The sequence below is a fragment of the Coturnix japonica genome, chromosome 9 (assembly GCF_054131305.1).
Source record: "Coturnix japonica strain WE chromosome 9, WE-NBRP24, whole genome shotgun sequence".
In the NCBI taxonomy this organism is placed as follows: domain Eukaryota; kingdom Metazoa; phylum Chordata; class Aves; order Galliformes; family Phasianidae; genus Coturnix; species Coturnix japonica.
The window spans coordinates 19,405,493-19,527,545 of NC_140671.1; the positions used below are offsets into that span (position 1 = coordinate 19,405,493).

Consider the following 122,053-nt stretch of genomic DNA (forward strand, 5'->3'; position numbering starts at 1 on the left):
TTTAGAAACAACAAAGATTAGAAAACTCAATGCTTGGCTTAGAATCCTCAATGCTTAGAATCCTCAATGCTTAGCATCCTCAATGCTTAGCATCCTCAATGCTTAGAAACCTCAATGCTTAGCATCCTCAATGCTTAGAATCCTCAATGCTTAGAATCCTCAATGCTTAGAATCCTCAAAGCTTAGCATCCTCAATGCTTAGCATCCTCAATGCTTAGCATCCTCAATGCTTAGAATCCTCAATGCTTAGCTTAGAAACCTCAATGCTTAGAATCCTCAATGCTTAGCATCCTCAATGCTTAGAATCCTCAATGCCTAGCTTAGAATCCTCAATGCTTAGAATCCTCAATGCTTAGAATGCTCAATGCACAGAATCCTTAATGCTTAGAAACCTCAATACTTAGCATCCTCAGTGCTTAGCTTAGAATCCTCACAGCTTAGAAACCTGAATGCTTAGAATCCTCAATGCTTAGAATCCTCAATGCTAAGCTTAGAAACCTCAATGCTTAGCATCCTCAATGCTTAGAAACCTCAATGCTTAGCATCCTCAATGCTTAGAAACCTCAATGCTTAGAATCCTCAATGCTTAGAATCCTCAATGCTTAGAATCCTCAATGCCTAGCTTAGAATCCTCAATGCATAGAATCCTCAATGCTTAGAAAGCTCAATGCACAGAGTCCTTAATGCTTAGAAACCTCAATACTTAGCATCCTCAGTGCTTAGCTTAGAATCCTCACTGCTTAGAAACCTAAATGCTTAGAATCCTCAATGCTACGCTTAGAAACCTCAATGCTTAGCATCCTCAATGCTTAGCATCCTCAATCCTTAGCAACCTCAATGCATATCTTAGAATCCTAAAAGCTCAGGATCCTCAATGCTTAGAAACCTCAATGCACAGAGTCCATAATGCTTAGAAACCTCAATACTTAGAATCCTCAGTGCTTAGCATCCTCAACGCGTAGAATCCCCAATGCTTAGAAACCTCACTGCTTAGCATCCTCAATCCTTAGTATGCTCTATGCTTAGCTTAGAGTCCTCAATGCTTAGAATCCTCAATGCTTACAAACCTCAATGCTGAGAAATTTTATTGTTTGAAACCTCATTGCTTAGCATCCCAAATGCTTACAAACCTCAATGCATAGTGGCCTTAATGCTTAGAAAACTCAAAGATTATAAAACTCAATGCTTGGCTTAGAATCCTCAATGCTTAGAATCCTCAATGCTTAGAATCTTCAATGCTTAGCATCCTCCATGCATTGCTTAGAATCCTCAATAGTTATAATCCTCAATGCTTCGCATCCTCAATGCTTAGCTTAGAAACCTCAATGCTTAGAATCCTAAATGCTTAGCATCCTCAATGCTTTGTATCCTCATTGCTTAGCATCCTCATTGCTTAGCTTAGAATCCTCAAAGCTCAGAATCCTCACTGCTTAGGAACCTCAATGCTTAGCATCCTCCATGCATTGCTTAGAAACCTCAATGCGCAGAATCCTCATTGCTTAGAAATTTTACTGCTCTGAAACCTCAATGCTTAGCAACCCTAATGATTACAAACCTCAGTGCAAATAGGGCTTAATGTCTAGAAACAACAAAGATTAGAAAACTCAAAGCTTGGCTTAGAATCCTCAATGCTTAGCATCCTCAATGCGTAGAATCCTCAATGTTTAGAATCCTCAATGCCTAGCTTAGAATCCTCAATACTTAGAATCCTCAATGCTTAGCATCCTCATTACATAGCTTAGAATCCTCAATGCTTACAATCGTCAATGCTTAGCATCCTCAATGCTTAGAATCCTCCATGCTTAGCATTCTCAATGCATAGCATCCTCAATGCTTAGCATCCTCAATGATTAGCATCCTCAATGCTTACCATCCTCAATGCTTACCATCCTCAATGCTTACCATCCTCAATGCTTAGCATCCTCAATGCTTAGCATCCTCAATGCTTTGATTAGAAACCTCAATGCTAATAATCCTCAATGCTTAGAATCCTCAATGCCTAGCGTAGAATCCTCAATACTTAGAATCCTCAATGCTTAGCATCCTCAATGCTTAGCATCCTCAATGCTTAGAATCCTCCATGCATAGCTTAGAAACCTCAATGCTTAGAATCCTCAATGCTTAGAATCCTCAATGCTTAGAATCCTCAATGCCTAGATTAGAATCCTCAATGCTTAGAATCCTCAATGCTTAGAATCCTCAGTGCTTAGAATCCTCAATGCTTAGAATCCTCAATGCTTAGCATCCTCAATGCATAGCATCCTCAATGCATAGCATCTTCAATGCATAGCTTAGAAAACTCAATGCTTAGAATCCTCAATGCTTAACATCCTCAATGTTTAGAATCCTCAATGCATAGCTTAGAATCCTCAATGCTTAGAATCCTCAATGCTTAGCATCCTCAATCCTTATTATGCTCTTTGCTTAGCTTAGAATCCTCAATGCTTAGAATCCTCAGTGCTTACAAACCTCAATGCTGAGAAATTTTATTGTTTGAAACCTCATTGTTTAGCATCCCAAATGCTTACAAACCTCAATGCATAGAAGCCTTAATGCTTAGAAACCTCAAAGATTAGAAAACTCAATGCTTGGCTTAGAATCCTCAATGCTTAGAATCCTCAATGCTTAGAATCCTCCATGCATAGCTTAGAATCCTCAATGCTTAGAATCCTCAATGCTTAGCATCCTCCATGCATTGCTTAGAATCCTCAATAGTTAGAATCCTCAATGCTTCGCATCCTCAATGCTTAGTTTAGAAACCTCAATGCTTAGAATCCTCAATGCTTAGCATCCTCAATGCTTAGCATCCTCAATGCTTAGCATCCTCATTGCTTAGCATCCTCATTGCTTAGCTTAGAATCCTCAAAGCTCAGAATCCTCACTGCTTAGGAACCTCAAAGCTTAGCATCCTCCATGCATTGCTTAGAAACCTCAATGCGCAGAATCCTCATTGCTTAGAAATTTTATTGCTCTGAAAACTCAATGCTTAGCAACCCTAATGCTTACAAACCACATTGCATACAGGGCTTAATGTTTAGAAACAACAAAGATTAGAAAACTCAGTGCTTGGCTTAGAATCCTCAATGCTTAGCATCCTCAATGCTTAGCATCCTCAATGCTCAGAATCCTCAGTGCTTAGCATCCTCAAAGCGTAGAATCCTCAATGCTTAGAATCCTCAATGCCTAGATTAGAATCCTCAATGCTTAGATTCCTCAATGCTTAGAATCCTCAATGCTTAGCATCCCCAATGCTTAGAATCCTCAATGCTTAGAATCCTCAATGCTTAGCATCCTCAATGCTTAGAATCCTCAATGCTTAGAATCCTCAATGCTTAGAATCCTCAATGCTTAGCATCCTCAATGCTTAGCTTAGAAAACTCAATACTTAGAATCCTCAATGCTTAACAGCCTCAATGCTTAGCATCCTCAATGCATATCTTAGAAATCTCAAAGCTCAGGATCCTCAATGCTTAGAAACCTCAATGCACAGAGTCCTTAATGCTTAGAAACCTCAATACGTAGCATCCTCAGTGCTTAGCTTAGAATCCTCACTGCTTAGAAACCTCAATGCTTAGAATCCTCAGTGATTAGCATCCTCAACGCGTAGAATCCCCAATGCTTAGAAACCTCAATGCTTAGCATCCTCAATCCTTAGTATGCTCTATGCTTAGCTTAGAATCCTCAATGCTTAGAATCCTCAATGCTTACAAACCTCAATGCTGAGAAATTTTATTGTATGAAACCTCATTGCTTAGCATCCCAAATGCTTATAAACCTCAATGCATAGAGACCTTATTGCTTAGAAACCTCAAAGATTAGAAAACTCAACGCTTGGCTTAGAATCCTCAATGCTTAGAATCCTCAATGCTTAGAATCCTCCATGCATAGTTTAGAATCCTCAATGCTTAGAATCCTCAATGCTTAGCATCCTCCATGCATTGCTTAGAATCCTCACTAGTTAGAATCCTCAATGCTTCGCATCCTCAATGTTTAGCTTAGAAACCTCAATGCTTAGAATCCTCAATGCCTGGCATCCTCAATGCTTAGCATCCTCATTGCTTAGCATCCTCATTGCTTAGCTTAGAATCCTCAAAGCTCAGAATCCTCACTGCTTAGGAACCTCAATGCTTAGCATCCTCCATGCATTGCTTAGAAACCTCAATGCGCAGAATCCTCATTGCTTAGAAATTTTATTGCTCTGAAACCTCAATGCTTAGCAACCCTAATGCTTACAAACCTCATTGCACAGAGGCCTTAATGTTTAGAAACAACAAAGATTAGAAAACTCAATGCTTGGCTTAGAATCCTCAATGCTTAGAATCCTCAATGCTTAGAATCCTCAATGCTTAGCATCCTCAATGCTTAGAATCCTCAATGCTTAGCATCCCCAATGCTTAGCATCCTCAATGCTTAGCATCCTCAATGCTTAGAATCCTCAATGGTTAGCGTCCTCAGATCTTAGAATCCTCAATGCTTAGCATCCTCAATGCTTAGAATCCTCAATGCTTAGAATCCTCAATGCTTTGCTTAGAAACCTCAACGCTTAGAATCCTCAACGCTTAGAATCCTCAATGCTTAGAATCCTCCATGCATTGCTTAGAATCCTCAATAGTTAGAATCCTCAATGCTTCGCGTCCTCAATGCTTAGCTTAGAAACCTCAATACTTAGAATCCTCAATGCTTAGCATCCTCATTACATAGCTTAGAATCCTCAATTCATAGCATCCTCAATGCTTAGAATCCTCAATGCATAGAATACTCAATGCTTAGCATCCTCAATGCTTAGCATCCTCAATGCTTAGAAACCTCAATGCTTAGCATCCTCAATGCTTAGAAACCTCAATGCTTAGAATCCTCAATGCTTAGAATCCTCAATGCTTAGAATCCTCAATGCCTAGCTTAGAATCCTCAATGCATAGAATCCTCAATGCTTAGAAAGCTCAATGCACAGAGTCCTTAATGCTTAGAAACCTCAATACTTAGCATCCTCAGTGCTTAGCTTAGAATCCTCACTGCTTAGAAACCTAAATGCTTAGAATCCTCAATGCTACGCTTAGAAACCTCAATGCTTAGCATCCTCAATGCTTAGCATCCTCAATCCTTAGCAACCTCAATGCATATCCTAGAATCCTCAAAGCTCAGGATCCTCAATGCTTAGAAACCTCAATGCACAGAGTCCATAATGCTTAGAAACCTCAATACTTAGAATCCTCAGTGCTTAGCATCCTCAACGCGTAGAATCCCCAATGCTTAGAAACCTCAATGCTTAGCATCCTCAATCCTTAGTATGCTCTATCCTTAGCTTAGAATCCTCAATGCTTAGAATCCTCAATGCTTACAAACCTCGATGCTGAGAAATTTTATTGTTTGAAACCTCATTGCTTAGCATCCCAAATGCTTATAAACCTCAATGCATAGAGGCCTTAATGCTTAGAAACCTCAAAGATTAGAAAACTCAATGCTTGGCTTAGAATCCTCAATGCTTAGAATCCTCAATGCTTAGAATCCTCAATGCTTCGCATCCTCCATGCATTTCTTAGAATCCTCAATAGAATCCTCAATGCTTCGCAACCTCAATGATTAGCTTAGAAACCTCAATGCTTAGAATCCTCAATGCTTAGAATCCTAAATGCTTACCTTAGAAACCTCAATGCTTAGAATCCTCAATGCTTAGAATCCTCAATGCACAGAGTCCTTAATGCTTAGAAACCTCAATACTTAGCATCCTCAGTGCTTAGCTTAGAATCCTCACTGCTTAGAAACCTGAATGCTTACAATCCTCAATGCTTAGATTCCTCGATGCTTAGAATCCTCAATGCTTAGCATGCTCAATGCTTGGCATCCTCAATGCTTTGAACCCTGAATGTTTAGAAACCTCAATACTTAGAATCCTTAATGCTTAGAAACCTCAATACTTAGCATCCTCAGTGCTTAGCTTAGAATCCTCACTGCTTAGAAACCTCAATCTTAGAATCCTCAGTGCTTAGCATCCTCAACGCGTAGAATCCCCAATGCTTAGAAACATCAATGCTTAGCATCCTCAATCCTTAGTATGCTCTATCCTTAGCTTAGAATCCTCAATGCTTAGAATCCTCAATGCTTACAAACCTCAATGCTGAGAAATTTTATTGTTTGAAACCTCATTGCTTAGCATCCCAAATGCTTACAAACCTCAATGCATAGAGGCCTAAATGCTTAGAAACCTCAAAGATTAGAAAACTCATTGCTTGGCTTAAAATCCTCAATGCTTATAATCCTCAATGCTTAGAATCCTCAATGCTTAGCAATCTCCACGCATTGCTTAGAATCCTCAATAGTTAGAATCCTCAATGCTTCGCATCCTCAATGCTTAGCTTAGAAACCTCAATGCTTAGAATCCTCAATGCTTAGCATCCTCATTGCTTAGCATCCTCATTGCTTAGCGTAGAATCCTCAAAGCTCAGAATCCTCACTGCTTAGGAACCTCAATGCATAGCATCCTCCATGCATTGCTTAGAAACCTCAATGCGCAGAATCCTCATTGCTTAGAAATTTTATTGCTCGGAAACCTCAATGCTTAGCAACCCTAATGCTTACAAACCTCATTCCATAGAGGCCTTAATGTTTAGAAACAACAAAGATTAGAAAACTCAATGCTTGGCTTAGAATCCTCAATGCTTAGAATCCTCAATGCTTAGCATCCTCAATGCTTAGCATCCTCAATGCTTAGAATCCTCAATGCTTAGAATCCTCAATGCTTAGAATCCTCAATGCTTAGAATCCTCAAAGATTAGCATCCTCAATGCTTAGCATCCTCAATGCTTAGCATCCTCAATGCTTAGAATCCTCAATGCTTAGCTTAGAAACCTCAATGCTTAGAATCCTCAATGCTTAGAATCCTCAATACCTAGCTTAGAATCCTCAACGCTTAGAATCCTCAATGCTTAGAAACCTCAATGCACAGAGTCCTTAATGCTTAGAAACCTCAATACTTAGCATCCTCAGTGCTTAGCTTAGAATCCTCACTGCTTAGAAACCTGAATGCTTAGAATCCTCAATGCTTAGAATCCTCAATGCTTAGAATCCTCAATGCTTAGAATCCTCAATGCTTAGCATCCTCAATGCTTAGCTTAGAAAACTCAATACTTAGAATCCACAATGCTTATAAACCTCAATGCACAGAATCCTTAATGCTTAGAAACCTCAATACTTAGCATCCTAAGTGCTTAGCTTAGAATCCTCACTGCTTAGAAACCTGAATGCTTAGAATCCTCAATGCTTAGAATCCTCAATGCTTAGAATCCTCAATGCTTAGAATCCTCAATGCTTAGAATCCTCAGTGCTTAGAATCCTCAATGCTTAGAATCCTCAATGATTAGAATCCTCAATGCTTAGCTTAGAAAACTCAATGCTTAGAATCTTCAATGCTTAACATCCTCAATGTTTAGAATCCTCTATGCATAGATTAGAAGCCTCAATGCTTAGAATCCTCAATGCTTACAAACCTCAATGCTGAGAAATTTTATTGTTTGAAACCTCATTGCTTAGCATCCCAAATGCTTACAAACCTCAATGCATAGAGGCCTTAATGCTTAGAAACCTCAAAGATTAGAAAACTCAATGCTTGGCTTAGAATCCTCTATGCTTAGAGTCCTCAATGCTTAGAATCCTCAATGCTTAGAATCCTCAATGCTTAGCATCCTCAGTGCACAGAGTCCTTAATGCTTAGAAACCTCAATACTTAGCATCGTCAGTGCTTAGCTTAGAATCCTCACTGCTTAGAAACTTCAATGCTTAGAATCCTCACTGCTTAGAAACCTCAATGCTTATAATCCTCAGTGCTTAGCATCCTCAATGCGTAGAATCCCCAATGCTTAGAAACCTCAATGCTTAGCATCCTCAATCCTTACTATGCTCTATGCTTAGCTTAGAATCCTCAATGCTTAGAATCCTCAATGCTTAGCATCCTCAATGCTTTGTATCGCCATTACATAGCTTAGAATCCGCAATGCTTAGCATCCTCAATGCTTAGCATCCTCATTGCTTAGCTTCGAATCCTGAAAGCTCAGAATCCTCACTGCTTAGGAACCTCAATGCTTAGCATACTCCATGCATTGCTTAGAAACCTCAATGCGTAGAATCCTCATTGCTTAGAAATTTTATTGCTCTGAAACCTCAATGCTTAGCATCCCTAATGCTTACAAACCTCAGTGCATAGAGGCCTTAATGTTTAGAAACCTCAAAGTTAAGAAAACTCAATGCTTGGCTTAGAATCCTCAATGCTTAGAAACCTGAATGCTTAGAATCCTCAATGCTAAGCTTAGAAACCTCAATGCTTAGCATCCTCAATGCTTAGCATCCTCAATCCTTAGCATCCTCAATGCATACCTTAGAATCCTCAAAGCTCAGGATCCTCAATGCTTAGAAACCTCAATGCACAGAGTCCTTAATGCTTAGAAACCTCAATACTTAGCATCCTCAATGCTTAGCATCCTCATTGCTTAGCATCCTCATTGCTTAGCTTAGAATCCTCAAAGCTCAGAATCCTCACTGCTTAGGAACCTCAAAGCTTAGCATCCTCCATGCATTGCTTAGAAACCTCAATGCGCAGAATCCTCATTGCTTAGAAATTTTATTGCTCTGAAAACTCAATGCTTAGCAACCCTAATGCTTACAAACCACATTGCATAGAGGGCTTAATGTTTAGAAACAACAAAGATTAGAAAACTCAGTGCTTGGCTTAGAATCCTCAATGCTTAGCATCCTCAATGCTTAGCATCCTCAATGCTTAGCATCCTCAATGCTCAGAATCCTCAGTGCTTAGCATCCTCAAAGCGTAGAATCCTCAATGCTTAGAATCCTCAATGCCTAGATTAGAATCCTCAATGCTTAGATTCCTCAATGCTTAGAATCCTCAATGCTTAGCATCCCCAATGCTTAGAATCCTCAATGCTTAGAATCCTCAATGCTTAGCATCCTCAATGCTTAGAATCCTCAATGCTTAGAATCCTCAATGCTTAGAATCCTCAATGCTTAGCATCCTCAATGCTTAGCTTAGAAAACTCAATACTTAGAATCCTCAATGCTTAACAGCCTCAATGCTTAGCATCCTCAATGCATATCTTAGAAATCTCAAAGCTCAGGATCCTCAATGCTTAGAAACCTCAATGCACAGAGTCCTTAATGCTTAGAAACCTCAATACGTAGCATCCTCAGTGCTTAGCTTAGAATCCTCACTGCTTAGAAACCTCAATGCTTAGAATCCTCAGTGATTAGCATCCTCAACGCGTAGAATCCCCAATGCTTAGAAACCTCAATGCTTAGCATCCTCAATCCTTAGTATGCTCTATGCTTAGCTTAGAATCCTCAATGCTTAGAATCCTCAATGCTTACAAACCTCAATGCTGAGAAATTTTATTGTATGAAACCTCATTGCTTAGCATCCCAAATGCTTATAAACCTCAATGCATAGAGACCTTATTGCTTAGAAACCTCAAAGATTAGAAAACTCAACGCTTGGCTTAGAATCCTCAATGCTTAGAATCCTCAATGCTTAGAATCCTCCATGCATAGTTTAGAATCCTCAATGCTTAGAATCCTCAATGCTTAGCATCCTCCATGCATTGCTTAGAATCCTCACTAGTTAGAATCCTCAATGCTTCGCATCCTCAATGTTTAGCTTAGAAACCTCAATGCTTAGAATCCTCAATGCCTGGCATCCTCAATGCTTAGCATCCTCATTGCTTAGCATCCTCATTGCTTAGCTTAGAATCCTCAAAGCTCAGAATCCTCACTGCTTAGGAACCTCAATGCTTAGCATCCTCCATGCATTGCTTAGAAACCTCAATGCGCAGAATCCTCATTGCTTAGAAATTTTATTGCTCTGAAACCTCAATGCTTAGCAACCCTAATGCTTACAAACCTCATTGCACAGAGGCCTTAATGTTTAGAAACAACAAAGATTAGAAAACTCAATGCTTGGCTTAGAATCCTCAATGCTTAGAATCCTCAATGCTTAGAATCCTCAATGCTTAGCATCCTCAATGCTTAGAATCCTCAATGCTTAGCATCCCCAATGCTTAGCATCCTCAATGCTTAGCATCCTCAATGCTTAGAATCCTCAATGGTTAGCGTCCTCAGATCTTAGAATCCTCAATGCTTAGCATCCTCAATGCTTAGAATCCTCAATGCTTAGAATCCTCAATGCTTTGCTTAGAAACCTCAACGCTTAGAATCCTCAACGCTTAGAATCCTCAATGCTTAGAATCCTCCATGCATTGCTTAGAATCCTCAATAGTTAGAATCCTCAATGCTTCGCGTCCTCAATGCTTAGCTTAGAAACCTCAATACTTAGAATCCTCAATGCTTAGCATCCTCATTACATAGCTTAGAATCCTCAATTCGTAGCATCCTCAATGCTTAGAATCCTCAATGCTTAGAATCCTCAATGCTTAGCATCCTCAATGCTTAGCATCCTCAATGCTTAGCATCCTCAATGCCTAGAATCCTCAATGCTTAGAATCCTCAGTGCTTTGCATCCTCAATGCTTAGCATCCTCAATGCTTAGCATACTCAAGGCTTAGAAACCTCAATACTTTGCTTAGAAACCTCAATGCTTAGAATCCTCAATGCTTAGAATCCTCAATGCCTAGCTTAGAATCCTCAATGCTTAGAATCCTCAATGCTTAGAATCCTCAATGCTTAGAATCCTCAATGCCTAGATTAGAATCCTCAATGCTTAGAATTCTCAATGCTTAGAATCCTCAAAGCTTAGAATCCTCAATGCTTAGAATCCTCAATGCTTAGCATCCTCAATGCTTAGCTTAGAAAACTCAATGCTTAGAATACTCAATGCTTAACATCCTCAATGTTTAGAATCCTCAATGCATAGCTTAATATCCTCAATGCTTAGAATCCTCAATGCTTAGCATCCTCAATCCTTAGTATGCTCTATGCTTAGGTTAGAATCCTCAATGCTTAGAATCCTCAATGCTTACAAACCTCAATGCTGAGAAATTTTATTGTTTGAAACCTCATTGCTTAGCATCCCAAATGCTTACAAACCTCAATGCATAGAGGCCTTAATGCTTAGAAACCTCAAAGATTAAAAAACTCAATGCTTGGCTTAGAATCCTCTATGCTTAGAATCCTCAATTCTTAGAATCCTCAATCCTTAGGAACCTCAATGCACAGAGTCCTTAATGCTTAGAAACCTCAATACTTAGCATCCTCAATCCTTAGTATGCTCTATGCTTAGCTTAGAATCCTCAATGCTTACAAACCTCAATGCTGAGAAATTTTATTTTTTGAAACCTCATTGCTTAGCATCCCAAATGCTTACAAACCTCAATGCATAGAGGCCTTAATGCTTAGAAAACTCAAAGATTAGAAAACTCAATGCTTGGCTTAGAATCCTCAATGCATAGAACCCTCAATGCTTAGAATCCTCCATGCATTGCTTAGAATCCTCAATAGTTAGAATCCTCAATGCTTCGCATCCTCAATGCTTAGCTTAGAATCCTCAATGCTTAGAATCGTCAATGCTTAGCATCCTCAATGCTTAGCATCCTCATTGCTTAGCATCCTCATTGCTTAGCTTAGAATCCTCAAAGCTTAGAATCCTCACAGCATAGGAACCTCAATGCTTAGCTATCTCCATGCATTGATTAGAATCCTCAATGCGCAGATTCCTCATTGCTTAGAAATTTTATTGCTCTGAAACCGCAATGCTTAGCATCACTAATGCTTACAAACCTCAGTGCATAGAGGCCTTAATGTTTAGAAACCTCAAAGATAAGAAAACTCAATGCTTGGCTTAGAATCCTCAATGCTTAGAAACCTGAATGCTTAGAATCCTCAATGCTAAGCTTAGAAACCTCAATGCTTAGCATCCTCAAGGCTTAGCAACCTCAATCCTTAGCATCCTCAATGCATATCTTAGAATCCTCAAAGCTCAGGATCCTCAATGCTTAGAAACCTCAATGCACAGAGTCCTTAATGCTTAGAAACCTCAATACTTAGAATCCTCAGTGCTTAGCATCCTCAACGCGTAGAATGCCCAATTCTTAGAAACCTCAATGCTTAGCATCCTCAATCCTTAGTATGCTCTATGCTTAGCTTAGAATCCTCAATGCTTAGAATCCTCAATGCTGAGAAATTTTATTGTTTGAAACCTCATTGCTTAGCATCCCAAATTCTTACAAACTTCAATGCATAGAGGCCTTAATGCTTAGAAACCTCAAAGATTAGAAAACTCAATGCTTGGCTTAGAATCCTCAATGCTTAGAATCCTCAATGCTTAGAATCCTCCATGCATAGCTTAGAATCCTCAATGCTTAGAATCCTCAATGCTTAGCATCCTCCATGCATTGCTTAGAATCCTCAATAGTTATAATCCTCAATGCTTAGCATCCTCAATGCTTAGCTTCCTCAATGCTTAGCATCCTCAATGCTTTGCTTCGAAACCTCAATGCTTAGAATCCTCAATGCTTAGAATCCTCAATGCTTAGCATCCTCATTGCTTAGCATCCTCATTGCTTAGTATCCTCATTGCTTTGCTTAGAATCCTCAAAGCTCAGAATCCTCACTGCTTAGGAACCTCTATGCTTAGCATCCTCCATGCATTGCTTAGAAACCTCAATGCACAGAATCCTCATTGCTTAGAAATTTTATTGCTCTGAAACCTCAATGCTTAGCAACCCTAATGCTTACAAACCTCATTGCATAGAGACCTTAATGTTTAGAAACAACAAAGATTAGAAAACTCAATGCTTGGCTTAGAATCCTCAATGCTTAGAATCCTCAATGCTTAGCATCCTCAATGCTTAGCATCCTCAATGCTTAGAAACCTCAATGCTTAGCATCCTCAATGCTTAGAATCCTCAATGCTTAGAATCCTCAATGCTTAGAATCCTCAAAGCTTAGCATCCTCAATGCTTAGCATCCTCAATGCTTAGCATCCTCAATGCTTAGAATCCTCAATGCTTAGCTTAGAAACCTCAATGCTTAGAATCCTCAATGCTGAGAAATTTTATTGTTTGAAACCTCATTGCTTAGCATCCCAAATTCTTACAAACTTCAATGCATAGAGGCCTTAATGCTTAGAAACCTCAAAGATTAGAAAACTCAATGCTTGGCTTAGAATCCTCAATGCTTAGAATCCTCAATGCTTAGAATCCTCCATGCATAGCTTAGAATCCTCAATGCTTAGAATCCTCAATGCTTAGCATCCTCCATGCATTGCTTAGAATCCTCAATAGTTATAATCCTCAATGCTTAGCATCCTCAATGCTTAGCTTCCTCAATGCTTAGCATCCTCAATGCTTTGCTTCGAAACCTCAATGCTTAGAATCCTCAATGCTTAGAATCCTCAATGCTTAGCATCCTCATTGCTTAGCATCCTCATTGCTTAGTATCCTCATTGCTTTGCTTAGAATCCTCAAAGCTCAGAATCCTCACTGCTTAGGAACCTCTATGCTTAGCATCCTCCATGCATTGCTTAGAAACCTCAATGCACAGAATCCTCATTGCTTAGAAATTTTATTGCTCTGAAACCTCAATGCTTAGCAACCCTAATGCTTACAAACCTCATTGCATAGAGACCTTAATGTTTAGAAACAACAAAGATTAGAAAACTCAATGCTTGGCTTAGAATCCTCAATGCTTAGAATCCTCAATGCTTAGCATCCTCAATGCTTAGCATCCTCAATGCTTAGAAACCTCAATGCTTAGCATCCTCAATGCTTAGAATCCTCAATGCTTAGAATCCTCAATGCTTAGAATCCTCAAAGCTTAGCATCCTCAATGCTTAGCATCCTCAATGCTTAGCATCCTCAATGCTTAGAATCCTCAATGCTTAGCTTAGAAACCTCAATGCTTAGAATCCTCAATGCTTAGCATCCTCAATGCTTAGAATCCTCAATGCCTAGCTTAGAATCCTCAATGCTTAGAATCCTCAATGCTTAGAATGCTCAATGCACAGAATCCTTAATGCTTAGAAACCTCAATACTTAGCATCCTCAGTGCTTAGCTTAGAATCCTCACAGCTTAGAAACCTGAATGCTTAGAATCCTCAATGCTTAGAATCCTCAATGCTAAGCTTAGAAACCTCAATGCTTAGCATCCTCAATGCTTAGAAACCTCAATGCTTAGCATCCTCAATGCTTAGAAACCTCAATGCTTAGAATCCTCAATGCTTAGAATCCTCAATGCTTAGAATCCTCAATGCCTAGCTTAGAATCCTCAATGCATAGAATCCTCAATGCTTAGAAAGCTCAATGCACAGAGTCCTTAATGCTTAGAAACCTCAATACTTAGCATCCTCAGTGCTTAGCTTAGAATCCTCACTGCTTAGAAACCTAAATGCTTAGAATCCTCAATGCTACGCTTAGAAACCTCAATGCTTAGCATCCTCAATGCTTAGCATCCTCAATCCTTAGCAACCTCAATGCATATCTTAGAATCCTAAAAGCTCAGGATCCTCAATGCTTAGAAACCTCAATGCACAGAGTCCATAATGCTTAGAAACCTCAATACTTAGAATCCTCAGTGCTTAGCATCCTCAACGCGTAGAATCCCCAATGCTTAGAAACCTCACTGCTTAGCATCCTCAATCCTTAGTATGCTCTATGCTTAGCTTAGAGTCCTCAATGCTTAGAATCCTCAATGCTTACAAACCTCAATGCTGAGAAATTTTATTGTTTGAAACCTCATTGCTTAGCATCCCAAATGCTTACAAACCTCAATGCATAGTGGCCTTAATGCTTAGAAAACTCAAAGATTATAAAACTCAATGCTTGGCTTAGAATCCTCAATGCTTAGAATCCTCAATGCTTAGAATCTTCAATGCTTAGCATCCTCCATGCATTGCTTAGAATCCTCAATAGTTATAATCCTCAATGCTTCGCATCCTCAATGCTTAGCTTAGAAACCTCAATGCTTAGAATCCTAAATGCTTAGCATCCTCAATGCTTTGTATCCTCATTGCTTAGCATCCTCATTGCTTAGCTTAGAATCCTCAAAGCTCAGAATCCTCACTGCTTAGGAACCTCAATGCTTAGCATCCTCCATGCATTGCTTAGAAACCTCAATGCGCAGAATCCTCATTGCTTAGAAATTTTACTGCTCTGAAACCTCAATGCTTAGCAACCCTAATGATTACAAACCTCAGTGCAAATAGGGCTTAATGTCTAGAAACAACAAAGATTAGAAAACTCAAAGCTTGGCTTAGAATCCTCAATGCTTAGCATCCTCAATGCGTAGAATCCTCAATGTTTAGAATCCTCAATGCCTAGCTTAGAATCCTCAATACTTAGAATCCTCAATGCTTAGCATCCTCATTACATAGCTTAGAATCCTCAATGCTTACAATCGTCAATGCTTAGCATCCTCAATGCTTAGAATCCTCCATGCTTAGCATTCTCAATGCATAGCATCCTCAATGCTTAGCATCCTCAATGATTAGCATCCTCAATGCTTACCATCCTCAATGCTTACCATCCTCAATGCTTACCATCCTCAATGCTTAGCATCCTCAATGCTTAGCATCCTCAATGCTTTGATTAGAAACCTCAATGCTAATAATCCTCAATGCTTAGAATCCTCAATGCCTAGCGTAGAATCCTCAATACTTAGAATCCTCAATGCTTAGCATCCTCAATGCTTAGCATCCTCAATGCTTAGAATCCTCCATGCATAGCTTAGAAACCTCAATGCTTAGAATCCTCAATGCTTAGAATCCTCAATGCTTAGAATCCTCAATGCCTAGATTAGAATCCTCAATGCTTAGAATCCTCAATGCTTAGAATCCTCAGTGCTTAGAATCCTCAATGCTTAGAATCCTCAATGCTTAGCATCCTCAATGCATAGCATCCTCAATGCATAGCATCTTCAATGCATAGCTTAGAAAACTCAATGCTTAGAATCCTCAATGCTTAACATCCTCAATGTTTAGAATCCTCAATGCATAGCTTAGAATCCTCAATGCTTAGAATCCTCAATGCTTAGCATCCTCAATCCTTATTATGCTCTTTGCTTAGCTTAGAATCCTCAATGCTTAGAATCCTCAATGCTTACAAACCTCAATGCTGAGAAATTTTATTGTTTGAAACCTCATTGTTTAGCATCCCAAATGCTTACAAACCTCAATGCATAGAAGCCTTAATGCTTAGAAACCTCAAAGATTAGAAAACTCAATGCTTGGCTTAGAATCCTCAATGCTTAGAATCCTCAATGCTTAGAATCCTCCATGCATAGCTTAGAATCCTCAATGCTTAGAATCCTCAATGCTTAGCATCCTCCATGCATTGCTTAGAATCCTCAATAGTTAGAATCCTCAATGCTTCGCATCCTCAATGCTTAGTTTAGAAACCTCAATGCTTAGAATCCTCAATGCTTAGCATCCTCAATGCTTAGCATCCTCAATGCTTAGCATCCTCATTGCTTAGCATCCTCATTGCTTAGCTTAGAATCCTCAAAGCTCAGAATCCTCACTGCTTAGGAACCTCAAAGCTTAGCATCCTCCATGCATTGCTTAGAAACCTCAATGCGCAGAATCCTCATTGCTTAGAAATTTTATTGCTCTGAAAACTCAATGCTTAGCAACCCTAATGCTTACAAACCACATTGCATAGAGGGCTTAATGTTTAGAAACAACAAAGATTAGAAAACTCAGTGCTTGGCTTAGAATCCTCAATGCTTAGCATCCTCAATGCTTAGCATCCTCAATGCTTAGCATCCTCAATGCTCAGAATCCTCAGTGCTTAGCATCCTCAAAGCGTAGAATCCTCAATGCTTAGAATCCTCAATGCCTAGATTAGAATCCTCAATGCTTAGATTCCTCAATGCTTAGAATCCTCAATGCTTAGCATCCCCAATGCTTAGAATCCTCAATGCTTAGAATCCTCAATGCTTAGCATCCTCAATGCTTAGAATCCTCAATGCTTAGAATCCTCAATGCTTAGAATCCTCAATGCTTAGCATCCTCAATGCTTAGCTTAGAAAACTCAATACTTAGAATCCTCAATGCTTAACAGCCTCAATGCTTAGCATCCTCAATGCATATCTTAGAAATCTCAAAGCTCAGGATCCTCAATGCTTAGAAACCTCAATGCACAGAGTCCTTAATGCTTAGAAACCTCAATACGTAGCATCCTCAGTGCTTAGCTTAGAATCCTCACTGCTTAGAAACCTCAATGCTTAGAATCCTCAGTGATTAGCATCCTCAACGCGTAGAATCCCCAATGCTTAGAAACCTCAATGCTTAGCATCCTCAATCCTTAGTATGCTCTATGCTTAGCTTAGAATCCTCAATGCTTAGAATCCTCAATGCTTACAAACCTCAATGCTGAGAAATTTTATTGTATGAAACCTCATTGCTTAGCATCCCAAATGCTTATAAACCTCAATGCATAGAGACCTTATTGCTTAGAAACCTCAAAGATTAGAAAACTCAACGCTTGGCTTAGAATCCTCAATGCTTAGAATCCTCAATGCTTAGAATCCTCCATGCATAGTTTAGAATCCTCAATGCTTAGAATCCTCAATGCTTAGCATCCTCCATGCATTGCTTAGAATCCTCACTAGTTAGAATCCTCAATGCTTCGCATCCTCAATGTTTAGCTTAGAAACCTCAATGCTTAGAATCCTCAATGCCTGGCATCCTCAATGCTTAGCATCCTCATTGCTTAGCATCCTCATTGCTTAGCTTAGAATCCTCAAAGCTCAGAATCCTCACTGCTTAGGAACCTCAATGCTTAGCATCCTCCATGCATTGCTTAGAAACCTCAATGCGCAGAATCCTCATTGCTTAGAAATTTTATTGCTCTGAAACCTCAATGCTTAGCAACCCTAATGCTTACAAACCTCATTGCACAGAGGCCTTAATGTTTAGAAACAACAAAGATTAGAAAACTCAATGCTTGGCTTAGAATCCTCAATGCTTAGAATCCTCAATGCTTAGAATCCTCAATGCTTAGCATCCTCAATGCTTAGAATCCTCAATGCTTAGCATCCCCAATGCTTAGCATCCTCAATGCTTAGCATCCTCAATGCTTAGAATCCTCAATGGTTAGCGTCCTCAGATCTTAGAATCCTCAATGCTTAGCATCCTCAATGCTTAGAATCCTCAATGCTTAGAATCCTCAATGCTTTGCTTAGAAACCTCAACGCTTAGAATCCTCAACGCTTAGAATCCTCAATGCTTAGAATCCTCCATGCATTGCTTAGAATCCTCAATAGTTAGAATCCTCAATGCTTCGCGTCCTCAATGCTTAGCTTAGAAACCTCAATACTTAGAATCCTCAATGCTTAGCATCCTCATTACATAGCTTAGAATCCTCAATTCATAGCATCCTCAATGCTTAGAATCCTCAATGCATAGAATACTCAATGCTTAGCATCCTCAATGCTTAGCATCCTCAATGCTTAGAAACCTCAATGCTTAGCATCCTCAATGCTTAGAAACCTCAATGCTTAGAATCCTCAATGCTTAGAATCCTCAATGCTTAGAATCCTCAATGCCTAGCTTAGAATCCTCAATGCATAGAATCCTCAATGCTTAGAAAGCTCAATGCACAGAGTCCTTAATGCTTAGAAACCTCAATACTTAGCATCCTCAGTGCTTAGCTTAGAATCCTCACTGCTTAGAAACCTAAATGCTTAGAATCCTCAATGCTACGCTTAGAAACCTCAATGCTTAGCATCCTCAATGCTTAGCATCCTCAATCCTTAGCAACCTCAATGCATATCCTAGAATCCTCAAAGCTCAGGATCCTCAATGCTTAGAAACCTCAATGCACAGAGTCCATAATGCTTAGAAACCTCAATACTTAGAATCCTCAGTGCTTAGCATCCTCAACGCGTAGAATCCCCAATGCTTAGAAACCTCAATGCTTAGCATCCTCAATCCTTAGTATGCTCTATCCTTAGCTTAGAATCCTCAATGCTTAGAATCCTCAATGCTTACAAACCTCGATGCTGAGAAATTTTATTGTTTGAAACCTCATTGCTTAGCATCCCAAATGCTTATAAACCTCAATGCATAGAGGCCTTAATGCTTAGAAACCTCAAAGATTAGAAAACTCAATGCTTGGCTTAGAATCCTCAATGCTTAGAATCCTCAATGCTTAGAATCCTCAATGCTTCGCATCCTCCATGCATTTCTTAGAATCCTCAATAGAATCCTCAATGCTTCGCAACCTCAATGATTAGCTTAGAAACCTCAATGCTTAGAATCCTCAATGCTTAGAATCCTAAATGCTTACCTTAGAAACCTCAATGCTTAGAATCCTCAATGCTTAGAATCCTCAATGCACAGAGTCCTTAATGCTTAGAAACCTCAATACTTAGCATCCTCAGTGCTTAGCTTAGAATCCTCACTGCTTAGAAACCTGAATGCTTACAATCCTCAATGCTTAGATTCCTCGATGCTTAGAATCCTCAATGCTTAGCATGCTCAATGCTTGGCATCCTCAATGCTTTGAACCCTGAATGTTTAGAAACCTCAATACTTAGAATCCTTAATGCTTAGAAACCTCAATACTTAGCATCCTCAGTGCTTAGCTTAGAATCCTCACTGCTTAGAAACCTCAATCTTAGAATCCTCAGTGCTTAGCATCCTCAACGCGTAGAATCCCCAATGCTTAGAAACATCAATGCTTAGCATCCTCAATCCTTAGTATGCTCTATCCTTAGCTTAGAATCCTCAATGCTTAGAATCCTCAATGCTTACAAACCTCAATGCTGAGAAATTTTATTGTTTGAAACCTCATTGCTTAGCATCCCAAATGCTTACAAACCTCAATGCATAGAGGCCTAAATGCTTAGAAACCTCAAAGATTAGAAAACTCATTGCTTGGCTTAAAATCCTCAATGCTTATAATCCTCAATGCTTAGAATCCTCAATGCTTAGCAATCTCCACGCATTGCTTAGAATCCTCAATAGTTAGAATCCTCAATGCTTCGCATCCTCAATGCTTAGCTTAGAAACCTCAATGCTTAGAATCCTCAATGCTTAGCATCCTCATTGCTTAGCATCCTCATTGCTTAGCGTAGAATCCTCAAAGCTCAGAATCCTCACTGCTTAGGAACCTCAATGCATAGCATCCTCCATGCATTGCTTAGAAACCTCAATGCGCAGAATCCTCATTGCTTAGAAATTTTATTGCTCGGAAACCTCAATGCTTAGCAACCCTAATGCTTACAAACCTCATTCCATAGAGGCCTTAATGTTTAGAAACAACAAAGATTAGAAAACTCAATGCTTGGCTTAGAATCCTCAATGCTTAGAATCCTCAATGCTTAGCATCCTCAATGCTTAGCATCCTCAATGCTTAGAATCCTCAATGCTTAGAATCCTCAATGCTTAGAATCCTCAATGCTTAGAATCCTCAAAGATTAGCATCCTCAATGCTTAGCATCCTCAATGCTTAGCATCCTCAATGCTTAGAATCCTCAATGCTTAGCTTAGAAACCTCAATGCTTAGAATCCTCAATGCTTAGAATCCTCAATACCTAGCTTAGAATCCTCAACGCTTAGAATCCTCAATGCTTAGAAACCTCAATGCACAGAGTCCTTAATGCTTAGAAACCTCAATACTTAGCATCCTCAGTGCTTAGCTTAGAATCCTCACTGCTTAGAAACCTGAATGCTTAGAATCCTCAATGCTTAGAATCCTCAATGCTTAGAATCCTCAATGCTTAGAATCCTCAATGCTTAGCATCCTCAATGCTTAGCTTAGAAAACTCAATACTTAGAATCCACAATGCTTATAAACCTCAATGCACAGAATCCTTAATGCTTAGAAACCTCAATACTTAGCATCCTAAGTGCTTAGCTTAGAATCCTCACTGCTTAGAAACCTGAATGCTTAGAATCCTCAATGCTTAGAATCCTCAATGCTTAGAATCCTCAATGCTTAGAATCCTCAATGCTTAGAATCCTCAGTGCTTAGAATCCTCAATGCTTAGAATCCTCAATGATTAGAATCCTCAATGCTTAGCTTAGAAAACTCAATGCTTAGAATCTTCAATGCTTAACATCCTCAATGTTTAGAATCCTCTATGCATAGATTAGAAGCCTCAATGCTTAGAATCCTCAATGCTTACAAACCTCAATGCTGAGAAATTTTATTGTTTGAAACCTCATTGCTTAGCATCCCAAATGCTTACAAACCTCAATGCATAGAGGCCTTAATGCTTAGAAACCTCAAAGATTAGAAAACTCAATGCTTGGCTTAGAATCCTCTATGCTTAGAGTCCTCAATGCTTAGAATCCTCAATGCTTAGAATCCTCAATGCTTAGCATCCTCAGTGCACAGAGTCCTTAATGCTTAGAAACCTCAATACTTAGCATCGTCAGTGCTTAGCTTAGAATCCTCACTGCTTAGAAACTTCAATGCTTAGAATCCTCACTGCTTAGAAACCTCAATGCTTATAATCCTCAGTGCTTAGCATCCTCAATGCGTAGAATCCCCAATGCTTAGAAACCTCAATGCTTAGCATCCTCAATCCTTACTATGCTCTATGCTTAGCTTAGAATCCTCAATGCTTAGAATCCTCAATGCTTAGCATCCTCAATGCTTTGTATCGCCATTACATAGCTTAGAATCCTCAATGCTTAGCATCCTCAATGCTTAGCATCCTCATTGCTTAGCTTCGAATCCTGAAAGCTCAGAATCCTCACTGCTTAGGAACCTCAATGCTTAGCATACTCCATGCATTGCTTAGAAACCTCAATGCGTAGAATCCTCATTGCTTAGAAATTTTATTGCTCTGAAACCTCAATGCTTAGCATCCCTAATGCTTACAAACCTCAGTGCATAGAGGCCTTAATGTTTAGAAACCTCAAAGATAAGAAAACTCAATGCTTGGCTTAGAATCCTCAATGCTTAGAAACCTGAATGCTTAGAATCCTCAATGCTAAGCTTAGAAACCTCAATGCTTAGCATCCTCAATGCTTAGCATCCTCAATCCTTAGCATCCTCAATGCATACCTTAGAATCCTCAAAGCTCAGGATCCTCAATGCTTAGAAACCTCAATGCACAGAGTCCTTAATGCTTAGAAACCTCAATACTTAGCATCCTCAATGCTTAGCATCCTCATTGCTTAGCATCCTCATTGCTTAGCTTAGAATCCTCAAAGCTCAGAATCCTCACTGCTTAGGAACCTCAAAGCTTAGCATCCTCCATGCATTGCTTAGAAACCTCAATGCGCAGAATCCTCATTGCTTAGAAATTTTATTGCTCTGAAAACTCAATGCTTAGCAACCCTAATGCTTACAAACCACATTGCATAGAGGGCTTAATGTTTAGAAACAACAAAGATTAGAAAACTCAGTGCTTGGCTTAGAATCCTCAATGCTTAGCATCCTCAATGCTTAGCATCCTCAATGCTTAGCATCCTCAATGCTCAGAATCCTCAGTGCTTAGCATCCTCAAAGCGTAGAATCCTCAATGCTTAGAATCCTCAATGCCTAGATTAGAATCCTCAATGCTTAGATTCCTCAATGCTTAGAATCCTCAATGCTTAGCATCCCCAATGCTTAGAATCCTCAATGCTTAGAATCCTCAATGCTTAGCATCCTCAATGCTTAGAATCCTCAATGCTTAGAATCCTCAATGCTTAGAATCCTCAATGCTTAGCATCCTCAATGCTTAGCTTAGAAAACTCAATACTTAGAATCCTCAATGCTTAACAGCCTCAATGCTTAGCATCCTCAATGCATATCTTAGAAATCTCAAAGCTCAGGATCCTCAATGCTTAGAAACCTCAATGCACAGAGTCCTTAATGCTTAGAAACCTCAATACGTAGCATCCTCAGTGCTTAGCTTAGAATCCTCACTGCTTAGAAACCTCAATGCTTAGAATCCTCAGTGATTAGCATCCTCAACGCGTAGAATCCCCAATGCTTAGAAACCTCAATGCTTAGCATCCTCAATCCTTAGTATGCTCTATGCTTAGCTTAGAATCCTCAATGCTTAGAATCCTCAATGCTTACAAACCTCAATGCTGAGAAATTTTATTGTATGAAACCTCATTGCTTAGCATCCCAAATGCTTATAAACCTCAATGCATAGAGGCCTTAATGCTTAGAAACCTCAAAGATTAGAAAACTCAATGCTTGGCTTAGAATCCTCAATGCTTATAATCCTCAATGCTTAGAATCTTCAATGCTTATAATCCTCCAAGCATTGCTTAGAATCCTCAATAGTTAGAATCCTCAATGCTTCGCATCCTCAATGCTTACCTTAGAAACCTCAATGCTAAGAATCCACACTGCTTAGAATCCTCAGTGCTTAGAATCCTCAATGCCTAGTTTAGAATCCTCAATGTTTAGAATCCTCAATGCTTAGAATCCTCAATGCTTAGCATCCTCAATGCTTAGAATCCTCAATGCTTAGCATCCTCAATGCTTAGCTTAGAAAACTCAATGCTTAGAATCCTCAATGCTAAGAAACCTCAATGCACAGAATCCTCAATGCTTAGAATCCTCAATACCTAGCTTAGAATCCTCAACGCTTAGAATCCTCAATGCTTAGAAACCTCAATGCACAGAGTCCTTAATGCTTAGAAACCTCAATACTTAGCATCCTCAGTGCTTAGCTTAGAATCCTCACTGCTTAGAAACCTGAATGCTTAGAATCCTCAATGCTTAGAATCCTCAATGCTTAGAATCCTCAATGCTTAGAATCCTCAATGCTTAGCATCCTCAATGCTTAGCTTAGAAAACTCAATACTTAGAATCCACAATGCTTAGAAACCTCAATGCACAGAATCCTTAATGCTTAGAAACCTCAATACTTAGCATCCTAAGTGCTTAGCTTAGAATCCTCACTGCTTAGAAACCTGAACGCTTAGAATCCTCAATTCTTAGAATCCTCAATGCTTAGCTTAGAAACCTCAATGCTTAGAATTCTCAATGTTTAACATCCTCAGTGTTTAGAATCCTCAATGCATAGCTTAGAATCCTCAATGCTTAGAATCCTCAATGCTTAGAATCCTCAATGCTTAGAATCCTCCTTGCATTGCTTAGAATCCTCAATGCTTCGCATCCTCAATGCTTAGCATAGAAACCTCAATGCTTAGCATCCTCAATGCTTAGAATCCTCAATGCTTAGCATCCTCAATGCTTAGCATCCTCAATGCTTAGCATCCTCAATGCTTAGTATGCTCTATGCTTAGAATCCTCAATGCTTAGCATCCTCAATGCTTAGAAACCTCAATGCTTAGAATCCTCAATGCTTAGAATCCTCAATGCTTAGAATCCTCAATGCCTAGTTTAGAATCCTCAATGCTTCGCATCCTCAATGCTTAGAAAGCTCAATGCACAGAGTCCTTAATGCTTAGAAACCTCAATACTTAGCATCCTCAGTGCTTAGCTTAGAATCCTCACTGCTTAGAAACCTAAATGCTTAGAATCCTCAATGCTACGCTTAGAAACCTCAATGCTTAGCATCCTCAATGCTTAGCATCCTCAATCCTTAGCAACCTCAATGCATATCTTAGAATCCTCAAAGCTCAGGATCCTCAATGCTTAGAAACCTCAATGCACAGAGTCCATAATGCTTAGAAACCTCAATACTTAGAATCCTCAGTGCTTAGCATCCTCAACGCGTAGAATCCCCAATGCTTAGAAACCTCAATGCTTAGCATCCTCAATCCTTAGTATGCTCTATCCTTAGCTTAGAATCCTCAATGCTTAGAATCCTCAATGCTTACAAACCTCGATGCTGAGAAATTTTATTGTTTGAAACCTCATTGCTTAGCATCCCAAATGCTTATAAACCTCAATGCATAGAGGCCTAAATGCTTAGAAACCTCAAAGATTAGAAAACTCATTGCTTGGCTTAAAATCCTCAATGCTTATAATCCTCAATGCTTAGAATCCTCAATGCTTAGCAATCTCCACGCATTGCTTAGAATCCTCAATAGTTAGAATCCTCAATGCTTCGCATCCTCAATGCTTAGCTTAGAAACCTCAATGCTTAGAATCCTCAATGCTTAGCATCCTCATTGCTTAGCATCCTCATTGCTTAGCGTAGAATCCTCAAAGCTCAGAATCCTCACTGCTTAGGAACCTCAATGCATAGCATCCTCCATGCATTTCTTAGAAACCTCAATGCGCAGAATCCTCATTGCTTAGAAATTTTATTGCTCGGAAACCTCAATGCTTAGCAACCCTAATGCTTACAAACCTCATTCCATAGAGGCCTTAATGTTTAGAAACAACAAAGATTAGAAAACTCAATGCTTGGCTTAGAATCCTCAATGCTTAGAATCCTCAATGCTTAGCATCCTCAATGCTTAGCATCCTCAATGCTTAGAATCCTCAATGCTTAGAATCCTCAATGCTTAGAATCCTCAATGCTTAGAATCCTCAAAGATTAGCATCCTCAATGCTTAGCATCCTCAATGCTTAGCATCCTCAATGCTTAGAATCCTCAATGCTTAGCTTAGAAACCTCAATGCTTAGAATCCTCAATGCTTAGAATCCTCAATACCTAGCTTAGAATCCTCAACGCTTAGAATCCTCAATGCTTAGAAACCTCAATGCACAGAGTCCTTAATGCTTAGAAACCTCAATACTTAGCATCCTCAGTGCTTAGCTTAGAATCCTCACTGCTTAGAAACCTGAATGCTTAGAATCCTCAATGCTTAGAATCCTCAATGCTTAGAATCCTCAATGCTTAGCATCCTCAATGCTTAGCTTAGAAAACTCAATACTTAGAATCCACAATGCTTATAAACCTCAATGCACAGAATCCTTAATGCTTAGAAACCTCAATACTTAGCATCCTAAGTGCTTAGCTTAGAATCCTCACTGCTTAGAAACCTGAATGCTTAGAATCCTCAATGCTTAGAATCCTCAATGCTTAGAATCCTCAATGCTTAGAATCCTCAATGCTTAGAATCCTCAGTGCTTAGAATCCTCAATGCTTAGAATCCTCAATGATTAGAATCCTCAATGCTTAGCTTAGAAAACTCAATGCTTAGAATCTTCAATGCTTAACATCCTCAATGTTTAGAATCCTCTATGCATAGATTAGAAGCCTCAATGCTTAGAATCCTCAATGCTTACAAACCTCAATGCTGAGAAATTTTATTGTTTGAAACCTCATTGCTTAGCATCCCAAATGCTTACAAACCTCAATGCATAGAGGCCTTAATGCTTAGAAACCTCAAAGATTAGAAAACTCAATGCTTGGCTTAGAATCCTCTATGCTTAGAGTCCTCAATGCTTAGAATCCTCAATGCTTAGAATCCTCAATGCTTAGCATCCTCAGTGCACAGAGTCCTTAATGCTTAGAAACCTCAATACTTAGCATCGTCAGTGCTTAGCTTAGAATCCTCACTGCTTAGAAACTTCAATGCTTAGAATCCTCACTGCTTAGAAACCTCAATGCTTATAATCCTCAGTGCTTAGCATCCTCAATGCGTAGAATCCCCAATGCTTAGAAACCTCAATGCTTAGCATCCTCAATCCTTACTATGCTCTATGCTTAGCTTAGAATCCTCAATGCTTAGAATCCTCAATGCTTAGCATCCTCAATGCTTTGTATCGCCATTACATAGCTTAGAATCCTCAATGCTTAGCATCCTCAATGCTTAGCATCCTCATTGCTTAGCTTCGAATCCTGAAAGCTCAGAATCCTCACTGCTTAGGAACCTCAATGCTTAGCATACTCCATGCATTGCTTAGAAACCTCAATGCGTAGAATCCTCATTGCTTAGAAATTTTATTGCTCTGAAACCTCAATGCTTAGCATCCCTAATGCTTACAAACCTCAGTGCATAGAGGCCTTAATGTTTAGAAACCTCAAAGTTAAGAAAACTCAATGCTTGGCTTAGAATCCTCAATGCTTAGAAACCTGAATGCTTAGAATCCTCAATGCTAAGCTTAGAAACCTCAATGCTTAGCATCCTCAATGCTTAGCATCCTCAATCCTTAGCATCCTCAATGCATACCTTAGAATCCTCAAAGCTCAGGATCCTCAATGCTTAGAAACCTCAATGCACAGAGTCCTTAATGCTTAGAAACCTCAATACTTAGCATCCTCAGTGCTTAGCTTAGAATCCTCACTGCTTAGAAACCTCAATGCTTAGAATCCTCACTCCTTAGTATGCTCTATGCTTAGGTTAGAATCCTCAATGCTTAGAATCCTCAATGCTTACAAACCTCAATGCTGAGAAATTTTATTGTTTGAAACCTCATTGCTTAGCATCCCAAATACTTACAAATCTCAATGCATAGAGGCCTTAATGCTTAGAAACCTCAAAGATTAGAAAACTCAATGCTTGGCTTAGAATCCTCAATGCTTATAATCCTCAATGCTTAGAATCTTCAATGCTTATAATCCTCCATGCATTGCTTAGAATCCTCAATAGTTAGAATCCTCAATGCTTCGCATCCTCAATGCTTACCTTAGAAACCTCAATGCTAAGAATCCACACTGCTTAGAATCCTCAGTGCTTAGAATCCTCAATGCCTAGTTTAGAATCCTCAATGTTTAGAATCCTCAATGCTTAGAATCCTCAATGCTTAGCATCCTCAATGCTTAGAATCCTCAATGCTTAGCATCCTCAATGCTTAGCTTAGAAAACTCAATGCTTAGAATCCTCAATGCTAAGAAACCTCAATGCACAGAATCCTCAATGCTTAGAATCCTCAATACCTAGCTTAGAATCCTCAACGCTTAGAATCCTCAATGCTTAGAAACCTCAATGCACAGAGTCCTTAATGCTTAGAAACCTCAATACTTAGCATCCTCAGTGCTTAGCTTAGAATCCTCACTGCTTAGAAACCTGAATGCTTAGAATCCTCAATGCTTAGAATCCTCAATGCTTAGAATCCTCAATGCTTAGAATCCTCAATGCTTAGCATCCTCAATGCTTAGCTTAGAAAACTCAATACTTAGAATCCACAATGCTTAGAAACCTCAATGCACAGAATCCTTAATGCTTAGAAACCTCAATACTTAGCATCCTAAGTGCTTAGCTTAGAATCCTCACTGCTTAGAAACCTGAACGCTTAGAATCCTCAATTCTTAGAATCCTCAATGCTTAGCTTAGAAACCTCAATGCTTAGAATTCTCAATGTTTAACATCCTCAGTGTTTAGAATCCTCAATGCATAGCTTAGAATCCTCAATGCTTAGAATCCTCAATGCTTAGAATCCTCAATGCTTAGAATCCTCCTTGCATTGCTTAGAATCCTCAATGCTTCGCATCCTCAATGCTTAGCATAGAAACCTCAATGCTTAGCATCCTCAATGCTTAGAATCCTCAATGCTTAGCATCCTCAATGCTTAGCATCCTCAATGCTTAGCATCCTCAATGCTTAGTATGCTCTATGCTTAGAATCCTCAATGCTTACCATCCTCAATGCTTACCATCCTCAATGCTTAGAATCCTCAATGCTTAGAATCCCCCTTGCATTGCTTTGAATCCTCAATAGTTAGAATCCTCAATGCTTCGCATCCTCAATGCTTAGCATAGAAACCTCAATACTTAGAATCCTCAATGCTTAGCATCCTCATTACATTGCTTAGAATCCTCAATGCTTAGAATCCTCAATGCTTAGCATCCTCAATGCTTAGCATCCTCAATGCTTAGCATCCTCAAAGCTTAGAATACTCAATGCTTACCATCCTCAATGCTTAGCATCCTCAATGCTTAGCATCCTCAATGCTTAGAATCCTCAATGCTTAGCATCCTCAATGCTTAGCATCCTCAATGCTTAGCATCCTCAATGCTTAGAAACCTCAATGCTTAGCATCCTCAATGCTTAGCATCCTCAATGCTTAGCATCCTCAATACTTAGCATCCTCATTGCTTAGAATCCTCCATGCTTAGCTTAGAAACCTCAATGCTTAGAATCCACAATGCTTAGAATCCTCAATGCTTAGAATCCTCAGTGCTTAGAATCCTCAATGCCTAGATTAGAATCCTCAATGCTTAGAATCCTCAATGCTTAGAATCCTCAATGCTTAGAATCCTCAATGCATAGCTTAGAATCCTCAATGCTTAGAATCCGCAATGCTTAGCATCCTCAATCCTTAGTATGCTCTATGCTTAGCTTAGAATCCTCAATGCTTAGAATCCTCAATGCTTACAAACCTCAATGCTGAGAAATTTTATTGTTTGAAACCTCATTGCTTAGCATCCCAAATGCTTGCAAACCTCAATGCATAGAGGCCTTAATGCTTAGAAACCTCAAAGATTAGAAAACTCAATGCTTGGCTTAGAATCCTCAATGCTTAGAATCCTCAATGCTTAGAATCCTCCATGCATAGCTTAGAATCCTCAATGCTTCGTATCATCAATGCTTAGCTTAGAAACATCAATGCTTAGAATCCTCAATGCTTTGCATCCTCAATGCTTAGCATCCACATTGCTTAGCATCCTCATTGCTTAGCATCCTCATTGCTTAGCGTAGAATCCTCAAAGCTCAGTATCCTCACTGCTTAGGAACCTCAATGCTTAGCATCCTCCATGCATTGCTTAGAAACCTCAATGCGAAGAATCCTCATTGCTTAGAAATTTTATAGCTCTGAAACCTCAATGCTTAGCAACCTTAATGTTTACAAACCTCATTGCTTAGAGGCCTTAATGTTTAGAAAAAACAAAGATTAGAAAACTCAATGCTTGGCTTAGAATCCTCAATGCTTAGCATCCTCAATGCTTAGCATCCTCAATGCTTAGCATCTTCAATGCATAGAATCCTCAATGCTTAGAATCCTCAATGCTTAGCATCCTCAATGCTTAGCATCCTCAATGCTTAGCATCCTCAATGCTTAGAAACCTCAATGCTTTGCTTAGAAACCTCAATGCTTAGAATCCTCAATGCTTAGAATCCTCAATGCTTAGAATCCTCAGTGCTTAGAATCCTCAATGCTTAGCATCCTCAATGCTTAGCATCCTCAATGCTTTGCATCCTCAATACTTAGCATCCTCAATGCTTAGAATCCTCCATGCTTAGCTTAGAAACCTCAATGCTTAGAATCCTCAATGCTTAGAATCCTCAATGCCTAGATTAGAATCCTCAATGCTCAGAATCCTCAATGCTTAGAATCCTCAATGCTTAGAATCCTCAATGCTTAGCATCCTCAATGCTTAGCTTAGAAAACTCAATGCTTAGAATCCTCAATGCTTAACAACCTCAATGTTTAGAATCCTCAATGCATAGCTTAGAATCCTCAATGCTTAGAATCCTCAATGCTTAGCATCCTCAATGCTTAGCATCCTCAATGCTTAGCATCCTCAATGCTTAGAAACCTGAATGCTTTGCTTAGAAACCTCAATGCTTAGAATCCTCAATGCCTAGCTTAGAATCCCCAATACTTAGAATCCTCAATGCTTAGCATCCTCAATGCTTAGCATCCTCAATGCTTAGCTTCCTCAATGCTTAGTATCCTCAATACTTAGAATCCTCCATGCTCAGCTTAGAAACCTCAATGCTTAGAATCCACAATGCTTAGAATCCTCAATGCTTAGAATCCTCAATCCTTAGCATCCTCAATGCTTAGAATCCTCAATGCTTAGCTTAGAAAACTCAATGCTTAGAATCCTCAATGCTTAACTTCCTCAAGGTTTAGAATCCTCAATGCATAGCTTAGAATCCTCAATGCTTAGAATCCTCAATGCTTAGCATCCTCAATCCTTAGTATGCTCTATGCTTAGCTTAGAATCCTCAATGCTTAGAATCCTCAATGCTTACAAACCTCAATGCTGAGAAATTTTATTGTTTGAAACCTCATTGCTTAGCATCCCAAATGCTTAGAAACCTCAATGCATAGAGGCCTTAGTGCTTAGAAACCTCAAAGATTAGAAAATTCAATGCTTGGCTTAGAATCCTCATAGCTTAGAATCCTCAATGCTTAGAATCCTCCATGCTTAGAATCCTCAATGCTTAGCATCCTCAATGCTTAGCTTAGAAAACTCAATACTTAGAATCCACAATGCTTAGAAACCTCAATGCACAGAATCCTTAATGCTTAGAAACCTCAATACTTAGCATCCTAAGTGCTTAGCTTAGAATCCTCACTGCTTAGAAACCTGAATGCTTAGAATCCTCAATGCTTAGAATCCTCAATGCTTAGCTTAGAAACCTCAATGCTTAGAATTCTCAATGCTTAACATCCTCAATGTTTAGAATCCTCAATGAACAGCTTAGAATCCTCAATGCTTAGAATCCTCAATGCTGAGAATCCTCAATTCTTAGCATCCTCAATGCTTAGCATCCTCAATGCTTAGCATCCTCAATGCTTAGCATCCTCAATGCTTAGTATGCTCTATGCTTAGAATCCTCAATGCTTACCATCCTCAATGCTTACCATCCTCAATGCTTAGCATCCTCAATGCTTAGAATCCTCAGTGCTTAGAATCCTCAATGCTTAGAATCCTCAATGCTTAGAATCCTCCATGCATTGCTTACAATCCTCAATAGTTAGAATCCTCAATGCTTCGCATCCTCAATGCTTAGCATAGAAACCTCAGTACTTAGAATCCTCAATGCTTAGCATCCTCATTACATAGCTTAGAATCCTCAATGCTTAGAATCCTCAATGCTTAGCATCCTCAATGCTTAGCATCCTGAATGCTTAGCATCCTCAAAGCTTAGAATCCTCAATTCTTAAGATCGTCAATGCTTAGCATCCTCAATGCTTAGCATCCTCAATACTTAGAATCCTCCATGCTCAGCTTAGAAACCTCAATGCTTAGAATCCTCAATGCTTAGAATCCTCAATGCTTAGAATCCTCAATGCTTAGCATCCTCAATGCTTAGCTTAGAAAACTCAATGCTTAGAATCCTCAATGCTTAACTTCCTCAATGTTTAGAATCCTCAATGCATAGCTTAGAATCCTCAATGCTTAGAATCCTCAATGCTTAGCATCCTCAATCCTTAGTATGCTCTATGCTTAGCTTAGAATCCTCAATGCTTAGAATCCTCAATGCTTACAAACCTCAATGCTGAGAAATTTTATTGTTTGAAACCTCATTGCTTAGCATCCCAAATGCTTAGAAACCTCAATGCATAGAGGCCTTAATGCTTAGAAACCTCAAAGATTAGAAAATTCAATGCTTGGCTTAGAATCCTCATAGCTTAGAATCCTCAATGCTTAGAATCCTCCATGCTTAGAATCCTCAATGCTTAGCATCCTCAATGCTTAGCTTAGAAAACTCAATGCTTAGAATCCTCAATGCTTAGAAACCTCAATGCACAGAATCCTTAATGCTTAGAAACCTCAATACTTAGCATCCTAAGTGCTTAGCTTAGAATCCTCACTGCTTAGAAACCTGAATGCTTAGAATCCTCAATGCTTAGAATCCTCAATGCTTAGCTTAGAAACCTCAATGCTTAGAATTCTCAATGCTTAAAATCCTCAATGTTTAGAATCCTCAATGAATAGCTTGGAATCCTCAATGCTTAGAATCCTCAATGCTGAGAATCCTCAATTCTTAGCATCCTCAATGCTTAGAATCCTCAATGCTTAGCATCCTCAAATCTTAGAATCCTCAATGCTTAGAATCCTCCATGCATTGCTTAGAATCCTCAATAGTTAGAATCCTCAATGCTTCGCATCCTCAATGCTTAGCATAGAAACCTCAATACTTAGAATCCTCAATGCTTAGCATCCTCATTACATAGCTTAGAATCCTCAATGCTTAGAATCCTCAATGCTTAGCATCCTCAATGCTTAGCATCCTCAATGCTTAGCATCCTGAATGCTTAGCATCCTCAAAGCTTAGAATCCTCAATGCTTACGATCCTCAATGCTTAGCATCCTCAATGCTTAGCATCCTCAATGCTTAGAATCCTCAATGCTTAGCATCCTCAATGCTTAGCATCCTCAATGCTATGCTTAGAAACCTCAATGCTTAGAATCCACAATGCTTAGAATCCTCAATGCCTAGCTTAGAATCCTCAATGCTTAGAATCCTCTATGCTTAGAATCCTCAATTCTTAGAATCCTCAATGCTTAGCATCCTCAATGCTTAGCATCCTCAATGCTTAGCATCCTCAGTGCTTAGAATCCTCCATGCTTAGCTTAGAAACCACAATGCTTAGAATCCTCAATGCTTACAATCCTCAATGCTTAGAATCCTCAATGCCTAGATTAGAATCCTCAATGCTTAGAATCCTCAATGCTTAGAATCCTCAATGCTTAGAATCCTCAATGCTTAGCATCCTCAATGCTTAGCTTAGAAAACTCAATGCTTAGAATCCTCAATGCTTAACATCCTCAATGTTTAGAATCCTCAATGCATAGCTTAGAATCCTCAATGCTTAGAATCCTCAATGCTTAGCATCCTCAATCCTTAGTATGCTCTATGCTTAGCTTAGAATCCTCAATGCTTACAAACCTCAATGCTGAGAAATTTTATTGTTTGAAACGTCATTGCTTAGCATCACAAATGCTTACAAACCTCAATACATAGAGGCCTTAATGCTTAGAAACCTCAAAGATTAGAAAACTCAATGCTTGGCTTATAATCCTCTATGCTTAGAATCCTCAATGCTTAGAATCTTCCATGCATAGCTTAGAATCCTCAATGCTTAGAATCCTCAATGCTTAGCATCCTCCATGCATTGCTTAGAATCCTCAATAGTTAGAATCCTCAATGCCTCGCATCCTCAATGCTTAGCTTAGAAACCTCAATGCTTAGAATCCTCAATGCTTAGCATCCTCAATGCTTATCATCCTCATTGCTTAGCATCCTCAATGCTTAGCATCTTCAATGCTTAGCATCCTCAATGCTTAGCATCCTCAATGCTTAGAAACCTGAATGCTTTGCTTAGAAACCTCAATGCTTAGAATCCTCAGTGCCTAGCTTAGAATCCTCAATACTTAGTATCCTCAATGCTTAGCATCCTCAATGCTAAGCATCTTCAATGCTTAGCATCCTCAATACTTAGAATCCTCCATGCTCAGCTTAGAAACCTCAATGCTTAGAATCCTCAATGCCTAGATTAGAATCCTAAATGCATAGAATCCTCAATGCTTAGAATCCTCAATGCTTAGCATCCTCAATGCTTAGCATCCTCAATGCTTAGCTTAGAAAACTCAATGCTTAGAATCCTCAATGTTTAACATCCTCAATGTTTATAATCCTTAATGCATAGCTCAGAATCCTCAATGCTTAGAATCCTCAATGCCTAGCATCCTAAATCCTTAGTATGCTCTATGCTTAGCTTAGAATCCTCAATGCTTAGAATCCTCAATGCTTACAGACCTCAATGCTGAGAAATTTTATTGTTTGAAACCTCATTGCTTAGCATCCCAAATGCTTACAAACCTGAATACATAGAGGCCTTAATACTTAGAAACCTCAAAGATTAGAAAACTCAATGCTTGGCTTAGAATCTTCAATGCTTAGAAACCTGAACGCTTAGAATCGTCAATTCTTAGAATCCTCCATGCTTAGCTTAGAAACCACAATGCTTAGAATCCTCACTGCTTAGAATCCTCAATGCTTAGAATCCTCAATGCCTAGATTAGAATCCTCAATGCTTAGAATCCTCAATGCTTAGAATCCTCAATGCTTAGAATCCTCAATGCTTAGAATCCTCAATGCTTAGCATCCTCAATGCTTAGCTTAGAAAACTCAATGCTTAGAATCCTCAATGCTTAGAAACCTCAATGCACAGAATCCTTAATGCTTAGAAACCTCAATACTTAGCATCCTAAGTGCTTAGCTTAGAATCCTCACTGCTTAGAAACCTGAACGCTTAGAATCCTCAATTCTTAGAATCCTCCATGCTTAGCTTAGAAACCACAATGCTTAGAATCCTCACTGCTTAGAATCCTCAATGCTTAGAATCCTCAATGCCTAGATTAGAATCCTCAATGCTTAGAATCCTCAATGCTTAGAATCCTCAATGCTTAGAATCCTCAATGCTTAGAATCCTCAATGCTTAGCTTAGAAAACTCAATGCTTAGAATCCTCAATGCTTAACATCCTCAATGTTTAGAATCCTCAATGCATAGCTTAGAATCCTCAATGCTTAGAATCCTCAATGCTTAGAATCCTCAATGCTTAGAATCCTCAATGCTTAGCATCCTCAATGCTTACAAACCTCAATGCTGAGAAATTTTATTGTTTGAAACGTCATTGCTTAGCATCCCAAATGCTTAGAATCCTCAATGCTTAGAATCCTCAATGCTTACAAACCTCAATGCTGAGAAATTTTATTGTTTGAAACGTCATTGCTTAGCATACCAAATGCTTACAAACCTCAATACATAGAGGCCTTAATGCTTAGAAACATCAAAGATTAGAAAACTCAATGCTTGGCTTAGAATCCTCTATGCTTAGAATCCTCAATGCTTAGAATCTTCCATGCATAGCTTAGAATCCTCAATGCTTAGAATCCTCAATGCTTAGCATCCTCCATGCATTGCTTAGAATCCTCAATAGTTAGAATCCTCAATGCATCGCATCCTCAATGCTTAGCTTAGAAACCTCAATGATAAGAATCCTCAATGCTTAGCATCCTCATTGCTTAGCATCCTCAATGCTTAGCATCCTCAATGCTTAGCATCCTCAATGCTTAGAAACCTGAATGCTTTGCTTAGAAACCTCAATGCTTAGAATCCTCAATGCCTAGCTTAGAATCCTCAATAATTAGAATCCTCAATGCTTAGAATCCTCAATGCTTAGAATCCTCAAGGCTTAGAATCCTCAATGCTTAGAATCCTCAATGCCCAGATTAGAATCCTAAATGCTTAGAATCCTCAATGCTAAGAATCCTCAATGCTTAGAATCCTCAATGCTTAGAATCCTCAATGCTTAGCATCCTCAATGCTTAGCATCCTCCATGCTTAGCTTAGAAACCTCAATGCTTAGAATCCTCAATGCTTAACATCCTCAATGTTTAGAATCCTTAATGCATAGCTTAGAATCCTCAATGCTTAGAATCCTCAATGCTTAGCATCCTAAATCCTTAGTATGCTCTATGCTTAGCTTAGAATCTTCAATGCTTAGAATCCTCAATGCTTACAGACCTCAATGCTGAGAAATTTTATTGTTTGAAACCTCATTGCTTAGCATCCCAAATGCTTACAAACCTCAATGCATAGAGGCCTTAATGCTTAGAAACCTCAAAGATTAGAAAACTCAATGCTTGGCTTAGAATCCTCAATGCTTGGAATCCTCAATGCTTAGAATCCTCCATACATAGCTTAGAATCCTCAATGCTTAGAATCCTCAATGCTTAGCATCCTCCATGCATTGCTTAGAATCCTCAATAGTTAGAATCCTCAATGCTTCGCATCCTCAATGCTTAGCTTAGAAACCTCAATGCTTCGAATCCTCAATGCTTAGCATCCTCAATGCTTAGCATCCTCATTGCTTAGCATCCTCATTGCTTAGCTTAGAATCCTCAAAGCTCAGAATCCTCACTGCTTAGGAACCTCAATTCTTAGCATCCTCCATGCATTGCTTAGAAACCTCAATGCGCAGAATCCTCATTGCTTAGAAATTTTATTGCTCTGAAACCTTAATGCTTAGCAACCCTAATGCTTACAAACCTCATTGCATAGAGGCCTTAATGTTTAGAAACAACAAAGATTAGAAAACTCAATGCTTGGCTTAGAATCCTCAATGCTTAGCATCCTCAATGCTTAGCATCCTCAATGCTTAGCATCCTCAATGCTTAGCATCTTCAATGCCTAGAATCCTCAATGCTTAGAATCCTCAATGCTTAGCATCCTCAATGCTTAGCATCCTCAATGCTTAGTATCCTCAATGCTTAGAAACCTCAATGCTTTGCTTAGAAACCTCAATGTTTAGAATCCTCAATGCTTAGAATCCTCAATACTTAGAATCCTCAATGCTTAGAATCCTCAATGCTTACAATCCTCAATGCATAGCATCCTCAATGCTTAGCATCCTCAATACTTAGCATCCTCAATGCTTAGAATCCTCCATGCTTAGCTTAGAAACCTCAATGCTTAGAATCCTCAATGCTTAGAATCCTCAATGCTTTGAATCCTCAATGCCTAGATTAGAATCCTCAATGCTTAGAATCCTCAATGCTTAGAATCCTCAATGCTTAGAATCCTCAATGCTTAGCATCCTCAATGCTTAGCTTAGAAAACTCAATGATAAGAATCCTCAATGCTTAACATCCTCAATGTTTAGAATCCTCAATGCATAGCTTAGAATCCTCAATGCTTAGAATCCTCAATGCTTAGCATCCTCAATCCCTAGTATGCTCTATGCTTTGCTTAGAATCCTCAATGCTTAGAATCCTCAATGCTTACAAACCTCAATGCTGAGAAATTTTATTGTTTGAAACCTCATTGCTTAGCATCCCAAATCCTTACAAACCTCAATGCATAGAGGCCTTAATGCTTAGAAACCTCAAAGATTAGAAAACTCAATGCTTGGCTTAGAATCCCCTATGCTTAGAATCCTCAATGCTTAGAATCCTCCATGCATAGCTTAGAATCCTCAATGCTTAGAATCCTCAATGCTTAGCATCCTCATTGCTTAGCATCCTCAATGCTTAGCATCCTCAATGCTTATAATCCTCAATGCTTAGAAACCTGAATTCTTTGCTTAGAAACCTCAATGCTTAGAATCCTCAATGCCTAGCTTAGAATCCTCAATACTTAGAATCCTCAATGCTTAGAATCCTCAATGCTTAGCATCCTCAATGCTTAGCATCCTCAATCCTTAGCTTCCTCAATGCTTAGCATCCTCAATACTTAGAATCCTCCATGCTCAGCTTAGAAACCTCAATGCTTAGAATCCTCAAGGCTTAGAATCCTCAATGCTTAGAATCCTCAATGCCTAGATTAGAATCCTAAATGCTTAGAATCCTCAATGCTTAGAATCCTCAATGCTTAGAATCCTCAATGCTTAGTATCCTCAATGCTTAGCTTAGAAAACTCAATGCTTAGAATCCTCAATGCTTAACATCCTCAATGTTTAGAATCCTCAATGCATAGCTTAGAATCCTCAATGCTTAGAATCCTCAATGCTTAGCATCCTCAATCCTTAGTATGCTCTATGCTTAGCTTAGAATCCTCAATGCTTAGAATCCTCAATGATTACAAACCTCAATGCTGAGAAATTTTATTGTTTGAAACCTCATTGCTTAGCATCCCAAATGCTTAGAAACCACAATGCATAGAGGCCTTAATGCTTAGAAACCTCAAAGATTAGAAAATTCAATGCTTGGCTTAGAATCCTCAATGCTTAGAATCCTCCATGCTTAGAATCCTCCATGCTTAGAATCCGCAATGCTTAGCATCCTCAATGCTTAGCTTAGAAAACTCAATGCTTAGAATCCTCAATGCTTAGAAACCTCAATGCTTAGAATCCTCAATGCTTAGAAACCTCAATACTTAGCATCCTAAGTGCTTAGCTTAGAATCCTCACTGCTTAGAAACCTGAATGCTTAGAATCCTCAATGCTTAGAATCCTCAGTGCTTAGCTTAGAAACCTCAATACTTAGAATTCTCAATGCTTAACATCCTCAATGTTTAGAATCCTCAATGCATAGCTAAGAATCCTCAATGCTTAGAATCCTCAATGCTTAGAATCCTCAATGCTTAGCATCCTCAATGCTTAGAATCCTCAATGCTTAGCATCCTCAATGCTTAGCATCCTCATTCCTTAGCATCCTCAATGCTTAGCATCCTCAATGCTTACCATCCTCATTGCTTAGCATCCTCAATGCTTAGAAACCTGAATGCTTTGCTTAGAAACCTCAATGCTTAGAATCCTCAATGCCTAGCTTAGAATCCTCAATACTTAGAATCCTCAATGCTTAGAATCCTCAATGCTTAGCATCCTCAATGCTTAGCATCCTCAATGCTTAGCATCCTCAATACTTAGAATCCTCCGTGCTCAGCTTAGAAACCTCAATGCTTAGAATCCTCAAGGCTTAGAATCCTCAATGCTTAGAATCCTCAATGCTTAGAATCCTCAATGCTTAGCATCCTCAATGCTTAGCTTAGAAAACTCAATGCTTAGAATCCTCAATGCTTAACATCCTCAATGTTTAGAATCCTTAATGCATAGCTTAGAATCCTCAATGCTTAGAATCCTCAATGCTTAGCATCCTAAATCCTTAGTATGCTCTATGCTTAGCTTAGAATCCTCAATGCTTAGAATCCTCAATGCTTAGAATCCTCAATGCTTAGAATCCTCCATGCATTGCTTAGAATCCTCAATAGTTAGAATCCTCAATGCTTCGCATCCTCAATGCTTAGCATAGAAACCTCAATACTTAGAATCCTCAATGCTTAGCATCCTCATTACATAGCTTAGAATCCTCAATGCTTAGAATCCTCAATGCTTAGCATCCTCAATGCTTAGCATCCTCAATGCTTAGCATCCTGAATGCTTAGCATCCTCAAAGCTTAGAATCCTCAATGCTTAGCATCCTCAATGCTTAGCATCCTCAATGCTTAGAATCCTCAATGCTTAGCATCCTCAATGCTTAGCATCCTCAATGCTTTGCTTAGAAACCTCAATGCTTAGAATCCACAATGCTTAGAATCCTCAATGCCTAGCTTAGAATCCTCAATGCTTAGAATCCTCAATGCTTAGAATCCTCAATGCTTAGCATCCTCAATGCTTAGCATCCTCAATGCTTAGCATCCTCAATACTTAGCATCCTCAATGCTTAGAATCCTCCATGCTTAGCTTAGAAACCTCAATGCTTAGAATCCTCAATGCTTAGAATCCTCAATGCCTAGATTAGAATCCTCAATGCTTAGAATCCTCAATGCTTAGAATCCTCAATGCTTAGAATCCTCAATGCTTAGAATTTTCAATGCTTAGAATCCTCAATGCTTAGCATCCTCAATGCTTAGCTTAGAAAACTCAATGATAAGAATCCTCAATGCTTAACATCCTCAATGTTTAGAATCCTCAATGCATAGCTTAGAATCCTCAATGCTCAGAATCCTCAATGCTTACAAACCTCAATGCTGAGAAATTTTATTGTTTGAAACCTCATTGCTTAGCATCCCAAATGCTTACAAACCTCAATGCATAGAGGCCTTAATGCTTAGAAACCTCAAAGATTAGAAAACTCAATGCTTGGCTTAGAATCCTCTATGCTTAGAATCCTTAATGCTTAGAATCCTCCATGCATAGCTTAGAATCCTCAATGCTTAGAATCCTCAATGCTTAGCATCCTCAATGCTTAGAAACCTGAATGCTTTGCTTAGAAACCTCAATGCTTAGAATCCTCAATACTTAGAATCCTCAATGCTTAGAATCCTCAATGCTTAGCATCCTCAATGCTTAGCATCCTCAATCCTTAGCTTCCTCAATGCTTAGCATCCTCAATACTTAGAATCCTCCATGCTCAGCTTAGAAACCTCAATGCTTAGAATCCTCAATGCTTAGAATCCTCAATGCCTAGATTAGAATCCTAAATGCTTAGAATCCTCAATGCTTAGAATCCTCAATGCTTAACATCCTCAATGCTTCGCATCCTCAATGCTTAGCTTAGAAAACTCAATGCTTAGAATCCTCAATGCTTAACATCCTCAATGTTTAGAATCCTCAATGCATAGCTTAGAATCCTCAATGCTTAGAATCCTCAATGCTTAGCATCCTCAATCCTTAGTATGCTCTATGCTTAGCTTAGAATCTTCAATGCTTAGAATCATCAATGCTTACAAACCTCAATGCTGAGAAATTTTATTGTTTGAAAACTCATTGCTTAGCATCCCAAATGCTTAGAAACCTCAATGCATAGAGGCCTTAATGCTTAGAAACCTCAAAGATTAGAAAATTCAATGCTTGGCTTACAATCCTCATAGCTTAGAATCCTCAATGCTTAGAATCCTCCATGCTTAGAATCCTCAATGCTTAGCATCCTCAATGCTTAGCTTAGAAAACTCAATGCTTAGAATCCTCAATGCTTAGAAACCTCAATGCACAGAATCCTTAATGCTTAGAAACCTCAATACTTAGCATCCTAAGTGCTTAGCTTAGAATCCTCACTGCTTAGAAACCTGAATGCTTAGAATCCTCAATGCTTAGAATCCTCAGTGCTTAGCTTAGAAACCTCAATACTTAGAATTCTCAATGCTTAACATCCTCAATGTTTAGAATCCTCAATGCATAGCTAAGAATCCTCAATGCTTAGAATCCTCAATGCTTAGCATCCTCAATGCTTAGCATCCTCGTTGCTTAGCATCCTCAATGCTTAGCATCCTCAATGCTTACCATCCTCATTGCTTAGCATCCTCAATGCTTAGAAACCTGAATGCTTTGCTTAGAAACCTCAATGCTTAGAATCCTCAATGCCTAGCTTAGAATCCTCAATACTTAGAATCCTCAATGCTTAGAATCCTCAATGCTTAGAATCCTCAATGCTTAGCATCCTCAATGCTTAGCATCCTCAATGCTTAGCATCCTCAATCCTTAGCATCCTCAATACTTAGAATCCTCCGTGCTCAGCTTAGAAACCTCAATGCTTAGAATCCTCAAGGCTTAGAATCCTCAATGCTTAGAATCCTCAATGCTTAGAATCCTCAATGCCTAGATTAGAATCCTCAATGATTAGAATCCTCAATGCTTAGAATCCTCAATGCTTAGAATCCTCAATGCTTAGAATCCTCAATGCTTAGCTTAGAAAACTCAATGCTTAGAATCCTCAATGCTTAACATCCTCAATGTTTAGAATCCTTAATGCATAGCTTAGAATCCTCAATGCTTAGAATCCTCAATGCTTAGCATCCTAAATCCTTAGTATGCTCTATGCTTAGCTTAGAATACTCAATGCTTAGAATCCTCAATGCTTACAGACCTCAATGCTGAGAAATTTTATTGTTTGAAACCTCATTGCTTAGCATCCCAAATGCTTACAAACCTCAATGCATAGAGGCCTTAATGCTTAGAAACCTCAAAGATTAGAAAACTCAATGCTTGGCTTAGAATCCTCAATGCTTAGAATCCTCAATGCTTAGAATCCTCAATGCTTAGAATCTACAATGCTTAGCATCCTCAATGCTTAGCATCCTCACTGCTTAGCATCCTCAATGCTTAGCATCCTCAATACTTAGAATCCTCCATGCTCAGCTTAGAAACCTCAATGCTTAGAATCCTCAAGGCTTAGAATCCTCAATGCTTAGAATCCTCAATACCTAGATTAGAATCCTGAATGCTTAGAATCCTCAATGCTTAGAATCCTCAATGCTTAGAATCCTCAATGCTTAGCATCCTCAATTCTTAGCTTAGAAAACTCAATGATAAGAATCCTCAATGCTTAACATCCTCAATGTTTAGAATCCTCAATGCATAGCTTAGAATCCTCAATGCTTAGAATCCTCAATGCTTAGCATCCTCAATCCCTGGTATGCTCTATGCTTAGCTTAGAATCCTCAATGCTTAGAATCCTCAATGCTTACAAACCTCAATGCTGAGAAATTTTATTGTTTGAAACCTCATTGCTTAGCATCCCAAATGCTTACAAACCTCAATACATAGAGGCCTTAATGCTTAGAAACCTCAAAGATTAGAAAACTCAATGCTTGGCTTAGAATCCTCTATGCTTAGAATCCTCAATGCTTAGAATCTTCCATGCATAGCTTAGAATCCTCAATGCTTAGAATCCTCAATGCTTAGCATCCTCAATGCTTAGCATCCTCATTGCTTAGCATCCTCAATGCTTAGCATCCTCAATGCTTAGCATCCTCAATGCTTAGAAACCTGAATGCTTTGCTTAGAAACCTCAATGCTTAGAATCCTCAATGCCTAGCTTAGAATCCTCAATACTTAGAATGCTCAATGCTTAGAATCCTCAATGCTTAGAATCCTCAATGCTTAGCATCCTCAATGCTTAGCATCCTCAATACTTAGAATCCTCCATGCTCAGCTTAGAAACCTCAGTGCTTAGAATCCTCAAGGCTTAGAATCCTCAATGCTTAGAATCCTCAATGCCTCGATTAGAATCCTGAATGCTTAGAATCCTCAATGCTTAGAATCCTCAATGCTTAGCATCCTCAATGCTTAGCTTAGAAAACTCAATGCTTAGAATCCTCAATGCTTAACATCCTCAATGTTTAGAATCCTCAATGCATAGCTTAGAATCCTCAATGCTTAGAATCCTCAATGCTTAGCATCCTAAATCCTTAGTATGCTCTATGCTTAGCTTAGAATCCTCAATGCTTAGAATCCTCAATGCTTACAAACCTCAATGCTGAGAAATTTTATTGTTTGAAACCTCATTGCTTAGCATCCCAAATGCTTACAAACCTCAATGCATTGAGGCCTTAATGGTTAGAAACCTCAAAGATTGGAAAACTCAATGCTTGGCTTAGAATCCTCAATGCTTAGCATCCTCCATGCATTGCTTAGAACCCTCAATAGTTAGAATCCTCAATGCCTCGCATCCTCAATGCTTAGCTTAGAAACCTCAATGCTTAGAATCCTCAATGCTTAGCATCCTCAATGCATAGCATCCTCATTGCTTAGCATCCTCAATGCTTAGCATCCTCAATGCTTAGCATCCTCAATGCTTAGAAACCTGAATGCTTTGCTTAGAAACCTCAATGCTTAGAATCCTCAATGCCTAGCTTAGAATCCTCAATACTTAGAATCCTCAATGCTCAGCTTAGAAACCTCAATGCTTAGAATCCTCAAGGCTTAGAATCCTCAATGCTTAGAATCCTCAATGCCTAGATTAGAATCCTAAATGCTTAGAATCCTAAATGCTTAGAATCCTCAATGCTTAGAATACTCAATGCTTAGAATCCTCAATGCTTAGCATCCTCAATGCTTAGCATCCTCAATACTTAGCATCCTCAATGCTTAGAATCCTCCATGCTTAGCTTAGAAACCTCAATGCTTAGAATCCTCAATACTTCGAATCCTCAATGCCTAGCTTAGAATCCTCAATGCTTAGAATCCTCAATGCTTAGAATCCTCAATGCTTAGAATCCTCAATGCTTAGCATCCTCAATGCTTAGCATCCTCAATGCTTAGCATCCTCAATACTTAGCATCCTCAATGCTTAGAATCCTCCATGCTTAGCTTAGAAACCTCAATGCTTAGAATCCTCAATGCTTAGAATCCTCAGTGCTTAGAATCCTCAATGCCTAGATTAGAATCCTCAATGCTTAGAATCCTCAATGCTTAGAATCCTCAATGCTTAGAACCCTCAATGCATAGCTTAGAATCCTCAATGCTTAGAATCCGCAATGCTTAGCATCCTCAATCCTTAGTATGCTCTATGCTTAGCTTAGAATCCTCAATGCTTAGAAACCTCAATGCATACAAACCTCAATGCTGAGAAATTTTATTGTTTGAAACCTCATTGCTTAGCATCCCAAATGCTTGCAAACCTCAATGCATAGAGGCCTTAATGATTAGAAACCTCAAAGATTAGAAAACTCAATGCTTCGCTTAGAATCCTCAATGCTTAGAATCCTCAATACTTAGAATCCTCCATGCATAGCTTAGAATCCTCAATGCTTAGAATCCTCAATGCTTAGCATCCTCCATGCATTGCTTAGAATCCTCAATAGTTAGAATCCTCAATGCTTCGCATCCTCAATGCTTAGCTTAGAATCCTCAATGCTTAGAATCCTCAATGCTTAGCATCCTCAATGCTTAGCATCCTCATTGCTTAGCATCCTCATTGCTTAGCTTAGAATCCTCAAAGCTCAGAATCCTCACTGCTTAGGAACCTCAATGCTTAGCATCCTCCATGCATTGCTTAGAAACCTCAATGCAAAGAATCCTCATTGCTTAGAAATTTTATTGCTCTGAAACCTCAATGCTTAGCAACCCTAATGCTTACAAACCTCATTGCATAGAGGCCTTAATGTTTAGAAACAACAAAGATTAGAAAACTCAATGCTTGGCTTAGAATCCTCAATGCTTAGCATCCTCAATGCTTAGCATCCTCAATGCTTAGCATCCTCAATGCTTAGCATCCTCAATGCCTAGAATCCTCAATGCTTAGAATCCTCAATGCTTAGCATCCTCAATGCTTAGCATCCTCAATGCTTAGCATCCTCAATGCTTACAAACCTCAATGCTTTGCTTAGAATCCTCAATGCTTAGAATCCTCAATGCTTAGAATCCTCAATGCTTAGCATCCTCAATGCTTAGCAGCCTCAATGCTTAGCATCCTCAATGCTTTGCATCCTCAATACTTAGCATCCTCAATGATTAGAAACCTCCATGCTTAGCTTAGAAACCTCAATGCTTAGAATCCTCAATGCTTAGAATCCTCAATGCTTAGAATCCTCAATGCCTAGATTAGAATCCTCAATGCTTAAAATCCTCAATGCTTAGCATCCTCAATGCTTAGCTTAGAAAACTCAATGCTTAGAATCCTCAATGCTTAACATCCTCAATGTTTAGAATCCTCAATGCATAGCTTAGAATCCTCAATACTTAGAATCCTCAATGCTTAGCATCCTCAATCCCTAGTATGCTCTATGCTTAGCTTACAAGCCTCAATGCTTAGAATCCTCAATGCTTACAAACCTCAATGCTGAGAAATTTTATTGTTTGAAACCTCATTGCTTAGCATCCCAAATGCTTACAAACCTCAATGCATAGAGGCCTTAATGCTTAGAAACCTCAAAGATTAGAAAACTCAATGCTTGGCTTAGAATCCTCTATGCTTAGAATCCTCAATGCTTAGAATCCTCCATGCATAGCTTAGAATCCTCAATGCTTAGAATCCTCAATGCTTAGAATCCTCAATGCTTAGCATCCTCAATGTTTAGAATCCTCAATGCTTAGAATCCTCAATGCTTAGCATCCTAAATCCTTAGTATGCTCTATGCTTAGCTTAGAATCCTCAATGCTTACAAACCTCAATGCTGAGAAATTTTATTGTTTGAAACCTCATTGCTTAGCATCCCAAATGCTTACAAACCTCAATGCTTAGAATCCTCAATGCTTAGAATCCTCAATGCTTAGAATCCTCAATGCATAGATTAGAATCCTCAATGCTTAGAATCCTCAATGCTTAGCATCCTCAATCCTTAGTATGCTCTATGCTTAGCTTAGAATCCTCAATGCTTAGCATCCTCAATGCTTAGAATCCTCAAAGCTCAGGATCCTCAATGCTTAGAAACCTCAATGCACAGAGTCCTTAATGCTTAGAAACCTCAATACTTAGCATCCTCAGTGCTTAGCTTAGAATCCTCACTGCTTACAAACCAGAAAGCTTATAATCCTCAGTGCTTAGCATCCTCAATGAGTAGAATCCCCAATGCTTAGAAACCTCAATGCTTAGCATCCTCAATCCTTAGTATGCTCTATGCTTAGATTAGAATCCTCAATGCTTAGAATCCTCAATGCTTAGCATCCTCATTGCTTAGCATCCTCATTGCTTAGCTTCGAATCCTCAAAGCTCAGAATCCTCACAGCTTAGGAACCTCAATGCTTAGCATCCTCCATGCATTGCTTAGAAACCTCAATGCGTAGAATCCTCATTGCTTAGAAATTTTATTGCTTTGAATCCTCAATGCTTAGCATCCCTAATGCTTACAAACCTGAGTGCATAGAGGCCTTAATGTTTAGAAACCTCAAAGATTAGAAAACTCAATGCTTGGCTTAGAATCCTCAATGCTTAGCATCCTCAATGCTTAGCATCCTCAATGCTTAGCATCCTCAATGCTTAGAATCCTCAATGCTTAGAATCCTCAATGCTTAGAATCCTCAATGTCTAGCTTAGAATCCTCAATGCTTAGAATCCTCAATGCCTAGAATCCTCAATGCTTAGAAACCGCAATGCTTAGAAACCTCAATGCTTAGAAACCTCAATGCACAGAGTCCTTAATGCTTAGAAACCTCAATACTTAGCATCCTCAGTGCTTAGCTTAGAATCCTCACTGCTTAAAAACCTCAATGCTTATAATCCTCAATGCTTAGAATCCTCAATGCATAGCTTACAATCCTCAATGCTTAGAATACTCAATGCTTAGCATCCTCAATGCTTAGCGTCCTCAATGCTTAGCATCCTCAATGCTTAGCTTAGAATCCTCAAAGCTCAGGATCCTCAATGCTTAGAAACCTCAATGCACAGAGTCCTTAATGCTTAGAAACCTCAATACTTAGCATCCTCAGTGCTTAGCTTAGAATCCTCACTGCTTAGAAACCTCAATGCTTAGAATCCTCAGTGCTTAGCATCCTCAATGCGTAGAATACCCAATGCTTAGAAACCTCAATGCTTAGCATCCTCAATCCTTAGTATGCTCTATGCTTAGCTTAGAATCCTCAATGCTTAGAATCCTCAATGCTTAGAATCCTCAATGCACAGAGTCCTTAATGCTTAGAAACCTCAATACTTAGCATCCTCAATGCTTAGTATGCTCTATGCTTAGCTTAGAATCCTCAATGCTTAGAATCCTCAGTGCTTAGCATCCTCCATGCATTGCTTAGAAATCTCAATGCGTAGAATCCTCATACCTTAGAATCCTCTACGCTGAGAAATTTTATTGCTTGGAAACCTCAATGCTTAGCATCCCTAATGCTTACAAACCTCAATGCGTACAGTCCTTAATGCTTAGAAACCTCAATGCATATCATCCTCAATTCATACCTTAGAATCCTCAATGCATAGAATCCTCAATGCTTAGAATCCTTAATCTTCGAATCCTCAATGCCTAGAATCCTCAACGCTTAGCATCATCAATGCTCAACTTAGAACCATCAATGCCTAGAATCCTCAATGCTTAGAATCCCCCCAATGATTAGAGCCCTTAAAGCTTAGAAACCTCAATACTTAGCATCGTCACTGCATAGCTTAGAATCCTCAATGCTTAGAAACCGTAGTGCTTAGTATACTCAATCCTTAGTATGCTCAATGCTTAGCTTAGAATACTCAATGATTAGAAACCTCATTGCTTAGCATCCTCCATTCTTTGCGTTGAAACCTCATTCCATAGAATCCTCAATGCGTAGAATCCTCAATGCTGAGAAAACTTATTGCTTTGAAACCTCAATGCTTAGCATCCCTAATGCTTAGAAACCTCAGTGCATAGCTTAGAATCCTCAATGTATAGAATCCTCAATGCACAGCATCCTCAATGCTTAGCTTATAAACCTCAATGCATAGAATTCTCAATGCGTAGAATCCGCATTCCTTAGAATCCTCAACGCTGAGAAACTTTCTTGCTTTGAAACCTCAATCCTTAGCATCCTTAATGCTAAGAAACCTCACTGCATAGCGTCCTTAATGCTTAGAATCCTCAATGCTTAGAAAGCTCAGTACTTAGACTTCTTAAGGCTTAGAAACCTCAAAGCTTAGAATCCTCATTGCTTAGCATCCTCATTGCTCAGCACCCTCAATGCTTTGAAACCTCAATGCATTGAGTCGTTAATGCTTAGAATCCTCAATACTTGGAATCCACAATGCTATGCTCAGAATCCTCAATGCCTAAAATCCTCAATGCTTAGAATCCCCAAAGATTAGAGTCCTTAATGCTTAGAAACCTCAATGCTTAGAATCCTCAGTGCTTAGCATTCTCAAACCTTGCAATCCTCAATGCATAGAATCTTTATGTCTTAGAATCCGTAATGCTTAGCATCCTCAATGCTTAGCATCCTTAATGATTAGAAACCTCAATGCACAGAGTCCTTAATGCTTGAAACATTTATGCTTAGAAACCTCAATTCATAGAACCCACAATGCTTAACCTAGTATCCTCAGTGCTTAGAATCGTCAATGCTTAGAACCCTCAATGTTTACCTTAGAATCCTCAATGCTTAGCATCTTGAATGCTTAGTATCCTCAATGCATAGAATCCCCAATGCTTAGAATCCTCAATGAAAAGAGTCCTTAATGCTTAGAAAGCTCAATGCTTAGAAACGTCAATGCATAGAGTCCTCAATGCTTAGAACCCTCAATGCTTAGAACCCTCAATGCTTAGAATCCTCAATGCTTAGAAAACTCAATGCTTAGAAACTTCAATGCATAGAGTCCTCAGTGCTTAGCTTAGAATCCTCAATGTGTACCATCCTCAATGCTTACAAACCTCAAAGCTTAGAAACCTCAATGCTTAGAAACCTCATTGCTTAGAATCCTCAACGATGAGAAACCTTATTGCATAGAAACCACAAAGCTTAGAAACCACAATGCATAGAGTCCTTAATGCTTAGCAACCTCAATGCATAGAAAACTTAAAGCATAGAAACGTCAATGTTTAGAATCCTCAATGCTTAGAAACCTCACTGCTTAGAAAGCTCAATGCATAGAGTCGTTATTGCATAGAAACCTCAATGCTTAGAATCCTCAATGCTCAGCTTAGAAACCTCAATGCTTAGAAACCTCATGGCATAGCATGCTCAATGCATAGCATAGAATCATCAATGCTTAGAACCCTCAATGCTTAGAATCTTCATTGCTTTCCATTCTCAAAGCTCAGCAGCCTCAATACTTAGCATCCTCAATGCTTAGAATCCGCAATGCTTAGCATCCTCAATGCTTAGCATCCACAATGCTTAGATTAGAATCCTCAATGCTTAGAAACCTCAATGCTTAGAATCCTTAATCCTTAGCATCCTCAATGTTTAGCATCCTCAATGCTTTGGGTAGAATCCTCAATGCTTAGAAACCTTAAAGCTTTGAATCCTCAATGCTTTGCTTACAATCCTCAATGCTTAAACAACTCAATCCTTAGCATCCTCAATGCTTAGCATCCTCAATGCTTAGCTTAGAATACTCAATGCTTAGAATCCTCGGTGCTTAGCAACCTCAATGCACAGAGTCCTTAAAACTTAGAAACCTCAAAACTTAGCATCCTCAATGCTTAGATTAGAATCATCAATGCTTAGAATCCTCATGGCTTAGATACCTCAATGCTTAGTATCCTTAATGATTGGAAACGTCAATGCTTAGAGTCCTCAATGCTTAGCGTAGAATCCTCAAGGCGTAGAATCCTCAGGGCGTAGAATCCTCAGGGCGTAGAATCCCCAAGGCGTAGAATCCTCAAGGCGTAGAATCCCCAAGGCGTAGAATCCCCAAGGCGTAGAATCCCCAAGGCGTAGAATCCCCAAGGCGTAGAATCCTCAGGGCGCAGAATCCTCAGGGCGTAGAATCCTCAAGGCGTAGAGCCCTTAAAGCATAGAAACCTCAATGCTTATAGTCCTTTATTTTTAGAAACCTCAATGCTTAGAAACCTGAACGCTTAGAATCCTCAATGCATAGAGTCCTTATTGCTTATCATCCTCAATGCTTAGCATCCTCAATGCTTAGATTAGAATCATCAATGCTTAGAATCCTCATGGCTTAGATACCTCAATGCTTAGTATCCTTAATGATTGGAAACGTCAATGCTTAGAGTCCTCAATGCTTAGCGTAGAATCCTCAAGGCGTAGAATCCTCAGGGCGTAGAATCCTCAGGGCGTAGAATCCCCAAGGCGTAGAATCCTCAGGGCGTAGAATCCTCAGGGCGTAGAATCCTCAGGGCGTAGAATCCCCAAGGCGTAGAATCCCCAAGGCGTAGAATCCCCAAGGCGTAGAATCCCCAAGGCGTAGAATCCTCAGGGCGTAGAATCCTCAGGGCGTAGAATCCTCAAGGCGTAGAGCCCTTAAAGCATAGAAACCTCAATGCTTATAGTCCTTTATTTTTAGAAACCTCAATGCTTAGAAACCTGAACGCTTAGAACCCTCAATGCATAGAGTCCTTATTGCTTATCATCCTCAATGCTTAGAATCCTCAATGCTTAGCATCCTCAATGCTTAGAAACATCAATGCTTAGAAACCTTTGATGATTAGAATCTTCAATGCTTAGCGTCCTTAATGTTTAGAAATCTCAATGCATAAAGTCCTTAAAGCTTAGAAACCTCAATGCTTAGAAACCTGAATGCTTAGATTCCTCAATGCTTAGAAACCTCAATGCCTAGAATCGTCATTGCTTAGCTCAGAATCCACAATGCTCAGATTCCTCCATGCTTAGAAATCTCCTTGCTTACTCAGTGCTTAGAATCCTCAATGCTTAGCATACTCAAAGTTTAGAAACCTCAATGCTTAACATCCTCAATGCTTAGCTTAGAATCCTCAATGCTTAGAATCCTTAATGCTTAGAAAGCTCAATGCTTAGCATCCTGTTTTCTTAGCTAAAAAACCTCAATGCTTAGAAACTTCCCTGCTTAGAAACCGCAATGCTTTGCATCCTCAATGATTTGCATCCTCAATGCTTACAAACATTAATGCTTAGCATCCTCCTTGCTTAGAAACCTTAATTCTTAGAAACCTCAATGCTTAGAATCCTCATTGCTTAGAAACCTCAATGCTTAAAATCTTCAATGCTTTGCTTAGAATTCTCAACGCTTAGGAACCTCATTGCTTAGAAACCTATGTGGTTAAAATCCTCAATGGTTAGAAACCTTAATGATTAGAATACAGAATACTTAGAATCCTCAATGCTTAGCTTAGAATCTTCAGTGCTTTGCATCCTCAATGCTTAGCATCCTCAATGCTTAGCTTCAAATCCTCAATGCTTAGAAACCTCAACGCTTAGCATTCTCTATGCTTAGCTTAGAATCCTCAATGTTTAGAATCCTTAATGATTAGAATACTCAGTACTTAGATTCCTCAATGTTTAGCTTAGAATCCTCAACACTTAGAAACCTCAATACTTAGAATCCTCAATGCTTAGCATACTCAATGCTCAGCATACTCAATGCTTAACTTAGAATCCTCAATGCTTAGAAACCACAATGTGTAGAATCCTCAGTGCTTACCTTTGAATCCTCATTGGTTAGAAACCTCAATGCTTAGGAACCTCATTGCTGAGAAACCACAGTGCTTAAAGTCCTCAATGCTTTGAATACTGTTTAAGTTTTTAACTAACATCTCCATCTAAGCAGTTGCATCTGCATTAGTATAGCATGATATTACAACCACTGCATTTTGAACCAGATATGCAACTCAACATTCATTGGCATTCTTTATCTCACTCTGCCAGTCCTCTGAGCTATGCATATACAACTGAGTTTCAAAATTTAAACTGCATACCTATTATATTGCTGCTAATGTTAGCTTCACAGGTACTCATCACAAACTAACCTTGCATTTACTGTAGGGTAAGAACGTTCCCATCCACGATTGTATGCCACACATTCTCAGTCTAGCCTGGCGGCAATATCCAGAGACAGAGTATTGAGACAAATTCCATCGGAATCAAATTAAGACGGAGGACAGCTGGCTAGCAAGGATTACTGCCAAAAACAACTGGGGATTATACTGGATGAGCTGATGATGTAAATAAATTCCCAAAAATGACATTTCTCCTTCTGGGACACACTAACATCAATGTCTCAGCTAACACAAGTAATGCTGTTCTATTGGTCTTTTTTTCCCCACCTTGTTCAACCCAATGAACAAAAACAACTTGCTTAAGTATGGTGTCTACTGCTGGCCACCAAAGTTTAAAAATTTAAACTGGTGAAAAAGCCATTAAGGAACGATAACATGTTTGGTGTTAACAATGTATTAAGAAAATTAGGGAAAATGGATTTTAAGCTAGAAAAGGAAAGATGAACAGAGAAGAAACAACAGTGTTATTGTCTATCTGCTAAACCTATCTACAGTAACTTGACTGCATTCATGTGTGCCTCCATATTTACACTACCCTCCCGCTAGTCTTTGTCTATAAAAGTTCTGTATGAAGATACTCCACCACAGAGCTCAGAGTAGAATCAGTGCTAAGTCTATTATCACATAGGTCATCCTAGCTACAGGTTTAGAAATTAGGTCCAAGAATGCCCTCTATACCACTGAAACCAACTCTTGGATCCTGAGATTGGCTTGAGATTATTTTTTTCCTGCAGCACCAGGTAATTTCAGGTATCCAAGTATTTCCTACTAGCATGTATTTTCTACTACTAATCATCAGTCCATATGTTTTTCAGTCTATGTGAGAAAAACATAGATTGCCTTGTAGAAACAGTAGAAGATGCAGTCAGCAGATGCAGAAGACACTGGAGATCCATAAAACGGACTGCAACAATATGCTCATTCAGGATGAGCAAAGCAGTGGAACCATTGCCCTAAACTGTCCCATACGTAAAATGAAGTATAGGCAGGACACGAGAGCAGCAGAGACCTGCAGGATAAGTGCTGCAAAGGCAAAGCAAAGAAATCCACAGAGCTATGAAATCCACTGGCTATTTTCTGAGAGAAGGATTTCATCTGAAATGAAATCAGGCAGGAGAAGCAGACTGAGAAAGTTTCCATTGTCATAAAAATATCTCCCTGGGTAATCCACGCTGATGGGAAAAGGAAACTCTGATAATTTATGTGACAGTTTAATGGGATTTTGGTGACACATGATACTTTAGAAAGAATTTGCCCAAATCGGACAGACAGGACTTTAATAAGGTTTCAGCCTCAAAACAGCAATATTTTCACCCTTTATTTTGCATTTTATCCTACACATACACTGCTCACTCATAGCCCATCTATCTCATTTGCAGGGCATATTTCTATATTGTGAGAACAACAACTCCTCTGCACTTTCTGGTGACATTCTCAGCTAGAGAAACCTCTGCCTATCTGAGATCCCTAAAGGGATCAAGCTGACTTTGCATCTTCAGGGCAGAGCAGCAGAGCTTTGAATTCTGAGCCATAAGCTGCCCATGGGCCACATCCCCAGCTCTGTGGATGTCATTAATAGCTTCTCTGTAGAAATCAAGGGTAGCAGATGGACAGTCTGCAGTAGCGATCACAAACAATAGGATGCACCCAGGGCACACTCCAGGAGTAAACGTCTCTCACGCTGACTTACACCTCAACCCATTTCTTCTCCTTATGAGAGACAGCCTTCACCCCAGTGCAGCATTCCCCTGCCCTTCATTGCCATCACTCAGAGAACAGGCACAGTACCAAAAGTAGTTGCTTAGAACACTCAACTATGGCGAAGCCAGGGTTAACAGGACGAAACTTTGCAGAAGTTGAATATCAGTGAATTATATGGAAGAGTTTCCCCCGTGGAGAAGTAGAAGTTAACATTAAATATACATTGCCCTGAGCACTAGAAGCCATTCTGTACATAACAGCCTCACAGAGGCTGGAGACAGAGATAACCCGACAGGCATTTGTTTTCTTACTGATTCCTATGGATCTACCCCTGAAGCCCTTATTTTTTTCTGGAAAAGCACCTTGTGGGAATCTGGGCAGGTGAGGAACGGTGTGCAAATGATTCAATGTTTTGCCCAGTGTTTCTTTACTCCATGAAGCTAAGATCAGCGTGGGACATGAAATGATACCTGTTGGCCCTACGATGGGCGTGGAAAACAGAGCACCTGTCACTATTTCTTTCACCATTGGGACTACCAGCCAAATTTAACAGGGAAACAAGCTGTGTTGTGTAGTCCCTCGAGCTCTTCTGCTCTACGTGAGACACATTCTGTAGTAAAGAGAAGAATTTAAACCCACCTAATCCCACCAGCAGCATAAAGCAGTGCTCATTCTTAAACATGGGTTGTGTCTTTAAGAGGTACAGATCCATCTCTGCCTCTGACTTGAGGTCTTCCTCAGGGAATGGCTCATAAGAAATGAGATATATTAAAAGGAAGTGAAATCAGAGCCTCCCATTATCAAAGGGATAAAATATCAATTTTTTGTCAAGATAAAAAGCATCGTAGATTGGCTCAGATGGGAAAAATTAAATTCTTGGTCTTCAGTTGATTTGATATTTATCACTCCACCGCTCTAGAAATATTCTGACAGGGAATGTTTCTTAAAATATTATCCTGCATTTCTCCTCAGTTAGCAAGCTGGGAGAGTATGAACTTGTGTGTCTTGTTACACCTAAAAAACTCATAGGAAAAGAGAAAAAGGAAAGAAAACAAAGTCTAGAAAATACACCTTCTAACACTTCATTTCACCAAGAGCTTCTCAATAAAGGACCTCAATTGGGGAATCACTGCTGTCCAAGTCTACCTACCCCATATTGTAGAATATCCCAAAAGCAATTCTCTCTTCCCATATAAAGAGACTAATAAGCAAGAACTGTCTCCCAGTTCATAACAATTAATCTTATCTTGACAGCAAGAGCTCAGATGAACTCAGAGAATTGAGTAAGAAATTGAAAGTAGGGGAATAACGTAGAAGGTCTTTCAGGGAGTCCTGCTGCCCACCCTCCAATGGTGAGGACTGATGTATCCTTCAGCCTGGACAAGCTTACTTCTAGATATACAGTGTTGTCTTGATAAAGAATTAAGTGGAATGAGCCAGTGTTTGTGTCTAAAACATGATTAATGGAACTTGATCACGCACGTAAAAAAAAAAAGTGTTTAGGAGAACTGTCAATTCAATGTTAGTGGCTGCTCCTAATCTGTATTCCCCTGGCTAAAGAGCGACTTGGAAACACTGCAGTGTTTTAACAGCTTGTGTTCAAACCCTCAAATCAAAGGCTCCTCAGTAGCTGTTTAGATCATGGACAGAACATCAGTTTTCCAAGAGAACACGGATGAACCTTGGAGCTCACAGGCAAGCTCAGAACTAAGCAATACTTACATATCATCAAGATGATCAGGCAACTGAGATCCTATGGCATAATCAGAATCTCAGCATACTTGGCAGAAAGATAGATAAAGCAAGATTCGCCATTGCAATAAAGTAGATAGCATGAGGAAATTTCAACCAGTGTGTGTATGCCAAGACACTGTGCAGCCACCATGAGATCAGGAAGATCTTCCATTCAGTGAAGAGATTTCTGATGAATCACACCTTTCTACATCAATCACTATTGGGAGTGGAACATCAAGCCAGGAAGACTACTGGGCAGAGGAAAACTGTCTCCTCTTAGGTCTACTAGTAGGAAGGTTGGACAAATGAAATATATATATATATATATATATATATATATATATATATATATATATATATATTATATAATTTTTTGCCCCAGAAGTTGCTACAAAGCATGGAATAAAGGTATACCTGAATAAAGGAGTCAGGTTGTGAAACAGTCTTATCAGCTCCAGAAGGAAAACTAACAGAAGTGAACACAATGTCCAGCACCCAATTGCTTTTCCTTAATAACACGCTATGTATCATTAAAGTGGGAGTTTTCACACAAGAGATCAGTTTGTTCTTTAATTCCTATCTTCATAAGTGATATTCTGTTTTGAATACAATCTCCAGAAGGTTCTTTTTTGTCAAATAATTTAACAGCATGAATGATGGCTGCTGATCAGTTTGAATTTCTGATGCCTACTACAAACAATGCAGACTTACACTATATGTTTGTGAAGCTGATACTGCCTGATATGTTTCTCCAATTCTGGTGCCTCCTTGTATATTCAACCCAACATTTTCCTAGCAGAACTCTTCCAATTTATGTTGCCAAGGAATCCTTCCACTGCAGCTCAGCCATTCTTCACAGTCTGAACAAATCCTTACTTGAAATGAAGCACTTGCAATGAAACAGTTCTATTTCAGAGCATTCGCTGCCACTTCATCTTCCGCTCTGTAAACTATCGGAATGCTTTTAAAGGAAACACTTATTTAAATAAAAGAAAATCCCTGTAAATCACAGTCGTGACAAGCTAACAGCAAGCACTGCAAAGATGATTTATCTTCCTGCTACATCTAACAAAGCTTCGCACATCAACACATTGTTTGTAAAGACTTCTAACTCACGATTTCTAACTACAAGAATATACTAGTAACAAAAACCTTCTTATATCAGTAATCTCTCCCTGTCATCTAATATCCCATCAACCTCAAAATCTGAGAGTCTCCTTCAATTATTTCTGTTTACTGTCTTATCCAGCATGCCTTCTTCATGGATGAAGAAACCAACTATTTAGTCTCACTGCCTGCTTGTAATCCAAATTCATTTCAGAGCTTGCATGCATTAGCTGCATGCTTTAATTTGATTTATTTTATTTGACTTCTATTAAATTACATTTGAGACAGGTTAGCAGATGGCCTCATGGGGAGCATCTCGCCAGCATCACCCCCTGTGCAAACAGCAATTATTGTATCTTAGCTGAGCCCAATTTCAAGTTATATCTTGACAAGCTAACAAATAAGGTCACAGTATCTGCATTGCAAGTAATATCCCAACTGGTGGGAAAGACACTTGACAAGCTTGAAGGTGGGCCCAGAGAGCGTTCTGATTGCAAGGGGAAGATGTAAAGGAAATTAAGCAGCAAGTCACCACTTAAGAGCAGGGATGCTGTTTCAAGTCTATCCACATTCTGCATTGCTTGCAGGCCCGCCACCTATGTTAGTACAGAGACTCCACGTCACTACGTGGATTGCTCATTCACAGTCTGTTAGTGCTAAACACGGGAGATGATGGATAGTGAGGGCACCACAGCCACCGAGGCCCCCTCTTTCTTCATATTTCTCACTCTTCTTTTGCCCCTGGCCAGTCGCTCTTTGTGAAAAACAATTCCTGCACGTTGCATTACCCTCCACGGTGACCCTCGAGCTGTTTTTTTTTTTTTTGCCCTTTCAAAACACTTGACAAAGCTGTCACAGAAGGAGTTCGGCATCTGGAAGCTGTGACAGACACGATATGACCTGATTCATAAAACATAACTAAACAGCTTGGGCTGCCAGAGGCCAGGATTTACAGGACTGCGTTTCAAGAACGGCCTTCAACGCCTGCTCTACCAAACACACTCCTACTCTGCCGCAATACAAATTCCCCAGCTCCGATGGGGTGACCTGCAACACTACAAAATGACAGAGCAGCTGAGACACTAATCTTGTTACAGTCTACCCTGTCTCCTGCTGGTCAAGAAGGGGAAGGGATGACCTTGGTGTTGGCTGCACCTTTTACACCAGGCTACAAGGGAAGGGAATGCAATAAAAATAAAAGACATCATTTTTTTTTTTTCCGAAATGACTCCAGCACAGCAAGTACAAAGGAAACAAATCAAGGCACTGATAGTTTCTGTTATATTATCCCTACAGCCTCACTTTTACAATAAAAGCCTCTCTGCATTTTTATTTCCTGAAGGTGCAACCTGACCGACAGTGTATTTAAGGACTTTCTGCCATCCTATCCATCAACCCTTTTTCCTTCATTTTCCCTTCAATCACTAGTTATAGTCTGTTAGGTGATTGCCATGGTACCAAAAGGCAAACATCATTAACAATTACACTTTCTTATACCATCAAAACAGTTTGTCAAACAGTACAGTTCTTCAGTTCACATAAACTCCCTTAATACAGTCTGTATTCTTCAGTTATAAACACTGTGCCACAGAACCAGCACTGATTGAACCACCTCCCTCACACACTTCCTCGCAAGCAGTACATAGTATTACATAAATGTGTTGACATTCATTGGTTGGGTGGAATGTACACCTCTCCTCAGGACAATCTTACTAATCTACAGAGTACAAACTCCCGTCTTCTTACATACAAGCAGAAAGTACTTATGAGTGGACAGACAACACAGTCTTTCACTTTGTCCGTGTCTGGCCATTTCCCTCACAGGAGGAAGGAAACATGGATCGGGACTCGGCACTCACCCTGCAGCTGTTCTGTGTCTCACTCACACCACACTCACTCTGACATTTAGATCAAAAACCATGGTTTATTCATACTACACAATGCTGACAACGTTTTCTAGCTGGAATCTTAATAACACTCATACTCTGGTCGACCAGTTGCAAACGTTAATGTTTTTCCCAGAGTCGGCTTGACACACGGTACCAAACACTTAAAGCAGATGATAATATTGAACATACAACCTATAACCCCCGTGATTACAACTTGGAGAACCCAGGCTACCATTTGACAGGCTATCCACTATATCCCATACCCGTAGGAGAGACCAACCTAGGTCCCTCCTATTGTCAACTACCTGGGAGAGAGTATTTGTTCTTGTTTCCATTCATATGACATACAGTTCCCTTTCATAGGAACTCACCCAAGGAGTCTTCCTACCCAGCTGGCAACCAAAGCCATGAGCTCACCTCCCTGGGAGCAGCACGTATGGCTGTAAACTGTGTAGGATGTCTCCTCAAGACATATGGGCTCCACTTACCATACACATACCTGGTCCACCTATGGGTGGTCCTTGTCTGTCCCTGCAGTGATCAGGTGAGGAAGGGAGTCCTTCAGAGAAATCTCAGGGTGCGCCAAAAGTGTCTCCCTCTCAGCTGGTCCTGCAGCGAACAGAGCTGGTCCCACCTGGGCCGCCAAATTGACTACAGGAATTGAACTCTATAACCTCTATAACTGATACAGTCTCCCATGACATACTTATACCAGAGTTGAGGAAGTATGGGATAGGTGAGTGGACAGTGAAGTGGGTCGAGAATTGGCTGACTGGCAGAGTGCAGAGTGTTGTCGTTGGCGGTGCAGTGTCTGGCTGCAGGGCTGTAACTAGCGGCGTCCCCCAGGGGTCTGTGCTGGGTCCGGTCTTGTTCAACATCTTCATCAATGACCACCCTCAGCAAGTTTGCTGATGACACGAAGTTGGGAGGATTGGCTGACACACCTGAAGGCTGTGCTGCCATTCAGCGAGACCTGGACAGGCTGGAGAGCTGGGCAGTAAGAAACCGGATGAGGTTTAACAAAAGCAAGTGTAGAGTCTTGCACCTGGGTAGAAATAATTGCATGCACCAGTACAGGCTGGGGGAAGAGCTGCTGGAGAGGAGCTCTGCTGAGAGGGACCTGGGCGTCCTGGTGGACGACAGATTGACCATGAGCCAGCAGTGTGCCCTTGTAGCCAAAAAAGCCAATGGCATCCTGGGGTGCATTAAAAAGAGCGTGTCCAGCAGGTCGAAGGAGGTGATCCTCCCCCTCTACTCTGCCCTGGTGAGGCCTCATCTGGAATATTGTGTCCAGTTCTGGGCTCCCCAGTACAAAAAAGACAGGGATCTCTTGGAAAGAGTCCAGCGGAGGGCCACAAAGATGGTGAAGGGCCTGGAGCATCTCCCCTATGAGGAGAGACTAAGTGAACTGGGTCTGTTTAGCCTTGAGAAAAGAAGGCTGAGAGGGGACAGGATCCAGGTCTATAAATATTTGAGGTGTGGGGGGCAAAGTGGTGAGGCCAGACTCTTGTCAGCAGTGTGTGGAGGAGGGACAAGGGGAAACAGACAGAAACTGGACCATAGGAAATTCTGCACTAATGTGTGCAATAACTTCTTTATGGTGAGAGTGACAGAGCACTGGAACAGGCTGCCCAGGGTGGTTGTGGAATCTCCTTCTCTGGAGATATTCAAGACCTGCCTGGATGCCGAGCTGTGCGACGTGGTGTAGGGAACCTGCTTTGGCGGGGGGGCTGGACTCAATGGTCTCTGGAGGTCCCTTCCAACCCCTACAATTCTGTGATTCTGTGAATATCATGGGGTGGTTTGGATGGGGAAAGACTACCCCTTTGAATGACCTTTTGTCAGGGCATGTCCTGGGATTCCTAGGATCCTCAAAATGCAGCACTGCTTCTGTCACTGAAAAATGGGGCCCTGTGTGGGACGGAGGGAGGGTCCATGAGTCCCTGGCCCACCTGACTGAGTATTTCCATGGTCTTAGCAAAGACATACGTACAACTTGAGAATGACAGTTAGCTGCGTTCATGGTGGCATGGCCACTGCTGATGGCCTTGAACTGTCTGAACATAACTGAAGAGGCTCAGGCTGATGCAAATCAGCTATTGAATGACAGTGTTGAAAAACTGGAAAGACAGGTGGCAGTTTTGATGGGGAAAAAACCTAATTCAATCATTCTCCTATGGAAGATCAGGAACATCTTTCTGGAAGACCATCGGGAACCTGTACAAGGGAATCTGTATAAAATGGACTCTGTAAATGAAGGCACTAAAAGGTCAGATTTTGAGGTTCCATTTGGACTAGATCTATTTGAGATCTGACTGATTGTAACCCAAAAATGAAAAAAAAAAAAAAAAAAAATGCAGGATAGGCTGGTGGGAGTGCCCTGATCAGTGTCCACCCCCCAAACCCTGCTGCCCATAATACAGCAGCTGAACTGATGGATATAGTACAGTGGTTTAGGCAGAAACCAAGAGAGCATGCCAGCATAGCTGCTCTGGTTATGGGACATGGAGGCAGAAAGTGCTGTGGTGAATGGACTGGAAATTTCAAAACTGACATCCATTACTACTCACCCTGCCCTCAGGCAAAGACTGTATGCTCTGTCCAACATAATGAGGATAGCCATTTGATCAGTGAATGATTTATGGCTGTGTGTCATATAACATGGCCAAATAAGAATGACATACCATTAAATATCAGCCTGTGGTCCCCTATGGAGGACTAACAAAATTATATTAGAGAATTAGGCATGAAAGAGGCAATCTATGAAGATGATTTTGAGAGCCCAGTCAATAAATTTTTCACAGAATCACAGAATCACAGAATCACAGAATTACCCGGGTTGGAAGGGACCTCAAGGATCATGTAGTTCCAACCCCCCTGCCTAGCAGGGCCACCAAACATACACATTTACTAGATCAGGTTGCCCAGGGCCCCGTCCAACCTGGTCTTGAACACCTCCAAGGACGGGGCATCCACAACCTCACTGGGCAGCCTGTTCCAGGACCTAACCACCCTTCTAGTAAAGAACTTTCCCCTAACATCCAACCTAAATCTTCCCTCCTTCAACTTAAAACCATTTCCCCTAGTCCTGCTATTATCAGCCCTTTCGAAGAGTTTACTCCCCTCCTGGGAGTAAGTTCCCTTCAGGTATTGAAAGGCTGCAATGAGGTCACCCCGCAACCTTCTCTTCTCCAGGCTGAACAAACCCAACTCCCTCAGCCTGTCCTCATAGGGGAGGTGCTCCAGCCCCCTGATCATCTTCCTGTCCCTCCTCTGGACCCTTTCCAAAATTTCCATATCTTTTTTGTACTGAGGGCTCCACACCTGGACACAGTACTCCAGATGGGGCCTCACAAGAGCAGAGTAGAGAGGGACAATCACCTCCCTATCCCTGCTGACCACCCCTCTCCTGATGGAGCCCAGGATCCCGTTTGCTTTCCGGGCTGCCAGAGCGCACTGCTGGCTCATGTTAAGTTTCTCATCTATCAGGACCCCTAGGTCTTTTTCAGCCGAGCTGCTCTCAAGGACAACTCCTCCCAGCCTGTACAGGTGCCTGGGGTTCTTCCGGCCCAAGTGCAAAACCTTGCACTTTGCCGTGTTGAACCTCATTAGGTTCACCCGAGCCCAGCTTTCCAGCCTGTCAAGGTCCCTCTGAATGGCATCTGTTCCCTCCACCGTATCGACTGCACCACTCAGCTTGGTGTCGTCAGCAAACTTGCTGAGGGTGCACTCCATTCCCTCATCGATGTCATTAATAAAGATGTTAAAGAGCACCGGTCCCAAGACAGACCCTTGAGGGACGCCGCTCGTTACCGGCCTCCACCTGGACATAGAGCCAGGTTTTCATCAGGAACGAGGGATCTCATCCTACAGCCATCACCTTTACATCAGGATGGGTCTATGTTATCCATACTGAACCCCCCAGTGGCCCTCAGGTGCTGTAATACAACAGGCTGCCCAATTGATGGGGAGACAAGAGTGCCTGCAGCCAGATGCAGTCTCTGAATGGTGGTGGAAAGGTCAGAGAACCATCTTCTGCCATGACTTAGGCGTCCAGCCCCTAAGGTAATCCAGTCTGGACCCATTAGGGTCTTGAGACAACAAATATTTAAAGACCAGATTAGAGCAGGAGTTCAGTTTAAAAAGATCGATGAACAGCATAATCAGGAAAAAATATCTGTTAAACAGGCCCAAGCACTGAGTATTTATAGTCCAACCTTTTCAGCCAAACTAGATGTGAATGTAACTCAAGAAGGGTCTGGATGGGGGCTCTGGCAGAGCCAGAGTTCTTTGTGAACCCCTATGAGGTTTTGGTCACAGGTTTGGCATGGAGCAGAATAAAGATACATCACAGTTGAAAAGCATTTATTGGCTACCTATTCTACACTACAGGTGGTAGAACCAGTAACTCAGATTTCAGAGGTTATCGTTAAACAACAAGGCCAGTCCAGGGGTGGGTAAAAGATCTAACACACATCTCTATGATGTGGGTGGCCCAATCACAAGCAGTGGTGCGCTCAGTTGTTCTGCTTGCCTGCTCCTCACGGAGTTTGGAGAAATCTATGCCTGTTGCGTGTTCGAGTGCATGCGCAATGCCATGTGGAGGGCTTATCACAATAAAGATTGGCGGATTTGCTGCGTAGACCGGTCAGAACTCAGATCTGCGTTGTGCTTCCTCCGGCACCAAACGCCCAACAGTGGCAGTTCCGTGTATTGGCCAGCAGGTGGCAGCAGAGACCACGGAAAGAACGTCTGCGGGACAGACCCTGGGGATCCGTTCTCTTTTGATTATAGGGGAAGAACACAAAGATGGAAGAGGAGGGAAGGGGGAAAAAAAAAAGAAAAAAAGAAAAAAACAAACCACAGCAAACAAATAAAAACTTCTCCAAACGTAGCAAACGTGAATCTCTGTCAATAAATAAATGAGTAATTGAATTGATTTCTGTTTCCACTCTCCCCCGCCCCCCTCAACTTCCGAGATGAAGAAACACCTGGTATCAATTGGACAGATGCACACAGTGAAGCCAGGGATGGTCTGAAACGCAAAGCAGCTGAGCAGCTTTTAGAAGAAAACAGAGTAGTAACAACTTCTGTACCTACATTCACCACTCTGAGATCCTGTCTGGGTCTCCCAAGGCTTGTAAATAACCACTGGGTCGGTTCTGATGTCGCGTGATTTGTTGTCAGTTCTCTCATGGTTCTCCGGTCAGTTCTCCGGTGCCAGGATCTGCCACAGGGCATTCTGACCACGGGCATCATGTTTCTACGCTGCCGCCTGCATTTAACAGGCAATGGGACTGCCCAGCATGTGCAAGGCAGCACCTCTGTCACACCACCAGAATGTTTAAGGCTGTTGGGATTGTTGTTAGCGTCCCATTAACACTGAGGCTAGAGATACCCTTAGGATTGACATTACTATTAGCATTACTTTGATGGTGCCCTATCTGGGTCATTTCCAGGGGATGTCAGGAGTAAGGCACAGTGTCAGGAGAAAAAGAACAGACTCTGTTACTTTATAAAAGTGATAATAGAGAGAGTTCATTGGAATAAATACAACTCTTAAATAATACAAAGCATGCTTCTGATTGGATGCAGGCATCATCTGGGCTCTGATTAATATTACTTTTAAGGTAAAGATTATTGTTACCTTAATGATTGTTTTTTGGATTATGATCAGGTTAAAGGTTCCTTTTGCTACAAACTTCTAGCATCATTTTTGTTGTTGCATTTGGAGTTAGAGGCGATTTTAGAATCAGGGTAAGGGTTAGGATTAGAGTTACATTGCGGGTTATTGCTGTTATCTTTACAGCTCCTGTGAGGGTTGGGGTCTGGGTCAGGTGTTTAAAAAATGAAATGAGAAAAGAATAAAAAAAATATATTGAAAGCTTCAGATTTCCTTAATCTTTGTGGGAATCATATAATGTGCAACTCAGATCTACCTCTTCGTGCAGTGACTGCCTGTAAATTTGCTGGAGCCTAATATAATATGGCCTTGTGCTTTCCACTAACTCACCTTCATTTCATTTTCATTACATTTGCTTGGTAGTCAGATTTTGGTGTGTGGATATTTTAAAACAATCTAACTGACATTAGCAAAAAATTAAAAATAAAATTAAAAAAAATGCACAACAGCATCGTATCAATTTTTATAGATAAGATAAAGAAGAGCAGTTTCCCTTAGTTTTCTGTGCCTCCTTACTTTCTTACCCTCTCCCCTTGTGTGAGAAACTCTCAAAGTCAAAGATTTCTAGTTAGGCAAAGATGGCAGCGATAGCAGCAGTGCTTATTCATTATTGCAATACTGCGCGCACATCCCCTATTGGCAAGGGAGAAACTGCACACCAGTCAGTGAAATCAATTCTGTTCTGTGCCCTAAACCCACTGCAGGTGATGCTCTCATGGCTCTCATTGGTTGAGCATCTCAGGCTCACAGACTCCTCGAGACTGTGGCTAGGATTCATTTCCATAGAAGGTCAATTACCAACCTCTTGTTTTTAGGTCTGCCTTGTACTTTTCTGCGGACAGAGAAGGGCAATGTTTCCAAAAGTCAGTACATTCATTCTGTCCTGTGCTGGGCTCTACCCACCCTGTATTTATCTTGTGCTTGTCTCAATTCTCCCCATGTCAGAATGCCCCCAGTCTGAACTTAATTCTGTTCAGCAACTTTCTTGGTGGAAAAACTACTTATACAGCTGTTTTACAAGAGGGTTATACATTCAGTTAGGGCCTACACTATGTACTGAAAATACTGGAAACTTCCACTGCAAAAACACAATCTACCTCTCCCATCTGTGCAGCCTTGCAGACCCAGAGCATGCCAGGTTATTTCTGCTTTCATAGCATTTGCATGCTGTAGGGTGAGCACAAGGTTCTGCTGCTTGATTCTTCTGCAAGAGCTGCCTACCGGCAAATGGTTGCAGGGATGGAGGATGTGACAGAAAGCATTTGTCTCCACAAGAACAGAGTTACATTCAGTGCAGAGTGTGAGAGTCAGGTTGGTGTGGAAAAGCACTGACACGCTGGGGATGATGCAGTGCTCACATGTCTAACACTCACAGACATTACTGTCAGAAGGATGGTGCTGTGTTGTGCTTCTACCTTTGGCAGCCCCTGGAGAAATGCTATGGCACACAGAACACCTTTGTATTGCACTGACTGCTGCCATGCAGCATGGATTTAACACACCAAATCCAGAGGAGCATGACTGCATCTAACTGCCCTGAGAAAAACTACTGTAGCTGAAGAGATGAGGAGGCAGCTGCTCATCTGCAGAACAAGCAGCACTGCCAGACATTGGGCCAGGTGAGCACCTCCTGCTGCAGCGTGATGATGACAGGGCTGGAGATGATCTGCAAAGCCAGCTTAAAAGTGGGAGACGTGAGTCAACATGGCAGGAGGACAGAGGTGTTAGGGAGCAGCCAAGGCATAAAAGAGTATCAAAAGGCTTTGAAAAGTATCACAAAGTGACAGCCAGGAAGACTGGGATATATCATGAGCAGCAACCTGGATGCTAGAGATTATTTGCTCCCATACAAAATGATAGAGATCTTGCTGCAGACATCCCAAAGCCAGGCAAAATGGGAACCCAGAGCTCTGCCTGCACGAACCCCACAGCCATAGCATTGCAAGCTGAGCTGCCTTGCTGTTTGTTGCATTCATCCCAATCCCTGTGATTGAAGACTCAGAATGCAGTCGAGGCGATGACTGAGCATGAGAGTGACTTTATTCAATAAAAGACAGGAGGGCTTGAGAGGTCAAGGGTGAAGATGGGACTCCTCTTGTCAAGATGAGAGTGGCTCAGAGCTGGTGCTGCTGCCTGGTGCCTGGGACTGGCAGCCTGACTCTAAGTCCCCATCTAAGATGCTCAGCTTCACCTCACTGATGCTGCCCTGCTCCTGCATGGTGGTGCTGCTGCTGGGACACTCGGGCTGTGCTTGGGATGGGCAGCACTGCAAAGGCGCTGGGTCACAATCCAGGCAGGTGACTGCTGTGTCTGGCAGGCTCAGGTCAGGAGCTTCAGCAGAGCCAGGAGATATGAGAGCATGAACGTGGATGAGCCCCTTGTGTCCATCACTGTTACCATGTGGAAGGCTGTCATCCGAATTGCAGCGATTCATGCTTAATAAGAACTCTCCATTGATGGAAAGACACTGCTTGGTTTGGATCTTTGGGGTTGACAAGGGCTCGAATCACCTAGGAAGGCATAGAAACACAAGGGTTAGTTTCAAACATTTGCAAGTTGAATCATGAAAGGTTGTTGATACTTGGTAATAGAGTGGCGGCAGGAAGAAGCAAGTAGGCTTGAAGCAGCATAGCCACTGTCTTGAAAGTGATCCTCATTCAGGTCCAGCTCGTGTGTTGTTTCACTGTAATCTGCTTCTTTGGGTCTACCTAGTGGGCAGCAACACTCGAGCTGTTACTGATATCATTGAAAAGAACTGGAGACAATTGTTCTATTCCTAAGAGCTTCAAGGTGCCTAGAAGCACAAATAGAAACCAGCAGTATTTCATCACTTCACCAAAAGGAAGGTCAAACACCTGAGCTGTGAAGAGCAGTTACAGAACCTATGCATAAGATCACACCAGACATACTTTGTTCTAACAACAGTTATGGCACATAGTCCATTTCCTTCAATATTCCCAAAATGAAATGATGTGGAGCATTACAGGGAAAGAAACACTGCACACAGACACTATGACCCTGATTAGACTCAAGCAGCAGACTTAAAACAAGTCAGAGTTTTTGATTCCAGGATATTTCAGGACCTATCGTGTGAAATTCAGTTACACAACAGTGCCTAGGTGCCTGCGTTTCAAGCAACTTTCAGATCACAGCCATGTAAAATAAAAACAAATTCAGTGCAGAAATAGCAAGCCTGTACCTTAATACTCATGAGATTATCCATTTTTTACTGCATTCTGACTAAGTTCTAAAACTTGCTCATCCCAGTTCACTTCAACAAGTTCCACCAGTTCAAACAATGCAGTTCTGAGATCCGGTGTATGTTAGGCAGATAGAATTGAACAGTGCAGAAATAATCTCTGACAGCTTTAAGAGCTCTGTTCTGCTTACAAACTCTCAGTCCAAAACTATTCAGTTTTAAGGAAATGAACACCTGAAGCAGTTGGATCATCTGCCATTTGCTGCATTCTGCTTCTTGGCATCATGATTAGCACAAAGGGTTTTCTGCTGTCCTGCAGAGATGGACAAAGTCCTGCTTACAAATGGACCAGGTTTCAGTGTACAGCAGAGTTTGTACCAGACTAACAAGCCACGTCATTCAATTCATTTGCTCAGGTTGTTATGCACTCCGAAAGGAAACAGAACTAACTGTTGGATTCTGAAGGCAATCTGTGGGGTCCTACATTACCTCCTGATTCTGGAAGAGGAAATTCTAATAGCAAATGCAGAACTTTGATCTTTGTAGACATGAGAAGAGCTGGCATTTAGGAACATTCATTTCAGGGAAATCAAATGATGTGTCTGTATTTTTACTACAGATAGTATAGGGAGCAGCCAGTTGAAGAACCAGATACAAAAAAATCCAGCCCATTGGCAGGAAAATACTTCTCCTTAAATTCTGTATGCTATCATGGTACAGAATTAGGCTACAGTGCCACATAGGCCAACCAAGCGTAGAACCAAATCCACAAAATACTGGTAGACAAAGCAGCAAAAACAGGGACAATATTCAGCAGACAGGCCTTTCTACTCACAGCTCAGCATGTTCTGCCATCCGAAAAGCAAGGCCTCTTGTCAAGCTCAGCTATTTCCCTTCTCAGTGTATTCTAGCACCACTGATACCCACTGGTATCCTCCTGTAGAGTGCCATCATATTGTCATCATCCAAAGGGAAAACCCACACAGCAGAGCATACAGCACTACACCCATGCTCCAAATATCCGCCTGAAAAACAAAAAGACAAGCTTACAAACCTGAAGCACCTCAAATGGCTTCCTGACAGACTGGATTGTCTGCCCTTGCCAAAGCCCACATATAGCCCATGAAAAGCTGGCTCTTTCCCTCAGGAAAAAGAGCCTTATCGTCCCAGAGAAAGCATATAACCCTCATTCAATTGCCCTTCCACTCAGCTTAGAGCACTACTAAAACCAGCATCTTCACCTTAGCTCATCACACTGCTGCAGTTCCTTTTACAAGGATTTCACTGGCAAAAATGAAATCAAAGCCGTCACAAGGGATTTAGCACAGTTACGTGTTACTGGCTACGAGAGCTGTCAGCACAGTCACCTGTCTGGCTTTGCTGCTGTTCTATTTATGTACAGGCACAACAAGGTTCAGACACCTCACAGTGCAGTTCTCACTTTGACTGTAAAGAAAAAGGAGACTTGAAAAGCAGCGTGTGGAAAACAAAGAAACAAGAATTAGAACAACAGTGGGGCCATGGCACTTGTAGGAATTGCTCCGCCTTTAACAGCGATTCAAGAAGGATGAGGGCATTCCAAACCAGACCAGTTTGGACAGATTAACAACTGCAAGTAGTGGGTTCCAAAATTCCAGACATGAAATCAAAGCTGGAAAAACTCTTCACATTTTCATCTCTCAATTTTTAGTACATTGTGCATTACAACGGAAACAATTCTTCACATACAACTTGGAAGCTAAAGACAAGTCTGACAAAACAGACTGCACAAAAATGATGGATAATTAACAGAGCAAATTGCTCTTTCAAAAACTTAGTAATAGAAAGAGATCTCTGAAGTTGCTGTTCTGTAGAGCACCAAAGCAGTCGCTTGAGGCAGTTCAGGATTAGCCTGAGACAAACCAGCCAGCTGTGTGAACTGAGACCAATTGCACTTCTTCTATTTTACTTTCATTCTATGTGACCTCACTAAGCAAATATTGTCTAAGACCATGAGTATCACATAAATGTGCAGATCTCAAGCTGCTCACTTATCTAGTACCCTTGGCATGATGCTTTATTTTCCTCAGCTATTCATCTAGTTTGTGCCTGTTGATTGTGCAACAACAGCCTGTTGGTCTCGATTACCTGTAAGAGGCTTTAAATTTGGCCAGGAAAAATCATTTGAGGATAAGTAATTATCTGGGACTCAGTAAGGCAGTCTTCCCATGCTTTCATAACAGCCGAGATACACACACACACACAAACTCATGGAACCCCACTGCTTTGCACAATCCTGTGCACACTCACATGTGTCATGCACTGATTTCCCAGCCAGTCCTCATGGGGTCTATTACTTAGGACAGGAGTGCAGGGGAGCAGCCAGAAGCTGTTTGCATTCCCTGCTGTCTGCTGGGCAGCTTTGCTGGAGATGCTTGGGTTGCTTTGCTTTTCCTTGGGAGGTGGGAAGGAGCTTTGGGTTGGAGGCACATCCCGTGCCAGAGCATCTCGATGGCACGTGTGTGGCACTGATCTGCAGCAGATGAAGGGGAGGAGGTCCCAGCACAGCCCTGCACCATGCTCTGCCACACTGGGCAGCTTGTTCCTGGCTCAGCAGCGTCATCAGACAAGAAGCAGGGAAGGAAATCAAGGATGGGGGGTACCATCAAACGCAGTTAGTGCATGCCTGTGCAAGACAAACAGACCCAGAGCTTGCGGGTTATTCCTGCTTTTGTAGCATTTGTGTGCTGTAGCTGAGCAAAAGGTTCTGCTGCTTGAATCTTCTTCTGCAAGAGCCACCTACCGGTAAATGTCTGCAGGGATGGAGGATGTGACAGAAAGCATTTGTCTCCATGACAGCGTAGTTACACTTGGTCTAGAGAGTGAGAGAGGCAGGCAGCACTGCCTGATGTTGGTCAGGGCGAGCTCCTCCTGCTGCAGCGCGATGATGGCAGGGCTAGAGATGATCTGCAGGGACAGCTCACAGGTGGGAGCCAGGAATGGACACGGTGGGAGGACAGAGGTGTTAGGGAGCAGCCACGGCATCAAAGAGCATCAAAAGGCCCTGAAAAGCATCACAGCCACAGCCAGGAAGCTTGGGGTTTTCATGAGTAGCATCCAGGATGCTAGAGACTATTTGCTGCCATACACAACGGCAGCAGAGCTCTCGCTGCAGGCATCCCAAAGTCAGGCAAAATGGGAACACACCCAGAGCTCGGCCGCACAAACCCCACAGCCAGAGTGTTGTAAGCTGAGCTGCCTTGCAGTTTCTTGCACTCATCCCAATCTCTGCGAATGAAAACTCGGAATTCAGTCAAGGCATTGATTGAGCACGAGCGTGCCTTTATTCAATAGGAGAAAGGAGGGGGTGTGAGGTCTGGAGGAAAGATGGGACTCATCCTCTCTTGTAATCATGAGAGCTGCTCAGAGACCGTGCTGTTGCCCGGAGCCTGGGACTCGTGTCCTGATTCTGTGCCCCCCTGCGAGATGCTCAGCTTCTCCTCGGTGATGCTGACCTGAGCCTGCATGGTGGTGCTGCTGTCGGGGCACTCAGGCTGTGCTTGGGCTGGGCTGCACTGCAGAGACATTGAGTCCAGGCTGGTGCCTGAGGTGTCTGGTGGGCTCAGGTCAGCAGCTTCAGTAGGGATGGGATGAATGAAGGCTTCAACGATGATGACCTTCTTCTCTTGATAGCTGATGTTATACGGAAGGCTTTCATCTGAACTGCAGCATTCTGTGCTTAGTAACAACTCTTCATTGATGGAAGATGCGTCATCGTAACATGCCCTGCGTCTTGGGGATATACAAGGGCTCGGGTCACCTAGGAAGGAGCAGATGTACAGCAGTTAGTGTCGAACGTTCGCAAGATGAACCATGGAGATTCTTGACATTTGGCTATGTAGTGGTGGTGGGCAGAAGCAAATAGGCTTCTAGCAACAGTGTCACTGTCTTGAAAGTGATCCACGTGCAGGTCCAGCTCTTGTGTTGACAAGACTCATTTGGGAAAGACAGGGATCAACTGAAGATGTCAGGCACGGGCTTGAACGCCAGAAGGAGGTACAAGCCCACTGAAAGCATGAATTCTACCTGTGTTGCTGACAAGCAGTGTTTTGTAAGCTGGACTTGCACCCTTACCTGCCAGGACCAAGACTTCTGCTTCAGAGGGCTCCCTGGCACTGCTCTGCAGTTGGTGTTTGGCCACAGGGGATGGTTTGCCCAGGCAGAAGCAGGAACACCAACTGCCAGCTGCTGACTCTGCCCTCTTCCTGGGAGAACTCATTCTGCAGAGAAAACAGAGCATGCTGTCAGACGTGGTGCAGGGTGATGGAAGAGCTGCACCGAGCCCTGGCCAAAAGTTGCCTGTTCTGGGCACTGCCTGCTTTCTGCTGAAACACAGCTTAGAAACGCCCTCTGTTTCAAACAGCAGAGGATGCTTCCATTCCTACAGCTCAGCCCTCAAGTCCTGAAGGCTAAATACCTCTCAACGATGTCAAGCAAGGACATGGATCCGGAGAATGTCGGAGGCTCAGGCTGCTTTGCTCTCCCAGGGCTGACCTTCACCAGGGAACAAAGGCCGTTGATGAGCTTGCCCCATTTCTTTGGCTCTGCGCAACAAAACAAAGAAACCAGTTCATTTCAGGCCTGGCTCGGTTGGACGAAGCTGAGCGCAATGCATTCGACAGAGCATGTAACAACGGGAAGAACATTCCCAACAAGGACACGCAAGAATGGATTTTCCCCATCCCTGGAGGTGCCCAAGGAGATTACTGTAGTTCTCTTTCTAAGCTTGCTGAACTTGGGCATAAACAAACCCCCTGAAAGTAACGTTCTGACCCTATTTGACTAACTCGCATTGTCAAATGTAAATTACGCACCTGGCTTTGGCAATGAATTGAGGAGGGAATCGGGAACTTTTCCGCTGATGAGTTCCATGCACTCACCAGGGAAAAGCCCAACCTGTAATTAGAACAAAAAGACAGGTGAGCATTAGCCCGAGCCCAGAGCCAAAGGGAAGGTCCACTGACAGTGACACAGGGCAACTGTTTGCATCCAGCAGCCATCCTGTGCAGGCAGAGCAGCTCCAAGCTGAGATTCCCAACTCTACTGAAGCTGTGCTCTCTAGTCAAAAACGTGTGCCTACCTCAAAGCCACGCTTGCCTCTCCACCAGGGGCTCAGCCTGTTGATATGTCCTCATATCAACAATGCTCACCAGATCTCCGACCTGAAAGAGATTGAAACATCAATCCCAGATTCAGCAAATCTGGTAGGAAAACAAAGCAGAAAGGACTGCCCTCTTTTATGCACGACAACACGGAACGCCTGGAACTGCTTACCTCCAGAGAGAGCTCATCTGGCCCCTGGGCGACGTGGCTCTTAATAACATGGGCTGCCGCAAATGCTGGTACGTTTAAAGATGACATAGCACGCACCAGCTGCGGCTTCTGCATGTTATCAGCCTGCAAAACAGAGAACAGGCCGTGGTCAGGAGCTGAGGACAAACCACGAGGATTTCAAGGTGAGGAGCACATCTGCAGAGAAAGCTGCAGCAAATGAGCTCCGTCCTTATCAGGAGCACTTCAGAAGGAGCTGCACGTCTCATAGCTCTGGAGCAGCACTTCTTCCCCACCCTTCACTACTCCAAGCAGCTCCAACAAACTTCTCAGAAGAAATCCAGGCCAGCACAGACCTGGCAGACCAGAACCAAGTGCAGCTTGTGGGACGGCAGTGCCCACTCCTTGCTTCCACCCTGCTCCAGCAGGTTAAGGAGTCTGAGCCTCACTGGCCTTTGACAACTCAAGACTTTCAGCACCTCATGCCAACATTTCTCACTAAGATACACCTCAGGCATTGAATTCTCTTCTCACTACCTCCTCCCAGTCCTCCCCTAGGAACAGAAACCATTCAGATTCTACAGCAAACACATCTACCCTGCAAGAGCACACTGAACCACCTGCAACAATGAAACATGGTTTTGGAGAGTGGGTTTGAAAACACACCTTTAGACAGCTGTCTCCCTGTAGCCAAAAGGAAACCAAGCAGCAAAAGAAGAGTCCAGCCTGAAATATGCCCATGCTACTAGCCCAGGTTTTTCACAGTCAATGCAGAATCCATCCTGCTCTTGAGTTAACAAATGACCAGTGGGTCTCCCCTTGCTCCACCCCTTCTCCTTCAAAGCCAGAAAAAGAAAGAAAAACAAGTAGAAGAAAACCCAGACGTACCTTTCCACACACAAAGCAGAAAGTGGAACAGCAGTTGTCTCCTTCCTGAGACATGGTGGGGAGCATCCCAGAGGAAGCCCAAGTTCTTTGTTTCTCTCCACAGGGACTTCAAGCACTCTTGGCAAGAGCTGCTTTGGTTCTTTCTTCAATTGCTTCCATCACCAGAATCTCCTTTGGAAAAGGAACCCGAATGAAAGAATCAGCAAATGAAAAAGAATGAGCAATAGCCACTTTACCAGCTTTCTTCTGACACTCAATTTAGACTCTTGACTCGGGCAAGGTCTTAAAATCAGCTGGTTACAAGAACTGTCCCAAAATATATCCAACATCTGTACAGCTGCCGTTATTTCTGACAGCGAGTGTAATCACAGAATCATAGAATGGCCCGGGTTGGAAGGGACCTCAAGGATCATGAAGATCAATCACCTCCCTGTCCCTGCTGGCCATCCCCTCTTCTGATGGAGCCCAGGGGACCATTTGCTCTCTGAGCTGCAAGAGCACGCTGATGGCTCACGTTCTGTTTTTCATCCACCAGGACCCCCAGGTCCTTCTCTGCGGGGCTTCTCTTAAGGACTGCTCCTCCCAGTCTGTAGAAATGCCTGGGATTCCTCCAGCCCAAGTGCAAAACCTTGCACTTTGCTGTGTTGAACCTCATTAAATTCACCTAGGCCAACCTCTCGGTTGAGCTCCCTCTGAATGGCATCCCTTCCTTCCACTGCATCAGCCGCACCACTCAGCAAACAGCAGAGGGTGCACTCCATTGCATCATTGGTGTCTCTGATAACCATGTAAAAAAGCACTGGTCCCAAGACAGACTCCTGGATGACACCACTTGTTATCAGCCTCCACCTGGACATCAAACCATGAATCACCACCCTCTGTCCTCTACAAAACCTCTTTGTCTTCTACTCCTGCTGCAGCTGCAATGGCTGCACCAGCATGACTCACGTGTTTGACAATCCTCCAGCTCTGGCCTAGCCATGCACAGCAGCAGTCCGTCTCCCTCCCAGCTCACTCACCAGTGTGCTGCTGTGCCCCAAATTCAGTGCAGCAGCATTGAGAGCAGGCAGCACCCATCACCCTCCTCTAACTCTCTCTGCCAGCTGCGATGAGGACTGACACAGCACGCCCACCCCAGCCCAGCTTTTCTGCTGAGACACCTCCCAGCAACCACCCAGCACCAATCCCAGTTGCTGCAAACTGTCTGAGAGCCTGCTGGAGTGCACTGGGAATAACTTTGTGGGCCAAGCATTAAGCACACCAAGCAGAAGGGAAGCATTACTGGACATGCTGAACAGCAGGGGTTAAGACTGGAGGTGGTCAGGGCTGTAGTGACCATGCCCTCCTAGAGTTCCTCATCTCAAGGAATGTGTGCCTGGCAAAAAGCAAAGTCAGGACCCTGAGCTTCAGGAGAGTCAGCTGCAGGCTGTTCAAAGAATTCTTGCATGAGAGACACTGGAAAACTGTTTTTAGGGGTAAAGGAATGGAAAAGAGATGGTAACTTTCTCAGAAAACCTTTCTCAGAGCTGGAGCTCTGAGCTCCATCCCGACCACACGAAACACAGCAGAGGAGGCAGGAAAGCAGCATGGCTGAACCTGCTGGTTACAGGGAGCAACAAGAAGGAAATGGAGAAACAGCGGAAACGGAGACATGCAGCCTGGTCGCTTTGGTGGCCTTCTACAGTGGAGTGACAGCATCAGTAGGGAAAGGAAAAGCAACTGACATCACTCAGCCAGACTTTTGCAAGGCCTTCGATGTTGAGCAAGTTTCCTGTTAGAACTCAGTGTGAACAAATCTACCACTGAGCAACACCCTGAGCCCCCACTCACCTCAGCAGAGGAAAGCCTGCACCCCAGCCTTCCGCCTATTCTGCTCCATTGATGGAAGCACACCGGGCATCATTGCTACTCACCCGACCAATGATGATAGGGGCAGAAAAGGGAATTCCTCTTTACCTTTCAGATGAAAAATTGATGACTGTGTGGAACCTTCCCAGTACCGCTGCGGGGCCTTCCTTTACTTGTATCCTGCTGCTCCGTGTCACAGTGGGAGAGCTGCTCTGGCCTCTCCTCTCAGCCTGTGCCTCCTGCAGTGTGAGCAGCTTTGTGGATAGAGGAGACACCCACACAGACTTGGGCCTGGATAGAGAACTGTGCCCTAAAACATAGGTACATTTACATCATGCTCTTTTCCTTGTGTGTGAGCAATCCTTGCTCTTTTCAGATGGTACTATGAGCGTGTGACACCCCAAACACATAGTTAGCATCTGTCCATATCATTAAGGCTCTCGTCAAGGCAGTTATTTCAGCCTTCTGAGGGGTAGTCCCCACGGCTGATGGTTGTGCTTCCATTCCCTGCTCAGTAGCAGTTACTGCATGTCCTGCCTTACAGCCTCCTTGTCTCACAAAACTGCAGCTGCTGGTAAACCAGGCGTCTTCTGCATCTTCTAAGGGTTCGTCCTTCAGCTCCGACCGACTGGATGTAATGTGCAGCATCAGTTGTTTCAAAGCAGTGATGTCATCCTGGTTCTCCACCAGGGGAGTTCCGCTAAGGAAAGATACTGGCTTGGCAATAGTAGTTACAATTATTTCTATATCACCCTGCTCTACCAGGATGGCCTGGTATTTCGGGAATCTTTGGGGTGAACAGATGCCATTCAGAGGGACCTTGACAGGCTGGAAAGCTGGGCTCGGGTGAACCTAATGAGGTTCAACACGGCAAAGTGCAAGGTTTTGCACTTGGGCCGGAAGAACCCCAGGCACCTGAACAGGCTGGGAGGAGTTGTCCTTGAGAGCAGCTCGGCTGAAAAAGACCTAGGGGTCCTGATAGATGAGAAACTTAACATGAGCCAGCAGTGCGCTCTGGCAGCCCGGAAAGCAAATGGGATCCTGGGCTCCATCAGGAGAGGGGTGGTCAGCAGGGATAGGGAGGTGATCGTCCCTCTCTACTCTGCTCTTGTGAGGCCCCATCTGGAGTACTGTGTCCAGGTGTGGAGCCCTCAGTACAAAAAAGATATGGAGATTTTGGAAAGGGTCCAGAGGAGGGACAGGAAGATGATCAGGGGGCTGGAGCACCTCCCCTATGAGGACAGGCTGAGGGAGTTGGGTTTGTTCAGCCTGGAGAAGAGAAGGTTGCGGGGTGACCTCATTGCAGACTTTCAGTACCTGAAGGGAACTTACTCCCAGGAGGGGAGTAAACTCTTCGAAAGGGCTGATAATAGCAGGACTAGGGGAAATGGTTTTAAGTTGAAGGAGGGAAGATTTAGGTTGGATGTTAGGGGAAAGTTCTTTACTAGAAGGGTGGTTAGGTCCTGGAACAGGCTGCCCAGTGAGGTTGTGGATGCCCCGTCCTTGGAGGTGTTCAAGACCAGGTTGGACGGGGCCCTGGGCAACCTGATCTAGTAAAGGCGTATGTTTGGTGGCCCTGCTAGGCAGGGGGGTTGGAACTACATGATCCTTGAGGTCCCTTCCAACCCGGGTAATTCTGTGATTCTGTGATTCTGTGGGGTGAAAGCCAATGTCCCCCTTTTGCCTCCAATACAGTAAACACTGCATGAGATATTAAAACTGGTATCCTTTGGCCCAGTGTAGATTGATGGGCTTCTTGAATATTGAGCACCAGTGCACCCTGGATATCCCTTACTCACTTCAAGCTGTTTCAAGTTTACCATCAGTCCGTAGCTGTGTATCCATGGTCGGCACCCTCCTGTCATTCCTGGCAATGTATGGAGTTCCTTGGCAGTTTGCAGCTCAGGGGTTGAGCAGATGGCTTCTTTCTTGGCAGTCCTTAAGGTTCAAAGTCCAGCTGTCATCTCCTATCCCAAATACGTCACTTGCTGCTGAGTTAGTTGTGCTTTGTGTAAACCAAGAAACTCAGCAAACTCTCAGTCTATTGTACACAGTCCTTTTGTTGCTGTGGCACCCACGTGCTCCAGTAAAGTTCCACCCTAGGATGGAGGATCCCAGGTCTCAGGCTCACGAGTTGACCAGTTCTCAACAATCATTTAGCTGTTCTCACAACCCTGGGTAACACTGTCCAGGTTCACTGAGTCTCTTCTCCCTCTATTAGGGAGAACAGATACACGCAAGTACTCGTATGCTATCATGAGGAATTCAGTAGGTTACATTTAATTTAGAAGCATGATGCAATCAAAAGCTCGCTTAAATAAAAGCATACCCTTTTCTTTCACTCAAAATAATAGCCCAGAAAAAAATAAAAACAAAACAAAACTCTCATCATAATTGTTAAAGAAATTATCTACTAAATCTCGATGGAGAGTGGAGACACATGCTAGTTTTAGGAACACAGCACTTATCTCATTATCTGAATGCATCTCAAGGCATGCTCCTTGTGAAACTGTGAGAACTTCTATCATTAACAGACGTGTACCATGCCCTGATATATGGTTAAACCGCTTGCAGTGCACTGTCAGATGTACAGGATGGCAGCTGTATGTGCTGTGACCAAATAAACCCCACACTGAAACCTTTCAGAATTTTAGGACCTACAAGTACTGCATTCATATTAAAAGTAAAAAATTCCTAAGCTACACATGTTCTAGGTTTCCATTTGTTAGATACAACATACCTTTGGAAGTAGGCGCCTGAAAAGATATGCCTTCTACTTGCTTCTCTGTCTGGCTCTTCGAAAAGAAGGCCTTTGGAGCAGGAAATGCAAAGGGCAGCTCATTTCTTAACACTGACTCTGCATCAACATTCTCTGTGTTTGCACGCTTCTTAGATGCCACTTTTCTTGTCACTGGAGTTGACAGTGTGAATTCCATATCACCCAGTTGAGTATCATGCCTCGAATGGTGCCAGAGACGGAACAAAAGGTTTTCTGATCACAGCCGGAGAAGTTACTGTCAAAGAAATTCTAACAGCTGAGAAGGTCAGACACAATGCTTATAAAAATATCATACATTATTTGGCTATTGAACAAAACAGTTGAAAACTCTGATTCTCTCCTAGAATAAGTTCGTTTCTTATAGACTGTCAAACACCATTTTTTTATTTGTTCATCTCAATTCTCCATTGAGGATTAACCTTCACCAGCTTATCTAAACATAAATATGAATTATCACTTGGTTTAGTTAAAAATTTGAATAATATCACAGTGGATTTTGTTGTCCAACACAGTAAGATTGAATTTCTTTCGGTACCTTTCAACCTCTGCCTACCTCCAGCCTAACTCCAGAATCTTATTAACTGTGCCTTATCGCTTCCCATTGTGTTTTAAAATCCTCACTGACTCCTTTACTTGTTCCCTTGCTTGCTGTTTCTGTGCAAACCAAACACTGGAGTTAGGGATCACGTCAAACCAACCATGGCCTACAGGTAGAAGGCAACAAAATTTATGCTTAACATACTTCTTTGCTCTATCTTTATCTTCCTTTGGTCAAGGTCCACTAGATACTTAAATATGGAGTAAGCACTAGATACAATGAGAAGCAGATTTCTAGATTAAGAGCTGTATTTTTTCTGTAAGAAACTAGCTGTACATCTTCACACACCTGCTTTGTTTTCTGAGTATTTAGATCGAGTGGAGATTCTTCAAACACTGAAGCTACATCAGAAAATTCCATGGATCCAAACGCATCTGGCACATGGCTGCAGTCTGGCACATCTTCATATGCCAGAGCCTTTTCAGACAGAAATGTTCCACCGAGATTCTTTTGCAGAATTAGAAGGAAGATTTCATCAGAAGATTTCACCACTAAAGTCTAAATAAGATTGGTTTGCAAGTTCCAGACTATGGCTAACAGCTAATGGAAGTCCACAGGCCAGCAGCAACAACTTTTATATTATGTTCTTAATATTCTAATTGTTGATATGACGTTCATATAAAGAGCAGAAGGGAAATTACTCTTAGAGCTCAAGTCATCTTTCACAGCCTGCGTCAACAAGAGCAGCACCTCATAGCCTTTGGTTTCAAGACCTGGACCACAAGCTAGCTAATGATTTTACACAGAATTCCAGAGTTCAAGTCACTGTTTACATTAGGGCTGAAATTGTACTGAAAGCCTTCAAGTTCATCACACTTAATTATCACTGGCACCACACATAACTCCACGTTACATATGTGATCACACGCAACCTGGCAACTTCAGACAATTCCCAAAGCACTCCACTTGCACTTGGCTACTAAAGTACAGAAAAAGGAATTAACATCAGAAATAGCTGCAGTCAAAACCATCTAAGAATCCAAGTCTCCAGGAAACAAGGAAAGCAAATCCTCTCCAGGACTGTGTTCTAAAAGGAAACAGATCAGAAAGGTGAGTTCTTCCCCCCTTTGACCACCCACTCATGTAACGTCCATGTCATTTCTAAGTATGCTGCCCAGACCAAGACTGAGGATGCTTCAGAAGAAGACCTTCCCTGCTAAGCCAAACAGAACAAGTAAGGTACCAAAATATGTAGAGCCAAACGAGGAAAGGTGCTCTAAGAAGGTAAGCATCACAAGAGACCAACAGGAATACTTACACAATCCAAACAATGCACAGTTTCTGTTCCACAAGCTGCCAAGAGGAATGTGTGCAGTACTCACAGCGCACCATGTACACTGCTTACTGCAGTCATACTGCTTCGTAGGACCAGCCCAACTTACTAAAACACTTTAATGAGCAATCCGAACTGTCTGGATCAGCACGGTTCACTTGGAAGGGACCTTCACAGATAAACCTGAAGAGGTGAGGCGACTGCACTATCTAAACCTTAAAGCATATAGGACCTTAAAGCATAAGCTTAAAGCACAGAAGCATGACCAGCAGGTCGAGGGAGGTGGTGCTGCCCCTCCACACTCCTCTCATTGAAACCCCATCTGGAGCACTGCACGCAGTTCTGGAGCCCTCAACACAAGAAGGACTTGGAGATGTTCAGGCAGGTCCAGAGGAGGGCCATGAAGGTGATCAGAGAGGGCTGAAAGCACCTCTACTATGTGCACAGGCTGAGAGAGATGGGGCTCTTCAGCCTGGAGAAGACTCCAAGGAGACCTTAGAGTGGCCTTCCAGTATCTGAAGAGGGCCTACAGGGAAGGCTGGGGAGGGACTTTTCATAAGGGCAGGTAGCAACAGAATGAGGGGAAATGGCTTTACATGGGAAGAAGGTAGATTAGGATTGGATATTAGGAAGAAATGCTTTACTGTGGGTGTGGTGAGACACTGGAGCAGGTTGCCCAGCAAGGCTCCAATATGATTGCTTTGCAAGTTCCAAACTATGGCTAACAGCTAATGGAAGTCCTCAGTCCAGCAGCACAAAATTTTATATTATCTTCTTAATATTCTAATTGTGGATTTGACGTTCATATAAAGAGCAGAAGGGAAATTACTCTTAGAGCTCAAGTCATCTTTCACAGCCTGCGTCAACAAGAGCAGCACCTCACAGCCTTTGGTTTGAAGACCCGGACCACAAGCTAGCTAATGATTTTACACAGAATTCCAGAGTTCAAGTCATTGTTTATGTTAGGGCTGCAATTCTACTGAAAGCCTTCCAGTTAATCACACTTCATTATCAATGGCACCACAGATACCTCACAAAGAAGCATTATGACACCACAAAGGGGCATTATGACGTCAGAAAGGGCATTATGACATCACAAAGGGCATTATGAATCACAAAGGAGCATTATGACATCACAAAGGAGCATTATGACGTCTCAAAGGGCATTATGACGTCACAAAGGGCGTTATGACGTCACAAAGTAGCATTATGACATCACAAAGAAGCATTATGACACCACAAAGAAGCATTATGACATCACAAAGGGGAATTATGACGTCAAAAAGGGTCATTATGACGTCTGAAAGGGGCATTGTGATGTCACAAAGGGGTGTTATGACATCACAAAGGGGTATTGTGACATCAAAAAGAGCATTAAGACATCACAAAGGGGAATTAAGACGTCACAAAGGGCATTATGACGTCACAAAGAGGCATTATCACGTCACAAAGAGGCATTATGAAAACAAAGGAGCCTTATGACGTCTCAAATGGCATTATGACATCACAAAGGGCATTATGACGTCACAAAGGGGCATTAAGACATCACAATGGGTCATTATGACGTCAGAAAGGGGCATTATGGCATCAGAAATGTGCATTATGATGTCACAAAGGGTGTTATGATGTCACAAAGGGGCATTATGATGTCACAAAGGGGCGCTGGGAAAAGATCTCTGTGTGGAGATTGCTTCTACTAGAGGTAGTTCTATAAGACTGTTATATAGAGCTGTGCAGGGGCTGTAAATCTGTCTGCAGAGGGTGATGATCAGTTCCAAGTGTCTGCAGTCAATGCTCATGGACAGAGCCCATCCAACCTGGCCTTGAATGCCTGCAGGCCTTGAATGGGGCATCCACAGCCTCCTTGGGCAACCTGTTCCAGTGTGTCACCACCCTCTGAGCAAAAAACATCTACCTAAGATCCAACCTATACCTCCCCAGTCTCAGTTTTAAACCATCCCCCCTTGTCCTATCATTATCCACCCTCATAAACAGCCATTCCCCCTCCTGTTTATACGCTCCCTTCAAGTACTCAAAGGCCACAATGAGGTCTCCCCACAGCCTTCCATTCTCCAGGCTAAACAAGCCCAGATCCCTCCAACTTTCCTCATAGGAGAGCTGCTCCAGCCCTCTGATCATCACAGTGGCCCTCCTCTGGACCCCCCCCAACAGCTCCACATCCTTCCCAGGCCTGGACACAGTGCTGCAAATAGGGCCTCACAAGAGCTGAGCAGGAGGGGACAATCACCTCCCTCTCCTGCTGGCCACCCCTTTTTCAGTGCAGCCCAGAACACACATGGATCTATCTTTTTCATACGGATATTCCCATCTGTGTACATATATATACCACACCTACACCCCCACAATCTGCTACAACTCCATAGAATTTTCAAGGTTGGAAAAGACCTGGATGATCTTATGATCTTATGATCTCAGATCTTATGATCTGGATGATCTTATGATCATCCAGTCCAACCATCACCAATACTTCCCAGTTAAATCACATCCCTCAACACAACACCCAAACTTTTTGTGAACTTCCCAGGGTTGGTGACTCTACATGAGAGAAAAGGGCACTCAGATAAGGGATTCTGCATTTGCTATTAGCAGAGGTGGGATGAGACCGAGCACTGCCCCAGCTCCTGGGATAATGCAGAAGGGCTGAGACCTTCCAGCTGCTTCCACCCAGGGTCACACAGCAAAGCCGACCCTGCAGGAGTCTGCATCATTCTTTGCATGGCATTGCTAAGAGGAAGATCCCCCCCCTACCCTTGGCTCTACACTCCAGCTGCCGTCTGCCATCTGTAAAGCCACCACAGCTCTCCTACTGGAGTTCCCATCTGCACAGTGACAGCTTGGTTTCTTCTTACTGTCAAAGCAGCCACAGCCTCAGTGCTTCTCAAATCTCCCCTTTTCAGCTGATTTCCTCTTTCTTGTGGCTGGGCAATTCCTCCCTCTCACAGTCATCCCTCTGCCCCACTCTGTGCCCACAGACCCAGAGAGGGCACACAGAGCCAGCCCTGTCCCAGCTGCTGCTGCTTCACATCTGACAGTCTCAGGAGCTGAGATCCAGGCCGAGACAGCAATGCCCAGACATGGTTTGTAGGACGTTTGTGATAGGAAATAGGGAGGCTTGTGATTAAACCTGCCCCCTAAGGAGGAAGGCAATGCTGCCTGCAGCCCCAGCAGGCATTACAAAACATCCCCATTTACAGGAGGGTTTTAAATAGCACAATTCAGGAACTACAACTGCACAAATTCCCGCATGCCCTGGAATAAGTTTGGGAATGGACATGGTTCTACCACCTGTGCAATGCCATAGAAATAACAACCATTCACCTGTAAACCTCCATCCTCTCCCCTGCTGCACAAAGGGAAGCTCAACAGCAGTGCACAAATGTCCCAGCAATGTCTGAGCACTGCTCTGTGCATCCCAACCTGCTCATCCCATCCACTCCTGGCTGGGCAGGAGGATTGGGGTGGCACATTGCAATGGGCACAGAGGAACATGGAAGCCCCACACATGTGAGGAAGGGGCTGGCTGTGCTCCACACTCACGTTATAAGACGTGATTTGCCCTTCTGTGGGGAGCCTCTGCTCTTTCCCAGCTCATCCTCCAGCGTCTGGGACTCCAGGATCTCATTCAGGATGTTGTTGGCTGCGGGGCAGCTCCATGAAGAGCCGCCCCTCCACCGACCGGCACACAACAGCCGCTCCCGCGCACTGCGGCTCAGCCAATCGGAGCCGGCGGAGCTGCCGCTGCCCGATGGGAGCCCCCCCCCCCACATATTGACCCCCCAGACGAGGAAGAGGAGGAGGAGAGCGACGAGGAGCTGCCGCAGGAGCTGACGTTGGGGCGGGGGGGCAACGCGGGGGGGGGGTCGGCAGTGGGGGGTGGGGGAGGGGGTGGGGCAGCATTACCCCCGGACCCCGTGGACCCCCCCCAGCCAAAGTGCTGCTCTCCGACCCCCGCGGGCTCTTTGTGCAGCCGCTGCCCTCCAGTTATAGGACCCCCCCCCCCATATTGCGCTTTGCTCACCCCCACCTCCGGAACCCCCCCCCCACTCACCACATCGCCCCCTCCCCCCCCGGGTGGGGTTATGGGGGGTGGGGTGGGGTCGACGATGTGCCGTAAGCCGCGCCGGGGTCGTGTGACAAACCCCCCCCCCCATCAAGATGAATGGGGCGCTGTCGGGGGGGGGCTCAGCCGTAAGGATAAAGCGGGGGGGTTAATGACGGGGGGGGGCAGTGCTATAGGGAACGCAACTAATCTAAGCCCCCCCCCCCCACATTAACACCCCATTGTGTGTGGGGGTGGTGGGGGTGGGGCACACAATAACCCCCCCAAAGGCCAAACAGCCCCAACACCCCCCCTCAAAGCCGCTGACTTACGCTGTGCCCCCCCTGCATGAAGGGCCCCCCCCCATCGATTGAGCCCCCCCCAATCCCATCTATAGTTGAGAGCTATGCTTTTTGTAACCCCCCCCCTTTTAAAGCCCCCCCCCCCACAATGTTGTGCACGATGTGCTGCCCCCCATGAGCCCCTGACCCCCCCCTTAAAAGATGGGGTGGGGGGGGTGGTCTCGGACCCCCCCTCCTTTAAACGATGGGGTGGGGGGACGGATTGTCACTGCCCCCCAACACCAAAATGGACACCCCCCTTTTAAAGGATGGGGTGGGGATGGGGGGGTGGGGGGTGAAGGTGATCTCGCCCCCCCCCCCATTAAAACGGACCCCCCACCCCTTTAAAGGATGGGTGGGGGTCGGTTACGGGCCCCCCCGGCGCTGTGTATGTGCCCCCCCCCCCGTTTTGCTCCCCCCGTGGCGCAGTGTGCTGGGAAAGGATCTCTGTGTGGAGATTGCTTCTACTAGAGGTAGTTCTATAAGACTGTTATATAGAGCTGTGCAGGGCCTGTAAAGAGAGTTGAGGGGGACTCTAGTGGGCATATGGGGCTGTGGTGGGCAATAGGAGGACTAGGGGCTCTAGGGGGCTCTGAGGGTGTGTAGGGGTTGTGGATCAGGTTGGATCTTAGGAAGATGTTTTTCACTCAGAGGGTGGTGACGCACTGGAACAGGTTGCCCAAGGAGGCTGTGGATGCCCCATCCCTGCAGGCATTCAAGGCCAGGCTGGATGTGGCTCTGGGCAGCCTGGTCTGGTGGATGGCGTCCCTGCACATAGCAGGGGGTTGGAACTGGATGATTTTTGGGATCCTTTTCAACCCAGGCCATTCTATGACTGTACAGTTCCATAGTGGAACAAATATAATATGCTAACTATGTAAAACATGGAGTCAGACCTGTGTGATTTGTCCACACCAGGAGGTGATTAGAAAACAATTTGTAAGCTACAAAGCTGCTTGCTGGAAAGGAAAAGAAAATAAAACTACAAGAAAAAGGGAAATCATTTCTTCCTGAAAATAGGAAGAATTATAGATCTGACATGAAATTTGAGTGAAGCTCCTGATTTTATGAAGCTATTCCCATTATTTTCTTGGTGCTGTGTTTCCCAAATGAGTGGTTTCTGGCTCTGCTGCAGCACCAGTCTGCATGTGAACATCAACTCTATTCACCATCTGGGAAGATTAGGACTTCCCTTCTCCCACCAGCACCACTGAATTACAGTTACTCAGTGGTTAAACAAAGGAATCCTTAAAGAAGGGTTTACAGCTGTCCTGTTGTCTGAAGTGCTTGGGGCATTCTGATGCTATTAAGCTCTATGTATTAACAAGTTAAAAAAGAAAAGGTAGGCATCTGATTGTTGTGACAGTTTCTAAGCGATTTGGAAAGCTGTACCACCCAACCACTCCTTCTATTTGATGGAGGTGACAAAGCTCAGTTTAATTTCTGACTGCTGTTTAAATTCTGAAGCTCGAGCTGGTTCCTGGAGCAGAAAAAGCTCGGAAGCTGTCCCTCCTACAAGCAGGCACCTCTGAGCAAAATATGACATCTCAGTTTCTGATGGTAAGGTCAGGAGATCTGATTCCAGCATCTAGCTTTTGGCTTAATACTGTGTTAGTGGGACCTTTGGCATCTAGCACTTAATGATCTTGAAGGTTTCTTCCAACCCAAGCCCTCCCATGATCCTATGATTCTGTGATTTCATTCAGGTTTATTGAGATGAGTTCTCCTGAATGTGCTGTTCTCCATATGATTATAATTGGAGTCCAGATGGGTGACTGAAACCAGACACCAAACTTTCTGATGGCCAAAATTAAATGAAATCAATCCTTTACTGTGTCAGTAGTCTGTAACTAGAGCCCATCAGGTAATTCCCAGCCTCCTGCCTGTATCAGTGGCTGCACACAGTGAAAAAGTCTGATGGGATTTTAACCTCTAAAATGTTCCAAAGCAACCAGAGGGTGAATATATTCACTATGTAAATACCTGCAGGAATAAGCTTGTCATGTATGTCCTCAGGTACCACAGTAGTTAATGGTGGGACTCAGTAGGTCATGCTGAAAGTTGAGTCTGCTGATTTTGAAGGTCTTTTGAAGGTCTTTTCCAGCCTACATGACCTTATGCTAATATTTCTGAAATTTATTTCTGATCAGCTCCCAGAAAACCTCCCACCCAGCCCCCAACTGACCCCGTGGTGAAAAATAAAACAGAAACCTCAGTGACGCTGGCATGGTCCCCTCCGAAGATGCACCGCCCCATTCCAGTCGATGGCTACATTGTGGAATGCAAGAAACTAACTGGCTTCACCTGGGTGAGGTGCCACGAGTCTCATGTCCCCGTCCCAGAGTTCACGGTGAGCAATCTGTCTGAAGAGGCTGATGATCAGTTCCGAGTGTCTGCAGTCAATGCGCATGGACAGAGCCCGTCTCTGGAATTCCCAGGGAGCGTGCACCTTGGTAAGCACAAAAACCCCAATGGAAATGGGTCAGTGTGTGCTGAGCAGCTGTGTTGGTTCCCTAAAGATGCTTCCTTTGACTTTAAGGTTAGCAGTGCATTAACACACCAAAGGCTTTCCTTTATTCCTAGTTCTCCTATCTCCTATCAACCTCCAGCTACCACTAAAGTGATACGAGTTGTTTCTGTGACAGAGACATGAATATCCTTATCTTTTGATATCTCACATGTGCAAGAGGCAGAACTTTCTGTAACAGATCTTAAGCACAGAAGTGCTTCTTCTAGCACTCATGCAAAGGGAGAAGTAGAAATGTACCTATGATTTAATCTTCCATCTCTAAATGAGATACCAGACTTGCATCTAAAGAGCATTAAGACATACATGTTCTTCCTCAGACCCAGTCCTGGCTGTGAAATCCCCCCTAACAACTGGTGAAGCTGTACCTGGAGGGGATGCCATGTTTACTATTGACCTTACAACAACATGCAAGCATGCCAGCTGATGAATGTCTGCAGTTCACAGCTATTGGCCAGTGCATTCAGTCACCAGGTTTACCACTGCATGACCATAGAGCAGTACTTTCAGCTGCAGGTTCAGACAGCCTTTCTGATTGCACTGGAATAGTTTAGAAGTAGGGGAGCAATCATTCCAATAATATCTCTATCAATCAGCTTTGCATGACAAAGTAGAACAAATAAACATTCATGATGGGAGGACCTGTTTGTCATTGGGTGGAAACCTCTGCAGAAGCATGTTTAGAGCATTATTAATCAGTAGAAGGAGATGTTTGGTTGATTTTTACTTAGTAAATCCAGCAAGAAGAGCAAATGAAATATCGTGAATTGCTCAGCACTGACACAATGATGAGTGCAGGAACAGAAGGTGATACTTTTTCAGAGATGTTGCAGCAAACATTGACCACGTTAGCCTGATATAAATTGAAATAACGAGGCCTTTGCTCCTGACAGGTGCTGCAGTGAGATTTACCAAGAAGAGCAAAGATGTAGAAAAGATCTGCGCTTGGCTGCGTGAGGAAGCCAAACTGCAGGCTGAGCTTTCAGACACAGGCGCTACTGTGGAGTGGATGAAGGATGGGAAGGAGCTCAAGGCCAGTGAAAATTATGAACTGCAAATTGTGGGGAAGAAACACACCCTGAAAATTCACAACGACTCAATGGATGATGCTGCAAGTTATCAGTGCATCTGTGAGGGGGATAAAATGCTCTATCAGCTTTCAGTGAAAGGTATGTGACAGTCTGGGCTGTCCTCTTCCTGCCCAGGGCCAGCAGACTGCATTCACCTGACTCCCCGACAGTCCAGCTGTTGTCAGACAGCATCTGGGGTGTTTTCAGTGGCTGTTTTGACTTGAACTGGCCAATCTGCTTTGTAGAGCCATTTGATTTCTGTGTTCTGTCCTGTGATTCGTCCCTAAGATATAGAGGAAATCAAGGGAAAGACAGGAAAAAGAGCATCCCAGCCTTCCTGCTCTTCTGTCAGGGTGGCCACAAGAGATGATGTCAACATCTCTTTTTGTAGCAGTGATCCCAAATGTAGAAAACACCTGTGAAGAGTCACAGGGACTAAATTGATGGAGAGCAGAACTTCCTGCCAAGGCTTGTCAGCTAGTCTTAATTTTGCTTTTCTTCTCTCTCTTTGTCATGTTAGCATAATATTTCATACTGGCAGGTCTGCCCATAGAATTAACTGGCACAGGCTGCCCAGGTAGGTGGTGGGATCCCTGGAGGTGTTCAGGAGCTGTCGAGATGTGGCCCTGATGGATGTTATCAGGGGGCATGGTGGGGTGGGTTGGGGTTGGAATCAAAGGAGGACCCCCATGTATTTCATCGGGAAGCACTACTGGTAATAAGACCTTTGGAGCAAATCCTGGTAGGGCCACGCTCAGCTGGTCCAGTCTGGAGGCTGTTTCTCCTTACTGCAGTATCTGCAGTGAAAACCAGCAGCTGCTTTTGTGTGGTTGGGCTCACATCCAGCAGTGGTGACGGGACTACAATGATAAGAGACAGTTCCTGAAAAAATGAATGAAATTTGACTGTATGATAGGATGGAGTTAAATGTATTGACAGGATCTCAGTCATCCCAGTGTCCATCAGCTGGCTCTCAAGCTCCTAAATGCAGGCATTCTGTAGAACGTTGTTGAATTTGTATTATACATGCGTGTTCTTGGAACTGCAGAACAAATGCATGCATAATCCAGACTTTGATTTTAGCAGCTCTGACTGCGCTGTCTCAACAGACCCAACTCAGTTGTGTGCGCTGTTTTGAAATGATATGTTAACAAGAAGTTGGAAAACAAGCTCAATTACCCTCAGTAAAATAGGACCGTGGACTTAGGCTTGAACTTTTGGCTAAGACAGTGGTGAGATTTTGAATCTTTGAAGTCAATTATTCCACTGTGTGTTAATAAGGGCCAGTTTTATCATCTAACTTTTGCACTCCAATTAATTTCCATAAAGGAATTCTTTTTTTTCTTTTTTCTTTTCAGTCCTAAGTGATATCTCTGTCTTTTAGGCTTGATTTGTTTGCCAGGGGGTTACAGTGCAGTAATAGATACCCCCTCCATTGATTTCCTTCTAGTTTGCTTGTTCCAATTCTTTCCTCAGTTTTCCTATTTTAGACATTTTCTTGAAGCCTTGGGCTTCTTCCTTTGGCTCTGTCCCCTGTACAGTGTACGTCCTTCAACTTGTGGAGATAAGGTAATCTGGTACGTGGTTTATAAAAGCTGCCAATTTGCCAGCTTCTGAATTAGAATCTAGCAATTAGAACTAGGATTAAACGTGCACGTTTGATCTTATGATAAATGAATGCCTCATGGTCACCAATGTCCCTGCAGTTCTTTACCATCATATGTATTTTGTGTCTTCATATTTTGTTTCAGCACTGGCAAACTTCGTAATCAAAGAGACAAGTGGAGGAGTAATCAGGGCCGTTGCTGGAAAGCAAGCTGAATTTGTTTCTGAGACCTCTGAAGCCAATGTCATGGTGAAGTGGTACAAAAATGGCAAAGAAATCAAGACCAGTAAGAAATTCACAATGGAAGATAAAGGGAAACTGCATAAGCTTGTGGCTTCAGCTGTAACGAAAGAAGACGAGGGAACATACATCTACACAATTGGAGATGACACTCTGATTTTTGATTGGAAAGTCTCAGGTAAGTTTGTGAGGCAAACATAGGATCACAATCCATGTAAAGCACTTCAGACTTAATTCATTTTATTTGTCCAACGCTGTGGGTTTCCAGTATTTAGGACAAAGATTGCATAGCTCTATTGAAGCAATTCTGACCTTCCTGTTGTCCCTATGCAAATCCACAGTATGAGCAAATAATGTAACTGTGTTGTGATGAATTCAAGACAGCCTTAGCTCCAGCTGGGGCTGGAGTCACGACTTGAGCCCTGACATCTGGGCTTCATTCATCTAGTTCATGTATTGCCTCAGCACTTACATCATCTTTAAACCTATGACTGAAATGGTCCTAAGTTATTAGCATGGGAATCCTGTCTCCTCTTTGGACAAATTAAACTCCACATTTGGAGAGTTGAGTGTCTCCTGCTGTACCCGAAGGACATTGTGATCTCTGAGGTGTCTCCCTGAGGTGCTGTAAGCACAGCCATTAGCTCATAGTGCAAGTAAAGCACTGTTAGGTCAAGCCTGGAGGAGTAATGCTTGTCACTGACATGTTCCTGTTCAGGGTGGAGCTGGAGGGTAAAATAACACAAGAAATTGTCATTGAAATTCAATATCTGTGAAATTCAGCTGGTTGCATTCACAGAACATGGCGTTAAGATCTGTTTTCTGTTTTATATCTTGAGCCTATTTTCCATAACCCAGTCCTCATTTATGAACTGAAGCTCTACTGAAAGCCTTTCGCTGTGTATGCTCATGCTGCAGTGCAGCGCTTGTGACCTTTAACAGCACATTCACGTTCCTCTGATCACAGGATCCTTACGGTTGATTAAGACCCTCTAGTCCGACTGCTCACCCATCACCACCATGATGCTCACCATCAGCTTAGCTAAAAACTCAGCAGAGATGATAGATCAAGCACAACACTGGATTTGGGGTGGCTAGAGATTCCTAAGATATTGAAGGATTGCTTGCAGGTGGTGTTGGTTCAGGTATTCACCCTGCATCCCACCTGCTGTTCTGTTTGGTTGAGAATCATGCATTCTGCAATTTCACTTTGTAATTCAAAGACCCTGGCTTTATCTGTTGAAAAACTGATCTAAAACAAGCCAAGAAGACTCCGTTGGAACTGGTTGATGCAGAACAAAGGCATCCCCAAAGGACAAGTTGCACTGTTTGATGAACATTATTGGATGAGAGCTAAGCTAAGATTTCAAAAGTTCTGGGGCTGTCTCTGAGCATCAAATACAGAGGAAGCCTGCATGATTCCCTGAGAATGGATACCTCCTACTTTGGTGTAGGGTTAAGGGAACACTAGCAGTAACTCCTATCACAAAATGTCGCATGGCTCAGACAAAATGTCATCAAGAGGGCTTAATTAGGAGCACCAAATGGTCGCAAGATGGTCTTAGGGCAGGGAAGTAATCTATCTATGTGATATTGATTGATGCTATTAGTTCTTAACAGCTTGACTCTAGAAGGACTGTTGTTCTTTGGTCACCTAGTTATAAAAGAATAAATGGCTCCTGTCTATTACAATTTTTAACGCATTTTTTGTTCACTGATGCCATAAATGTTCCTGGCATAGTAATTGGCCTTGGTATATTCAGTGACTGAAAGCAACAGTTGTTGCTCTAAGAAATGCAGTACAAAGCTAGGTCTGCCTGTAGCTGACAGCCATCAGCTTGCTCCTCAGGCAGGTTCTGTCTGTGTATGGGAGATCACAATGTGAACCACTGATTGATCAGCTGAGGCAAGTGTGGGGTCAGCTGTGGGAGCACAGGTGAAAGTTATGTAGCTCTGCTCCCTGGAGGGGTGGAGTTCGACTCCACCTCCTCTGAGACCTCATTTAAGGGCTGACCCTCACTGAGGCAGCATCTCTTGGAGATTGCTCACCAGGGAGGATCACCTCAGCTCTGGTGAGTTCCCTTTTCCTTATATCTTCTGTATTTCTACCATTTTACTTGTAATTGCTTTCCTTGTTAATACCAGCATAGTTATTGCCAATACATTTGGCAAGCCAGGCAGGAGCCACTGACTTGGCATCTAGAAATATAAGGAAAAAAAAAAAGTCCTTTGTGTGGAAAATCTTTAATTGGTACAAGGGGGAGAAGACCACCCCCTTAGGGACATGCCTTCCTGGACAAATTCCAGGTTTTGAGGCGTCCCCATATTACCAATTAGCAACAATTATTGAACAATGGGGCCCTTTAAGAGTACCAAATAACATGGACGCCTATTGTCTAACTGATTACTTTCTAGGACTACAAAAAGATATCTTAATTACAAAAGAAAAGCGAATGGCTGCATCTATGGCAGCCTGGCCATTATTAAATGCTTTAAATCGGGCAGAGATAAAATCAAACAACATTGCACATGAAAATGAATTGTTAAAGGCCCGTATTGAAAAATTGGAGGGTGAGATCAATCTATTTACAGGAAAAAAACCGTCATTTTCTTCCTCCAACCCTCAAATTAGATACATTTCATTTAATGACGATCAAGATCCTGAAGAAATGAATCAAAATAAGATCACTAAATCTGATCTAGAAAAACCATCTGAGACGGACTCACTAGAAGTCCGTCCAGTAATAACTCAAAAAACAAAGAAAATTCAGGATCGACCAGCAGGAGTGCCTCCTGATCAATGGCCCCCTGCCGAATCTGTTTTACATGTAACAGCCTGTCCATATATGCCTACTGAACTCATGGACCTAGTGCAACGATTTAGGCAAAGGCCAAGGGAAAGTGTTCCAGCTTGGTTATTACGGTTATGGGATTCAGGGGCAGATAGTGTACTGGTTAGTGGCCCCGAAGTATCTAAGTTGGCCACAATAACAGTACATCCTGCCCTTCGGCAGAGACTGTATGCTGGGACTCAGTTCCCTGAAGAAAACCATTCAATTGTAGAATGGATAATGGCTGCTTGCCGCATGGTGTGGACAAATAAAACTGACATGCCAGTAAACACAGGGATGTGGTCTTCTATGGAAGACCTTCAAAATTATATACGCGAATTAGGTATGAGAGAGGCTATCTACGAAGACACATTCGATAGCCCTGATATGGTTAAATTTTCTGCGGGAATGAGGGACCTAATTTTACAGTAAGCACCCTCTCATATGTATGGAACCTTGGTTTCCATACTTAATCCAGTAGTATCCGCAGAGGCAGTAGTCCAACAAGCCGCCCAATTGGTAGCAGACCTCGGAGAAACTGAGCGTTTACGAGCTAAGCGCAATATCAGGGTGATTGAGGATGCCGAGGCTTTTCCAATAGTGCGAGCCAGAAGATCGGCCCCGCGAACTTCTCGGGCAGGACCTGTTAGGGTATCCCGGAAACAAATGTTTAATGATCTGCTCCGGGCAGGCGTTCAGTTTTCAAAAATTGATGGGCAGCCCAATCAGGTTCTCCTTCAGTTGTGGAAGCAACTGAAGGATGAACAAAAATTTCAGAATAAACCCAAAAGGCCAGGGATAAGATTTATAGAGCGGCGACCAACAACAACATGGAATTTAGAAGATTTTATAGTTCCAAATAGGAAAAAGAAGCCACCTCAGGTGCCTCGGGTTATGACACCGGAGGTATCGGAGGTAAAAGACTTGAATCTGGCTCAGTTCATGGCTTGACGAGGAATGTCAGTCCTCCTAGGGCCTCTAGACGGGACCGGAGGCCCTATGTGGAACTGACAATATACTGGTCCCGAAAGAATATACAGAAGGTTATGGCCCTAGTTGATACCGGGGCAGAGACATCTATAATATATGGAGACCCAACTAAATTTAAAGGTAATAGAGTGATGATTGGAGGTTTTGGGGGACAAACCATTCCGGTCACCCAAACCTGGGTAAAACTGGGGGTCGGGCGTCTTCCACCACGGGAGTACAAGGTATCCATTGCCCCAATTCCAGAGTATATATTAGGAATTGATATCCTGTGGGGTCTGGCTCTCCATACAACAGTGGGAGAGTTCCGATTGCGGCAGAGATGCATTAGTATCCAGGCAATCCAGACAATATTGAGAGGCCATGCAAAACATGAGCCTATTTGTTTGCCGAAGCCACGCCGGATTACTAATGTGAAACAGTACAGACTCCCGGGTGGGCAGGATGAAATAACAAAGACGGTGCAGGAATTAGAAAGAGTGGGTATTATAAGGCCTGCACATAGCCCATATAACTCCCCAATATGGCCAGTGCGAAAACTGGATGGAACATGGAGGATGACAGTAGACTATAGGGAATTAAATAAGGTCACGCCACCTGTTCATGCGGCTGTACCCAATATTGCCTCCCTAATGGACACACTAAGCAGGGAAATCAAAACATATCACTGTGTCTTGGATTTGGCGAATGCATTCTTCAGTATTCCAATCAGTGAAGAATCGCAAGATCAGTTTGCATTTACATGGGAAGGGAGGCAATGGACTTTCCAGGTCCTACCCCAAGGGTACGTACATTCGCCCACTTTTTGTCATAATTTAGTGGCACGTGATCTGGCTAAGTGGGAAAAGCCAAATAATGTCAATTTATATCATTATATTGATGACCTCCTGTTAACATCCGATTCGTTAGAGGCGGTGAGACAAGCAGCAGATTTGTTGATAGCTTACCTGCAGAAAAGAGGGTGGGCTATAAAGCCACAGAAGGTGCAAGGTCCGGGGCTATCTGTAAAATTCCTGGGAGTAATTTGGTCCGGGAAAACCAAAGTACTACCCAGTGCGGTAGTAGATAAAGTCCAAGCGTTTCCAGTCCCTACAACATCAAAACAATTGCAAGAATGTTTGGGTATATTGGGGTATTGGCGCTCCTTTATACCTCGTTTAGCTCAGCTATTAAGGCCATTATACAAGCTTACAAAGAAGGGTCAATCATGGAATTGGGGAAAGATAGAACAGGATGCTTTCCAACAGGCAAAACTGGCAGTTAAACAAGCTCAGGCGTTGGGTATATTTGATCCGACCCTCCCAGCTGAACTAGATGTTCATGTTACTCAAGATGGTTTTGGCTGGGGCCTGTGGCAACGCCAGAGTTCTGTTCGAACCCCCATTGGATTCTGGTCTCAGGTTTGGCACGGAGCAGAAGAACGATATAGCATGATTGAGAAACAGTTATTGGCTGCCTATTCGGCATTACAAGCAGTAGAGCCGATAACGCAAACAGCAGAGGTCATAGTTAAGACTTCATTACCAATCCAGGGGTAGGTGAGAGATTTGACTCACCTTCCTAAGACGGGGGTGGCCCAAGCACAAACGGTGGCACGATGGGTCGCCTATCTAAGCCAGAGAAGCAGTCTGTCTTCATCTCCACTTAAAGAAGAACTACAGAAGATCCTAGGCCCAGTGACGTATCACAGTGATACATCAAAAGAACCGATGGTTGCTCCACCAGAGAAGAGTCCCGTTCAGGAAGGAAGATATCCTATTCCTGAAGATGCCTGGTATACGGATGGGTCCAGCAGAGGCAACCCGAGCAAGTGGCGAGCAATAGCATACCATCCCTCTACTGAGACCATCTGGTTTGATGAGGGGGATGGTCAAAGCAGCCAATGGGCAGAATTGCGAGCCGTGTGGATGGTTATAACTAAAGAACCTGGTGACGGCGTCCTGAACATCTGTACAGATAGTTGGGCTGTGTACCGGGGGCTCACTCTGTGGATTACGCAATGGGCTACCCAGGAATGGACTATCCACGCCCGACCGATTTGGGGTAAAGACATGTGGGTAGACATTTGGAATACGGTCAAACACAGGACAGTATGTGTCTACCATGTCTCTGGTCATCAACCCTTGCAGTCACCAGGAAATGATGAAGCTGACACACTGGCCCGAATCCGATGGATTGAGAATTCACAATCTGAAAATATTGCCCGTTGGTTACATCAGAAGCTACGGCATGCTGGACAGAAGATAATGTGGGCAGCTGCTAAAGCATGGGGGCTGCCTGTACAACTATCTGATATCGTTCAAGCATGTCAGGATTGCGATGCTTGCTCAAAGATGAGACCGAGACCGTTGCCTGAAACAACATCCCACATTGCTAGAGGATATAGTCCTCTTCAGAGATGGCAGGTCGACTACATTGGGCCCCTCCCTCGGTCTGAGGGGGCGAGATATGCCCTGACCTGCGTTGACACTGTAAGTGGACTGCTGCAAGCCTATCCTGTACCAAAGGCAAATCAAGCATACACAATTAAGGCACTTACTAAACTGATGTCTGCATACGGGACACCTCAAGTTATCGAGAGTGACCAAGGGACTCACTTCACTGGAGCGATGATACAGCGCTGGGCAGAAGAAAACAACATTGAATGGCGATTCCACCTGCCATATAACCCAACAGGGGCAGGCCTTATTGAACGTTATAATGGTATCCTTAAGGCTGCCCTGAAAACAGACTCTCAGTCCCTGCAGGGGTGGACAAAAAGATTATATGAAACCGTGCGGGACCTGAATGAAAGACCTCGGGATGGCAGACCCAGTGCCCTGAAAATGTTACAAACTATATGGGCCTCCCCTCTTAGGATCCAAATTACAGGCACCGATAATAAGGTAAAACCGCAGGTTGGTACTGAAAATAATCTTCTGCTCCCTGCCCCTGAGAATTTAGAACCGGGAATCCATAAGATAAATTGGCCTTGGAAGGTGCAGGTAGGACCCAAATGGTGTGGCCTACTTGCACCTTGGGGGAGATTATTGGAGGTGGGAGGTTCAGTCACCCCCTCGGTGATAGGTACATGGCCTACTGACATCGTGGTCAATACTCCGGCCTTTATTGCTAAAGGAACACCTATTATGTCCCTATGGCAGATCAAGACTCCTCCTCTGGTGCCAGATATAGTTATACAGCCACAGATATCTGGCCAGAGGGTATGGTATCGGAGGCCGGGACATAATCCAGTACAAGCAGAAGTATTGACCCAAGATAAGAATACGGCCTGTATCTTGCCCTGGAGGGCGGATCTTCCCCTCCTAGTACCCTTGAAACATCTATATTACTCCCCTTAAAATTGATTCTAAGCCTCTAGGACCATTACTCTGGACTGATGAAACGCAGATGGACCTGCACTTCAAGATGATTTGTCTCCGGTAACATCTATCAAGCACTGGCCCATGGAAGATCATAAACACCCATCCAATCATCATCATTTGAATAATATCAACATCTAATGCGACGGGAGATTGTATCAGCGTCGTGATTGGGTCTCTGTAATAAGGGGAACTCACCTAATCATTGGTTCACGTTGTGAAGGGGTGGAGTGTATGGGAGATCACAATGTGAACCACTGATTGATCAGCTGAGGCAAGTGTGGGGTCAGCTGTGGGAGCACAGGTGAAAGTTATGTAGCTGTGCTCCCTGGAGGGGTGGAGTTCGACTCCACCTCCTCTGAGACCTCATTTAAGGGCTGACCCTCACTGAGGCAGCATCTCTTGGAGATCGCTCACCAGGGAGGATCGCCTCAGCTCTGGTGAGTTCCCTTTTCCTTATATCTTCTGTATTTCTACCATTTTGCTTGTAATTGCTATCCTTGTTAATACCAGCATAGTTATTGCCAATACAGTCTGGATGGAATGAAGGGCATGAAATACTGATGTGCTCATCAAACGCTGCTTGTTAGCTTAGAGACAAGGTGTTGAATTGGTTTGTTCATGTATTGCAAACAGGTTACTTAGCTGCCTTCATTTTAGCTTCAGAAGAACATGTGCAGAATACAGAATTGATTAGAAGAAATAAGAACTGTCTGCATAGAACTTACTCTTTCCTTACACAGGAGAATCAAGCACACGTTTGTATGTGAGTACCTCCAGAGGTGAAACTTGATCCCCCAGATGTAATGAGCAGAGACATTACAATCAGTTCTAACTGTATCTTAATGCTGTGCTGAATAAGCCTGAGTCAGGATGTAAACCACTTTCTCTTTTTTTCTTCAGATGAAGCCATTAATTTTGTCAGCAAGTCCAAAACGACTCCAGAAATATCAGTCAGTCCTTCTGAAGACCTGGAGCTGGTGTGTGAGGTGTCAGCTGCAAGCGGAGCTGTCGTATAGAAGAAAGATCAAATAGAGGTGAAGCAGGACCAGAGGACAACCATCATCTCCCAGGGGACGCACCGCAAGCTCATGGTCAAAAATGTGACCCTGAAAGACCAAGGGAGCTACAGCTGTGAAACAAAAGATGACAAAGCAACATTCCAAGTGAAAGTCAGAGGTGAGAAAATGCTTGGAATCCCAGAGATAAAGGAACACTTCATTTTGTGTGTCTTGCATTTGGAGGATCAACTTACAGCCTCTCTGGTGCAAAACATTTTGGCTATAGGACTTTCTTTGTCATCTAGTGTCATAGCAACACTTTTCTACATGTGCTTTTCCATCCAGGAATGAATTACTGCAACAAACCATAGGCAAGGAGGGTAACTTGTGCAGCTCTTGTAGTCAGCTGGTGTCTGCAGGGTTACAGTGCAAGAGCACACCAGGCATGCAAGGAGTGAGAAAAGGGGAGGTGTTTGATGAGATCTGGTTACAAAATTTGAATGACACAATGAGGTGGAAAATGCCACTAATCAGACTCATAAATGGCCTGGGTTGCAAAGGCCCACAGTGCTCATCCAGTTCCAACCCCCTTCTTCCTATGTGCAGGGTTGCCAAGCAGCAGCCCAGGCTGCCCAGAACCACATCCAGCCTGGCCTTGAATGCCTGCAGGGATGGAGCATCCACAGTCTCCTTGGGCAACCTGTTCTAGAGGGCCATTCCCTTCTGATTTACTGGAAATGTAGAGAGACATCAGAAGAAACAAAGAGAAGGGAGGAGGTTCAGCAGTGCATGCAGGTGTTCTAAATCTCATGTCCAAATCTGCTATCAGACTGCGAAATGTTTAGATTTATGATATGATATGATATGCCTATTCATTTCCCAAGGCAAAATAGAGGGGAAAGTATTTTCCTGTCTTAATGAGGCATCATGATGGTCCCTGTGAAGGGCAAGTATAATGAAAATGGGGAACTGGAGTAAGCTCTGCAGCAGACTACAGCAAAATGGTGTGACTGTTGTGATGTCCCTGCAGAGAAAGAAGACGTGTTTACAAACAAGGACAAGGTACAAAAGGAGGTGAAGGCTGCACTGACTCAAAATGCCACGCTGAGCTGCGAGGTGGCCCAGGAGAAGATGGAGGTGAAGTGGTACAAGGAGGGGAAACTGATCACCTCGAGCAAGAAGTTCAAGGTGGAGTCAGAGGGCAAACAGTGTCGGCTGGTGGTGATCCAGGTAGAGAAGAAAGATGCAGGGGAGTACAGCTGCGAGGCTGCTGGCCAGAAACTCACCTTCAAGATTCATGTCACAGGTGAGAGAGAACACATTTTGGCCTTTCATTCTAGAATGTTTTAGAAAACGGTCATTAGTTTGTAAGTTTTCCCTGCTATGCTTAAAATTTTTGGAGCTGAACTTTGGGGTGGTTAATTTCTGATGAGGAAATTGAACAAATTATTCTAAATACAGTTGTGAGGCAGCTCCATCTTTTAAAATCTTCAGGAATTTCCTTTTGCTGTGGGAATGAGGCCATAGACAAGAAAGTTCTGATTGCACTTCTCCATTCCCACGTGCCTGTACCACTAGAACAACTCTGCAATGCAGCTGCGTCTCAGGAAGTTTCAGAACAGGGGCTTTGTGTCAAGCACTAGGGGGTGTGCTCTATGTAACATGTTTTTGTCTTGGAAGGGCTCATTTAGCATGGGAGAGAATACTACAGGAATGTTTTGTATAAGTTGATGTTTTGAAGACATAAGTAAATGGCAGCTAGGGGACGAAAGAGTCATGAGAGTCATACAAGAAGCATCACAGAATGCCTTTTGTTGGAAGGGACCTGGAGGATCATCCAGTTCCAATCTCTGTCCTGGAAAGGAACACATTCTTTGTGACTAGGTTGCTCTAACACCCATCCAGCCTAGACTTGAATGTTTTCAGGGATGGGGCATCCATAGATTGCACAACTTCTCTCCACATCATTCTCTTGGGGCATCAGACTGGGAGAACTGATTCATTTTTCTGACTCCTTCCCCAAAACCTGCTCTTCTTTCAAGAGGCCAAACTAATGTATCTCTCTCTTTTTAGAGCCAGAATTTGTATTTACAAACAAGGAGAAGGTACAGAAGGTGGTGAAGGCTGCAACAACAGAAAAATGCCACGCTGAGCTGCGAGGTGGCCCAGGAGAAGATGGAGGTTGTCATCAATTTATAAGCAATGAGCCAATAATGTTCCAATTATAAACTTTTATTAATTGTAGCGGGTAAAACTAAAAGGCAATTCAGCGCTGGGCGACAGGGGGATTATTGTTCCTCCAACTGCCGCGCCGTCCCGTCCCTTGCAACTTCTTTTGTATTGTCCATCCCGAGCGTATTGTCCTTTAATTGGTCGGTTGTGATCGTGCGACTTGGTGTGTCGTTCCTTGGTTGGTCCTTCCGTGGAACTTTGTATCCATCGGGGCGCGCTTTGCCTGTAACTACGCAGAGTACACAATCTACCCATAAAATTAGAGTGTTCTGCAACCTTTGTGGCCTCCATATTCCACCATTATATCCCGGTCCTAATGAACAAGCACTCCACCACAATGCTACCACATCCCGGTCTTAATGAGCAAACATTTTATCACAGAGGTCAAGTGATAAAAGGAGGGGAAACTGATCACCTCGAGCAAGAAGTTCAAGGTAGAGTCAGAGGGCAAACAGCGTCGGCTGGTGGTGAGCCAGGTGGAGAAGAAAGATGCAGGGGAGTACAGCTGCGAGGCTGCTGGCCAGAAACTCACCTTCAAGATTCATGTCACAGGTAAGACAGGTGTTGTATGAAATACAGCAGAGAACAGTAAAGTAAAATCTAGTTTCTATTATACTGCACCTGGATCACTGTAGTCTGTGCTGAGGTTTTTTCCCTAGACTTGATTGCCTGGGTTTGTAGAAAGTATTTGGTTTCAGTATGACACAAAGACCTGTTTCAGTCTGTCTGTAGAGCAATAATTAGTAATATATGTACAGTGGAAGCAATATTCAAGATATTATTCAAATCTCTCCTGTGCCTGAGATCCCAAACTGTAATTCTTGTTCACCTAAACATTTGACTAAGATAAGTATGTGCAGTGAGGCTGGAGTGCATGTTCTACGTGCAGCCTTTCATGGCAGGAGAAGCAGGAACTTCTCCTAGTAGTACACTGCCTTTTTACTATGCCTTTATGTTGGAGGCTGCATCTGGATAGGTGAGTCTGCTACTCACAGTAAGAGACCTGGTAGAGCTGACTATTGCCAGAGCTCAAAGTAAGATAGATATCTGCAAATCACACACAAAGAACAAAGGACTGCGTTGGTGAGCATATTTCCTTTGTGCCTTTGACAGTCACAGTTGTGGCAATGGTAGAGGCCATGAGGAGTCTGTTCAGGAAGCCGGGAGTACTGTTCTGGGTCATGAAAAGGCAGCCAGTGGTTTGACTATCACATGTTTATGTGTTTTGATGTTTCACAGTGGGTCTTAAGTAAAAGGAACTCAGGTTTTGGTTGCCTGCAGGACAGATGTTCTTTTGGGTTCAATATGTTTGCATAGTGACTTGCAACCATGGGACTGGTGTTCAAGGACCCTCTTGGTTCCTTCAGTTCCTAGGTTCTTTCTTGCCTAGATTTGACACTTTGTTTCAACAGAAGAGCTGATATTCTCTAGTGAAGGCTATTAGTTTGGGCACAAGTGGTAACCTAAACCTGTTCCAACCTGTACATACAAACCTGCAAGATGGTCTCATTTCGGTCCCTCAGTCAATACTTTTTCTTTTCTTCCCTCAGAGCCAAAACCTGTGTTTATAAACCAGGAGCAGGTGCAGAAAGAGGTGAGTGCTGCCCTGGCAGCAAGTGCCTCCCTCAGCTGTGAAATAGCACAGGATCCAACCGAAGTAAAATGGTACAAGGATGGAAGACTGCTTGCCTCCTCCAGAAAGTTCAGAATGGAATCTGTGGGCAAAACACGGCGTCTGGTTGTGGAGCAGGTGGAGAAGAAAGATGCTGGAGAATACATCTGCGAGGCTGCTGGCCAGAAGATGACCTTCAAGTTGGAAACAACTGGTGAGCATTCGCTTTGGGAGCACTAAGCAGCTTTTTATGTGGCTTAGAGGAAGACTGGCTGTCTTCTACCCTGTGGGCATGGAACAGCCACAATTCCCCCCGGAACAACATCAATGACCCACACCACAAGTTGGATTCTCCTTTTTAATGTAGTGGTAGCGAGGTGAAAATCTGGCTGTGGAATATTTTTGACTAAGGAACTTCTACTTTAATTTCTAGATGCGCTGAATTACCCTCTAGAGTGTCTTTCTGAATATATAAGCAACCATGGGTGACTATGATCCTGATTTATATCTAGGTTCAGGCTTACTTTTTCAGTTAGGTTAGATCAATAGCTCCAGAGAAGATAGGGAAATACAGCAGTTCACTGATACCATGTGTCAGAAGAATGCAGCTCAGTGCTGGGCAGTTTGCTGCTTCATTCCCTCTTACAAGTTGCACCCAAGGCTGGAAAAGACCACTGAGATAGCTGAGTCCAACCCAGCCCACCCTCACTGGACTTACTAACCACGTCCCCAGTGCCACATACCCGTGGCTCTTGAGCACCTCCAGTGACTGCGGTATATCAGCGTGGTTGCTTCAGTTGTGGGAGTTTTCAGACACTGGCTGTTGTTCTAGCAAGACAAAAAACCAAAACTGATGGAACAGTGTCTATACAGGAAGCAATTGGCTGTCCTGATGGCTGCCAACAGTTTTACACAAGGTGTGTCATGCAAGCTTGCATGAGTCTGGTTTAAAAACTTGCTGTTCTGATGGAAGGAGAGGATGTTGGTACAGGATAACTGCGGGATTTGTGCTCTCCCGACATCCAGTTGCAATCACAGCTTATTGTTGCTATAGAAAACAGCTTCTCTGTAGACAAATTGAGTTAGTTCCAATAAGTGGCTGAAGCCCTAAGTGATCCAAGGTGAAGCATGATCCAAACTGGAATTTAACTAATTGTAGTAGGGAATCCAAGCCTTAATGAGATGAGTTATTTAAAATATGAGTCCTCCATCTAAAACAGCATTGAACTCTTACTCTGGTTTATGATAGAAGTGAGAGTTTAACAGCAGAAGTCTGAAGTTATGCTCCAAATTTCTCATCACTCAAGAGAATATTTGAATATATGAATTCCTTTGGCTATGTTAGAGCTCATAATGAGGTCAGCTGATGTTCTTTAAATGCTCGGAGTCTAGCAATGTGGGGAAGTGGACTGGTATTTGCTGTTGAGCTTTAGGCTAAGAAGCCTGATTTTAGAGGACTGTGGACTTCCCCTTTCCCTTCCCCTCTCCTCCCCTTCTCCCTGGACTGATCCCACATGGTTTGAGAATGATTTCAGATCAAGGTAAATGAGGAATCGCCGTGTGAAAACCTGTTGTTTTACTGCACTGTAAAAGACACTTAGTCAAAAGACAAGTGTGTGTTCCAAGCTTGAGATTGCAGGAGATCCTAGAAACAACTCAGCTGCTCAAACCTGTAGTCTGGCTGAATCTTTTATTGTCAGTTTTGGTCAGGAGGAGATGCTTGAGTAAGACAAATAAAAGGTCACGGGTAAGTTGGTCCTTCTTGTGATATACTTCTAGGCTTTCATCAGGGAGAAGCTTAATTAGTCCAAATAATCATAGCAGAAACCACACCAAGAGCATGAGAGTGAAATTTATACTTTCTTGACGTGAAGGAAAATTTTACCTGGTTCTGCCATTCCCCAAATATTTGTTTCCTTATGACAAGAAGAACTTTGCAGAAGTAATTTTTTTTTTCAGTCTTGCGTGCAACACAAAAAGGGGTGAAATCTAGGAGGCCACCTGAAATGTTTTTTCCATCTGGAAGGATCCATTTAACAGCACCCATGGACCAGGTTATGAACAAAACTAAGTTCCCAACTAAATCCACATTCTTCTTTCTCCTTCTCAGAATTGCCTGTGAAAATCAGCAAACCATTGGCAGACAGTAGCGTCATTGAGAAGGACAAGGTCACATTTGAGTGTGAGCTGTCCAGGCCCAACATGGACGTCAAGTGGTTCAAGGTATGGCATGTAATGGTATTTTCCTTTCTGACTTCTCTGGAAATGAATGAGAGCCTTTAATTTCACTTCCAAGGGATGCGAGTCTGAGCTTTTCCTTGATAGCTTTTTCACTGCTCTCTTTTCTTTATGCTCTTTTATTTGCCCAGATCAGCACTCTTTGTTATTATGTCCTGAGTTCATTTATCAAGTTGAAATTGAAGTTTGTTTTGGTTTTATTGTGAACTTTTTAGGTCATGCTGCACAAAATATTGTTGGTTGAACTACAGTACAGTCTTGAGCTTCAAGTCTAACACAGAAATTCTCAGCCGGGATTTTGTAGCCTTGTTGTGAACTGGGTTGTTGGGGTGAAATCTCAGTTTTCTTTGCACCTGACAGTGTGAGAATTTGCTCTGGCACTTTGTGTACCTCCCCGGTGCTCAGCTGTTCCTTCCCTTACTTGGGGATAACGTCATTTATTCAAGGTGATGTCCAAACAGGCTTGTTAACAGTCCTCCGCAGTGCTTTAAGCTGTCATAGGTCAGCCAGAATTTATGCATGTTCTATAGCCATTCCTTCATGTTGAGAACACTGCACTGTGCTTAAGCTTCAGCATATGTTCCAGTAAGCACAGTTCCATTAATTCTAGGGGAGTGGGTGAATTAAGCATAGATCTGAAGGCTCCCTTTGCTCAGTGCAGAGATGGAAGGACTAATGGAGATCTGACTTGATATTTTCCCTTCTAGGATGGGAAGGAGCTCTGTCAAAGTAAAAAAGTGGGCATTACTTCCCAGGGAAATAAGAGAAGTCTCATTACTCACAAGTGTGAATATGAAGATCAGGGAACATCCACATGCTGAGCAGCCTAAGACAAGACATCAGCTACCCTAAAGGTTCATTTTATGTTTAACTGAAAGAGCAAATAAATCCTCTTGTGGTATTTTGCACCACGGGAAGAAATGCTTCATGGGCAGTTTGGGCATTTCTTGGTTAGTCCTTTTGGATACCTTTCTCTTTCTTCTTTATGCTCAAGACAGATTTTCCCTCCATGTGTTGCATTGGTTAAACCCCAGTTTGTAGCTCATCATTGGGCTCTGAAGCATCAGACTTGTTACTGAACACATGGGTCTGCTGTGCCCTGGTAGATGCCACCTTCCCAAGGGACGTAGGAAAGGATGCTTTTTTCTGATTTCCTACTAGACGCTGTCCTCATGTGGCCACTTGGGTTCAGTGTTAGCATGAACATGAACATGTGTCCTGTCCCATGACTTTGGTGAACTCTCATTTTCTCTCTCATTCTGCAACCAGGTTGGGTTGCTGTTTCAGTACTGGCTGTTTTATGTAGCCATTCCATTTGTTCTGGTTTACGTTCTTTTTTATTTTCTTCTTTTCAGGCATCATTTCTATACAGTAGACAAAGGCAGCCTATTACATTTGATTTACAGTTTTTAGCTTTTGCTGGTAAGCATTTCAGCTCTCAGGCAGTTTTACCAACAGCTTTGAAGAGCTGAAATGAACCAGCCTGGACACGATGGTCTGTTTTTGTTGGTGTAATGAATTTATGAAGTTAAACTGATTGACCCCATAAGGTTTTACAGTGTATGACTCACGTCTGGCAGAGTTATCACAGCAATGAGTTTATATACTTAGCATTTCAGGAGGCAAATGGTTGGGGATACTCTTTCATTTGCTTGCGTCTCAGAGTGAATCACTAGTATGTGAACCATCCTTCATCTCCTTTGTATTGCTTTTGTGTGTGTCTGTGTGTGGTTTCCCCTGTGAATTTCATTCTTTCCAGTTATATGGAAGTTCTCTTTTGAGCAGTGAAATTAGATGTTCCATCATCAGTCATAATGGTAAAGCTGAGTTGCCACATTATCTGTGTCCTTTCTGTCTGGCGTCTCAATAACTGCTGCCCCACCACAATATCTGCCTAATACTTCAGCTCCATGGATGCCTCCTTGTGCAAACTGAGAGCCTGTATTTGGTGTGCATAGATCTGGGCTTACATCTGTGCTGGTAAATGCACTAGTGCATGGGCTAAGCAGTCCTGCCTCCTGTGCTGTGGGCATTGAGATGGGGCTCCTACAAGCTGCCCATTGCAAGATATTTAGAAACTAATTGCTGCGGAGGTTTCCATCCTCTTTTCAGACTAACTAAAATTTGGTTAGTGGGATCAAAACAGAAGGGGCAGGGAGGGAGAGCTGACCAAGGACTACTGATGGAACAACTATGAATCCTTGGTTCCTCAGGATTCCCTGCATCAGCAGTTGGCAACAGGAGTAAGGGGGCTCAGGAGGACACTGTGGAGTAGTGTGAAAAATGAGCGAAGAGAGTTACTAATTGATGCCTCTTGGAAAGTAGTCCAAGAGTGGTCCTCTTCCTAAACTCTCCTCTTGTGTGTGGTTTTATCTTTATGAGGTGTTCATAACAAGTGATGTGTAGATCTCCCTTATCTCATAATGTCTTTGCCTGCCTGCAGTGAATATGCAGGATACTGGATCATATACCAGCTTCTTTGAATTACTGCTCATGTCAGGAGATAAAATCTGCCTATTCTTTGAACTAACACTGGCGAGGGTTAGTTATTCTGGCTACCGAGAGAATGACACAGCAGATTAAACTCTTTCATTTCCTTCTTTGTCAAATGCCTTTTCATCTAACTGTGTGTCCCATAGAAATTCAGAGCAGTGTTGGCTGAGGGAAGTGGAAATATTTATCTCCTGTGTGTATCTGCCACCCTATTTAGACATGCTGGCAGAGCGCAGAGATTGGAGGAGTTGGATTAGGCAGTAGTTTCCCTATTGCTCACAGAACCACTTTTTCTGTGGTCTCCCAGCTACCCTGTGCCCAGTGGCCTATGCAAGATGGAGCGGAAAAGGCTCATTTTATGAACAAACAGGAACCTTTCTGGTCAGATTAATACCTGTGCTCTTTTAGAGAGATTTAGATACTAGAGATTTTAGGTACTGGAATAGGCTCCCCAGAAAGGTGGTTGAATCACCATCCCTGGTTGTGTTTAAGAGTCTTTTGGATGTGGTACTCAGGGATATGATTTAGTGTAGGGTTTTTAGAGTTAGGGTACTGGTTAGGCTGCGGTTGGACTTGATGATCTTCAATGTCTTTTCCAACCTGGGTAAATCTATGATTCTATGCAGGAACTCTTCTCCTGAGGTTAATCCAAGTTGTATCCAGGCCCTTCAGAAGGAAAGGGATATAGCAGCACAGAAATATGGCCTGATTCTGACATAACTAAATGCAGACCTGGAGAGTTAAAAGGGATTGTGTGATGTTCAAAGGATTTTGAAGCAAAGATGTCCCCTAGGTAAGATTTGTGGCTGACATTCCCCATACATTGTTTGTAGGCACACAAGCTAAGGAGAGACTAGTGATGAGCATGCAGAGAAGCCAATGGTTCAGACAGGTTTGTAGTGACACAACACTGTAGAGTTTTGTCTAGTTCTCCTTGGCATAGTTTGGAAAATAAAGATGAGGTAATTGGTGGTAACCAATATGGCTTCATCAAGGTCAAGCCATGTCTGACAAACTTGGTGGCCTTTCATGATGGAGTAACAGCATCAGTGGATAATGGGAGAGCAACTGACATCATCTACTTGGACTTGTGCAGAGCATTTGATCCCGTCCTGCATGACATCCTGGTCACCAAACTGGAGAAAAATGGTTTTGATGGATGGACCAGTTGCAGGATAGGGAACTGTCTGGATGGTCACACTCAGAGAGTTGCAGTCAATAGCTCAGTGTCCAGGTGGAGGGTGGTGTTGGGACCAGTGTTATTTAACATTTTTGTAGGCAACATGGAGAGTGGAATCAAATGAACCCTCAGCAAGTTTGCAGATGACACCAAGCTGAGCGGTGCTGTTGATGTGCTAGAGGGAAGGGATGCTACTCAGAGGGACCTGGACAGGCTGGAGAGGTGGGCCCTTGGCAGCCTCATGAACTTGAGTGTGGCCAAGTACAAGGCCCTGCACCTGGGTCAGGGAAATCCCAAGCACAGGCACAGGCTTAGAGGAGAATGATTTGAGAGAAGCCTTGACCCTGAGGAGAAGAGTTGGTCTGGAGGGAGGTGTCCCTGCCTATAGCAGGGGGACTGGAACTAAATGACCTTAAAGATTCAGTCAGTTCTATTGTTTTTCTACCCTTAATTTTGCTTGAAAGGTTTTAGAATAAATGAGATTCTGGTTTCCATGAAAACTGTTTGCAGGGAGCTCCATTGTAGCTAGTAGGTCTGTCTTTAAGTTCAAGGGCAATAATGCATTGACTGTGTTGAAGAGAGAAATGACTCAGGAATGGATGATGGTTTAGAATAAAACATAATCCTACTTATTTTCTATGCAAATATGTGTAAGGAAAAGATGCTGCACTCAGTTCTGGAAATACCCTGACAAATATATCTCTACTGTTTCACAGCTGGAGATATCAAGATTGTTAAAGCACTGGAAGATGTGGAAGTGAATGAATATGGGAGTGCATCTTTTGTCTGTGAGATTTCACACGATGAGGTTCAGAGCCAGTGGTACAAAGAGGACAACAAGCTGAAGGCTGATGACAACATCAGAATGCAACAAGATGGTAGGGTGTAAGCGGGGGGTCTTTCTCCTGAGTGGGGGGTGGGTTGGAGATCAAGCATATAAGACATCTGAAATGAAGTGAAGAGGGTTCAGAAGGGAGTTCCCCTTTTGTTTTGGGACTGAGGTTAGGGTGGAACAAGTGACATGGTGGGATGCTTAGTGTGGGAAGTGTGATGCTATCCCACCATCCCACACTGCTGGGAGCAGGTAGGAAATGAGTGCAGTTATTTCCAAAGTGGGGGTGAACAGGGCAGTCAGTTCACCTCTCCAAAGAGGTTTTGTCTGACAGTGAGTGTGATCCTTCTGTATCAGATACTTTGAATTTGACGGTGGCCGCATTTGATCAGTCCTTGTAGAAGCCATGTTTAGATTCTGCTTTGGTCTGCTCCATTTCCAGTTCAAAGTCGTTGGACACTAAATGAGACAGCTGCATCTCAGTAAAAGATGTGTTTGAATAGCTGTGATGTGCTTACTATTCAGATTTACAGAGCTGAGGTTTTGTCCTTGGCTATAGCAAAGAAGTCAAATCAGGTGAAATTAATTGTATTTCTGATCTAGACAAGTTTAAGTTTGGTAGCACCTAAATTTGGTGCGGTTTGTCATTGATTTCATCTGAAAGAAACTTGCAGGCTTTTTATCTGCTGTTGTCCCCAGCGTAAGATTATCCATTCACATCCTAAAGTACTTGTTATATTTTCAACTCACTCTTATTTGAATAAAAGCCTCAACAATTGGGAGCAATTTAATAAGCACAGAACAAGAGCTGGACCTTGCATTTGGTAGATACTGTACAGTATTACTTCATAGAAATGTAGTCAATGGCATTCCCTATAGACAATCGTTTGTTTTATCTTTAGAGTCGTTCAAAGAACCATTGTGAACTTGACATTAATTGGAATGGAATACACGCAAGAGACTTTCCTCTTCTTCCAATTGTCCTCATCCTTTCTTCTCTTCCACCCCTGCTTTGCAGATTACCATATAGAAATCACCAGGAAGTTGGAGGACAAGACAGCTTTGGAACGTCATTCTGTCATCCTGTCCTGTGACTTCAGGCCTTCTCCAAAGGTTGTGAAATGGTTCAAGGGCCGCACACCCATCGAGCCCTCTGAGAAGTACAAGATCAAGAGGGATAAGCATTCAGTAGAGCTCAGAATTCTGAAGCTGAAGCCCGATGATGCTGGTGTGTACAAGTGCAAGGCAGGAATTGCAGAGACTGAGGCCACGCTGACAGCTGAAGGTATGAGCAGGGAGGGTGGCCTCTTCCATGTCCTATTTCACCTCAGATTTCTCTTCTTGAGGTTGACTTCTGCCGTTCTCTCCTGCTAACTTTATACATGTATTATCTTCACATAGATGATTACACAAAGATCATCTAGTCCAACCATTCTACCACATCCCAGTATGATTTATAGTAACAGTGGTAACAGTTCACCTTGTTTCCCCACAGCCCGCAATGTAGAAGTAACGAAGCACCTGCAGGATGTAGAAATTGAAGAAGAGAGCTCTGCTGTCTTCTCCTGCGAGCTGTCCCATAATGTCGAGGACGTGGAATGGTTCCTGAATGGCAACCTCCTTTACACCAACAATTACAATGACATCAAGAACGTTGGCAATTGCTGCACACTGACAATGAAGCAGGTTAAGCCTGAGGATGCTGGCACAGTGACAGTGAAGTCAGACAAGGTGTCAGAAAGCGCACCTGAAGGTGATAGGTGGGTCTGATCACAGCCCTCCTGGATGTAAGAGATGCTAAGGAGCTCCAGTTCATTCTATTGTGCAGCAGTCCTGCTTCTAAAGCTGACCTCTCTGGGGTGACAAGTCATCAGAGGCTTTCTTCCAGTGGAAGGTTCCATTGCAGCAGATATCAAGGAAGGAGGATGGTTTTGGTGTCCTGCCAAAGCATTCCATTGCTTTTTATCATCATTTTACTTAACACAAGGAGAGTTACAGGAGCAATTTCTTTTACTGCTTCAGTAACATGCAGTGTCAATGCTGTTGTCTCCAAGGATTTATGACTGAAGGAGAGATCATTCAGTGTGTGTTTTGCCTCTGGGATGACTAATGACCAGGCTGTGAGCAACCTGATCTAGCTGTGAATGTCCCTTTTTATTGCAGGGGAGCTGGGCTAGATGGCCTTTAAGGGTCTCTTCCAATTCTAAGGAACTTGTGCCTGAAGTGCAGAAGTGGATGAATTATACCACTTCTTCATATCCTCCCCATGATTACAGAGGAAATACAACAAAACAACATGCATGGTCTTACTGTTGTCATTTGCTTGAATACGAAGACGTCTCTTTTTTATGGTTGAGATTTTTGTTGATATGGGTCAGGAGGAACTCACACTTTTTAGCTTTCTCAATAGGCAAAAAGTTCCAGTTGCTGCAAGCCACCGAGGTAACCAATAGAGGGGCCCTGATCCCCCTTGTGCCATCGGGATGCTCTGGCACGGGATGTGCCTCAAATTCAAAGCTCCTTCCCACCTCCCAAGGAAAAGCAAAGCAACTCAAGCATCTCCAGCAAAGCTGCCCAGCAGACAGCAGGGAATGCAAACAGCTTCTGGCTGCTCCCCTGCACTCCTGTCCTAAGTAAGTGACCCCTCGAGGACTGGATGGGAAATCAGTGCATGACACACGTGAGTGTGCACAGCATTGTGCAAAGCAGTGGGGGTCCGTGTGTGTGTGTGTGTATTTGTGCATGGATGGTGTTGTACACACATTTGTGTCCATGAGTGTACAAACCAGTGGTGTTGCTCAGGTGTGTGTAGGTCTGTGGGTATGTGTGCAAGGACGAGCATGCACATATATGTACGTGCACAGGGGTGTGCAGAGTGTTGGAGCTGCACAAGGACATTGTGGTACCGGTGTGTGCGTGCACTTTGGGAGTGAAAGGAAGGGGTTACACATGTGTGAGTGTGTGTGCGCACAGGGCTGCACTAAGGGATGTGGTTGTGTGAGTGTGTGTGAGCACATAGTGCGTGGATGCGGTGGCACAAATGTGTGCTTGCACAGGGCTGTGCTGAGGAGTTGGGCTGCACACAGGTGCACACAAAGGGATGTTTGAACCCTTTGCCCCTAAAAACAGTTTTCCAGTGTCTCTCGTCCAAGAATTCTTTGAACAGCCTGCAGCTGACTCTCCTGAAGCTCAGGGTCCTGACTTTGCTTTTTGCCAGGCCCGCATTCCTTGAGATGAGGAACTCTAGGAGGGCATGGTCACTACAGCCCTGACCACCTCCAGTCTTAACCCCTGCTGTGCAGCATGTCCAGTAATGCTTCCCTTCTGCTTGGTGTGCTTAATGCTTGGCCCACAAAGTTATTCCCAGTGCAGTCCAGCAGTCTCTCAGACAGCTTGCAGCCAGCCATGCTGATTTCCCAGCCTGACTGGAATCCCCCATCAAGTTGAGAGTCAGTGAGCGCGGTGCTTCTGGTAGCTGCAGTAAGCAGGGCCCATCAACAGGCTCCCTTGACCAGGCGGCCTGGAGCAGACCCTCACCTCCAGAAGCCCATTATTGGTTCAGTCCCGAATTTTACCCGCAAGTTCTCAACGTGATCGTGGCTGTTCTTAGTCCTTTGCAGTCAGCTTCTTCATAGAGAGGGCAAATACCTTGCCCTCCGGAATTCCATAGTAACAATCATGTCTCCTTTATGTCAGGTGAGGTGTTTTTTGTTGTTGTTGTTTTTTGTTTGCTTGTTTGTTTGTTTTCCATTTTCTAGGTAGAAAATTTAATTTCTGAGCCAGGAGAAGAAGAAGTGCAACATGTAACAATCTTCCTGGCACTGTGCAGTTTGCATGAGTAGCCAAGTGCTCCTCAGGTAACGTGTGCTGCAGAGCTGACCTTGGTGGCAGGGGCTGTGTCTTCATTTTCTTCCTGTCATGTGGGAACATAAGAAGACTCTTCAGAGCAGGAGCTGCAGAGGAAGATGAACGGCATGAGAAGGTAAGGCTAGGAACCAAGGACACCTCCAGAAAGAACAGAAAAACTAAGTCATTTAAGATGCATGATGGCCGTGTGATACTGTCCGTGACTGGAGGAGAAGCACATGGCTAGGAATGACTGATGGCTCTGGTGGGATGAGTGCCTACGTGCGCCGTAAAGGAGAGTTTGTGGGATGTTCTGTGGACATGTGAAGGCTGTGGGAAAGTTAAGAGAGAAAACGTGTGAATTCACAGAAGTGGTATTAGAACCTGGAATAAACCATTTGGATCACTCACATCTGAGTCCGTGCCAGATTGTCGCACTGTCAGAACCTGAGGCCTGGGATTTTCCTTTAGTAGTGCCAACTGCCTGTTGTAAATGAGAAAAGATATTACTAAACATAGCTTCCCTCCTTGTAGGTTTGATATTTCTGTCTTTGCATTCCTTTAGCACCCGGGGTGTTGATGCAGCTGCACAAATCCGCTGTACTGTCCTCCTGTTTTGCATGGAAGAATGGTAAAATAGCAATCTCTGGGTGAAATTTTGTTCAGGCGTTTTCCTTTCTGTGCCCCTAGGAAGCAATGGCTTGGAAATGGCAGTGCCGCCTGGGAACCCACACAGCAACCCAGTATCTCATTGTCTGGGTCTGTGAAAAACCACAATGATGACAAAAGATGTTTCAATTCTGTCTGTGCTGTCAGTGCAGCCCTGAGGAGCGGTGTGGGCATGGCATGGCAGGGAGAAGGGATTTCCCTTCCAATGGGAAAGTGCCTGTTCATGTGTTGGTATGTAACCGCTCCATGGCCTGCTCCATGTGCTTCTGAATGGGCAGCTCAACTTTTGTGTCACTCAGCCACCTGTGGCAGAGGTCAGGATTAGTGCCTTTCAAGGAGCTGAGAAGCATTTCTTGCTCAAGTCCTGCTTCCAAGCTTAACCACCTACAATGAAGTAGATGTCGTTTTTCTGGTGTCCTTCAATTCCGTGTCCGCATTTTCCCAAAAGCAAAAGAATTTGGAGTTAACCAGCTGCAGTGAAGTGAGCGATTTCAGTGCCTATTTCTGATGGTGGCAATGAGTTCAGAGGTCGCACTTAATTGACGGTGCCTGTTTCCATTCTGACAAAGGCTGTAGTTTCAGCTGACTTCCCGAGGCTGCCATGTGTGGTGGTGACGCAGCCTTGGGCTTGTGCGTTTGCATGACTCCCACCTTTCCTTTCTGTGTCTTGCAGGTCAGCTGGTGCTGGAAGCGGCCGGTATCTGAGTAGGAATGAAGGTGAGTGCAGGAGCAGCTGCTGAGGGGAGGAAGGAAGTCCATGCTAATGAGCTCTGAAGCATCTGCGGGTCCGGTACCAGAATAGGCAGCAGTGATGCAGGGGGCTCCTCGGCAGGAAGCTGGCTGATCCAAATGCTTGCTGAGAGTTTGGAAGCCCAAACCCTTATGGTCTCTGTAAGGGTGGTTAATAAAAAGATATTAACCAAGATGGTGGTAAATAGCCTAAGGTTATTAGCAAAGGGAAACTCACCAATATCGATACCTTGACTAGAAAGCTGAGGCAGCCTCAACTAGGGAGCAATCTCTAAGACATGCTGTCTCAGTGGTGGTCAGCCTTTAAATGAGGTCTCAGAGGAGGTTGAGTCGAGGTCCACCCCTTCTGGGAGCACAGCTAGATTACTCTCACCTGTGCTCCCGCAGCTGAACCAATACTTGCCTCAGCTGATTAATCAGAGGTTCAAGCTGTGATTTCCCATACAGTCTCTAAGCTGAAGGCAGCATCTCCTTGATCTGATGGTGGTGTGCCTGAGTGAGGGAGTGATCCAAGCTGGATGCAGAAGAGTCATCTTAATTTCTCTGCTATTTTACTTCAGATGACACCTATTGGGTGTTGGTTTCTTAAAATTTGGATCTAGGAGGTGGTCTCTTCCTTTGCTTCTGATGAAAGCACAGAAGTGCAGCAGGAGTAGAAGACAAAGAGGTTTTCTTGGTGACAGGAACACCAATTATTTGATTCAAATGTGTAACTGATGTAGATGGTGAAGAACAGATCTGCCTCAAAGACATGCTTGATCACATAAGAAATGAGCATGTGATCCAAGACAGGCAGCGTGGCTTTAGCAGGGGAAGGCCATGCCTAACCAGTCTGGTGGACTTCTATGATGGAGTGACGGCATTTGTGGACAAAAGGAAGGTAACAGATGTCATTGACCTGGACTTGAGCAAGATCTTTGACATTGCCCTCCACCACATCCTTATCTCTAAACTGGAGGGATGTGGATTTGACAGGTGGACCACCTGGTGGATAAGGGATTGGTTGAAAGGCCACAGACAGAGGGTGGTGATTCATGGTTCTATGTCCAGGTGGAGGCTGATAACAAGTGGTGTCATCCAGGAGTCTGTCTTGGGACCAGTGCTTTTTTACATGGTTATCAGAGACACCAATGATGCAATGGAGTGCACCTTCTGCTGTTTGCTGAGTGGTGCGGCTGACGCAGTGGAAGGAAGGGATGCCATTCAGAGGGAGCTCAACCGAGAGGTTGGCCTACGTGAATCTAATGAGGTTGAACACAGCAAAGTGCAAGGTTTTGCACTTGGGCTGGAGGAATCCCAGGCATTTCTACAGACTGGGAGGAGCAGTCCTTAAGAGAAGCCCCGCAGAGAAGGACCTGGGGGTCCTGGTGGATGAAAAACAGAACGTGAGCCATCAGCGTGCTCTTGCAGCTCAGAGAGCAAATGGTCCCCTGGGCTCCATCAGAAGAGGGGATGGCCAGCAGGGACAGGGAGGTGATTGATCTTCATGATCCTTGAGGTCCCTTCCAACCCGGGCCATTCTATGATTCTGTGATTACACTCGCTGTCAGAAAGAATGGCAGCTGTACAGAAGCTGGATATATTTTGGGACAGTTCTTGTAACCAGTTGATTTTAAGACCTTGCCTGAGTCAAGAGTCTAAATTGAGTGTCAGAAGAAAGCTGGTAAAGTGGCTATTGCTCATTCTTTTTCATTTGCTGATTCTTTCATTCGGGTTCCTTTTCCAAAGGAGATTCTGGTGATGGAAGCAATTGAAGAAAGAACCAAAGCAGCTCTTGCCAAGAGTGCTTGAAGTCCCTGTGGAGAGAAGCAAAGAACTTGGGCTTCCTCTGGGATGCTCCCCACCATGTCTCAGGAAGGAGACAACTGCTGTTCCACTTTCTGCTCTGTGTGTGGAAAGGTACGTCTGGGTTTCTTCTGCTTGTTTATTCTTTCTTTTTCAGGCTTTGAAGGAGAAGGGGTGGAGCAACGGGAGACTCACTGGTCGTTTGTTACCTCAAGAACAGGATGGATTCTGCATTGACTGTGAAAAACCTGGGCTAGTAGCATGGGCATGTTTCAGGCTGGACTTTTCCTTCTTGGTTTCCTTTTGGCTACAGGGAGACAGCTGTCTAAAGGTGTGTTTTCAAACCCACTCTCCAAAACCATGTTTCATTGTTGCAGGTGGTTCAGTGTGCTCTTGCAGTGCAGATGCTGTAGTTTGCTGTAGAATCTGAATTGTTTCTGTTCCTAGGGGAGGACTGGGAGGAGGTAGTGAGAAGAGAATTCAATGCCTTAGGTGTATCTTAGTGAGAAATGTTGGCATGAGGTGCTGAAAGTCTTGAGTTGTCAAAGGCCAGTGAGGCTCAGACTCCTTAACCTGCTGGAGCAGGGTGGAAGCAAGGAGTGGGCACTGCCGTCCCACAAGCTGCACTTGGTTCTGGTCTGCCAGGTCTGTGCTGGCCTGGATTTCTTCTGAGAAGTTTGTTGGAGCTGCTTGGAGTAGTGAAGGGTGGGGAGGAAGTGCTGCTCAAGAGCTAAGGCTCTGCATGATCATCTTGGATGGTTTTAACCATGATATCTGAAGACATAGTTTCCATCAGAATGATCCCAACATTGTGCGAGTGTCTCAGATGTATGAGAGCACCCGCCTCCTCCAGCTGAGCCATAGGAAAGCTAACTGTGCCCAGTAATTACAGCTTCTGCAGATTGAATATGCTTCCAAGTGTTTTCCTTAGTGATCAATAATGTCCCAGCACTCTGAGATTCCATCTCTGGCACAGTCTGGAGCATCTCTGCAATCCTTGGTTGCTGGAGGGCACGTGGTGAGTGCATGGACAGGGTGGCACAAACGCGTGCGTGTGCTGAGGAGTTGGGTTGCACACAGGTGCACACAAAGGGGTGTTTGTGGAAGGTGTAGGCACGTAGGTGTTCCCAGGGATGGTTTGCACACGTCTGTGAATGCAAAGGAGGGCACACGATGCAGAGTGTGCATGGGGGTGTGCAAAGCAGGCAGGGTGGTGAATGGGTGTGCGTGTGCACATGGATAGGGGAAGGTTGGGGTTACAGGTTGACCTGTGCTGAGGTGAGTGGGGACTCACGGTGTTGCTCAGTGGTAGATTGGTTCACACTGAGTGCTAACAGGAAACTCGCACACCCTTTTTGTTTCAGCTGTGCCAGCGCTGTGATCCCTTGCTGCAGGGATGGGGTGTTGGAAGGATGGTGTGCGTGCCGAGCTCCCATCTCTTGCAGGAATCAAGTGTAGAGCAAAAGGGATGTTTGGGCCAGGTGACTGTAAGAAGGCTGGCTGCTTTGGATGGTGGTAGCTGATGGAAACAGGTGCTCTGGGGACCGTTCAGCTTTTAACAGAAGACAGGGGTCCTGCAGCAAGAACGACTAGGTTCTCAAATGGCTTCAGACGTGCACACCGACTACATCCCCGCAGACATTTACCGGTAGGTGGCTCTTGCAGAAGAAGATTCAAGCAGCAGAACCTTTTGCTCAGCTACAGCACACAAATGCTACAAAAGCAGGAACAACCTGCAAGCTCTGGGTCTGTTTGTCTTGCACAGGCATGCACTAACTGCGTTTGATGGTACCCCCCATCCTTGATTTCCTTCCCTGCTTCTTGTCTGATGACGCTGCTGAGCCAGGAACAAGCTGCCCAGTGTGGCAGAGCATGGTGCAGAGCTGTGCTGGGACCTCCTCCCCTTCATCTGCTGCAGATCAGTGCCCCACACGTGCCATTGGGATGCTCTGGCACAGGATGTGCCTCCAACCCAAAGCTCCTTCCCACCTTCCAAGGAAAAACAAAGCAACCCAAGCATCTCCAGCAAAGCTGCCCAGCAGACAGCAGGGAATGCAAACAGCTTCTGGCTGCTCCCCTACACTCCCGTCCTAAGTAAGAGACCCTATGAGGACTGGCTGGGAAATCAGTGCATGATTGTGCAAAGCAGTGGGGTTCCACGAGTTTGTGTGTGTGTGTATCTCGGCTGTTATGAAAGCATGGGAAGACTTACTGAGTCCCAGATAATTACTTATCCTCAAATGATTTTTCCTGGCCAAAGTTAGAGCCTCTCACAGGTAATCGAGATCAACAGGCTGTTGTTGCACAATCAACAGACACAATCTAGATGATCAGCTGAGGAAAATAAAGCATCATGCGAAGGGTACTAGATAAGTGAGCAGCTTGAGATCTGCACATTTATGTGATGCTCATGGTCTTAGACAATATTTGCCTAGAGAGGTCACATTGAATGAAAGCAAACTCTAAGATGAATGAAAATATGCACAGGAGAAGAAGCCTCTGAGGCTTCTCAAGTGTTATGACCAGAAGACATAAACTCTGTTAAAGCAAACGTTTCTCTCTATTTTTTGTGTTATTCCAGGCAGGCCTTGATTACCGCCTGAACACATGCTGTGGAAGCCCAGCTTATGCAGCACCAGAGCTAATCCAGGGCAAAGTGTCTATTGGCTCAGAGGGATGTAGAGCGGTGTTTGTTTTCCCCTCTTTCCCTTCCCTCTCCACAGAGCATTTAAAGGCAGTGGAGCTCAGGTAGGCTCTCTTGGTTTCCCTTCTGAATTCTGCTAGGTTGCATTGCTTGGTAGCTCTCAGAAGCTGTCAGTGGCCACAGACTAGAAAAGTGCAATTGGTCTCAGTTCACAGCTGGCTGGTTTGTCTCAGGCTAATCCTGAACTGCCTCAAGCGACTGCTTTGGGGCTCTACAGAACAGCAGCTTCAGAGATCTCTTTCTATTACTAAGTGTTTGAAAGAGCAATTTGCTCTGTTAATTATCCATCATTTCTGTGCAGTCTGTTTTGTCAGACTTGTCTTTAGCTTCCAAGTTGTATGTGAAGAATTGTTTCCGTTGTAATGCACAATGTACTAAAAATTGAGAGATGAAAATGTGAAGAGTTTTTCCAGCTTTGATTTCATGTCTGGAATTTTGGAACCCACTACTTGCAGTTGTTAATCTGTCCAAACTGGTCTGGTTTGGGATGCCCTCGTACTTCTTGAATCGCTGTTAAAGGCGGAGCAATTCCTACAAGTGCCATGGCCCCACTGTTGTTCTAATTCTTGTTTCTTTGTTTTCCACACGCTGCTTTTCAAGCCTCCTTTTTCTTTACAGTCAAAGTGAGAACTGCACTGTGTCTGAACCTTGTTGTGCCTCTACATAAAGAGAACCGAACAGCAGCAAAACCAGACAGGTGACTGTGCTGACAGCTCTCGTAGCCAGTAACACGTAACTGTGCTAAATCCCTTGTGACGGCTTTGATTTCATTTTTGCCAGTGAAATCCTTGTAAAAGGAAGTGCAGCAGTGTGATGAGCTAAGGTGAAGATGCTGGTTTTAGTAGTGCTCTAAGCTGAGTGAAAGGGCAATTGAATGAGGGTTATATGCTTTCTCTGGGACGATAAGGTTTTATTTCCTGAGGGAAAGAGCCAGCTTTTCATGGGCTATATGTGGGCTTTGGCAAGGGCAGACAATCCAGTCTGTCAGGAAGCCATTTGAGGTGCTTCAGGTTTGTAAGCTTGTCTTTTTGTTTTTCAGGCGGATATTTGGAGCGTGGGTGTACTGCTGTATGCTCTGCTGTGTGGGTTTTTACTTTGGATGATGACAATATGATGGCACTCTACAGGAGGATACCAGTGGGTATCAGTGGTGCTAGAATACACTGAGAAGGGAAATAGCTGAGCTTGACAAGAGGCCTTGCTTTTCGGATGGCAGAACATGCTGAGCTGTGGGTAGAAAGGCCACAGCACAGTCTGCTGAATATTGTCCCTGTTTTTGCTGCTTTGTCTACCAGTATTTTGTGGATTTGGTTCTACGCTTGGTTGGCCTATGTGGCACTGTAGCCTAATTCTGTACCATGATAGCATACAGAATTTAAGGAGAAGTATTTTCCTGCCAATGGGCTGGATTTTTTTGTATCTGGTTCTTCAACTGGCTGCTCCCTATACTATCTGTAGTAAAAATATAGACACATCATTTGATTTCCCTGAAATGAATGTTCCTAAATGCCAGCTCTTCTCATGTCTACAAAGATCAAAGTTCTGCATTTGCTATTAGAATTTCCTCTTCCAGAATCAGGAGGTAATGTAGGACCCCACAGATTGCCTTCAGAATCCAACAGTTAGTTCTGTTTCCTTTCGGAGTGCATAACAACCTGAGCACATGAATTGAATGACGTGGCTTGTTAGTCTGGTACAAACTCTGCTGTACACTGAAACCTGGTCCATTTGTAAGCAGGACTTTGTCCATCTCTGCAGGACAGCAGAAAACCCTTTGTGCTAATCATGATGCCAAGAAGCAGAATGCGGCAAATGGCAGATGATCCAACTGCTTCAGGTGTTCATTTCCTTAAAACTGAATAGTTTTGGACTGAGAGTTTGTAAGCAGAACGGAGCTCTTAAAGCTGTCAGAGATTATTTCTGCACTGTTCAATTCTATCTGCCTAACATACACCGGATCTCAGAACTGCATTGCTTGAACTGGTGGAACTTGTTGAAGTGAACTGGGATGAGCAAGTTTTAGAACTTAGTCAGAATGCAGTAAAAAATGGATAATCTCATGAGTATTAAGGTACAGGCTTGCTATTTCTGCACTGAATTTGTTTTTATTTTACATGGCTGTGATCTGAAAGTTGCTTGAAACGCAGGCACCTAGGCACTGTTGTGTAACTGAATTTCACACGATAGGTCCTGAAATATCCTGGAATCAAAAACTCTGACTTGTTTTAAGTCTGCTGCTTGAGTCTAATCAGGGTCATAGTGTCTGTGTGCAGTGTTTCTTTCCCTGTAATGCTCCACATCATTTCATTTTGGGAATATTGAAGGAAATGGACTATGTGCCATAACTGTTGTTAGAACAAAGTATGTCTGGTGTGATCTTATGCATAGGTTCTGTAACTGCTCTTCACAGCTCAGGTGTTTGACCTTCCTTTTGGTGAAGTGATGAAATACTGCTGGTTTCTATTTGTGCTTCTAGGCACCTTGAAGCTCTTAGGAATAGAACAATTGTCTCCAGTTCTTTTCAATGATATCAGTAACAGCTCGAGTGTTGCTGCCCACTAGGTAGACCCAAAGAAGCAGATTACAGTGAAACAACACACGAGCTGGACCTGAATGAGGATCACTTTCAAGACAGTGGCTATGCTGCTTCAAGCCTACTTGCTTCTTCCTGCCGCCACTCTATTACCAAGTATCAACAACCTTTCATGATTCAACTTGCAAATGTTTGAAACTAACCCTTGTGTTTCTATGCCTTCCTAGGTGATTCGAGCCCTTGTCAACCCCAAAGATCCAAACCAAGCAGTGTCTTTCCATCAATGGAGAGTTCTTATTAAGCATGAATCGCTGCAATTCGGATGACAGCCTTCCACATGGTAACAGTGATGGACACAAGGGGCTCATCCACGTTCATGCTCTCATATCTCCTGGCTCTGCTGAAGCTCCTGACCTGAGCCTGCCAGACACAGCAGTCACCTGCCTGGATTGTGACCCAGCGCCTTTGCAGTGCTGCCCATCCCAACCACAGCCCGAGTGTCCCAGCAGCAGCACCACCATGCAGGAGCAGGGCAGCATCAGTGAGGTGAAGCTGAGCATCTTAGATGGGGACTTAGAGTCAGGCTGCCAGTCCCAGGCACCAGGCAGCAGCACCAGCTCTGAGCCACTCTCATCTTGACAAGAGGAGTCCCATCTTCACCCTTGACCTCTCAAGCCCTCCTGTCTTTTATTGAATAAAGTCACTCTCATGCTCAGTCATCGCCTCGACTGCATTCTGAGTCTTCAATCACAGGGATTGGGATGAATGCAACAAACAGCAAGGCAGCTCAGCTTGCAATGCTATGGCTGTGGGGTTCGTGCAGGCAGAGCTCTGGGTTCCCATTTTGCCTGGCTTTGGGATGTCTGCAGCAAGATCTCTACCAGTTTGTATGGGAGCAAATAATCTCTAGCATCCAGGTTGCTGCTCATGATATATCCCAGTCTTCCTGGCTGTCACTTTGTGATACTTTTCAAAGCCTTCTGATACTCTTTTATGCCTTGGCTGCTCCCTAACACCTCTGTCCTCCTGCCATGTTGACTCACGTCTCCCACTTTTAAGCTGGCTTTGCAGATCATCTCCAGCCCTGTCATCATCACGCTGCAGCAGGAGGTGCTCACCTGGCCC

At 43.1% G+C, this 122,053-nt stretch overlaps 1 protein-coding gene and 1 long non-coding RNA gene across 2 annotated transcripts; both read left to right on the forward strand.

Moving 5' to 3' along the window:
- The first annotated feature begins 52,892 nt into the window (after positions 1-52,892).
- Positions 52,893-109,986, forward strand: LOC146759749 (obscurin-like protein 1). The gene is made up of 6 exons (XM_085509866.1): positions 52,893-52,989; positions 99,085-99,360; positions 100,128-100,235; positions 108,526-108,687; positions 109,660-109,926; positions 109,973-109,986. Exons 1-6 carry the CDS (start codon positions 52,893-52,895, stop codon positions 109,984-109,986), a joined length of 924 nt encoding a protein of 307 aa, XP_085365992.1.
- A 5,596-nt stretch (positions 109,987-115,582) lies between these two features.
- On the forward strand, positions 115,583-121,594 carry LOC146759750 (uncharacterized). The gene is made up of 3 exons (XR_014931918.1): positions 115,583-115,805; positions 118,273-118,439; positions 121,156-121,594. It is a non-coding gene; the product is annotated as an uncharacterized LOC146759750 (long non-coding RNA).
- The last annotated feature ends 459 nt before the right edge of the window (positions 121,595-122,053 follow it).

Excerpts from the sequence above, each read along its gene's own strand:
- LOC146759749 (XM_085509866.1), top strand. The coding sequence starts at position 52,893 with ATGCAGAAGACACTGGAGATCCATAAAACGGACTGCAACAATATGCTC. Across the intron at positions 52,990-99,084 it reads TGCCCTAAACTGTCCCATAC|AGAAAGAAGACGTGTTTACA; the intron begins GTAAAATGAAGT and ends ATGTCCCTGCAG. Across the intron at positions 108,688-109,659 it reads CATCAGAATGCAACAAGATG|ATTACCATATAGAAATCACC; the intron begins GTAGGGTGTAAG and ends CCTGCTTTGCAG.